The 117408-nt window shown below is 41.7% G+C and overlaps 6 protein-coding genes across 6 annotated transcripts; 2 read left to right on the top strand and 4 right to left on the bottom strand.

The window, feature by feature from the left end:
• Window positions 1–6992: 6992 nt before the first annotated feature.
• LOC148160977 (uncharacterized) lies at window positions 6993–8682 on the top strand. Its single transcript, XM_088003286.1, has one exon. The coding sequence runs from the start codon at window positions 7035–7037 to the stop codon at window positions 8418–8420; it is 1386 nt and encodes a 461-aa protein (XP_087859412.1). The 5' UTR covers window positions 6993–7034; the 3' UTR covers window positions 8421–8682.
• Window positions 8683–9545: 863 nt separating this feature from the next.
• On the bottom strand, window positions 9546–22303 carry LOC106904965 (insulin-like growth factor-binding protein 2-B). Its single transcript, XM_014969527.2, has 4 exons — window positions 21939–22303; window positions 14256–14404; window positions 13679–13819; window positions 9546–12012 (listed from the first exon to the last, which is right to left on the bottom strand). Exons 1-4 carry the CDS (start codon window positions 22273–22275, stop codon window positions 11860–11862), a joined length of 780 nt encoding a protein of 259 aa, XP_014825013.1. The 5' UTR covers window positions 22276–22303; the 3' UTR covers window positions 9546–11859.
• Window positions 22304–25872: 3569 nt separating this feature from the next.
• Window positions 25873–33177, top strand: LOC148160976 (receptor activity-modifying protein 1). The gene is made up of 4 exons (XM_088003281.1): window positions 25873–25997; window positions 26230–26275; window positions 28098–28233; window positions 30919–33177. The coding sequence occupies exons 2-4, from the start codon at window positions 26230–26232 to the stop codon at window positions 31154–31156; spliced, it is 420 nt and encodes a 139-aa protein (XP_087859407.1). The 5' UTR covers window positions 25873–25997; the 3' UTR covers window positions 31157–33177.
• A 4267-nt stretch (window positions 33178–37444) lies between these two features.
• Window positions 37445–71160, bottom strand: LOC106904964 (anion exchange protein 3). Its single transcript, XM_014969522.2, has 23 exons — window positions 70941–71160; window positions 67715–68017; window positions 65269–65413; window positions 64437–64681; window positions 64190–64353; window positions 62725–62942; window positions 52501–52646; window positions 52242–52422; window positions 52038–52173; window positions 49037–49208; window positions 48223–48328; window positions 47966–48150; window positions 47019–47238; window positions 46482–46700; window positions 46257–46405; window positions 45902–46096; window positions 45234–45410; window positions 43793–43882; window positions 43556–43722; window positions 41923–42176; window positions 40976–41145; window positions 40067–40240; window positions 37445–39192 (listed from the first exon to the last, which is right to left on the bottom strand). The coding sequence occupies exons 2-23, from the start codon at window positions 67754–67756 to the stop codon at window positions 39115–39117; spliced, it is 3633 nt and encodes a 1210-aa protein (XP_014825008.1). The 5' UTR covers window positions 67757–68017; window positions 70941–71160; the 3' UTR covers window positions 37445–39114.
• Window positions 59725–60517, bottom strand: LOC148160975 (uncharacterized). Its single transcript, XM_088003704.1, has 2 exons — window positions 60416–60517; window positions 59725–60309 (listed from the first exon to the last, which is right to left on the bottom strand). The coding sequence occupies exons 1-2, from the start codon at window positions 60515–60517 to the stop codon at window positions 59776–59778; spliced, it is 636 nt and encodes a 211-aa protein (XP_087859830.1). The 3' UTR covers window positions 59725–59775.
• A 4150-nt stretch (window positions 71161–75310) lies between the features above and the next one.
• Window positions 75311–116516, bottom strand: LOC106904961 (uncharacterized). The gene is made up of 54 exons (XM_088003270.1): window positions 116274–116516; window positions 96686–96913; window positions 95098–95117; window positions 94986–95018; window positions 94887–94919; window positions 94733–94786; window positions 93278–93370; window positions 93131–93202; window positions 91574–91618; window positions 91443–91496; window positions 91304–91357; window positions 89906–89959; window positions 89773–89826; window positions 89574–89627; window positions 88713–88757; window positions 88553–88606; window positions 88421–88465; window positions 87753–87806; window positions 87566–87664; window positions 87422–87466; window positions 87237–87335; window positions 87099–87152; window positions 86896–87003; window positions 86451–86504; window positions 86270–86368; window positions 86105–86158; window positions 84877–84975; window positions 84739–84792; window positions 84612–84665; window positions 84486–84539; window positions 84319–84372; window positions 84202–84246; window positions 84029–84127; window positions 83609–83716; window positions 83474–83527; window positions 83260–83313; window positions 82431–82484; window positions 82303–82356; window positions 82118–82225; window positions 81924–81977; window positions 81784–81837; window positions 80815–80976; window positions 80623–80730; window positions 80407–80514; window positions 79827–79880; window positions 79648–79755; window positions 79496–79549; window positions 79307–79414; window positions 78066–78119; window positions 77611–77718; window positions 77218–77527; window positions 76958–77139; window positions 76642–76884; window positions 75311–76268 (listed from the first exon to the last, which is right to left on the bottom strand). The coding sequence occupies exons 1-54, from the start codon at window positions 116356–116358 to the stop codon at window positions 76122–76124; spliced, it is 4488 nt and encodes a 1495-aa protein (XP_087859396.1). The 5' UTR covers window positions 116359–116516; the 3' UTR covers window positions 75311–76121.
• Between the last annotated feature and the right edge of the window lie 892 nt (window positions 116517–117408).

Here is a 117408-nt window from a genome sequence, read left to right as displayed (position 1 = left end):
GAAATAACAATGGCCGCCGCTGCCTATTGATGGATTTTAATGTTTTTAAACCAACAGTATCATCACAAGATACTTGATTAGCGCAGAGGTCAGGATGCTAACTAAAGCACTAATCATAAACATTTTGCTAATGCTAGTTATGCTAACATGGTAATCAGTGGTGCAGATATCCTCCATGTGTCAGGGACTCTGCGCCACATCATCATCTGTCATTCAACTGAAACTCCACAAAACAGCCCAGTAAATTAGAAATTTATAATTTTTCTGGAGTAATTGTGTACTGAGTTTTCAAAGTTAGCAAAAATGCTAAAGCGCTAAACTAAAAATATGTTCCATTAGCAGAAGTTTGTCTGCCACTGTTGTTGAGCAACAAGAGCTACAATATCATCACGAGATCTGAATTTTTCATTGATTAGCGCAGTGGTTGGCACAGCTAGCAAAATAGTTAATTGTGCTAAAGCTAAAACTAAAGTTAATTAGCTTTAGCTAAAGCTAAAGTGCTAATCATAAATATTAGTTCTGGTGATGTAAACATGGTATTTATTTACTGGAAGTTAATGACGCATACGTCACATCAGTGGTGGTTTTATTCAAGTCAAAGTTTACAAAACAAGAAAATAAGTGGAAAAATTTATGGGAAACTAAACATTTTCAAAGTTAGCAAACGTGCTAACTTTGAAAATGTTAGCATTTTGGAAGTGTTTTATTTCCAAAGTCAGCTTCTCATAGTTTTTTCTCTCCATCATAGCATGTGACATCAACACATCGTATTATTTCGCAATTAATTCATCTGGAAATACTGCAAACGTATGAATACAGATGTTTAAGTTGAGTAATTTGAATGCTCCCAAATGTCATCTCTTAGGGAGGCAGCGGTGGCTCCCATCATCACAGAGGAGCAGATAAAAGGAGGTCTGCAGGAATGCAGAGCGCAGGCTGGGACAGTCGGACAAGTGTCTGCTAGTTCCCTCCAGCCTGTCATCAAAGACGGACTCCCAAATGGAGGGTTCCTCCGCCGGGATCGGATGTGACCGCCACCATAATCTCTTCTTACATCCCACACACCATAAAACCAAAGCAGCGTAAGTTAACATTTATGACATTTAACTATCAGGCATGGAAAGTGGCTAGCGGATAGCTGAGGAATGTTTTAATGGGATCCTACCTGCAGCAGGAGAACCAGGGAGAAACCGAGTCCAGGTGACTTCCACCCAAAACGGCTGCGTAGGCAAAAACTTTACATCTGGTCCTTCAGTGTTGGAGTTTTTCTGCTTCAATGTGTCAACGTGCTTTGATGGAGACAAAAATCTGAGTCCGATTCAAAAGAAGCCAAATTAACAATTAACATCCAAAAAGCACATTTCAATCTCGTTTCCTTGCCGGCGTATCAGAGCCTTTGTAGTCAGAAAAAAGGAGTAAATTTCCATGAAAGAAATCAGATAAAAAATTTAAAAACTCAGAAAACGCTGAGCTTGGAAATGAGAAATTTGTTAGAAAAAATTTGAAATTTTGAGATTAATCTCAAATTTTTTAGAAAAAAAAACAAAAACACACTGACCTTTAAAAGTAAAATAAAAAAAAATAAAAAATCAACTTTTGGAAATTTGAGTTTTAAAAGTCTAAACTTGTTTTCTAGAAAACTTCCGAGATTAGTCCGAGTCCTGAATTTTTTGGGTGACATTGACTCTTCTCCCTACGGTGGCCCTCTTCATTTCTCCTTGTTTTCCAAGAAACTTTTTAAATTTTGACAAACTCGTTTCATTTTGTGAAAACTTTGTTTGGCATCAGGACGTTTTACTTTCCTACAATTATTCATCATGATCAGCACTTTGGCCAGTGGTTGTTTCAAGTTGCTTTATAAATAAATTTCTACTGCATTACATCGTTTAAAAGTTGTTTATTCATTTAAATGCTTGGATTTATGGGAATAAAAAGCCTTTAGAATCTGACTGCCGATCAGATGTCATGTTGGACCAGAGAAGTCCAAACTTTTGGCCAAAATCGTCACATTTAGAGTTCAAGGGTCACAAGAATATTTTTTATTTTTATAAGACTTTTCTATTCAGGATTTTCGTCACCATTTCTTTGAAAACTTTTGCTTTATTTGTTTATTCGTTTTTTAAATCAATATGATGCCGTTTTGGGAGCACCCAGGTCTGATTTGAGTTTGAAATCAAGACCAAAAACTATGATCATCAACAGATGAACTTTGTGTTGCATTTAAAATATTCCATCTAAAAATTTGATTTGTTCATAAAAAGTCTCCAGGTGCCTCAGCTGCTTTGTGCTGATGGGCCAAATATCCGCGCTCTGCTGCCGCACTGCAAACTGGAGTTACAAGCACATGTCAGCCAAAGTTTTGAAATCAGGGAACATTTCTCTGGTTGCAGTGATCAGATGTTGGGAAGTCTCTGAACGAGGATTTCCTGATCCAGCAAAGACCATTGAAGGTTTTATTTGGACCACTGTGTGCTTATTAACGACTGAGTCCAAGAGAAATCGGGCTGTAAAAGCCTGTAAAACTTTTATTGGAGAAATGTTTTAATTTTAACCCTCAGATGGAAAATGTGCTCGTCCTCTAAGCACCAAACCCCATCATGTTAATGCGCTTTATTTTTAACTGTAATGACTCGTTGCTTCAGGAATGATCACAAAAACTGGTCCAACAGAAATTGGAGAAACTTTTGGTTTATAGTTGAAGTAAAAATTGTTTTCAGCAGAAAGAAAGTCGACTCGGCAGATTCCCACCATTGCTTCTCTCTGCAGAGAGCCGAACTCTGACGAGCTCCAACATAATAATTGTCTTTGATATAAAACTGATGTCTGCACTTCCTGGAGAACCTCGTCATTTCACCGAGATAAAACAACAATTATTTTGTTAACATTCAACAAGTCTGAGAAACAAACCCACAATCTGCACATCCCAGGAAGTTGTTGGAAGCTAACAAAACAAACAGGAGTCTTAAAGCGGGAACGTTATCGTTTCGGCAGAGATGCTCGCCCCATTGTGCCAAAACAAAAGACTCTTCTTTGGATTCGTTTTCAGCCTAAAACCACCATTAAATGTGCAGAAAAGCCCAGAAAACGCCTGCGATCTGAACTCCCTCCAGCACCTGCGGACCGGTTCCTAAAACCCAATAAAAACCAGCGAAGGACGAAGCTGTAGAAGCAGTTTTCACAGCCTGGGCTGGTGACCGACCGCTTGGCACATTAGCACATGTATAAAGTTACCGCCGGTCAGGACTGGGCTCATATGACCCGCTTTTGGCTCCGACTACAAACAAGGCTCCTCGTTTCAACCCAGGACTGAATCATGATGGGCGTCTTCGGGGCCGAACTTTGAATTCTGGGTAAATTTCTCATTCTGGCTGCATGAAAAGCTCCGGATTCGTCATCAGGTTCATGAACCAGCCTGGGTTCCCTTCAGTTTGGGGATAACAAATCTTTCTACAAGTTCTTATAAAAGGCTTTATTTACTTCACTCGTCACTGAACAGTCGTGACTTTTATTCATTTTTGTCCTCAGTTCACCAGTAAAACTGATTCTGATTCATTTTTATCTTTTGGCAGTTTTTTTTTAAATAAATTTCTCCATCTGCATCACAGAAAAAATTCCTGTCAGAGAAAAAGCATCAGTGTTGTGGTCAAGACCACCTAACCCGAGACAGAGTCAAGACCAAGACTTTTAGGGTCCGAGACCGAGTCAAGACCAAGACCAGCGCCCCGCGCTACATGATACGATAAAATGTAAAATATGATCAAAATTACTTCTCAGATTGATCTGAAAGATCCATATTCCCATAAAAACACCTAGATATTAAATATTTAATATCTAAATGATCTGGTATTTTGTATTTTTATCTTTTTATAATCTTTTTATTATCTTTTATGTTTTATGTTCTTTGATAATCTTTCATTTATTATTCTATTATTCATTCTTTGATAAAACTGCTCAGGGTATTGTTCTTTATAATTTGATCTTTATTTGTCTGATAAAACTTATTCTGCTCAATGTATTATGCAAATTGAACATGCTGCATGTTCGTGCAGATCACGTGAACAGGGCGTGCTTGGCTCTGGTTGACTTGGGTTGGGCTCTGATTGGTCTGCTGGTTCGCGCTCTCAGCCCATGATTGGCTCATGGTCGGAGAGCGGCTACCTCTGATTGGATGGCTCGCCTGCAAGGATGGAGATGGCCACTCCCCCTTCGCACGCAGACATCTCTTTGTTTAAGAGATAAAATATGAAAAAGCCCGCGGTTTTTGGTCAGAGTCTGCTGTGGATCGCGTTCGAATGCCCAGCTACGTTGATGCTACCGCTCTATCTCTAGGCCGAAGGCTCTCCGGCCACGTTTCACGAGGTAAGCGCTGGTAACTTGAATGAATCGAGCATCACGTGTTTAGTCATAGAGTGTTTTGTACTGTATTCTGTGGGGAATAAATCGAGCATATTTGTTCTAGCAGTAACAGTGTTTGATGCATGTTATTTCGCTGTATTCTGTGGGGAAATAAATCGAGCACATTTAATTCCAGCAGAAACAGCGTTTGGTTTCGTTATTGCCGCCGATCTCCTTCGACCCTGATTTAAAATTTCATAAAACATTTTGGCGTCACGAACAGGATTTTAAAGGGGACTGCGGCAAATATGTTTAACATGTTTAAGAGAAAGAATAAAAATAAGAGTAAGTATGACGTTGGGAAGAAAGTTGAAATAATCCCTGGCTGGGATCAGCCTCACCAGGATGTAGCGCAGTGTTTGCGCGAGGGGGGAGGGCGACCCGAGCCGTGGGGAGATGCGCTGCGGGAAGCCGAGCCGCCGGAGTTGTTAGCTGTTTTGCAAAGCATTGAGGTGGAGGCCAAAAGCCCTGTTGCCGGATTGCAAAGGCGTATGTGGGCTTGCACAGCCGCTTGGAAAAAGCAGCATGAGATTAATAAAGAAGCACAGGCGCAGCAGTTGAAAGACAGACAGGCCTTAGCCGATGCATTAGCCGCAGAATCGTCACATAAGCAACATGTGCAGCTGTTAAATAACCGGTTACAGCAAATGACTGAGTTAGCTGAGAGAACTGTGGTTCAGGTAGCTGCACTTAAGAAGCAACAGAAACTTAGAAGGAAGCCCCGGCAGCCTTCGCCAAAAAATGTTCGTGCGTTTGTTGCTGGTTTAACTGCAGAATGGGACCCAGAGAAATGGGATGGAAATATTTCGGGAGATGAGACAGATTATATCTGGGAGGAGGGGGAAGATGCTTGTGGGGGAACACCGAACACCCCCCTTCGCCCTCTGCTGGACCTGAAACCTGTTCATCGCAGGAGGCAGGAACAACGACACCTACCGGATGTGCGGCAACAGCGCAGGGACAATGCGGGACAGCTTGTAGTGGACGGTCAGGGAAATCCAGTGTATGACATGGTGGCGGCTCCTCAGCCTGATCCCATTTACCGTACCATTGTAGAAGATTACACACAAGAAGAAGTGTCACATCTAACGCGCAGACTGCGGCAGCAGAACGGGGAGCCGACAGATTTGTGGTTAGCACGGATGCTGGATGAAGGGGCTTCACAAGTGGAAATAGATGCAGTTGATTGGATGTCCTTTGCAGGATTGTCTACAGAGGGAGCAATAAACTAATTATTGCCAAGAGGTAAGACAACTGCCAGATGCAGCATCATTGTTTGTGGTATGGGCGGCCGCCATACAAAACCAATACGCTGCGTTTACTGATTGGCCAGAAATCACTGGAGCTTGGATAACGCTAAGAGAATGTACACAGCGTTTGACTCGGTTGTGTGTGAGAGATGCGTTGGTACTGGGCATGGCTGATCAATATCAAAGCTTAGCAGTTCCAAAAGCCGTGCGGGATCAGCTGATTCGTACTGCACCCCCCCATTACCGAGCAGCAATGCTAACTGTGATGCTAGGCGATCCAGGTGCTTCCATGTCTGACATTAAAAATCGTATAGGGGAGTTAGGAGCCCTGGGGAATTGGGAGGAGCCACGAAGAAGGGATGACCATCAGCAAGGATCCCGTGGCCCACACAGGGATGGGCTAAGACCAGGACAGGGACCGCCCAGATCTGCGTACTGGAGAGCACTGATTCAGGCTGGGGTTATTGACAGTGATTATCAGGGAGAATTGGGTGTGGTGTGTCGCCACCAAGGCGAAAGTCCCCTGGTATTACAAAAAGGAGACAAGATTGCACAATTGCTACTGCAACCGTGTGACATGTCAGAAGTTCAGGAAATCTCTCCACCCACTGAGATAACAGTAAGGAGAACAGGGGGTTTTGGCTCCACAGATAAACCTGGGGCAAAGGTTTGGGTGAGACAGGAAAATGGTCCACCAAAAGCCGCAGAAATCATTGCCCAAGGCAACGATGCAACCGTATCAATATTATATTTAGGAGAAGAGAAGTGGTTGAATGTGCCTGTGTCAAAATGCTATTTAAGAGAAAACTAATCAGTATTTTTCTATTTTGTGTTATAGCAGTGCTAATTGTCATTTCAGCTCCATGCTCCCGTGACGCCCGCGGTGCAGACGACTGAGCCAGTATCATGGACAAAGTCCGCCATCATGGGAGGCGCCGAGGAGGGTGTATCGGCTGTGAAGTCATCGTGTGCCGTGCCTTGGTCGCCATGGTACTGCTGATGACGTCCTGCTTTGCTCTCGAGACGCCGGGGAACAGAATGATCCCAGTCTCTAAGATTCGACTGTGGTGGGAAAGCCGTACCCGTGACTGGAGCCAGGAGAATTTCACTTGTGCAGCACATACCAGATGTCTGATTGCTAATATAACAAGTAATTGCCCCATGTACCGATGTGAACAGTGTTATTCAAGGTCACCCATGCCTATTGTCACCAGAGGATGTACACTACGAATTCATTCGCATGTGCCAATGTGTCAGTATCATTCCGACACTGACAGACGATGTCTAGGAAACAACGGAACCACCATAACTGTTCCTGTAGTAAATCAAATGGTGTGGGTAGGAAATGCAACCACACTCCATAAGAGAACTGTGTATGACCAAGTGTTAATGGTCTTATCCAATGCCACCACAGTTACGCCTACACAAGTTGCCCCCGCTATACACACTTGTCGGAAAATGGCGCAATCGAGCCTTACTACTCATGTGCATTGGAAAGTGATTTTTCCCCCCATACCATCATGCGCACGGAGGAGACATGAGTGGTTTGACACAATTTTAGGTGGAGCTGGAACACTGATGGGAGTATCCAACGCGGTGGATAACGAGGTTACCCGCACGATGCTGTCCAACACCGGACAACATGCAGCTAGAGCTGTTCACCAAATAGGGGTCTGGATGCCATCGACAGTTATGACTCAGGAAGAAGCAGCGAAGATCTTCCAGCAACAACTGACATGGGACCTAAGTATGTGGAATGCCACATCCGAGGTGTTGAGAAACATCTCACAAGCTTTAAAATGGACGGCATGTAACATGAAAACAATACATGCCCACATACAAAGAGAACGATTTCAGCGGATAGTAACCACAAGTAATTTCGGTGAATGGAGACGGTTGTGGAATATTACCAAAAACCAATGGCTACATCTAGAACCTACTAAAACCACATGTAATGATATAATGTGTGAAGGTCATTGGACACAGTATAATGTTACTCAACAAACTGTAGTGTGCCAATATTATGTATTACCGGTAATTACTGCTTCCGGATACTGGTTTTTACACATGGCGGGTGATTGGTTTGAGCCACAGACAAACCTTACTTATGATTTGCATAAATGTAATGATGCTGACCAAGGAGTGGTATGTATGTTACAACAGGGACATGTTAACCCATGTTTGAACAATGACAGGGTATTGTGTGATTGGACTCATGAAGAAGCTAGAGACATGCTATGGCAGATAGGTCCACATACACTGTGCATAGCTACAACGCAAAGTCATCCACAAATACCCCATGTGCCTTTTACCGGATGTTTAAACAATGTGCACACGTGGAACTGGAACAACCGGACATATCGTTTGACCAATTTTACCAGTGCTTCCCGATTCACGGACGTGCAATGGCAAGTCCTGGAAGTACCATGGCAGATATCTTTAGATCGATTCAAATGCGCATTGAATGGATCTACTGTCCTGCGGCAAATAATACAGTCACATATGTCCCACGTCTCCAGTCTCAAAGTGTCCACATTCATCGCATCAGGGGAGGTTAAACATGCAGCTAAGTTAATGGAGCAATCATCAGCACATCACTGGTGGGATATTTTTAATGGAATGTCTGTAACCGCTCAAAAGTACTACATACCCCCAATCTTAGCTTTGATTGTATGTTTAGTAATCCTCACGCTGTTGAATGTCTGTACTTGCGTATATATTAGACGAGTAAAAAGGTCTTTGGTTGATAGAATTTATAACACAGCCTTAAGATGAAAGTTACTTTGCGAATTAGGGATGCAAGACTAAAGTGATCAAAGACCTTTATCTTTTTATTATCTTTTTATTCTATTTTAATATTATCAAATACCAAGGGGTGGATTTTTATTCTATTTTAAAAGTCTTTTTATTATCTTTTTATTCTATTTTAATATTCAAAGACCAAGGGGTGGAATGATCTGGTATTTTGTATTTTTATCTTTTTATAATCTTTATTATCTTTTATGTTTTATGTTCTTTGATAATCTTTCATTTATTATTCTATTATTCATTCTTTGATAAAACTGCTCAGGGTATTGTTCTTTATAATTTGATCTTTATTTGTCTGATAAAACTTATTCTGCTCAATGTATTATGCAAATTGAACATGCTGCATGTTCGTGCAGATCACGTGAACAGGGCGTGCTTGGCTCTGGTTGACTTGGGTTGGGCTCTGATTGGTCTGCTGGTTCGCGCTCTCGGCCCATGATTGGCTCATGGTCGGAGAGCGGCTACCTCTGATTGGATGGCTCGCCTGCAAGGATGGAGATGGCCACTCCCCCTTCGCACGCAGACATCTCTTTGTTTAAGAGATAAAATATGAAAAAGCCCGCGGTTTGAGTCAGAGTCTGCTGTGGATCGCGTTCGAATGCCCAGCTACGTTGATGCTACCGCTCTATCTCTAGGCCGAAGGCTCTCCGGCCACGTTTCACGAGGTAAGCGCTGGTAACTTGAATGAATCGAGCATCACGTGTTTAGTCAGAGTGTTTTGTACTGTATTCTGTGGGGAATAAATCGAGCATATTTGTTCTAGCAGTAACAGTGTTTGATGCATGTTATTTCGCTGTATTCTGTGGGGAAATAAATCGAGCACATTTAATTCTAGCAGAAACAGCGTTTGGTTTCGTTATTGCCGCCGATCTCCTTCGACCCTGATTTAAAATTTCATAAAACACTAAAAGCAGGACAAACTCTTGGTTCTGCAGAGCTTCCATCTCTGTGCTACGATCCGCGGTGGTCTCATGCCATCCCTAAAAGGATAACACCCTGGGTGTTTGCCCATATTGCTCTGTTCTGTCAGGTCAGCATACCTGTCAGATCGTCATACGCTTAGCACAAACTCACAGCTGTATCTGTCAGACATGTCATTACCATATCATTTTATTTAATCAGCAACAGAGTCATGACGTAGATCGTCATACACTTTGATATCAACAGTTGTATGGCATCCTGACTTAGCGGTTAGTGAGTTTTACACGGGCGTGTGTTGTAGCTGACTCCAGCTGCAGCCAGACCCTGCTTTAAATACACTTTGAAACCATGACAACACATGTATATCTATATAGTTATCATTGAAAACTATTTAATGACTTATTTTTATCATAACTTGTTGCATATGGTGTCCTGAAATAAAATGCCGAGTCCTCAGAGACCGAGACCATCTCGAGTACTACAACAATGAAAAGCATAAAAAAAATAATTTTCAATATTTCTGCCAATCCACCAACAGTAGAGTTACGTTTTTATTGGCGTTTAGCGGTTTTACTGAGTTGAATTGTTGTTCGAGGGCGCCAGCTTTCAAGGTTTTATTGATCTACTGTTAATAAATTTTATGATTTCTTAACTCCTTTTATAGATCGTCATTTTTTAAATGAAAAACTTAAAGTGCAAATCAGAATTTCTTTGGGATTCTTCAGTCATCACCACATCAAACAAATATTCAGGAATTTAAAAACATTTCCAGCCCATTAAATGTTGCAGCTGATAAAATCTCCCTTCATTTACCGAGAAAGTTCTGGAAAACCGACCCGTCTGACCTCAGTCTGCTGCTCCATTTCACTTTACAAAGCCAAAGCTGACACTGAACGACATGAGGATTTTATCCAGGTTTTATTACTTTTATAAACATAAAGGGAAACTACAGAACACAATGGGAATCATACATAAAAACAATAAACTAATAATTTAGTTCAGTTTCTTTAACAATGAAAAACGAATCTGCTTTAGGACAAAGTCACAAGATGCAACGTGTGTGTTTTTCTACTTTTACAGAAACATTTCCAGTTTTAACAACTTTTCTTTGATTTCTTGTTTCAGATAATCTATTTGGGGAAAATGTTGGCTGAGTAGCTGTGAGCAGTGACTATCTTACCCGGTGTAAACGGCGGTCAGAGTGACCTGAGTTTGGAGAATCAGAGAGAATTTCTCAGGAGTGAAACCAACAGCAGCTCAGATCAGATCAGTTAGCATCGCATGCTAGCTGATACACACCCACTCTGATCATTTGGCCAAAGTAAATTTAAAAAGTATCTCCAGTTGTGAGAAATTTAAATCTTAATTTGACACCTATCAGACCAGCGTCATCGATATAATTTACTGGCCTGGACGTCGACATTGTGCGGGAAAATGACATAAAAACTATTAGAAAAAGAGGCGTGATGATTTACTATCCATCGTCTACAATCACATTTCACAGCTCAGGGAAACATCGAGAAAAAAAGAATAGAGACGTCAGCTAGCTGTGCTAGCTTAACATGCAGATGTGAATTCAGGGTTTTTTCTTTCACAGTGAAATGAGGCGACTCAATGACAGAAGGTTAAATTATCTAACAAAGCGCTGCTGTTTCAGACCATCACACCACATTCTGAATTGTTTTTTGGCAATAATTTTTAAAGTGTTTAACTTTATTTTATAGAAATTAGACAAGAAATAAAAAGACACACTGCGTCTTTTTCTGTGGCAGATTCCTGCTTTCCTGTGACTCCATGAAGACTAATGGCTGCAGGCTGCAGCGGCTAAGAGGCGCCGTCCTGTACAGTCATGCAGCTCGATGAGCTGCAGCAGCCAACACAGTCTCACTTTCCCTATAAATATCAGGCAGTTAAATTGTTTTAAGAGGTCAGGTTTTACATAACATTTTCTTGTTATTTTTGTATTTTTATCCGGTTTGACTAATTATTTCTGTGTGTAAATATTTTAGTATTTGATTAAATTGTGAAGCAGCTTTTGTTCTGTTGGAAAATGTGGAAACAATCATATTTGTTAGATGAGGAAAATGATGCAACGAGTCTAAACCCAAAGTGACGGAGTTCAGACTCAACGTTTGGCTGCAAATTAAAGTGCCTGAGAACCGTTTGACCCGAGAGGCCAGAGAAACGGCTCCAGGCAAAAATAAAGACAAGAAACATTCAAAATTAACACAGAAGCATAAAGTCAGAACCTAACAGACCGTTTATCTGCAAAAACAAGCTTCATCATAAAGATCAGGTTTGTGTCGCTTCAGGCTGCAGTGTGAAGATTAGACAAAAGAGGCATTTCCTTCTACTGAGTGCAGGATCAAACCCGGTGTGTGTGTGTGTGTGTGTGTGTGTGTGTGTGTGTGTGTGTGTGTGTGTGTGTGTGTGTGTGTGTGTGTGTGTGTGTGTGTGTGTGTGTGTGTGCGTGTGTGTGTGTGTGTTAGCGGGCCGTGGTGGCCGGCGCCCGCAGCGCCTCCTGGAAGTGGTTGCAGTTGGGGTCTCCTCTGACTCTGGGCGTCTCCGGGATCTGGACGCCCGTCAGCGGGTCCACGCACCAGCACTCGCCCCGCTGGCCGTGGGTCGACATGTTGCACTGCAGGAGGCACAGAAACAGCCAGGGGAGGGGCACAGGAGGCACAGCAGGTTAATGAAGCATGGAGGTGTGTGTGTGTGAGGCAGGGTGAGGGATCTTCTTCATTGGATAAGAGCGAGGGCTCTGGTCCGGGTGGGACCACATTCATCCAGTAATAACCCGACCTCACACACACACACGCGCGCGCACACACACACACACACACACACACACACACACACACACACACACACACACACACACACACACACACACACACACACACACACACACACACACACACACACACACCTCTCTTAAATGAGGTCGTGACGGGAGCGGACTCAGTTCACGAGGGGAAACCAAGTTTCTATTTTCTTCCTTTCATGAGGAAGAACAAAGAAGTGACAGTTACAGTAATTAGCGCACGGCGCGGTGCAGTGTGCTGTACTGCGGCGCGGCGCGCTGTGCTGCGGCGCGGCGTGCAGTGATGCATCCTGGGAACTGAGGAACAGTGCTGCTGTTTGTGAGCAGAGATCCTTCAGGAAGGCGTGGTGCCTCGTCAGATCCTCCGCTCTGCTCCTCTGACTCCCTACAATCAAACCTGGATGTGTGACCTTGTTTGTCCTTCAGCCTCTGATTTCTGCGGATGAGCAGAACCGAACCGTCGGAAGCACAACTCGTTCCTGGCTCAACCAAAGTCTTCCCTGCAGCTTCATTAACGCCAAACACTTTTACTGCCTTGTAACCTTCAGCTCAGGAGCCTGTTGTCTCGTTCAGGATGAATCATCCTGTCACGCCTCGGTGTGTGTGTGTGTGTGTGTGTGTGTGTGTGCGCAGGCAGGATGCTGAGGAACAGGAGGCTGAAGGATGGATCAGTGAGTTAAACATCCTGATCAACTCGACACACAGATGCTGAAAATCTTTATCTCTGCTGCCAAAATTAAATCTAAAATTGTAATTTATCTTCATGTTTGTATGTAGAGTGGGGTTATGTGGAGTAGCTATGAGCAGTCAACGATCTATGGAGGACTTTCAACTAATCAGATTAATCATGATTAATGGATTACAGCTAATTTAATAATTGATTAATCATCCACTGGAGTACAGACTCATAAAGACACTCAGAGCAGTAATGCAGAAAAACTTTCCAAAAATTATAAACATTTTAAAAACTATCTGTTCTATCCATAACTCCTCTAGTTGAAGTTTTAGCTTCACCTGGTTCACATTCTGGAAACAAATATCTCCAATTAAATCATATTTTGCATCTAACTAATTAATTCATAAACTAATCACCAGATCAGCATCACTGTTCAGTCCAGCAGAAACGACTCAGGTTTTCACATCTTGTTTTAGCTGCAGAGGTTCAAAGCTGCTGCTGCATTTAGACAAGAAAACTTTTATTTTCTTATTTAAAAGGGATATATTAGCTTATTTGCATCTTTATAGTACTCATTTAGTTTAAAAACTTAGTTTATTGTTGAGTAAAAAAAGTCAGTATTTGTTTCTTTTCCCCCTTATTTTATGTTTTGGCCTGTCAGTCATTTTGATCCATGTGATACAAGGTTTGGTCGTCCTCCTGCGTTGTGCGGATTGATTGTTCCATGAAGGTTGCAGGTTTAAATCCCAGCCTGGCCTCTCTGTGACTGAAGTGAAACTGCAGACTGACCCCAGGTCGGCTCACCTGCTTCAGGTTGTACAGTCCGTGTCTGTCACAGTTTGGGAACTTGAGGCCGTACAGGTTCTCCAGCGGGCCCCGGTTGTCCTCTGAGGTCATCCTGGAGATCTCCTCCAGCACCATGTCCAGCTCCTGCTGACAGGAGCTCTGGTGGAAACACAGCAGAAACACACGCTCACGTTAAAACGGAATGACCTTTGACCTTGACCTGTATCTGCATGGTGTTTTGCTTCAGTGATTATAAAGGAAAACAAATGTACAGTCTGCTCACGGTCACGTACAGCTCTGTGACCTCTGATGCCCACCCTCAGTTTACCCTCCCCCCCTGCTTGGCCCCGCCCCCTGATTGGCTTTAGCTTCCTAATAAATCATTTAGTTTGGAGCTAAACAATTAGCTTGCTATATTTGGTTATAAAATATTTAGCTACAAACTAAACATTTTGCTCATTAACTAAATATTTAGTTAATCCAACTGTTTTCCTCCAAACTAAATATTTCTAAGATGTTGTGGAGCGAACGTTCAGAGTTTTATAAAGCAGGACCCAGATTGGGTCCAGTCGGTGTGAGTTGTCGCGGTTCTGACCGGCGGGTCTCTCTGGACTCGCTCGTCGTGGAGGCTGGTCCTCATCCTGGTTCTCAGCTCATTCTGAATCTGAAGCCGGGTTTTCTCCTGCCGGTTCCAGGGGTCCAGCAGGGGCCTCTTCACCAGAGGACTCTCGGTGCCGTGCACCTCTGCAGAGAGACACAACAGGAAAACAACCTTTAAATGAGCTGCATGCAGCCGGCGGTTCGGCCCGCCTGCTTTTAACCCCCGCCTGGAGCTTCCTCCAGATCTGCAACCCGTTTGGTTTCTAAAACGACTCCGTCCTGCTAACAGGCGCAGGTCTTAATCCTGGAATTACAGGACAATGTCAGTCTGTGTCCTCGGGGCGTCCTGCGCCTCCCGGTGACTAATGCTCCGCCGAACACTCAGGTGCTGCGACGGCTGCAATTACCGTGGCGACAGTGAGGTCACAACCTGTAAAGTTCTGGTTGGGCTTTCTGAGGCAGAAATTATGACCCAGATTCCACAGATTTCCTCTGAGACGGTGCGGAGTCCTGCAGCTCTTCAGACACGTCTTTGTTCCGACGCAGCGCGTTTAAACGGCTAATTAACGCGACTTCATGTTGTCAGAAACACGGAGGTTCAAAGGACTTTACATGATAAAAACAACAGGAAGTCATTAGGAACAAGCAGGAATCATTACGTTAGTCAAACACCATCATCAAGCAAACATGCATCATGTTTATTAATTAACGTTCCAGTTATGAATCAGCAGGTGACAGAAGGCCGACTTTGTAACAGTCTGTATGTGACTGTGAACGTTCAGGTCAAAGGTCAGCCTCCAGCTGTAATAACTGAAGCTGAGAGCTGATTCTAGATGGTTCCTCTTTAAATCCAAACAGAATAACTTCAGTTTTTTAAAGCAGTGACCTTTGAACCCATCTTTGGACACCTGCTCTAAAAGGTAAAACTTGAACTAAATCAGTTCAAGTTTTCTCTGAAGGTTTACAAAGTTTAAAGCTTTTCCTCGTCATTCCTTCCTCCGTTACAGAACATCACTGATTCTCAGCTGGTTTAAGGTCTGAACTTTGACTAGGCCGCTAATCTAAATCATCCCATAACATCTCTGGCTGGATGTTTAGAGTGACTGGTCTTCTGCAGCCTCTAACCTCCCCATCCCACAGCATGATGCTGCCACCTTCATGTTTCGCTGTGGTGACGTGGTTCTGACCCGTCGCAGTGTCGGTTATGCTGCTCTGAGCAGATCGCCCTCATGCTGGCAAACTGAAAATGTCACATTTATCTTCAGAAAAAGTCAGCCTTTTAGTTTGCAGAAACTGATTCCACTCGCTAAAAATCCCGAAAGCCATTTTGTGTCGTCCTCTTCCCGACTTCACACAGCTTCACGAATCAAATAAAATCCCGGGTTTGCAGCTTTTTGCTCACTGAAAGTAGAACAAAAAGTCAGAGCAGAGCTGAAAGCCTGAAACGGAGACAAACTTGGACAGCAACTGCATCGATCAGGATTCAGAGCCTCGATACTTTTGTTAGCAAGAAGGAGCCGAGAGTCGAGGATTTCAGTCCTGGGAGTCCAGACTTGTAAGGAGGCAGAGCCGATGCTGAGTCAGCAGCTCGTTCCTGCCAGAGGCTTCGAGCTGCGGCTGGTGTCGGTGTAATTAGCACCGAAACAGAACGCAGAGGCAGTAAATCAGCTCCGCGTCCTGGAGCCGTTTGTTCACACACACACACACACACACACACACACACACACACACACACACACACACACCAGGTGGGAAACCTGCACAGCCTGACTCAGATTTTTATTTTCTGATGTGAAATCTTACAGAAAAAATGACATTTAAAGATGTCACTTTATTACTCCATTTAAACAAATGTTTGTTTCCTTTATTTATCCAAATGTTGACATTTCCACCCCTGGCCAGCAGGTGGCAATGTTATCGGTTTCAAAAAACAAGGCAAACTTTTTAACCCCTTCATGCACACATTTATATCCAGGTGTGACAAAAAAATCTACATCACTTCTGTTTTTGTAGTCAGATGTTAAATACTTTAGAGTATAAATTTGGACATTTCATCAACTAGTGTAAATTTAAGTATGTACTAGATCCACCCAGGGTTTTGCTGTTGAATGGTTGCCATGGAGATTGAAGGATTTCTCAAACATGAAAGACTCAAAGCAAAACTCCAGAGAAAAACATCATAACATGAAATATATATATAAAAAAACATTTTACATGATACTGGCCCTTTAAAGCTGCGATATGTAACTTTTATAAACAAAATGTTTTTATTACATATTTGTTAAAACCGTCACCGTGTTCTGACAGTATGAGACAGATAATTTATTAAAATAATGGAGCTCTTCTGTCTCTTCCCAGTGGTCCTGCTGCCATTTGCAGAAAAGAACCATCCCCATCAGAAACAACCAATCAGAACCTGGAGGAGGGTCTTAGCACTGTCAATCACCCTCATGTACAACTCCTTGCTCTCTGCAGCTAGTTCCCGCACAGCAGAGTATGCCACAGATGCTAATGCTAGTTAGCATGGTTAGCACAGCCACTGATGACTGAAGATAAATGGTTTTTCAGTAATGGTAAGTTGTTTCTCTGCCATTAGCACTTTGAGCAGCGCGTACACGAGGGTGAAGAACATAGCAGCATCTTGAATAACTGGACTGAGGTTTTCTACATTAGCCACAGTGCAGCCATGTTGGTAGACTATTGGATGGACGTGTTTAGAAGCCCAACCTGAGTCAGCAGCCTTTGCTGAAGCTCAGTCGTGTTCAGAAGGTATTTTGTGATCGTGTCAGACCTGCGTAACCATGGCTACAGCCCTTAGCTACCACCTGGCCTCCAAACAGCGTTTGTTCTGCCTAAGCGCCTTAGAAACTACCTGTCTGAAGCTGTGGAGGGTTGGCTTTGGCTCATGCCTTTGAGCGATGCTTTCACAGCTTTCTCAACACGCACAATGAATAATGAGCGCCTCTCCGACTGTTGCTTCTCATTAATGCGTTTGCCCTGTTATCTTATGGAGGCCCGTCTCAGACAGCCGTCAGGTCTCAGATGGCCGGACAATGCTCCATTGTCTGCATGAATGCCTCTTCCTGACGGCCGGCCACTTCAAAGGTGCCGAATAGTTCGTGCTGTCAGCTTTCAGCGGTTGCCTTTATGCATGTTTTCCTGTCTGGTTGAAACCTTTCAGCTCAGAACCCATGAAATAAAAACGTGAGGGTCGAGACTCAAATCGCTGTCCTAACGTCTGCAGTCTTCTTCTGGTCCAGAAATCAAACACCAGACGTTTTGTGCAGCTCTTCAGGGTTGTTCTACGGGAATGTACCAGGAAGGTTCCTGCAGAGGACATTTGATCAGGATACCTCGACGGTATCTTACAGAAGAAGCTCATCGTTGACGAGCTGAACTCAGCGAGGACTGGACGAAACGTCACTGCTTCTTCATCACTACAGACGTTTCTCCACTCCTATTTCACCAGCTAAACGAAAACTCGATTTCTAGTTTACTTTGACTTCCAGCATGTGGTGATGAGAGACTAAACTGAGGTAACGCCTCACAAATAAATAAAACCTCTACTGCACATTCCAAGTTTAAATAGTTTTGATACAGTTAATGAACGGAGGAAAATGATTTTACAGCATTTAGATGAAAAGAAGGCTTATTTATTGGTGGCCTGAGCTACGGTTAGTTGTGCTAAAGCTCTACACCGACACAGTGTTTAGCAGAAGCTAAAACTAACTAAATTAGACAAACAAAACGTCCCAATGAAATAAAACTAAACTATAATAACAACCCAAAGCTGTTGTAACCCCGTCAGGGATGCATCCTGCTTTAGTACATCAGGGTTACAACTTCTGGCCATAAATTCAGCAACATAAAAGCAGCAGCAGCGCAAAAGGTTTACTTCTCAGGTAAAGTTAGAAACAGTGAATGAAGGAAGCCAGCAGCACGTTGGCTCATCAGCAGGCAGCCACACGCCGATCGGCTGCAGCTTCACATTTTCTCCTTGGAGTAATTAGAGAGCAGAGCGAGTGAAGGAGGAGAGCAAGTTCCAGCAGAATCTCCTGCAGGAGCCGCGGCATTAAAACACAAAGAAACACTAAAACCTGTTTACACTGGATTTATGACCCGCGTTCAATTTACAGCAGGTTTAATTTCACTAAAATGTTTACAGAAAGAATGTAATTGGGGTTTAATGAAATCTTCATATGTCTGGGAAGAGCAGACAATTCAGCATTTTAATACTTCAGGAACTAAAATCCTGCCTTGATTTATGAACCTGAATCATCTTGATCCCAGGAGCCGCGCAACGGCTGCAGCCTGCTAGCTGCTCTAAATGAAGGGCAGCCGTGTTGGACGCGCGGCGGCCGTGTTGGACGCGCGGCGGCCGTGTTGGACGCGCGGCGGCCGTGTTGGACGCGCGGCGGCCGTGTTGGACGCGCGGCGGCCGTGTTGGACGCGCGGCGGCCGTGTTGGACGCGCGGCGGCCGTGTTGGACGCGCGGCGGCCGTGTTGGACGCGCGGCGGCCGTGTTGGACGCGCGGCGGCCGTGTTGGACGCGCGGCGGCCGTGTTGGACGCGCGGCGGCCGTGTTGGACGCGCGGCGGCCGTGTTGGACGCGCGGCGGCCGGGTTGGACGCGCGGCGGCCGGGTTGGACGCGCGGCGGCCGGGTTGGACGCGCGGCGGCCGGGTTGGACGCGCGGCGGCCGGGTTGGACGCGCGGCGGCCGGGTTGGACGCGCGGCGGCCGGGTTGGACGCGCGGCGGCCGTTTAAAGACAGTTATTTTGTATGTATGTTGACCATTTTAAATGTGTATTTTCAATTTTAGATGCATTAATCACTTTAGTTGCGTTTGCCATGTTAAACGTGTGATAGCCTTTATTGCTGCGCGTCGGCCGGTTCACGTGCGCGTCGGCCGGCTCACGTGCGCGTTAGTCATTGTTTTGGTTGGATGTTATCCATTTTAGATGCATGTTGGCGATTTTAGATGTTTAACTTTCCAGTTACTCGGATCTGACAGCTTCTGGCTTCACAGTTTTGAAGATTAGTTACTGTTACAATCTCTGACTTTATAAAAACACACTGTGGCTTTCTGAAACACTTGTGTTTACAACTTGGAACACAAAAATAAAGAAACTGAATTCTGAGATCAAGTCAGCAACTTATTTTTCCATCTCCATGGAGAATTTGTCCAGTAAATCAAGCAGAGACTAAAGTCTGGTATCCGTCATGGTGACACTTCCAGAAATAATTCCTCTTCTTCCTCCGTGTTTTTCAAGTGGTAGCTGGATTTGATGCTTCCGACTTTGGCCGCCAGATTCCCAAGTGTTTTCTCGCTCTCCAGAGAAAACACTGACAGAACGGTGACGCTGCTGGCAGCGGAAAACGTATAAAGTTTCAACTTTTCAATTAAGGGAGAATAACAGAGTCGTGCTGAACGAAGAGTATGCGTTGCTCGACAGACCTTCCCTGCATAAATACTGTACATGTTGAAATGTTGACGGCTAAAACAAATATTGTTGTACGATGATGTATCCGTGTCGCTGACGGATCTGCCACACCTGGCATGTTGCTTCAGCTCCTCCAGACAGACAGCAAATTCATCTCCTTTGTCCAGAAACTTTGATTTCTGTAGTTAAAATGGAGCATGGTAGGGATGGAAATCTGGACAAGCCAAAACGGTCGGCTAATCCTTCACATGTTAGCATGCAAGGTCACAGAGCAACAGCAGAAACATCTTCAAGGTGCAGTTAATCCTGGCAGAGGCTGATGCTGCCTTTAGTGCTGAAGAAAGTCATGAGCTGAGGAAACCACAGGCTGAATCGATGCTCGTTTTCAGCTGGTTTCTGCGGTCTGCACACAGAAGATGGGAAGTCAAACAGGCAATGCAGAAAAATCGATCATGTCATCGGCTGCAGTTACACAAGATGCCATGAGGCAGATTTTTTATTCTCTGCTATTAAATCTTCTTCACTTGTGGTTTGGAGTTAAAAAGACAGAAGAAGACAAAAGTTCACGTTTCCAGTTCGAAGCCACAGCGTGGATCAGCAACAAGAAAAGACGAGATTGAGCAATCGGGCTGAACTCATCGCCATGGAGATGTTTCCTAACGACAAACTCTGGAGTTCACGCTCCATGTCAATGTACCCGGTCTGTCTCCTGAACCCCTTCAAAATAAGAGCCCTGAGGCGGGTTCACTGCCTGTTCACGGTCACAGATGTGGCTCTGGAGCTTTACATAGGTCAACATTAACTTTCACAAATCAATACTGGCACTTTGTCCCCTCTCACTGTAGTTCAGCAGGGGAACACTCCACATTTCTGTCCTTCTGTGGGATTTTACGGTTATTTGTTTAGAGTAAACATGATTTATGTAGGTGGCATCTAAAAAAGGAAAATAAAAATACCATTTCCAATTAGTGATATTTTGCTACCATCCAGATGAAGGAGGTTAAAACCTCTCCTGCAGGCGCGGCGCGGCGGTCTGATTCTAGTTTCATCACTTCCTGCTTCACTGTCCAGTTTCTGACAAAACTAAAACTGGTTCATGTTGGACGGGTTGCAGATTGGTGACCATTACATATTTTCTTGGATTTCCCAGTCAAGAGAAATTAAAGGAGAAGCTCAAACTATGTTAAAACTCCAGCCAAAATATAATATCTTTGGTTTGAAGCTTTTGGGTGGACTGGGAGAAAAAGTGAAGATATTCCAAATCCGTTTAATGAAAACTCGCTGTTGGCTTACAGCCCGGCCTCCTTCACTTCTTCAATGGTGAAAAGGTTAAAAAAAATGTCAGACTGAAAATAATTACTGAAAACTTCATTTGAAACTGGATTTCTTTACCATCTTGTCTTTAACCACTTTGGCTGGACATAATTATTGGCTTCTTCACCTGATTTATTTATTTTTATTACATTTTTTTAGCTCCTCCCCCACTCAGCTCCTTCAGACTAGCCAGCAGCAATTAGCAAACAGCTGGTGGAGCTGCTAGCTCATCATAGGAGCTGCTGCTCAGAGCAACGCTGGTAAAACCGTTAAAGGGTTAATAGAGGAGCCATGCTGGGACGACTTCCTGGAGGCGGAGCATCAGAAAGAACAGGAGCTTCTTAAAGAGACAGAGGCCCAATTTCAAGGCCAAATTAAATCAGGAAGTAGCTTTTCCTTTAAGTCATGTAGCATTTTATAACAACTGCACTGCAAAAACACAAAGTCTCACCCAGCATTTTGGTCTAGTTTCTAGTGCAAATATCCAAGTAAACTTGAAATAAGACAAACCAACTTAAAGTAACATTTCATCAATATATAGAGGCTTTCCTAAACTAAGCAATTCCTTAATTATGATGAAAAAGTTCTATTGGCAGACCATTTCACTTATAACTAGACATTTTCCCATGTTATAAGTGAATGCATCTGCCAATGGACCAAGAACTTTTTCAGTAAAATTATGTAATATTTACTTAAAGCAAGCCTCTATATCTAAAGTTAGTTTGAAATTTCTACTAGAAACTATAAAAGTTTGAATGTAGTTAATTGATTTTGTTGTAAAATGGCACCATGTGCCTGGAAAACACATAAAGCTGCATAAATCAGAAGAACTGGGTAAACTGGGTCAGACTTTTGGCTGAATGTGACCAGAATCCGTCTCATTTATAGCAAAATGCCTCATGAAGAGGATGAACCTCTTACCATTAGTGGGCAGGAGGTCCAAACTCAGGTCCTGCTCCACACTGCGCGTGCATCGGCCGAAGCCCTGGATGAGCTGCTGCAGGGGTAACTCTGCGTCCATGCTGGGGGAGCACAGGAGCCCGGTGGAGCAGCGCGGTGTGTAAACGCCACAGAACTCCCCCTCCAGGCGGGCGCACACGGGGCAGCAGCCGCAGCCCGGCTCCCGCACTATCTCTGTGCACAGCGTGACCTTAGGACAGCCGTCCTGGTTCTCCGCCGTGCAGCGCGGGCATCTGAACACCAGATCCCCACGCAGGAGTCCAGGGAGGGCGAGGACAGCGAGCAGGAGGCCGAACATCACTGCAGCGACTGCTGGGGCGGAAATGAGGCCGGAGTTATCTGATGAACCTGACGATCCGTTAGCAGGTTAGCGGCCCGCTAGGTAAACACGCTGACAGGGTCCTACCTGCTGTCATATTACTGACTGAACCACAGAGTCAGCTACAACACAGCTGGAAGGAAACACGTCTACTCTGCTGTAGTTTTCACTTTTACTCAAGTCATTTCATTATGAAGTGGTTCTTCTCTTCTTGAGTAAAATTTCTGGATTTTCTACTGAATTAAAACATGTTTGCAAAACAAACATGTTTTATTTCACCTACAGTTTTTATTAAAGTTTCATAAGTTTTATACTGAAAGAAACTGATTTTGAAAAAATTTTATTTTGCCTGATTTTGTTATTTATATGAATTATTGTCATTTTGGTCCTTAAAATACCAAAATGTCCTCTTAGCTTTACGTTTTGGTCCGTCTGATGATGTAATTTTTACTCAAGTTTTTGGGAACTCTGTCCACATCTGGGCAGATATCTTAGTGCAATCTTAAAGATTTCAGATGCAAGAAAAGAAAAGTTTGTCCCACGTCTTTCTTTTAAGAACCCCGTAGCTGCGTTTCTATTAAATTGTGTAAATTGACAATATGAAAATAAATTGCTTCATCAGAAACATGCTGATATAAAAAAAATTCAACTCGACTTTAAGCTTCACAGGTGGTTTTTCAACCGTGTTGAAATAGATTTCTTTCCCAAACTGCAATGGAAACTGTATTTCGCATCGAGTTCAGTTACTGCTGGTGGAAACGCCAAAGAAGACGACAGGAAGTGGAGAAACGATGATGGTGTGTTTACGGTTTTTCTGGCTCCGGAGCCCTCACAGCGTCTTTGTTTATAAAAAGTTGCATCGTTCCAACGTGTTGAATCCAAAACTCTTCTGCAAAATCGTGAGACTAATTACCACAGCAGCTGCCCAGCAGGGAGCCACTGCAGCAGCCTGCTTCATGGTAACAGAGGCTGGTTGGTTGTTGCTACGTAAAGCTCCTGACTTTAAGGCCAGCAGATTGAATGACCTCCACATATATTTACCAACAGCAGCCACAGGGGGGCACCACTTCAAACACATGGGAGCTCAGCATGCAGCAGGAAATGCATTTATCCTGTCCAAAACATGAACACAGAAAAAAACTAAACCGAATATTAGATGGAAAACAATGAATTTGGACAACATTCATAAATATCAAGTATTTATGCAGTCAGTGTGTTTGTATCAGCTCTACTGTCTGTAAAGTTTTGCAAATGGAGGCAAAAATTAAAAATGGCAACGGTTCCTACTGTAACGGTAAAAACTGCTGTGGAAAGACTTTTATTTTAAAGAACATTAAACAGAAATGGCTTCCAGCCTAAACTGTCCAAAGCATCAACAGAAAACTGGTTTAGGAGAAACAGAACCAATTATGATGCCAGCATTATATTACTCGAAAATGGTCTCAAAATATTTTCGTTTATCACAATAACTTTCTCATCCAGCAGGTAGCCATCATGACTTGGCAAAATAGCTCTCAGTTTTAACTAATAACTCACCTAGTTTCTCAAAATAACCTCAAACTGCAGGAAGTGCAGCTTTTGTAACGTTTGGAGGGGATTTGACGCGGGAATCGTACCGTCTTTCTTCTCGCTTTCCGTTTCCATGACGATAAAAATGGACAAAGGCACCAACAGGCGTCTTTCCGCACGGGTTTCCAGTCGTCGTCCACTCAGTTTGGAAATGTTTTCTCACAGCCGCTGCGTTGCATTATGTGGGTTATTATGTGTAGCTGCTGCTTAGCAACGCCGCCTGAATGGGCAGCAGTTGAACAATGTGGAAGCATTTGATTTTCCTCCTGATGCCGAGACGTTTGAACCGAAAGATCCGAGATGAAGCCGCTCACTTTTTCCACTCAGCCTGATAATTCAGCGCAGCAGCAGATTAATGAGATTTCAGGGCTGCTGAATATTATCTAACACGTCTGGAATATATGATAAAGTCGGAAGCGGATTAGCCGGAGGGTTTTCCTCCGGAGCAGGAAGCTGGACTGGATCCTTATCCCAGGAATCTGGACGTCACCTTAATAAGCTTTAATGGTTTCTGGCCTGACAGTCGTCATGCTGCGGGCCACAGTTTCCACAGGGTCCCACTCCTAATGGGAGAAGATTTGTTTTCCTGTTCGGCCTCGTCCGTGGCTTCGATCCTCCGCCAGCAGCCATGAAGAGACGTTAAAATAGTTCCACATCGTTTAATAATCACAACAGGCGTTATACATAGCCTCCTAGACCTGATAACTGATGTTTAGCAGCTGGAAATGAGGCTTTTCCGTCCCTGGGGATGAATTTTAACCCTGACTTTTTAGCAGAATTGCTTTAATTCGGCCACATTTGTTGGATTTCAGCCCAGACTTCAACTAGGCCAATCCAAACACTTCATCAGCCTGAGTTGTTGGAGTGTTGTTTGGATTGGGACAACAAACAGGAACACTTCAGAGTCATTTATGGGGGAAATTTGGTCACTGATTGACTTTTGACAAAGATTTGAAACGGAAGCAGTGAAATCAAACCGAAAACCTCGGTCTGGGTTCGGTTGACGTGAACTCTGATGTGGTTTGAATGCATGTGAAGGCCACGCGGTCCAGAAGCAGGAAACGGACTACGGCGCAGGGCATTCTGGGAAAATGCAACCAAAACGAACAAACGAGCTAATAAAACGCTAGCAGGGGAACTGACTCAGTCCATCTGCAGTTTAGTTTCCATTTGGTGAAGAAGCCGGAGGACTGCTTCCTTCAGCGGTTCTTGGTGCAGCGCCGCCACAGGTGAGGAGGGGAACAGGTCGCTCGAAGGGCTTTGATGGTTTGACTCTTTGCAGCAGAAAATGTAACAAATGTTGCATTTTTGGTCCCGAATCCAACCGAACAATCAGATGGTACATTCTGTCTGGTAGTCCAGAATTTTCTTTCTGTCCAAGAACATTGGTCTGGAGGTTTATAAAACCCTTTCAAATGTTTCAGAAAAAACTCATGGGAACGAAACAGGATGGGATTTTAATATCCTCAAAGCTCAAAGTTATTTTACATTTTCTGAGATTTTGCCACAAATGAAAGAAATTGATTCTTAACTTTGATTGGTTTTCGTCTCTTCAGACCTTCGGACCCTGAAGGGGTGGGCGGGGCTACAGCACAAGGCCGTTGCTATAGAAACGCTTCCTCCCTTTTTCTGCAATAATTAAACATTTTTTGTTTCTTATCTGTTGCAGTCATAGTTCCAACTGGAAACAAATAAAAGCAATGCAAGTGTGGCTGGGCCACTTCTGTTCCAACTGCTTCAAGCAAAGTCATGTTGACCCAAACAAGAAATGCTGTTTTAATATCGAGATTCCAGAAACGTCATTGTTTCTGCTGCCTTCACTCAAAAATCCCAGTCCCACTGGACTTTCTCCAGCTGTAACTGGGAAAGGCCTCCCAGTCAGAAGTAAACAGGGACATTAAACATGCGGACGCTGTGACTCTGAGGTCATAGTTCATGTATTTTGGGGCATTTTGGGAAACATGGAGATGGGAAACGGCCAGAACCCGCCTGGGAAAGGAAGCAGGCTGCCCACTGCTGTTGCTCAGTCTAATTACCTCCAGAGGTAAAAACGGACCCATCAGTTGTTCTTCTGACTGGGACTGAACGGGTTTCACTGAGGAAACAACACCAAGCGGATCACAACTGACGAGGTGCGTACTAAATACTTCTATTAAGCACAGATCAGCTGCGCTCAGCTTCTTTCATGGAAACAGAAATATTAAACTTAAAGTGCTCCGACTGTCCGTTCCCAGCAGACTAGCGTGTGGGAAAGTACCATGTGTTTTTATTTATTCTGATTTTAGATGATGTGGTCGTCCTGCGAGTTAGAATAAATGGATTCAGGATATTTCTGACACACAGATGAATGTTATATTTTCTCAGATGATGCCGTCTGCTCTCCTGCTGACACTTTTAGCCACCTGGACAGGTAATGCTCTCGCACTCAGCCATCATAAACAAAAGACACACAATAAAAACTTTTGGGCTGGTTTAAACATTTTAAAGCTGTGAGGTTACACTGAGATGTTCTACCAGAACCAGTGAGTCCGGAAACAACGTTGCTTCACTGACCGACGGGCAAAAAGACTCAAGAAAACGACAGACTGAGCAGATTAACATGAGGTCAGGTTTACAGCTTCTGCTTCCTGAGCTCTTAGCTAGTGGCTAGCACAGCTGACTTTAGTCATGGTGCCAAATCTAAAACAGTAATCAGAAAAATTTGTTATGCTAAAGTGCTACACTATTGTGATATGTAGCAGAAGCTAATGCTAAAGTGCTACACCATTGTGATATGTAGCAGAAGCTAATGCTAAAGTGCTACACCATTGTGATATGTAGCAGAAGCTAATGCTAAAGTGCTACACCATTGTGATATGTAGCAGAAGCTAATGCTAAAGTGCTACACCATTGTGATATGTAGCAGAAGCTAATGCTAAAGTGCTACACCATTGTGATATGTAGCAGAAGCTAATGCTAAAGTGCTACACCATTGTGATATGTAGCAGAAGCTAATGCTAAAGTGCCACACCAATACGATATGTAGCAGAAGCTAATGCTAAAGTGCCACACCAATACGATATGTAGCAGAAGCTAATGCTAAAGTGCAAAATTTAATGTGTATGTCAATAACACAAATGACGTCATCTTCAACAAAATAAAATTTATTGTTGCGTTGCAGCAAATGACAGTTATTATCAGATGGTCAAATCACAGATGTGACCATCTGAAGGTGACATGGAAACATGATGTGTGTTGACATATGGTGGATATAAACATGTTTAACTTAGCTTTAGCATTAGCTTCTGCTAGATATCACTTGGTTTAACGCTTTCGGTTTAGCAGAACTAACTTTTTAGTTAGAGGCTCCTACGGATGGGTTTTTGAGTGGCCTAGTCAAAGCCTGGATGTAAATAATGACCTTAAACAAGCAGTTTGTGCTGGAAAACCTCCAACATTAATTAAAACAATTCTGCAAAGCGGAGTGGCTCAAGATTCCTCCACAATTATTTTTATATTTCATACTATACTGTTTCAGTGTTTCTATATTCACTTGTATTTTTTGTATATATAGATTTTTATATTGGTTCTGCTCCGTCTTCTGCACTGCTGCAACAATGCAAATTTCCCCACTGTGGGATAAATAAAGGAATATCTTACCACAAACACTAGATGGCGCCATTGGTGGAGCATTTAGCTTTAGGGTGTAATTACTTTTACAGGCAGGGTTTGGTTGATCCCTCGTTTTAAAACTGCACAGACTTTTTTCCAATTTAACAGAAATTGATGGTTTTTCTTCTCTGTCTTGTCTGACTGCCGACGGCTGATGAATATTCCAGAGACCAAACAAATATGAAAGGGGTGAAAACTTTTTCTGCAGCAGTGAAACAACAAGCAGCTGCAGGCGGAGGGTTTTCACGGTAAATCGCTGAATAATTTAAGGAACAACAACAAGAATGTCAGAGATGGACCGAGTCCAGCCTCAGAGCCGGCTCCAACAGAAATATTTCAAACTTGTAGCAAAGCGATGTGGATTTAATGCTTTTGGCTCGTTAACCTGTCAGAACGCGGGCCTAAAGAAAACGTGCTGCTGTATTTTATATAAACCCGAACCGAGTCCAAATCAAACAAAGTTTAAATCTGGAGGCTGCGCATTAAAACAACACGGTTATCAATTATGTGCAGAGTAATAATAAAAAACGGATTTAGACCCACCAGCGGCGGCTCTAATCACGCCGTCCTGATTCCTCCAGGAACCGACGCGGACGTCACCCCGCCCTGCGACCAGAACCGGTTCCACTTCAGGGTCCAGACCTGCAGGTCCGATTTCAACCGGAGCCTGGAGACGAGCGGCCATCAGCAGGACTGCCCGTGGCCGGCCGTCAAACCGTAAATATCTGATGATTTACCATCGGCTTTAAAGTACCAGGCTCTTCTCTCAAACTGCCGGCCAAAACGGTTTGGGTCATGAAACCGGCCCAGTACGGTTCTGGAGCTACACTCAAAAAATTAACTGGAACTATTCAAGTTACTTAGCCTGAAATAACAGGGAAACTTTGATTTTCCAAAGTTATATTCTCAGCATGCTATATATTAATCTATAAATATCAGTTTCTAATTAAATATTTAATTTACAGACAAAACTTTTAAGCTCAAAACAAAATATTGAGTTTGAAGCTCAATATTTGATTATCAAGCTAGATTTAGTTCCAAACAAAATATTTAGTTAACAAGTTAAATGTTTAAAGTTTGTAAACTAAATATCTTGCTATCTGCGAGCTAATTAAATATTTAGCTATTTTAGAGCTAAATGTTTAGTTTGGATATAAATATTTAGCTTCAATTCAAACTACATACATAGCTTAATGCTAAGTCTGTAGCTAATTTAAGTCTAAGCTGCATGCTTAGCTGGATGCTAAGTCTGTAGTTTGAAGCATAAACATCATACTTGTTGCCAAGCGTTTAGTTTGAATCTAATAATTTAGCTTGCCAACTCCACATTTTGTTAGCAAGATTTATGTTAGATTTGTGTTAAATATTCAGCTTAAATTTTTTAGTTAGCAAGAGAAAGTTTAAAGCTAACTATTTACCTAAATATTATATAATAATATAGCTAGCAAGCTAAATATTTAGCTCAAACTTAATTTTTAGCTTGCTAACCAAATGCTTGGTCTTTAGACAAACATTTAGCTCCGTAAATAGTTTGAAATGTAGACATTTGTAAATGAATGAGTGACACTTTTATTACAGACTAAATTAACCAAATTATTGCTGTTAATTTCTGACAGAGTAACTTGGTCCAGCTGCGATGCCCGGTTCAGTCCCAGATGTTTTCCACTCTGAAATCATGTAACAATGAGTGGTTGTGAGGTTTGTGATGATTTATTGAGGCTCTGCTTGTCTCCACATCTTCAGGATATGACAATTTAATATCTGACCATGAAATATAAGCTAGCCCTCAAGCAGAGGGCGGTTTCTCCTTCAGAAGAAGCTTGGAGTCACTGAGGCGAGATGTTTTTGGCTCATGGCATCCGACTGGATCACATGATTGAAAGTGCAGCTTTGCTTTCCTTTTTCCTGCTTTAATAACACATAACTCGACCCAGAAATGTTTATTCCGATGCCAGATATTATACGTTATATTAAGCTATGATTTCCTCTCAAGTATCGGCGGCGAAGCCTTTCTTTGGCCTCAGATCGTCAGGCAGATCTCTGATTCTCTCTCCAACAAATCGAGCCATATTTCTTGCCATCGTTCTGGTTTTCAGCTTTTAGCTTCTGGATGCGGATCAGGCCTGAACTTTGGCAAAAACATTCGGACATTCTGGAGATTTAACAGTTTCTCCACCGTTGTGTCTGCAGATCATTGGCCTCCTGCAGCTTCCACCGAAAAATTCCTCCATCGACAACCGGATGTTTTCCTCCTGAATCCTGTTTTATCACTTTGTCATTCAAGGCTTTTACTGACAGAAGAAAACTGAATTTCTTTCCCCTATATGCAAAAAACTAAATCTTTGATAGTTAAACACCAGAGTTTCCCTCCAAACAAAGCAAGAAAGTTGAATACAGGATGGAAAATAAGATTATTGTTCTTGTTAACCAGTTTAAAGTGATTTACTGGCATAGTTTAACTAATCGTTTAGCCAATATCTGCATGCAAAAGAAAATTACAAAAATACATTTACTTAATGAAAACACGCCAATTTTTAGAAAAAATTATATTTTTCGATAAAGTTTTTGAGCCGTATCAATGATCAACATATAAACAGTCGGATATTACTACTGGTGGAAACACCAAAGAAGACAACAGGAAATAGGAGGACGATGGTTTGTTTTTGTTTTTTTCACAGCAAACAGTTAATAAAAAGTTGTCATTCCAACAGATAAGAAATTAATCCATAAATCACATGATGAATTAAAATGGACCCAAAAATTTATTTTCTACCAAAAACTGGATGATAAAAGTTTCAGTCTGAAGTTTTGATCTCAACTAAACATTTTTGAAGGATAATTTTGTTTACAGAGACTTTATAATTCATCGTATTTGTTTTGAACATTTAAAAGGTCTTCCAGTTCCAGTGTTAAATGTTCATTAGAATTTAACGTTTATTGATTTTCAGAATGTGTTCTTGCATTTTTATACCATTATTATTATATTAGTTGAAAATGGTCTCGAAATAATATAATTTATCACAGTAACATTATCGTTCAGGGATATTCTAACATGCTGAATCCATATTTCTTTTGTAAAATGGCCGACTGCGGTTTCCCCAAAACGCTCCCAGGTAGGAGCCGTTTGTTGTTCCAGCGCCTGAATAAGACGCAGACAAATCTCCCACAGACTTGTGATGGAAACGCAGCGACTGTTTAGAAGGAAACGCACTCGTGGTGCGTTTAAAGACGGCCTGGACAATCCAGTTACCACATCTTAGCAACCAGTTAACCAGTTGTAACAGCTGAAAACAGAGTGTGGCGATTCCCCAGACGTACCCGGCCTTAGCTACGCTGCACACATCTGAACCGATGAGGCGCTAACGCTTCCCCTCCGCCTTGCTCTCTCTCCTCCTCCTGCAGCCTCTACAACAGCCTGAAGATGTGTGTGGACAGCTCTCTGCAGCAAAGCTGGTGCAAGGGTCACATGTTCCTGGTGGACGGCGTCTTCCTGGAGGTCCACCAGGCGTTCTTCTCCCAGTGCAGGCAGGTCCAGGACCCCCCACTGCGCACCCTGCTGGCGTTAATCGCCCCCGGGGTAGTTATCACGCTCTTCCTGCCTTTTCTGTGTGTTCGCCTCACCACCACGGAAATGGCTTAGAGCTCAATTACTGCTGAATCAGCATTTTACAGCCTGGATGTTACTGTGCATGTCATGTTTTCTTCTTTGGTAATTAAAGGTATAAAATGCGGTGAAGGATCTCCGGTTAAATGCAACTTAATTGGGAACTGGGAGTAATGGAAAGAACACCAGCATGGAAAGACTGGACAGCGACGCGTCAATCTGAGCTTATTCACCTTTTGTTGTTTGGATCCTGATGGAGCTGCGGCCACATCAACACAAAGCTTCATTAAACATCTAAACCTGTTGTTGTACAAAGGCCAACAGGTGCAACGAGGCCTGAAAACATAACACACTTTGTAAAATTAATTAGGAACTCTGCAAGCAAAAGTGACATCAAAGCACCAGATTTCAGGCTTTTATCATCCAGTTTTGTGTAACAAAAAAATCATGCAAACAGAAATTATTTGAACGATTTAACGCTTATTGGGACAGGCCTACAACAACAAAACTGCAATCTAGGTCTACTGCTGTAAACGATCATCTTAAGAATCAAGAAATTATGAATAATTCTGACGATTAACCGAGTAATCAAGTAAAAACAATTTGTCCCAATTCGCATTACCTTTTTAAGTTGGTAAAAGAAACGTGTAAAATCGTAAATGCTTAGGATGAAGTTCAAACATCACTTTTAGTGAAACATTTTTAAGTGTAAAATCAGATGAGAAACATTTCTCATTAACTTAATATATATTTTAAAGCAAGCTTAAATTAGAGCATTAGTCAACACTGCCTTTATTTAATTTCGTTTCACGTACGAAGCATGAAAAAGCTCATTTACATCTAGATATTTCTAATCTATAAGTACATGCAATGTCGGCCAAAATGTGATTCGTTGTATTTATAACAGATTCTGTATTAACAATCACAGATAAAAGTTATGATTGGAACAAACCTTACCTGTTAGCAGTCACGAAGTAGCTAGTTGACGTTTCCCGCTGAGGGTTGAGGACATACACGTCACTTCCGTTCTGCAGTTCACCCGTTGAACTGAGATATTTTTAAGTTTAAAATAATCCCACATTCTTGACCTTTTTTGCCCGCATCTGTCAAGTTTTGGAAATATGGAAATTTTCCGCCGCCGGATGCAAAATGTCCCACCAGTCCAACCGTCGGAGAGGGCGAGAGAGCTGGGGGAGCAGTTATCGATATAATGTGGAAAATTTATGGTAAAACAGCAATAAGGGAGCAAAGAGGAGTAAAATGTGGTCGTTTCCCGGTTTAAACGGGAAACTTAAGAGGAATGGTTTTGTCTCTTTATGGGCGACGCTTCCTTCCATCTGGGCGGAAATGAGAGCTTTGTGCAACACCAATAATCATCCGCCTGGAACACAACTAGCTAATTAGCAAAATATTGTTTCCAGCTGCAACAGAACTACCGTAGTGCAGAACAATTTTTCAGGAAGAAAATGAGAAAATAAAACAAATCTAATCAAATATTGATGCAACCACTTATTTTAAGTTACATATGATTTAATTTTAATTATTTTGTCAAAACATGGACATTTTCTTGGTCATGATTGATTTGTAAAATGAATAAAAATATTTAAAACAATTCAGCATCATGCCTTTCCTAAGTAACAAATCAATTCATAAATCACAATAAGGTTAATATCTAATTTATCTTGTTTCTCGTTCTATCACAAACTGAATGATAAAAGTCTTCAGTCTGGTGCTTTAATGTAAACTAGCCCTTTTTTGTTGTTTAGAGACCTAAAAAATTGTTTCTGTTGTTTTGTTTGGATATTTAAAATGTCGGCCAGTTCCAGTCTTAAATGTTCATTAGAATTTAAAATTGAGAATGTGTTCCTGCATTATTACACTTTAAAAAAAATATTATCATTTATTGCAATAACCTGAGTCAATTTATCGATTCACATTGATGTCGGCTTTTTTTCCATTTATAGCTTCATTTTTTGAACGTTGGCTGTAAAGGAAAAATAATAAACCATAAAATCTCTTGGTGTCCCTGAGGGACGTTGATTAGGACAGAAACTAAATGCATCAGTGTCACATCATTCATTTTATTTCAGACAAAATATAATGTAGAACAGTTGTGAACCATCTTTACAGTCATGGTGAATGAATGAATGAATGAATGAATGAGTGAATGAATGAGCATTAGTTCATCCCTGCTGCAGTTTGTACCTCTCCTCACACATCCAGGTTGTGTTTACGCTTCAGGTCTTCAGAGTGATGAAGGTCGATTCGACCCGAGTCAGGTCACCGTGGGTGGCCCGCCTCGTTACCGTGGCGACGAAATGTGGAGAAGTCACATCATCACCGGCAGAAAAATTAAATCACTGTTTGTCTTTTCATCTCTGGTGTTTGAACATCAACAGTCTGGATCAGATCCTCCTGCTGAACTTTAACACACAAACGCCTCATCAGGGTTTCCATGGTAACCTGGGTTTAATCCGATTCTTATGTTTGTGAAAATACATGATGATGATGACTGAATGTTGGGGCCAAATAGTCATATGACAAAAATAAAATGGCACTATATAGTGAAAACATTGCATAAATGTATAAAAAAAAATCAAATAAATTATATTTATAAAAATAATAAATCATAATTTAGTAGAGTAAATAATTATAATTCTTATTTATAATACTAATAATTCTAATAAATTATTTTAATAACTTATTGCAAATTAGTTATAAAACAATACATAATAAATCAAAATTTATTTTAATATTCTTATTTAAAATTATATGGTATATGATAATTCACATCTAATTATAATTAAAATTATAATAAACTTACAAAGTAATTGATAATTATATAAAATAACTAGTCACATTTATTATGTCAAATAGTTTATTTTTTAAAATAAAAAGATTTGTTTCAATAATTATCAGATGAGAATAAAGTCAAAATTTTGTCAGAATAAAGTTGTTAAAAGACAAAAATAAATTTATAATAAAGGAAGTTTGAAGTCATGATGATAAAGTCAAAATAATGAGAACAAAGTGGGAACATAACCAGAATGTTAGGAAAATGAAGCAGCAGTTTTATTACATTTCATAAAGAAAAATAATTTTAAAATTTAAAATGAAGTTTGATGAATATCTCGTGAAGTTTTTACAAATAAAATATTTCATCTTTTAACACATTGAAACGACTGAGTTTATTTAGAAGAAAAACATCAGATTTTAATAACTATCAACACCTTTTTCTCACTAAAACTATTGTTTGTCTTTTATTCTCATATTAAAAAAACTCCCTTACTGTGGCCCTAAAACTCCATGGCTGTAACTTGTGGGTTATAATATTTATATTCAATATAATGTATTTTACTAACTACTAAAATAAATAAACATATTAATAATTTTCTAATTTAATAAAAAGTTTTGCATATTAGAGTAGGTTTTTTAGTGTATAAAAATATCTTAAAAACAAAAACACTAAACTGAAAATTTCCTATAAAATGTTCTACTTTTAGAATCAAATTTACACAAACTTTTTAATTTCAAACGGAGATTTAGATGTTTATGTGACTCTAAAATAAATAGTCAGAGCTGCTAGTTTTCATTTATTTGAGAAAAGTTCAGGTTTAGACATTAAACTAATAATTACGATTAGAGGTGTGCCGATCGATCGGTCACCGATCATAATCGGGCCGATTTCCGTGAAAAAGTGCATGATCGGTGATCGGCGATCATTGGCTCTTGTTGCCGATACCGATCATCTCATTCCCAGCCTGCTTGTGCAGCTGGTCTCCTCTTTCCTTCACTGCGCAAACGCGCAGCAACAAATCCTAAGCAATGTGTAACTATAACCACTGAGTGAATGGGGAAGTTTGCGTGTTGCGGCGGGAAATTACCTCGAGGTCGGGGGTGAAGCACGTCAAAATGCATCAACACGACGAATCTAATATGGCATAAAAACAGTGCCATACTTGACGGAGGTTGGCTACATCGAGGCTCACAGCAGTAAAAAAGACATACGGAGGATCAGACAGCAGGTAAAGCAGCGCACAGCTACAAACACTCACCCGGATTAGCATGACGGTCAGAAAGCTAAACAAATAACCCGCAAAATTATTGAAGTCTTCGAGACGCAGGTTCTGCTCTCGCTGTTGAACCGCTGCTACGCTACAGGTAGTAATATTTCACAGACGGAGCTTCGCTTCTGCTCCACCTGGTAGTGACTCTCACACCGAACCTCTGCTTAAAGCTGCAGCATCTGACTTAAAAAATACATTTTACATACGTATTAAAACTTTCGCTGTCCTAACATGAGACAGATAATCTCTAAAAAAAATAATCGATCTCCTCCCTGATCTGCATAATTACTCCGCTCAGTCAGAAACAGCCAATCAGAGCTAGCAGTAATCAGCTAGCCGCCATGCTATCAGGACGTTTTCATTCAGTAACTCTGGATTGTTTATTGTAATGGATCCTGTTTTTGCCTTTGAATGTTAAGTTTTATACTTGAATTTTTTTGGCAATGTTGAGAGGTTTTATTTTGGCTCTTTGTATTATTTAGCCTCTTCAGAGCCTTCATGTGTTTTCAGTCTGTTAAAGATGGTACCATAGCAGTACAATTTGCACAAAGCCTGTTCAGTTTAGTTTTCTTCTTGGAAAAAGTTATTAAAAACAAGTTTTTGTCTAAATTAAGGTGAATTCATGGTTCCTTTTTCCACATAATGTAACCGTTAGGGTTTATGATAAAAATAATAATAATTATGTGATCGGTATCGGTGATCGGCCCTCATGGGTGATCGGTATCGGTAGGAAAAAACCTGATCGGCACATCTCTAATTACGTAAATTTGTTTTAAAGCTACTGAATATTTTTAAATGTGATTTAACTTCCAAAACCTGTGAGAAAAAAACCAAAAGTGACATTCAGCTATAAGATGAGCAGAACGAGAGGAACCCGGTGAGGTCCGATACGAAGCAGCTCGTTTCCAGTGAACCTCCTGCAGAGCGCTGATGCACAGCGGCTCTTTTCCAGTGAACCTCCTGCGGAGCGCTGATGCACAGCGGCTCTTTTCCAGTGAACCTCCTGCAGAGCGCTGATGCACAGCGGCTCGTTTCCAGTGAACCTCCTGCAGAGCGCTGATGCACAGCGGCTCTTTTCCAGTGAACCTCCTGCAGAGCGCTGATGCACAGCGGCTCTTTTCCAGTGAACCTCCTGCGGAGCGCTGATGCACAGCGGCTCTTTTCCAGTGAACCTCCTGCAGAGCGCTGATGCACAGCGGCTCTTTTCCAGTGAACCTCCTGCAGAGCGCTGATGCACAGCGACTTGTTTCCAGTGAACCTCCTGCAGAGCGCTGATTCACAGCGGCTCGTTTCCAGTGAACCTCCTGCAGAGCGCTGATGCACAGCGGCTCTTTTCCAGTGAACCTCCTGCAGAGCGCTGATGCACAGCGGCTCTTTTCCAGTGAACCTCCTGCAGAGCGCTGATGCACAGCGGCTCTTTTCCAGTGAACCTCCTGCGGAGCGCTGATGCACAGCGGCTCTTTTCCAGTGAACCTCCTGCAGAGCGCTGATGCACAGCGGCTCGTTTCCAGTGAACCTCCTGCAGAGCGCTGATGCACAGCGGCTCGTTTCCAGTGAACCTCCTGCAGAGCGCTGATGCACAGCGACTCGTTTCCAGTGAACCTCCTGCAGAGCGCTGATGCACAGCGGCTCGTTTCCAGTGAACCTCCTGCGGAGCGCTGATGCACAGCGGCTCTTTTCCAGTGAACCTCCTGCAGAGCGCTGATGCACAGCGGCTCTTTTCCAGTGAACCTCCTGCGGAGCGCTGATGCACAGCGGCTCTTTTCCAGTGAACCTCCTGCAGAGCGCTGATGCACAGCGGCTCGTTTCCAGTGAACCTCCTGCAGAGCGCTGATGCACAGCGGCTCTTTTCCAGTGAACCTCCTGTGGAGCGCTGATGCACAGCGGCTCTCCAGCTGCAGGTTTGAACACACACTGCAGCAGCTGTGAGCTCCACTGCAAAGACCAGTCAGGGAAATAAACCTCAATGCATTTACAGTCTGCCTCACTTTACAGGAAACGGCGAAATGTTGCCCCTTTAATCCGGTTTCCCCTCTGAGTCGTACATGAGTTTGGTCGTCGCTCGCTTTATGTACACAAACGGTCCAACTGGGTGCTGGGAGTATTTACAGAGCAAAGGTCAGTTTCCCCTGAGACAGAAACCCTGCAGGCTCAAAGTGAAGAAGGGCAGTTTGTTCAGTTTTACACAGAACGTCATTATGAGACAATATGTTTGATTTGAGTGAAATCTGGGATGTTAATGAGTCAGAGCATAAAATAACCAAATATTCAGTCATTTGTATTTTTTCCACAGAGAAAGAAACAAACAGTAATTATCATCACAAAACTGGGATAATAAGTTAGCTGGGATTGTTGTGTTCAGCTGAACCTTATTAGCAACGCTAGTGTTAGCACATTAGCTAACATTAGCTTTGCTAGCTATCCAGAAAGCTGCTGGGTTCCAGATGAGAGGGTCACAGTATGAAGAACTAATGAAATAACTTCCTGCTCCGAGGAACTACTTCCTGTTTCCAACCTGCTGAAAGCAGCAACACCAGCTAATGTTGGTGCAACTCAGAGCTGATTAATTTATGCTAGCAAAGAAAACATTAGCGTATTAGCTAACATACTGACATTGTGTAGAAGATTGTTGCCAAGCAGCTAGCAGTTAGCTGCTCAGGCTAACGTCACGGAGCAGGCTGTGATGCTCAATTACGATTTTCTGCTGCCGTGGTTGTTTTTCATTAAGATCATAACATTACGTCAAGATGGTCCCGTTAGCGATCAATAAATAACACTTGCAACTGCTTCTCAAGTTGTGCAACGATGAGTTTTTTTTGCATGTTTTGTAGACAAAAACAAGGAGTAAATGTTCACCAAAAAATCCACAAGTTTTGAGATTAATCTCAAAATTTTCTACAAAAAAGTAAATTTCTGAGTTTCAATTTGACAATTTTCAACTTTTTAAACTCAGAAATTTTAAAGATTTTTCTAGAAGATTTCTGAGATTTAAAAAAAAAAAAAGTTTGAAAAGTCAAATGTTTTCTTAAAAAAATGCAAAAATGTTTAAATAAATCTCAGAAAGTTTCTTTGTCGACAATTTTTGAAACTCTGAAATTTCCAATTTGTTTTTTTAGAATATTTCTGGATTAATCTGAAAAAGTTTGAAAAGTTAAAAATTTGCTTGAAAAGGTTTTAAATTAATCTCAGAAATTTTCAAGAAAAAACTGGAATATTTCCAACCCGAGATCGATCTCCAAATTTCTGCATTCTTTTGTCAGAAATGTGCTTTTTTCCATCTACAATGGCACCAACACACCGTCGTGTTTCTGAACCAGATTTTTTAAAAACGGATTAAAAGATCAGTATATAAAAGTCACTGTAGAGCAGAAGCATTGTGGCGTAATCCACTAAATTCCCACCAAAACCTTTAAAGAACGGTTACGCAACAACACTGATTGAATTTAAAAATCAGCCATTTTTCTCCCATTTAGTGTCACTTTTTGCTCTCTGTCCTTTTACACAATTCGGATTTTGACTGAATTTTACACAGAATCACCAGAAAATAAACACAGAGTAGAAAATGAAGGTTGGGTGGGTGAGAGTTATATATTTATACGTTCAGGGTCGAACTACTAACAGATTTCCTCTGAGTTTCCACCAGAAAACGACATTTAAAGTCGGCCAGGAAGTTCAGTTAGTTTCTAAAAGCGAAAACGGCAGAGCAGAGGAAGAGGCAGCTCTGGTTTCTCCTTACAAAAGGAAAATAAACCAGGTTTGTTTCCCCATTGCACTTTTGCCCAGACCTGCAGAGTAAAGGGACAGAAGGATCCATCAGAGGGCGACGCGTCTGATTTCTGGATGGAAACGTTTCCAAACCGTCACAGAGTGACGCGGTTCTGTGTGCTCCGACCCGGCGGCGCCGCAGCAGGAACCGGGTTCTGGTCTTCAGACCAGCATGTGGATCTCGTTGTATTCGTCTCGGCCGTCTTCGTCAAAGTTGGGGGAGTCTTCGTCACAGTCCAGCTGCGAAGGAGAAATCGTCTTAAAATGAGCGACAAATTTTACACAGAAACGATAAAACCATAAAACACCTGGAAGAGGCTCAGTTTAAAAACCAGATTAAACCTCAAAACGGTTTTTAAGCGTCTGGACAAACCTGTTCTGAGACTGTCCAAAGAAAAATTTAAAATGAGACATTTTGACCTTTTTTAAACACAAAGAGCTCGTCACTGATTGGCTGGCGGCTGTGATGCGTTGAAGTAACCTTGGTAACCAATCAGTTTTCAGTCCAGAAGACGGATTGTATCAATACTTTAATATTTTTACAAGTTTATTCTTCTGTTTTTACAGCTTAATCCTGGTAATAATAAGACCTTATTTAACTGATAAGCCTGTGAAACTCTGTTATGTTTTATTTGTTTCATGTAAGAAAAATAAAGTTATTTGAAAACATTTTAAACATGTTGAGTATTCAGACTTGAACTTTATGCCACAACTGGTTGAAAACAATTTTGTGTTAAAAAGGTAATAATGAAAAGTAATTACATTTTAATTTATAGGGTAACTTTTATATTAAAGATTAGATTAAAACAAACAAACTGGATGATGAAACCAATTATAATATTAATCTGCTCAACGTTTTGAAGAGGTTTTATTTTAATTTTTTATATTTATAAAGTTACTGGAGCTCCAGAATGAATTTGGTGTCTTTATGGTTAAAAACTTCAAGCAAATTAAATATTTTTAAATTTACTTATAATGTTAAAGTTAATCTCGGACATTTGTTAAAGAATTTTCCAGTGAAATAAAAGCAATCCGGGGTGAAATTAGCTTTAATCTGAGGAACAACATGGCCGCCGTGTCGCTGAAACATGGCGGCGGCGGCGGCCAGACGTACCGCCTGCAGCTCGCGCTCCTCGAAGATCCTGGAGAGGACGAGGCGGCGCAGCGGCACGGTCATGATGAGGATGAAGGGGAAGGCCAGCGACGCCACGGTGGACTTCACCACCCACAGCGCCACGATGCAGGCCAGCTGGATGACGGTGAACATGTTCATGCGCCACGTCCTCACCTGAAGCACAAACAGCCACACAGGCTCTCCGCCGTCAGGAAACACAAATATGCGTTTCTGGCTCCATCTAGTGGCCGCTGGGTGAACTGATCTGAGTCTGAGGCCTCTTAGAAAACATGTTGGTGAAAACAGACTCAAAAAAAGACAAAAAGCAACAAAAATTTTTAAAAATATAAACATTTTGTATTTAGATAAGATAAAAAACTGATTTCTGAGTCAGAAATCAGAAAAAGCTGATTTTTACCTCCAGTGCTCTACTGGCAGTTTTAGCTTCACCTGCCACTACAAGAAAAACTCAGTTAATCTAGTTATTAATCCGATAACAACCTGTATTGATGTTAAGCAGAAACTTCTGAACTTTCCACACATTCAAAGGATTTTTAGTTCCAGATTCAGTTCAATTAAGTTAAAAATCAAAATCACTTTATGAACAACGAAGGGAAATTAAATAAGAGTTCGCTGGAGGAATCCTGACTGTGAAGTCTAAGCAATAAAATGTTTATTTTCTTATTTCAGAAAGAAATTGATGTGTGTTAATTTGCAACTTTTAATTATTTCCCACATCGTATATAAATGGTTAAACTTTGAAAATGTTAAAAATGGAGCCAAAGTTTCTGAGACATTCAGAAATCCTGGAGGATGAAGATCCGATTTGCACCAGAATCACAGAGACGTGATGCGGCCAGGAGCAGATCCGTGGTAACCTGGAGCTGAAGTACAGACGATCCGGGTTACCTTGGTGACGTAGATGTGGTCCGGGTGGTGCTTGGCGGGAGTCACCATGAGCGTGATGCGTTCGTAGAGCTGGATGCCGGTCAGCGAGGTGACGCCCATGTAGAGGAAGATGCCGAAGAGGACGGCGAGCGGGATGTGGCGCAGGACGTCGGTCATCACGATGGACATGCCTGCAGCGACGCAGGAGAGTCACATGATCACACCGCCGGGCCGAACGCCAGAAGGTTCCCTACGCCCAGTCTGATCATTCTGGGTCGCAGAAACCACGAAAGTTAAGCGGAAGGAAAAACTATCTGAAAAACATTCACGTAATTTTACCAACAAAACTTTTTTTAAAAACAATTTTACAAAAAAAGAAGCGTTTATTTTAATTTGGCCCAATCTGTCTTATAGCTGACAAAAACCAAAAACTAGGAAAATCAAGTGGAAGGAAAAACTGCAAAGAAAAAAAGACACATTAAGTGAAAGATGTATCCAATTTTACAAATAAAACAGATTAATCTTTATTTCAATTTTAATATTTTTAGTTTACAGTGAAGGGGAAATGCAAAATTTAGAAAAATAAGTGGAAGGAAAAACTTCGAGGAAAATAACATGTTTTAGGAAAATATTAGCAGCTGGTTTTTATTTATTTTAATTTTGATAATTCTGTCTTGCAGCTGTCAGAAACTGAAAACCTGGAAGGTTAAGTGGAAGAAAAAATTGTGCTAGTAAAAAGTAACATGTTAATTGAAAAATATTGATAAATTTTTCAGAACTGGTGTTGATTTCTTTAAATTTAGATAAATTTGACCTCCAGCCAAAAAAACTCTCTTTCTCTGAAAATCACAGTTTTTGCGCAGTAGCATTAAATTAGTGGCAAAGCTCTGTAAGAAGACATCGATCCACTTATATTATTATTGGAAAATTGAGTGGAAGGAAGAGCTGTGGGCTGGGTTTCTGCTCACCGACCAGCACGGCCACCAGCAGGCCGGTCAGCCGCTGCTCCTTCACCTCCTGGATCACGGGCTTCTCTCCGGGCGCCGTGGCTTTGCTCATCACCGTCAGCGCGTTGACGTGCGTCACGGAGCGCACCGTGGCAGCGGTGAGCCACGGCAGGCCGAAGAGCGGGCAGACGGCGCCGAGCACCACGATGAGCAGCAGGTCCAGGTGGAAGCCGGAGCCTTTCATCAGGCGGCGCTCCTTCTTACTGACGATCAGCCTGAGTCCAGAAAACCACAGAAACATGAGCAGAAAGGGCAACGAAAAACACAAACACATGAAACTCAGGAAGGAGATTAAACTCAGGAATATTCTGGAAAATAAACCTGGAAAATTCTGAGTTTCAAAAATTCACTCAAAAAACAAAGTCAGAAATCATTAAATCAATTTCTGAAATTTTCTAGAAAAACAAACCTGGAAATTTTGAAGTTTGAAAACCAAAGATTTGCTTGAAAGACTTGAAACTTTCTGATTAATCTCTAGAAATGTTCTAGAAACAAAAACTTTCTGAGCTCCACTGGTTGAAAAGTTGTTTGAAAACATATTTTGAGGTTAATGTCAGACATTTTCAACAAAATTACAAAAGTTAGGAAAAAAATAAATTTTGGAATTTTAAAAGTCAACAATTTGCTAGAAAAACTTTGAAATTTCAGAAAATTTCCAAAAGTAAAAAATGTTCAACATTTGAAACCAAAATTTCCAAGTTTTTTTTTCAAGAAAATTTTAAAACTTATAAATCTCAGAAATTTCCAAGTTTTTTTTTGTTGTTGCAAAATTTCAGGTCAATCTAAAAAAAATTCACTTTTCAATCTGAGATTTTTATTATTTTTTTAAATAATTTGTTAATCACAAATTTATCTATTTTTTTCTACCAAATGAATATTTTGACATTTCAATCTAAAAGATTTTCATATTTTCTGTGCAAATTTTAAACTTTCGGAGTTCAGAAATTTATTTTATTTTCTGAAGAATTTCTCAGATTATCTTCAACATTTCATGTTTTTGCAAACAAATTTTCAAGTTTCCAATCAGAAACTTTCTGGACTTTAAATCAGGGGTCCCCAAACTATGGCCTGCGGGCCGGATCCGACCCGCCTCCACATTTGGTCCGGCCCCCTGAACAATAGAGCATTCAGATTTTTTTTCATTTATTGTATTTTCCGGTTTATATGTGGATTTTTCTTCAACCACCAGGGGGCTCTTTAGCAGGAAGTGTGTCCTGTAAACTGTGAGTGTTTTGTTTTGCATGGCGCATTGCTGCCATCTGTTGGACTTTTAGGGAACTGCTTGACTTTTATGTTATTTAATCAGTTCGGTTGTTTGCTAGCGGTAGAGCAGATGAACACACGTCTGTTATGAACGCCGCATTCCAGGTTGAATTCTTCGAAGCGATGCCGGTAAGTAGCAGCTTATACTTCAAAACGAGCCTTTATGTTAGCATATGAGAAAATTTCCGGCCCCCCACCAGAGAAGGGAAAAGTTATGTGGCCCTCACAGGAAAAAGTTTGGGGACCCCTGCCTTAAATACATGAGATTAATATCAACATTCTGAGTTTTCTATCTCCGTAAACATCCTGGTGTGTCGCCGGGGAGACGCACGAGGTGATTTGAGTTTCCATAAAGATGAGGATGAAGACGAGGAGAGCGGGAACGATGGACGCTCCCATCATCCATGTTGGGAACGGCTGCTTGTCTCCGAACGGACTGATGAGCCAGCCTCTCTTTTCGGGAGACGTGACGGAAAACCCAGACGGCACGTTGAGTTTCTGGAAGACAAACGGAAAGAGATGAGACCTCCGTAATGTCGACGAGACGGACGCCACGGCCTGAGCTCACCTGAGTGTAGGTGTCAGGAATGGAGATGTCCACCAGTACAGACAGCAGGATGGAGATGGGAATCCCAAAGTCACCGATAATTCTTCTAGCCTGAGAAAGAAACGTGAGAAAACGTCAAAAAACAGCAAATTAACCAGGATTATGGCAGCTAAAACCGTTAAGAAGATCCTAATCTCAACTGAGTGAGGCGGAGGATCCCTCGTTTCCACTGATGGCATTTGGTTATTTTATTTTAATACATGCTACTATACGCCATTTTATTCTACTATACGCCATTTTATTCTACTATACATTTTACAGTCCAACCAGTAGTGGGCACCGCCAACTAAAGAGTTAGCTGTGCTATCCCTAGAGCGCTAATCATAAAATTAGTTTCACACATACTAAATGCTACACCAACATGGTATGTAGAGGAAGCTAATGCTAAATGCTACACCAACATGGTATGTAGAGGAAGCTAATACTAAAGCGCTACACCAACATGGTATGTAGAGGAAGCTAATGCTAAAGCGCTACACCAACATGGTATGTAGAGGAAGCTAATGCTAAAGCGCTACACCAACATGGTACGTAGAGGACGTTAATGCTAAATGCTACACCAACATGGTATGTAGAGGAAGCTAATGCTAAAGCGCTACACCAACATGGTACGTAGAGGACGCTAATGCTAAATGCTACACCAACATGGTATGTAGAGGAGGCTAATGCTAAATGCTACACCAACATGGTATGTAGAGGAAGCTAATGCTAAAGCGCTACACCAACATGGTACGTAGAGGACGTTAATGCTAAATGCTACACCAACATGGTATGTAGAGGAAGCTAATGCTAAAGCGCTACACCAACATGGTACGTAGAGGACGCTAATGCTAAATGCTACACCAACATGGTATGTAGAGGAGGCTAATGCTAAATGCTACACCAACATAGTATGTAGAGGAGGCTAATGCTAAAGCGCTACACCAACATGGTATGTAGAGGAAGCTAATACTAAAGCGCTACACCAACATGGTATGTAGAGGAAGCTAATACTAAAGCGCTACACCAACATGGTATGTAGAGGAAGCTAATGCTAAAGCGCTACACCAACATGGTATGTAGAGGAAGCTAATACTAAAGCACTACACCAACATGGTACGTAGAGGAGGCTAATGCTAAATGCTACACCAACATGGTATGTAGAGGAGGCTAATGCTAAATGCTACACCAACATGGTATGTAGAGGAGGCTAATGGGTTGGACATTATTTCATATTTCTCAGTGGTTTGATAAAAGTGTTTACTGAGTTTATATTTGATCAGCATGCGTCGTTGGAATCTCAAGAATCTTCACTTTCCCATTATTTATAAAATGTGCATGTACATTAAAAGGATGCCGCAAAAAACGCATAATATGATGCTAACCTGTTAGCATAAACCCGGTAAGAGATGAAAACTGTTACCTTGCCGCCCAGAAAGCGACTGTTTCTGAACTTCCTGAGGAAAAAAGCAACGAAGAAGGTTCCTATCATGAGCACCAGGGACAGGAGGGCCGTATTGGGCTGGTTGAGGACCGGACCGTCCACATCCACGGTGGAGTCCGACGGGTAAACCGTCATCAGCGGATGCTCCTTAAACACCTGGAAGCAAGAAGATGCTACGACTGTTAGCCGCACTGAGGGGTTAGCTTAATAAGGGGAAGATATTTATCGTTTAACTGTTCAGCTTCGCTGAAAAGAAAGTTTGGTGTCAGGACATAATATGTGAAAAAAATCGATCTTCTCCCTGAGCTGCCATCGCCGTCTGAAGAAATGCAACCAAAACAACCAATCAGAGCCAGGAGGAGGGGCTTAGCACCGTCAAGCATCCTCATGTACTCACTGCTAGATGTGCTAATTGTGGAGAAACAACTTAGTTACTGGAAAATCATTTATCTGCCGTCATTGGACGCTATGGTAAGCAGCATAGCGACCAATGACCCTATGCTAGCCTCATTGGTTGCTAGCATTCAAGGTTATTTGAAATAATCTTGAATGCTAGCCTAGCTTGCAAGGTTATTTCTAGTTAGCACTGAGAGAAGGCAGATTATCTGTCTCATTCCAAGAAAGTGTTAAAAGTACAAATCTGTGACCTTGATGAGCTTGGAGAAGGTTTCGTAGATGAAGATGAGAGAAATGAGGAAGGCAAAGATCTCCTGGGTGAACGGTGAGATGTAGCGGACCAGGAAACTTCCCTCTGCCGCCACGATCACCAGGACGATGAAGATGAGCCAGAAGCCGATCCAGACGCGGCCGGTCAGGTACTCAAAGTCATGCGCCTGACAGAACTGAGACAGACAAGGAGTTAGCGAACTAACCAAAGCTAACTGATGCTAACCAAGAATAAACTACCCTAACTGATGCTAACCGATGATAACTGATGCTAACCGATGCTAACTGATGCTAACGGGCGCTAACAAGTCCTAACGCTGTTCGCTGGCTGGTCACCTTGTAGAAAGCCTCTTCGAACACCAGCAGCGGTCCGGAGAAACCGATGATGAGGAGCGGCTGACCGGCCAGCAGGGAGAAGATAACTCCCAGTGTTGCCGTGGAAACGATGAGCTCGGTCACGCCCATCAGGCCTTCGGTTTTCTCCCCTGGAACGAGAATCAGAGCAGAGGAGCGTCAGTGGCGGCGCGTCAGCGGCGTGGTTGCTATGGCGACGCGGATTACCCAGCAGGCCTCCGAACGTGATGGTGGGCGACAGCGCGGCGAAGTAGATGAAGATGACAGCGGCGACGCACTGCGTGTCCAGGGCGTCCCGCAAGTCGCTGACGTACTGCGGGTAGCGGCGCCGCATGTCGTGGATCAGGCCCCCGAACGGGACGCCTGAGCGCTTCAGAGGGTCCACTTCCTGTTCCGCCTCCTCCTCTTCCTCTGGACTCGCGTCGGCTGCAGGGAGAGAGATACAGGTCAGCGGGGTTCAAGCTGTGGTGCGGGGGCCTTTTAGGCACTTGATAAGGAAATAAAACAATTGATACATAAATGAGGAAATAAAGTTGAAAAGGGGGAAAAATAGGAACAGAATCAAAACTAAAATAGAAACATTTTAAATAAAGAAAATAATGAAAAGAGTAAATAAATGATAAATCTGAAAATAAAAAATAAATGAGCAAACGGGGAACAAAAATAAGGATGTAAAAAATGAAAAAGTAAACAACAAAGTGAGGAATTAAAGCGTGGTGCTTGCTGAGGGTTCTGGCCCGGTACCTTTGCTGTCCTGCTCCGCTCCGTAGGCGGACTGGAGCTTCTTGCCTTCTCGCTCCCTCCTCTTGCGCAGCAGCTGCTTCTGGAAGTCGGCCACCGTCTTCAGCAGGTCTTTGCCCTCCACGTCCGACGGCGGGATGACGATGCTGCAGTCCAGGAACTCGTTGATGCCGTTCAGGAGGTCCTGCCTGTCGTCTGCGAAGTACGCCACCTCATGGAAGTTCTGCAACCAAACAGAACCGGACCGGACAGTAATGAGACAATATTAACAGCAACATGTCCTGGATGACCATCGGTTTTTGGTAAGCACTGCTAATCCACCTCCTTTGCTTTTGCAGCTTCTCTATGTGGCCGTTTGGTTAGAAAGATGCTGGAGTAGGGGATCTGAATGTTGGCCGATGGATGGTTTGACTTTCCCCCTCCTCTCTCCGCTGCTCTGCATCCAAGAAGCTACAATGCTATGAACAGCATGTGTGCCGTCACTAGCATGTTGACTAACATTGATTTACTCCATTTAGTATCATAAGTTTAGCCTTAATGTCAAAACTAGCTAAAATGCTAATGTTAGTTCACTGCTACCATTAGTATGTGCGCTATAACTAGCATGTTGACCAACACTGACTTACTCAATTCAGAATGCAAACCTTATGAGTATACCCTAATATTAGCAAAATGCTAAGGTTAGCTATAAATAGCATGAGGCTATCAGGTATCAAGTACTCAAAGACAAGCATTGGTTTGCTAGCTAAATCTAGCCAAAATGATATTAGCTAAAATGCTATGAATAGTATGCATGTTGTCACTAACATGTTGAGTAACATTTTTACTCCATTCAGTATAAAATCACCATTTACATCAAAATTAGCTAGAATACTAATGCTAGCTTCAATGCTAACAGTTGGGCAGAGAGTTACGTCTTAAACCGAGTCCGCAGGCGTTGAAACATGAACCTTTTCAGACATTAGCGTGGCAAAGGAGCGTCCGATCTCGTGGTAGTCCACATTGGACTGGGTGGGGCCGAGCAGGACGAAGAGAAACCGGACTGGGACGGGAACCTCCAGCACAGACTCCAGGAGGACGGCCTCGCTCAGCCGGACAAAGGCCATGGCGGGCTGCTCCAGGAACTCCACCGATCCTGAGAAACGAGGAGCGGCTTTATCTCCGTCACCGGCAGGACTTTCATAAATAACGATGTGGAAACGCTTACCGACTAGAACAATGACGGCTTCGGCGTCTTTGGGAATCTTGGCGAGCAGCTTGAGGGACCTGGCAGCAGCTGGATGATGCTCCGGAGGCACAGGGTGGAGGGATTTCTAGGAAGGAAGAACAGCGGAGAGGTCTCCCTCTTTACTGTCGCGTCCAACACGTGAGAACCGAACAGAAACCTCTGTTTACTGGTGCATCTCAAGTCCTAATACAAACCAGAAACTCCTCCTCTGAGCTGCAAGCTAATAAGACTCTGCCTCACAGATCAGCAGGAAGCGCTGTGCTGCTCCTTCAGACTAGCCAACAGCAGTTAGCAAACACCTGGTGGAGCATGTATGCTGTCACTAGCATGTTGAGTAACATTTATTCACTCTGTTCAGTCTGTTAAATTGAGATTTTACATCAAAATTAGCTTAAATGCTAATGTTAGCATAACTGCTTCCATTAGCATGTATGTTATCACTAGCATGTTGATAAACATCGATTTACTCTACTCAGTATAAAATACCGTAGCGTGCAAGATAAGATTAGATCATATTCCAAAGTTAGCTAATATACTAACTTTGGAATATGCAGCGCTGGTAAAAATGTTGTTAAAGGGTTAATATGGGAGCCATGTTGTAATGACTTTCTGAAGGTAGAGTTTCTGAAAGAGCAGAAGCTTCTTAAGGAGACACAGCCCTAATTTCAAGACATTAAATTTGATTTACATTCCATTTTTATAGCAACTGAAGTTAGCATAGTTACTGGATGTTACGCTGTAAAATGGCTCAATGTGAATAGAGAACACATTGTACCGGCCCTTTAATTCTTACAAAGAGGCTGACGAAGACGTCCTGCTTCGGGTCATACACCGGCCCCTTGTCGTCGTTCTCCTCGGCCACCAGGGGCAGGCTGGTCTCCTGGACGTGGTTGTGGTTGAAGCTGCCGTGGAGACTGCCTGACGACTGGTGGCGGTGGAAGCGGTGCTTCAGGTCGCTCGGGTGGCTGCAGAGGAATCAGAGAAACCAGGACGAAAAGTCAGAGAAAAGCAAATATAACTCCACTGTTCAGTGACTTTCTCAGTTTCTTCCTAGGAGCATCAATTCCTTCAGACGACGTTCTCCTCATCCTCTCATTAAGACAGAGCCAAGACGTCTGGACCCTTGTTCTACGGTGGCCCAAAGGGGCCAACAAAGCCACAATGGAAGTCATGCTAATAAATGAAAAACATGTTAATAAATGTAATTAATGCTAAAATGGGGTTTATGCTAAAACTGAAGTTATGCCCATACTGAATATATGCAAAAAATGGAAGAGATGCTAAAAACAAAAGCTTAAGTTTTAGCCTCAGTTTTAGCATAATTCTAAAATTAAATTCATGTTAACATTTAACTTGTACTAAAACTGAAATTACAACAGAATAAAATATATGCTAACACTGAAGCCATGCTAAACAAACTGATGCTAAATCAGAACTTATTGTTAAATGGAAGCTATGCTGAAACAGACGTAACTTCTGCTGTGCCGTTTTTAGCTTTGGCAGGTTGCTAACCCTTCCAGGCTACTGAATTATTCTGGCACATTTAATCCCAGAATGCATCTCCAGTCAGCTAAATTCCAGTTGCTTCAGTTGTATTATTATGACGACATCATTCATCATCTTTCTGATCCAAAAAATGTCAACATCTCAGACTAAGTATTTTCATTTGGAGCCATTTATTTCAGACGGCATCCAGATCCATGTGAAACGACGACGTCTAAGAATATCTGACTTATTTACAGTAAAAGGGGACAAACTTGGCTAACGCGTTTCTCGGTTTTTACGGCGGTGTGGATCTGCAAAGAGATCTGAATTTTGGCCTTTTACTGTGTGAGATAAATGTAATTGTTTTTGTCAACTTAAATAAATGAGAACATGAATAATACTGTTTTTGTTTAGACGGACAGCTCGGGCAGCCTGACCCGAACAGAGCCTCGGCTGCGTAACTTCATCGTTGTTGCTCTTCGTGCGTGTCGTGGCGATCACATCCCAGCTTCCTGGACAGGAATTTTTCCCACTAGCTCGGGTTTTTCAGCAGATTCATTACATCACCGCCGGGTTACGTCACCGCCATCATGAGGTCCACATGGCCCTGTAAGAGCGCCCGTGAAATTGGACGTGACATCGCCCCGAGACAAAAGAGCGCAAAGTGGAGCGCTAAGCCACGCTGATGTCAGGCGGCTCCCTCTGGGGCCGTTAAAGCGCTCAGAGAAATGAGCTGGGTTTCAGCAGCACCTAAACGCGCCTCTGACCGTGTCGTAAATCTGATCCCTCCGGCCGGCGATGACTCTAATAGCGGCGTTTGTTTTTCCCAAACGAGCAGCCGCCTGAGACGCCCCGGGGATTCACGTGGAAGGCGAAATGAGCGCATGAAGACCAGCTGGTGGTTTGCTTCGCTCCATCTGTCGAGTGCTGAAAGCAGCCAGCTCATTCTGCTGCAGCAAACACAGGCCTCAGCTGGCAGGTTAAAGGTGAAAGGTCATGAACCAGTCTGACTGTTTGGACAAGTTTAAGGAGAAAGCCTCTAATCTTTAGAAACAAGATGGCGGCAGGACTGAGGTTAGCAGAGCTGCTTCTGGATGACGACGTCCTCATTTCTCACTCTGGAAGGAATCCTGAAGTCACTTCCTGTTCTTCACCTCCAGCAGTGGGAACCGCTAGCTAAGAAGCTAGCTGTGCTAACCCTAAAGCACTAATCAGAAACATTAGTTCTGCTAATGTTTAGGAGCCAACACAGAACTTAGCAGGAGCTAATGCTAAAGCGCTACAGCAGCACAGTTTTTATTAATAATAATGTTTTATTTATAATGCACTCAAAGTGCAACAAAATGACAATGAAAGCAATAACTAATGTAAAAGTGAAAGCTAATGCTAAATCGCAATATAAACATGGTATCTACCACAAGCTAATGCTAAGCTGCTATATCAATGCAGTAGTTAGCGGAAGCTAAAGCTAAGTCTACTGTCCATGTTTTATTTTAGATGTTGAACTTTATTCAGCTGAAGGTTTACAGAACATTAAAGTAAATTAAAACGTATCTGGGAACATTGATTTAGGGGAAGCAGTTAGCTTCCCCTAAATCAATGTTAGGGGAAGCTAACTGCTTTGAATGTTTTCAAAATGAGCAACATGTGGATTAGCGCCAACAGTTGGTTTCCTCCAGTGTCACAGAGTAACTGTGCTCTGTTATGCAAGAACGGATCGATTCATTGATCAGCTCAGTTCAGGACTCACCGATCAATAAGTTGGATCAGTGGAGAAAGCTTCGGACGAATTAATTGGATCTGAATCAGCGCCATCATCTCATGATGTGTTAGTCGCTTCTGCTTTTGGAGGAGAGTTTGACTTTTTACTGGAGGAAGAACCAGGTATATATTTAGGATCAGACGTCCAGCTGGTGAAAGGAAAAGCCTTTCGCTTTAAAATAAATGACTTGGTTCTCAGCAGTGAAGTGATGAAAGGATGCGGAAGTGTCTCCAGGTCTGAATCTGTTAGCTCTTGGTTTAGCGCTTTAGCGTGTTTTGCTAACTTTGAAAAAAAATTTAGCTTCCACCGTTTCCTGTTTCCTGAAGCACAAACTGTACAAGAAGGTGAGCAGTGACACAATTTACCCTGTTGAGGGCGACATACCACGTTCTAACACGAGTCTCTGACACATGGCTTAAGTTAGCAATTTAGCATTAGCTCCGGCTAAACGCCACGTTGACATAGTGCTTTAGCAGAACTAAATGATAAATGTTTAAATATTTGAAAGCGGATCTCTGCAACGCGTAGAACCGGCCGGCCGGCTGACCTGTGTTTGAGAAGCAGCGCTCGCAGAACGCCGGGCCGGTCCTCCGCTCTGATCTGATCCGAGATGATCATGGTTTCAACCACCAGGTGGGCGATGCCCGGCAGAGTGTTCTGCTCCAGGTCCAGAAGGACAGCGCCTGGAAAACAGACAGGAACCAGTGTTGGAACCGGTGAGCGCCACCCGGAGCAGGAAGCAGCGGTTTACCGTGTGTGATGGTGCGGCGAAGCTCCAGCAGGCTGCGGAATGACAGCGACGCCACATGAGGTTTTCCCCAGCGGTCCGTTTCCTCCTCCACGTCCTCCTCGAACTTGATCCAACGCGCTCGCTCCTTCCAGCGCATCTCCTGGTCTTTGTCCACGATGAGCTCGTTGAGCTCCACAAACAGCTGCGGAGCAGAAACATCCACTTTTAAACGCCGTAGAGACGCGAAAACGCGTCAGAGCTGCCCCGAAAGGCCGCGGACCTCGTGGGTCTTCTTATCCGCCGCTCGCTTCTTCTTCTTCAGACTGGACAGCGGCGTGGAGCTCATGCTGGACCGCGACATCTGGCAACGCGAGGATTTCTTCACCAGGTGGCGCCGAACGCCGGGGTTGTCCTCAAACCTGTGGCCTGAAAACCCAAACGAAGTCAGAGAGGCGAAAAGACGCAGCGTGCTCAACGTGAAACAACAATCCACCTACAGAGCAACGAGCCACAGATTTACAAAAAACTGATTAGTGACAAACTCAGGGACATTTTTTCCTTTTACAAATAATCAACCAGCGACAAACCTAGAAGTGAGCAAGTTTGTTTTTAAAACAGAGACTAGCAGAGAGTCGAACACTTCTGAGAAAAACTGAAACCATGTTCTGTAAAATATAGACAAATTTAACTTCTTTAAATATCCTCCAATGCAGTTGCAGGAATTATTTGAGTAGAAAATGCAGACATGTTGGTTTACCCAAGTTAAGATGTTGGGAATAAAACGTGTTTGGCTGGGCCTCATAATAGCAACGACAATATTCCAGTTTACAGAAAAATCGTTAAAAAATAAAGCAAGTTAAAGTTCAAAGTGACTTACATGATAAATCAACAAGAAACAAATATTATTGACTAGGATCAATAATAGTCCAGTTATTAATCAGAAGCAGCGCTGAAGGTCCAACAGCAGCAGACCTTTAAACCGATTTATAACAAATATTTTAAAGTGTAAAAAAGCCACCAGAGAGAAACGCTGGACGAGTTTCTCTCATTGGAGACTTTAGTCCTGAAACGTTCTGCTGCTAGGCGGCCCACAGTGGGAGGCAGGGGTCAGAGGTCAGCCTGTCTCCAGCTTCCAGCTGGAAGAACTGAAGCTGTGCACTGACTAGATCTACGACTCCAGATCTATGACTCCAGATCGTTCCTCTTTGATTACTTCAGGTTTAGTTTTTCATTAGTTATGTCACTTCCACACGTCTCGTTTTAATCGTCTTGGTGTTTGAAAACGTTCTGAGTCGCCTGGTGGCGCTGTGACGTAGAGCTGCTCATCATAGATAAAGATTAACCTCATCAACGTTCCCACCAGCCTGAACAGGAAGTGATCTGCAGAATGGATTCATAAAGGAAGTACAAACGTCTCCTGTGAATATCGAAGTTCTGCTGACTGACAGAAAGAGTCCAGACAGCGACAAACACAGAGCTGCTACGTTAGCTAGCAGACAAAAGCTACGTTAGCGAAGCTAATTCTGGTAGTTTGGCAGCAAGTCCTACAGTAAACATCATTGGTACTTAGTACTGACAGTACTGATACTTAGTACTGGTACTTGGTACTGGTACTTGGTACTGGTACTTAGTACTGACAGTACTGGTACTTAGTACTGGTACTTGGTACTGGTACTTAGTACTGACAGTACTGGTACTTAGTACTGGTACTTGGTACTGGTACTTAGTACTGACAGTACTGGTACTTAGTACTGACAGTACTGGTACTTAGTACTGGTACTTGGTACTGGTACTTGGTACTGACAGTACTGATACTTAGTACTGGTACTTAGTACTGGTACTTAGTACTGGTACTTGGTACTGATAGTACTGGTACTTAGTACTGATAGTACTGGTACTTAGTACTGGTACTTGGTACTGGTACTTAGTACTGACAGTACTGGTACTTAGTACTGACAGTACTGATACTTAGTACTGGTAATTAGTACTGGTACTTAGTACTGGTACCTGGTACTGATAGTACTGGTACTTAGTACTGGTACTTGGTACTGACAGTACTGATACCTAGTACTGGTACTTGGTACTGGTACTTGGTACTGACAGTACTGGTACTTGGTACTGATACTTGGTACTGGTACTTGGTACTGACAGTACTGGTACTTGGTACTGATACTTGGTACTGACAGTACTGGTACTTGGTACTGATACTTGGTACTGGTACTTGGTACTGGTACTTAGTACTGACAGTACTGGTACTTGGTACTGATACTTGGTACTGGTACTTGGTACTGACAGTACTGGTACTTAGTACTGGTACTTGGTACTGACAGTACTGGTACTTGGTACTGATACTTGGTACTGGTACTTGGTACTGACAGTACTGGTACTTGGTACTGACAGTACTGGTACTTGGTACTGACAGTACTGGTACTTAGTACTGGTACTTGGTACTGACAGTACTGGTACTTGGTACTGATACTTGGTACTGGTACTTGGTACTGACAGTACTGGTACTTGGTACTGATACTTGGTACTGACAGTACTGGTACTTGGTACTGATACTTGGTACTGGTACTTGGTACTGACAGTACTGATACTTAGTACTGGTACTTGGTACTGGTACTTGGTACTGGTACTTAGTACTGACAGTACTGGTACTTGGTACTGATACTTGGTACTGGTACTTGGTACTGACAGTACTGGTACTTAGTACTGGTACTTGGTACTGGTACTTGGTACTGACAGTACTGGTACTTAGTACTGGTACTTGGTACTGACAGTACTGATACTTAGTACTGGTACTTGGTACTGACAGTACTGGTACTTAGTACTGGTACTTGGTACTGGTACTTGGTACTGACAGTACTGATACTTAGTACTGGTACTTGGTACTGACAGTACTGATACTTAGTACTGGTACTTGGTACTGGTACTTGGTACTGACAGTACTGGTACTTAATACTGGTACTTAGTACTGACAGTACTGGTACTTAGTACTGGTACTTGGTACTGGTACTTGGTACTGACAGTACTGATACTTAGTACTGGTACTTGGTACTGACAGTACTGATACTTAGTACTGGTACTTGGTACTGACAGTACTGATACTTAGTACTGGTACTTGGTACTGGTACTGACAGTACTGGTACTTAATACTGGTACTTAGTACTGACAGTACTGGTACTTAGTACTGGTACTTGGTACTGGTACTTGGTACTGACAGTACTGATACTTAGTACTGGTACTTGGTACTGACAGTACTGGTACTTAGTACTGGTACTTGGTACTGGTACTTGGTACTGACAGTACTGATACTTAGTACTGGTACTTGGTACTGACAGTACTGGTACTTAGTACTGGTACTTGGTACTGACAGTACTGGTACTGACAGTACTGGTACTTGGTACTGGTACTTGGTACTGACAGTACTGGTACTTAGTACTGGTACTTAGTACTGACAGTACTGGTACTTAATACTGGTACTTGGTACTGACAGTACTGGTACTTAGTACTGGTACTTGGTACTGACAGTACTGATGCTTGGTACTGGTACTTGGTACTGGTACTTGGTACTGACAGTACTGATACTTAGTACTGGTACTTAGTACTGACAGTACTGGTACTTGGTACTGGTACTTAGTACTGACAGTACTGGTACTTGGTACTGGTACTTGGTACTGACAGTACTGGTACTTAATACTGGTACTTAGTACTGACACTTGGTACTGGTACTTGGTACTGGTACTTGGTACTGGTACTTGGTACTGGTACTTGGTACTGATACTTAGTACTGATACTTGGTACTGACAGTACTGGTACTTGGTACTGGTACTTGGTACTGGTACTTGGTACTGACAGTACTGGTACTTGGTACTGGTACTTGGTACTGACAGTACTGGTACTGGTACTTAGTACTGACAGTACTGGTACTGGTACTTAGTACTGGTACTTAGTACTGACAGTACTGGTACTGGTACTTGGTACTGGTACTTAGTACTGACAGTACTGGTACTTAATACTGGTACTTGGTACTGGTACTTGGTACTGACAGTACTGATACTTGGTACTGGTACTTGGTACTGGTACTTGGTACTGACAGTACTGGTACTTGGTACTGGTACTTGGTACTGACAGTACTGGTACTTAATACTGGTACTTAGTACTGACACTTGGTACTGGTACTTGGTACTGGTACTTAGTACTGACACTTGGTACTGGTACTTGGTACTGGTACTTAGTACTGATACTTGGTACTGGTACTTGGTACTGGTACTTAGTACTGATACTTGGTACTGGTACTTGGTACTGGTACTTAGTACTGATACTTAGTACTGGTACTTGGTACTGACAGTACTGGTACTGGTACTTAGTACTTACAGTACTGGTACTTAATACTGGTACTTGGTACTTGGTACTGGTACTTAGTACTGACAGTACTGATACTTGGTACTGGTACTTGGTACTGGTACTTAGTACTGACAGTACTGGTACTGGTACTTAGTACTGGTACTTAGTACTGACAGTACTGGTACTGGTACTTAGTACTGGTACTTAGTACTTACAGTACTGGTACTTAATACTGGTACTTGGTACTTGGTACTGACAGTACTGGTACTGGTACTTAGTACTTACAGTACTGGTACTTAATACTGGTACTTGGTACTTGGTACTGGTACTTAGTACTGACAGTACTGATACTTGGTACTGGTACTTGGTACTGGTACTTAGTACTGACAGTACTGGTACTGGTACTTAGTACTGGTACTTGGTACTGACAGTACTGGTACTGACACTTAGTACTGGTACTTGGTACTGGTACTTAGTACTGACAGTACTGGTACTGGTACTTAGTACTGGTACTTGGTACTGACAGTACTGGTACTGGTACTTAGTACTGGTACTTGGTACTGACAGTACTGGTACTTAGTACTGGTACTTGGTACTGGTACTTAGTACTGACAGTACTGGTACTGACACTTAGTACTGGTACTTGGTACTGGTACTTAGTACTGACAGTACTGGTACTGGTACTTAGTACTGGTACTTGGTACTGGTACTTAGTACTGACAGTACTGGTACTGGTACTTAGTACTGGTACTTGGTACTGACAGTACTGGTACTTAGTACTGGTACTTGGTACTTGGTACTGGTACTTAGTACTGACAGTACTGGTACTTAATACTGGTACTTGGTACTGGTACTTAGTACTGGTACTTAGTACTGACAGTACTGGTACTTAATACTGGTACTTGGTACTGACACTTGGTACTGGTACTTGGTACTGGTACTTGGTACTGGTACTTGGTACTGGTACTTGGTACTGGTACTTGGTACTGGTACTTGGTACTGGTACTTGGTACTGGTACTTGGTACTGACAGTACTGGTACTGGTACTTAGTACTGGTACTTGGTACTGACAGTACTGGTACTGGTACTTAGTACTGGTACTTGGTACTGACAGTACTGGTACTGGTACTTGGTACTGGTACTTGGTACTGACAGTACTGGTACTGGTACTTAGTACTGGTACTTGGTACTTGGTACTGGTACTTAGTACTGACAGTACTGGTACTTAATACTGGTACTTGGTACTGGTACTTGGTACTGACAGTACTGACACTTAGTACTGGTACTTAGTACTGGTACTTAGTACTGACAGTACTGGTACTTGGTACTGGTACTTAGTACTGGTACTTAGTACTGACAGTACTGGTACTTAGTACTGACACTTAGTACTGGTACTTGGTACTGGTACTTAGTACTGATACTTGGTACTGACAGTACTAGTACTTAATACTGGTACTTGGTACTGGTACTTAGTATTGGTACTTGGTACTGACAGTACTGGTACTTAGTACTGGTACTTAGTACTGACACTTGGTACTGGTACTTGGTACTGGTACTTAGTACTGACAGTACTGGTACTTGGTACTGGTACTTAGTACTGACAGTACTGGTACTGGTACTTAGTACTGGTACTTAGTACTGACACTTAGTACTGGTACTTGGTACTGGTACTTAGTACTGATACTTGGTACTGACAGTACTGGTACTTAGTACTGGTACTTAGTACTGACACTTAGTACTGGTACTTGGTACTGACAGTACTGGTACTTAATACTGGTACTGGTACTACACAGAGGTGAGCAGAGAACTAAAACTTGTTATTCAGTTATTAGCTGTAATGTTCTTGTTTGTAAGTTGGACAGGAAGGAGAGGAGAGCTGGTTCAGAGCTTGTAGCTTGCTTATTGTTGTCATAGCAACTGCCTACCAAGATGGCTGCCAGCTACGACGTTCATGGAAGTGTGACATCACATGAGATCTGTGTTAGTTGCTATAATCTCAGCTAGCATGTTGATTTTAACAGGAAGTGGGCTGTGGGGAACGCCACCTGAACAGACGAGCTTTTTACTGAAACCCGAAGCTCAGAGATCCTCCCTGTTCTACCGCTGCGCATGAACTCATCATGTTCACTGATTATCTGGTTTCCCTCCGTGTTTAAAGATGGCTCCGTTTTACTTCCTGTTTCTGTTTAACAGTGCGGACCCGATGTGATGTTCTGTGGGTCCAAACGGGAGCTTGGAGCAGAACCGCTGCGTTAGTCAATGAGATGTTTCCGCTCGGCTGCCGCTGACCCGATGGGAGCCGCTGATCGATGCCAGGCAGGAAGTCCCGACTCGATTCTGCAGCGCGCCTCGTGAGATCCAAACCCATCATGGAAAGTCACTTCCTGCTCATCGATCGGTCGTGTAAAAATATCCCAGAATGCACCAGAGCTCCAGGACAGTGATGTAATAGTTCCCAGTAACACGAGAGCTAAAACTACAGGCAGCAGTTTACACTCGCTGAATCAGTAAGGGTCAGAGGTCATTCAGGAGGAGGAAAATGGCCTCATTCATGGCAGAGAGTGAAAGCCAGAACCGCTGCTGACCCGGATCGACAAAACGACCCGAATGAAATGGAAAAAACCCCAAAACTTTACAGATTCACATCTAGTTTTATTTTATTCATCTCTTTATTTTATCTCTTTTTTTGACAAGCTTTGCATTTCAGTTCGACTAGTTTTGCTTCTCATTCTGTTTTCAAATTATCAAGTTTTTTTTTTATCTTGCTTAGAAGAAAAAGTTTCTAATTTGGGATCTTGTTCAGATGTTGCATCTAATTAGGTGACCTGTAAAGATGATTTCATTTAGGGGCAACAGACTGGATGAACGACACACCACACTTTTCAGGTGTTTCCGTCATCCTTTCCTTCAGCTCCTCAGTCATCTGTCAGTTATTAACTTGGTTCCTGCTTGATGGAAACCACAGACTTAACGAGTTTTCCTGCCAACCTCGGTGGTGGCAGTATGGTGATGTGGGGCTCTCTAGCAGAAGATATGGAAGGAGAATATCTCACCATTTGCTGGGACCAGAAACTGTAAATGATCCTAAACTCACCAGCCAGCCAATTTCTGAATAACTCAAAAAACTAAGTTAAGGTTTTGGACTGTCCTAGTCAAAGTCAGGGAGATTCTGCTGCAAAACCCTCCAGTGAGGCTGAACTGAAGCTATTTAAGAGGGAATCTCATCCACAGTGAAGATGCCCCACCGGTTGCTGCTGGTTCTGGATGTTTTCCCTCCTAATGAAGGGAAGCTCGGCGGTTTGGACTCACGGCTCGGTTCCTGCGGCGCCCCCAGGTGGCTGTGGATCGACTCCAGCAGGTCGTAGTCGTCAAAGTCCAGAACAAACTCCTCAAAGTCCTCGAAGCCGTCCGCCAGGGAGAAGGAGCCCTGGCGCTCGTAGTGCTGCGCGGCGGCGGCGCCGAGGCCGCGCAGCACGCTGCAGCGCCGCTCATGCTGCGCGTCAGAAGGGCCGACGCCGCGGCTCGCCCGTCCCTCAACGTCTGTCATCTCCAGCGCGCGATCCGCCTGCCGGCCGCCCCTCCGCTGCTGGTCGCTCTGATCATCCAGCGATCCGGACCGCGAACCGAGCCGACACGCTGCGAGGGCACAGAAACCAGAACCTGCGGCCCGCTGGCAGCGCGGAGGCCAATCTGAGGCTGCAGGATGGAAACGGAGGTATTGATGGCGCGGTGGCGCCGCCCTCTTATCGACGGGTTCAGAACGGGGGGAGCGGATCAGGGCAGGACGCGGAACGACCTCTATTCTGCTGCTCCTCTTTCCAAAACAGCTTCTGTCACGCCGCCCTCACTGGAAACCACAAGCTTTCATTCATAAAGTCTTCAAGCTGAAAGTTTCCCTCCTTCAGTTTGACGCCGTCGACTTCAGCTGCTTTGGACAACAGATGAAACATTGACCGACTTATTGATAAGCATCAATAAGTTGATAAGCATCAATAAGTTGATAAGCATCAATAAGTTGATAAGCATCAATAAGTTGATAAGCATCAATAAGTTGATGCTTGTATTCATTCTCCAAATGAATATGGAGAAAAAAAATGTTTTTCTCTGTTGTCGTTTTATTTCTTCTGCTTTGATGACAAAGCATTTGAGCTGCCTCATTGACAACATGTACAAATAGACTTGATTGATTGATTGATTGGTGTCTTTATTTGAGAAAAGTTTATTTCAGATGTAGAACCGGCAGTAAAAATGTCTCCTGGGCGAAGCTGCTAAGCTAGCAGGCTCACTGAGTAACGTTGGATCTGAACCGAACGCGTTGAAGTTAAAGAGATGCACAAAAGAGGTGATGAAGAAGAGGAGAAGCAAACTGATGAAGAGGAGCGAGTCGGTGGGTTTCCAACTCAGCTGTTAGCAGTTAGCATCAGGATAAAAACATTTTCTCTAGTTTGTAAGAAACATTTGTTACAAAAGACGTAAAGATGCTTCATGCTCTTTAAACATCCATTTATTACCTCCCAATTTGTTTTGACTTTGCCTAGCTAATAGCATTAGCACCTGCTACTGGTTTAGCTACAGCTAACGTCATTAACTAACTTTATGAAGCAAAGCACTATCGTGTTGCTGGAATATGCTGTGCAAATAATCTCATTGATAATTAGCGGTGTTAGCTCATGCTACTGGCATTAACTCTAGCTAATGCTGTAGTTGTAGCTAACAGCATTAGCTCCTGCTGATGGTGTTAGCCGGTTATGAGAAAATTAAAACATTTTAGTCAAATGTGTTTAGCTAGTCGAGGATCCGTTCAATAAACATTAACTGTTAGCATAGCTACTACTGTTAGCCTGTGTGTTGCCAGGTTGATTTCATTCCAGGCCTTTAGTGTTCAAAAAAAGGAACAGAGGAAGCTAAAGTCCTAAAGTAACTAAATATGAAATATCAGTCCGTCCTCCTGTTCCGTGTTTTTGCAAAGCAGCTGCTAGCATGCAGCCTGCATGCGACGCGCTGCAGCTTTCAGGGCAGATGGCTCTGAGCCGTCGATGGCCGCTCCGCTCTGGTTGATGCAGGAACCGCCAGAGGCAGGGTCGCCGCTGAAGGGGAATCGACTCCACCGCCAGTTAATTAACGCCTCCTGACTCTGAAACCTGCTTTTCTCTCCACACACAGGAACTCGTTAGCGCTTCCACTGCAGATAGCTCCTCTGGAGAAAAGCACTCCGGAAATTATGTCAGAGAAATTATAAGGATTTATGAGAAAATCTCCCATTAAAAGATTCAGATGAAACTGACACTTTGTCTTTAGTTTTCATGTTAACAGGTGCAGCTGAGCTTCATCAGCTTCACCTCAAATGCAACTAAAAGTCAGATTTTTCTCTTTGTTTAGTTTTACTTAAGTTTGAAAAATGTGCAAAATTCTGTCCTATTTTTTACCAAATATTCACCACGTTTGGGCTTCAGTGTATTTAATTTTATAAGTTATACTGAACATAATTGTGGCATTAATACTCGTATTATTCATTATTTATTTAATATTTTGAAATTTGTATTTATTTATTTTGTACTCATTTACTACCTCATTTTATTTCATTTTAGAATGAAATGTTTGTTTTTGTTGTTTTATTTCAGATTCTTATTTACTTTCTTGTAGTTTATTCAATTTAATTTTAGCACTTTGTTTTTATATTTCATTTTAGTCCTTTAATTTGATTTTATTCATTTATAAAATAATGTTATTTCCTTGAGTACTTTATTTTTAGTTTTAAGAACCTGCTTTGTATTTATTTACTTCATTTTAATACTTTAATTATTTCCTTATTTTTATGTAATATTTATGACTTTAGATTTTATTTCATTTATTGATTACTTGTATTTTTATTTATGTTTCTCTGCTTTAATAAATTCACCTCGCATTAAATAAGGTGAAGTTTTAATTCTTTAGAATAAAATCCTGCCGTTCATCTCAGCAGTGTTTGTTCCACTCAGCCAGCAGGTGGCGCCAGATCTTCACTATAAAATATAAACTGATTTTGTGGCACTTTAGAAAAACTTTTATAATAAAATAAAACAGATTCGATCATATTGGCAGAATGATTCAACAGAATTTGATTTGAACTTAACTTCATATAACTTGATGAACCAACAGAATAAAAATCAGATCGTACTTTTCATGTCGTCCAGGTCGGCGCTGACCAACATCTGGGCCTCGGCCTCGTCGGTGGGCACCTGCTGGTAGACGGCGGCCTCCATGGCGGTCATGCTGCCGATGCAGAGCCTCTCCCGCAGGTCGTAGTTGCTGCGCTGGGTGGCCATTAGCCGATGGTGGACGGCTTTACGCCGCAGCCAGCCGCGGCTCGGCGCCGGACTGACGGCTTCCGACGCACTGATAAGATCAACAAAAGGAAAAATCAGCAAATGTTTCCATTAGCTACTAAATCCAGCTTTGTTTAATTTTAAATGACTAAACCAGAGTTTTCTGTTGACACTGTGTGAATTGTAAAGACACAGGTTGGCCAGCAGGGGGCTCTGATGGAAACCTGAGTCGGTTCTGCCCGACCCAATCACCATGGAGCCCTGGGCCTCCCGCAGCAAAACGCCATGCATGATTCAGAATCAACAAATTATTCATATTCTGCATGTCAGGCGCCCAGCCGGCTCAATTAATATGCAACGTTCAGGGACGGAAGGAGCCTGAAGAGCCACGTCCAAAGCTCCTTACTGGTTCCTACTGGAAACAGTTACTGGTTCTAATGGTTTTATGTAAAAACGAGAAGGAGAAAATATCCTTCTGTCACGTTTCCTCTGACTTTATGATCCGGTTCAGAAGATAACCGGGTGTCAAACTAAAATCCACCTTTCAATGCAAAAAAAAAATCATTTTTAATTATTGTTTTATTCATTAAGTTGGTTATTTTGTTTCAAATAATTTCATATTTATTATTTTATCTTTAGTATTTATTTTATGAATATATTTTCTTTATTATTTTATTTTAATATTCAGGACTTTTTCATTTTTAATAATTACATTTAACTTTTTATTCATTTATTTCATTTTTATTCTTTTATTTTTTAATTTTCTATTTAGTATTCATGAATATTTAATTTCATTCTTATTATTTTATGTGTATTTTTTATTCAATTTAAATTTTATTCCTTTATTTTTTAATCTCATATTTATTTTCAGTTATTTTAATTTTATCATTTTATCAGTGTATTCTTATATTTTATCAATTATTTTATTTCTGTACTTCAGATGTTTTTATTTTGTATTCTGTATTGTCATTAATTGCTTTCCTGCACATACAGAAATAAAATCACTTGACCTGGGGTTGTAGGTAACAGGGCTCAGCTGGGGTTGCTAGGTAACGGGGCTCAGCTGGGGTTGCTAGGTAACGGCGCAGTTCCATGGAAGTGACTTAACATTCGGGCATTTTTGAAACGGCTTGTTTTCTAGAGACGAAGAACATGAACTTATCACCAGAAAACAGCTGGTGGGCTTTTTAAGTGTTTGGTTTGTTTTAGGAGCAGTAGAAACATAAATGGAAATACAAAAACATCAGATATGGGGGAAAAGAGACGGTGAACTTTTCAAACTGCAGCTTCTGTTCAGGTTTAAAGGGAACCGTGAACCTTTGGGAAGCTGCTTGTCCTCCATCTTTCTCCTCGGTTCTGTCGTTATTCGCCGCCTCCTTTATCAGCATGAGCGCCGTTTTCCTGGAGCGCTCTTCGTTTTCCACGTGGACGGCAGCAAGTTGTAGCGGTTCCTCCAAGTCCTCTTGGCTCCCAAAGCTAAACTGAGAGGAAGACGAAGCTCAGTGAGAAGAGAGGAAAGGTCCGTTAATTCAGCGGGAACGTTTGTTTCTCAGACTTATTTTACCTGCGGCTGGATGTCGGGGAACTCGGTGGGCGTGGCGGTCGCCAGGCGTCCGTCGGCGTCAGACTCCGCCTCTTCCTCGTCTACTTCCTGGATGGTGGGCGTGATGTCGGAGGGCGGCAATGAGGTTTTTTTTTTCTTGCGTTTCTTCCTGTGCCTGCGGTCGGCGCCGTGCGGCCGCTTGCGCTGCGACGTGGGCAGGTGGGTGGATAACGGGTGGTGTGTGTGGAGAAACGTGTGTCTGTGATCTGCCAACGAAACAAAACACTAAACTGGATCTGAAGAAGGAAAACGTTACAACAGCTCTGATTCAGTTAGCTTCTACTAGCATTTATTAGTTAAACTCTGTTTAGTTTCTACTAGCTTTGACTGGGTAATGAATACTTAACAGAAGATTAAATGATATTCAATTATTCCTATAGACAAATGGCTTGTTCGTCAGCTAATGGCTAATGTTGCCTTAACACTAACTAAAGAGGAACAGACTAGCCATTAGTCTGTTTGCATAAGCTAATTGCTAATGCTACTGACGTGTCTGCTAGTAGCATAAGCATAATGGCGGACTCTGCCATTTTGTGAACTAGGAAGATTACGTAGAGCCGTCATGTGATGTAAACTGCTTTAGTGGGAAAAATAAAATCTGTTTCAGTTCAAAAGGCTAATAAATAGATTCATAAACAGCGAATATCTCTAATGGTTTAGTTTCATAAATAAGTCATATAGTTCCAGTTAGTTATAGATTTTCCCCATTAATTACCGTTTAGCCATAAAGCAGCACATAAAATGAATCAACATTAAGCTAAATGTGTTTATGAAGCTGTGCCGCCAGGCTTACACTCAAAGTCCTTCTCGGTGTAAAGTCGGCCCATCCGCTCGGCGCTGCAGGACGCCGAATCTCCGATGACGTCTCTGAAGCGCTCCACAGACAGAGCCTTCTCCCAGCTCTCCTCCTCCTCCTCAGCGGCATCCTGATCCTCCACCTGGAGGAAAACGGCACAAAAAACATTTAAAGTCTCCAACTCCATTTACACCCAAAGATAAGGGAATAAGTCAGTTTTTGGTTTACTGACGATGGATGCTAACGCTAGGCTAACCTCCTAACACAAGTCGCAAAAATAGGAGAATTAAATTCTTAAAGTACAAAAATAAAGTCGCAAAAATGTGAGAATAAAGTTGAGCATCTTGTGAAGTTTTAGTTTTAGTTTAATAAAATATAAATTCCTCTGCATGAAAACAATCTGTTTGTCTCTCTCTGCATTTACAGCCCAGGTAAACTCAATTCACCTGAAACGTAACATTCGAAGGCCTCTATATATTAATCTGATTGAATTTTATTTGTTACTGACTATTTTAGAAATATTCTACCTTTAATCTGAGAATATAATCCCAGAGTCTCCCAGACAACAGAAAGAAGACCGCGTCTTTAAAACTGCAACTGCAGGGAAAACAAATCAATACATCGAAGTGCTAAGCAGCAACAGAAAATAATGCTCTTCTTTCCCTGGGGGCCTGGGGGCGTGTCCTCTCCATGCGGAGCTTCTGATTGGTCAGAACCCTCAAACAAGTTGCTGACTCAGCGTCTGATTGGTGCTGACCCAGGAAGTAGTCTGATCCCTGAGCGGACTCAGGTTTCTGAGGCGTCCATTAGCCGCTAATCACCAGAGGGACGTGGGGATGGGATGCATTTAATGCGCCACCTGCTGCAGGGCGGCGCAGGCGGGGGGCAGCAGGAGGGCAGCGGGTTTCTACCGGGGCAGAAATCCAACCCATCACTGGACAACCCTGAATTTACCCTGAATTTACCAGATGTAATGGAAATGGACTTTTTCCACCAGAAAAAACTATTTCACATGTCTGAATGAGCCAAACATGACGGAAACCTTAAGTTAAATAAAATTAATAATATTTTTCTGTTTATGTTTTTGTTGTTTAAAGTGAAGCACTGGCAGCTTTTATAACTGGTAAAATATTTTACCAGTTTGCAGGTTTCTCTCTGGGCGCTCCGGCTTCCTGCCTCAGTCTAAAATCAGGACTGGTTGTTAATTGGTCTCTAAATTCTCCATCTGTGTGAATAAAAAAATACATTTTATGAGCAAAATATCAGGGTTTCACAGTGGCTCAGTGGTGACACTGCTGCTGGGTTTGAGTCCCAGCCTGGGCTTCTTCCCACAGTCCAAAAAGATTTTAGATTTTACATGGATGATGGAAGAAAACAGAAGCTTGTTTATAATATTATTATTATTATTATGATTCACTGGTTGGTGATATAAGCCTCTTCTTTGCTGCATTAAGACACTTTCTGCCCGTCTCTCTGTAGGACCGTCTGAGCGGCTCTGGATCACACACATTTTTGGAAAGTGTGTGTTAAATTCAAAAGGCTGTAAAGGTCTTACCCCCCAGATGTCCTGCCATGTATGTGCGTGTGTGTGTGTGAGACGTTTCTGTACTTTCACATTCAATCTCAGGATTGCTCAAAACAATTCAGTAGTATCAGCATTTTCATCAGTTTTCAGCATTTTCATCAGTTTTTGGGGAATGTTTTTTTTTACGTAATGCATTAATAAATTCTAATATTATTTAAAGTTTTTTTGTTGGTGGTTAACATCACCCAGCAGCTTCTGAAGTCTTACGTTAAATAAAATACAATAAATAAACAAGCTAATAGCTAATAGCTTCCAATGAGCAGTTAGCAGCAGCTAGCAGTGATAAAATTAAACGTGGCTAAGATGCACAACGTTAATTATGTTAAGTTAAAGACAGAAAGCAAAGCAAATTTACTCATGAAACACTGTATGTGATTAAATTTGTCTAAAATATATGTTAAAATATAATACTTGTAAATAAACAGAGAGCCGATCCGAATGCAGACCACGGCCACAGAAAGCGGGGGCCGGGGGGATTACTGGTTGCTATGGTAACCACCAACTGCCAAAGGAAGGCAACATGAAGTTAGAAAGTTTCTGAAGAAATTTAAACGAAGCCCGTCGATTGGATCCCAGCGTTAAGTAAATATGAAAATAAAGTCGTATTACTATCAGAATAAAGTCATCATAGTGTGAGATTAAAGTAATCAGAATATGAGATTAAAGTCGTAATATTACCAGAATAAAGCAATATTAAAACGAGAATAAAGTGATAGAGCGAGAAGTTTTTAATTTAAATGAAGTGTTTTGTCCAGAATGTCAACATTACGTCAGTTTTAGAAATGAAACAAAAGCTTTATGTCTGTAATGTCTTGCCTGGAACAGATAAAACTCACATTAACTTGAAGGAATTCCTACCTGTTGTAGGTTAGCCAGAACATCATGGCCTCCAGTAGCCATGAGTCCAAACCAGCAGCCAACAGGAAGAGTCTCGACTTGCAGGCTAGCTAACACGGCCGAAGGCTAATTTAGAGGAGCTAACGGGCAGGAACCTGTTGATGGAAGAGTTTAACGGGGTTAGGACTGACGGGGAGGTACGGTTATCGCCATGGGGAGAGGAGGGAACGGATCGGGCGGGAAACCGAGGGAACCTGGAGAAGGACGGGATCAGCCCTTCTCTTTCACCGCAGGGGGTCCAGTAATCCTTTGGGGTGGCATAACCTGAAGGGGAAAGACAAAACGAGACACATCAACCTCTGAGTTATCACTTTCACCTGTTAGAAAGATAAACACCATCAGTATTTATCACTGGATAGGACAGCAGCTGTTAGCTGCTATAGCTAGTGACGCCTGTTAGCCACAATAGCTAGTGACAGCTGTTAGCTGTTATAGCTAGGGACAGCTGTTAGCTGCTATAGCTGGTGATGCCTGCTAAGTGAGTGAGCTAAGACAAAGTTAGTCTTAGCTCATTTATTTCTTCTCCAATTTCTATAAAATATGGCTGAATTTAAAGCTGAGGAAACTGTTTTTGATATAAAATATGAGTCTATCTAGAGCGGCAGGTAGTGAGTATTTTAGTAATCAAACAATTGGATAAAAGTTGTCCCATTCTACAGATTTTCATTTAACCACTTAAGCCTATTTTATAATATCTCAAATACACTAAGATGTAAATAAACAAATTCATTTTTCAAGAAAATAAACATTTTATTGCATAAAATGCAACAACATAGCATTTCTCTATTGTACATGTCATCATTTGAAGATTAACCGATTCATTTTTGTATTAACTGATTTAATAACTTGAATCTATAGTCTCCTTATAGGAGATTTTTTTTATTTTTGCACAATTTGAACCACATGAAGCTACTGACAGACAAATGCTGGATCAGCTTCTGCTCAGACAGCTCCATACTATTTACTACAATGATAATATCAAATGTCTGTGTAATGAGATAGCTTTGAATGGATCAGCTTTAAACGACTGAAGGAGACGGTGATACATGAAGCTGGAGTAATACTCTGTTAGCACACAGTGTGGTCAAAAGGTGAATGATAAATACCAAAACAGAGGCTAGACAGGAAAATAAAACCTGTGGGCAACGACCTCAGATGGAAAGATGAACCGTTGGTATCGAAATAAAGCCAACAGAGTTAGAGCTAAAAAGGAAGTTAATCAGCTTCACCTTTAGCACTGAAAAGCTGCTAACATAGCTTTGTCTTTAGCACTGAAAGGTGGCTAATACAGCTTCACTGTTAGCACTGAAAGGCAGCCAGCAGAGTTTTGCCGTTAGCGCTGTAAGGCGGCTAACATAGCTTTGCTATCAAGGCACAAAACGACAGCTACTAGAGCTTCAACTTTAGCATTGAAAGGCAGCTAACAGAGCTTGACCATTAGCAATGACAGGTGGCTAACAGCTTCAGCTCTGAAAGGCATGGCTGACGTGCTCCACTGTTAGCAATAAAAACCAAAGCTAGCTTCATTGCTTTCATTACACGATGTCCTTCCATCTCCTCTCTCCCAGCTTCTCCTTCAGTTCCTTTGGGTACTGACTGGGAATAAAACCAGCAAACAAAGCAGTTGCATAATTTATAAATAAAACATTCACCGTGGGAAAACATATCGGTTACTTTAGGCAACAAATGTACTGTTTTAATAAACCTTGAAGAAAAGCTCTTGGTTGTACAGATGGGTTGTTGTAAATGATAAAATCCTATGATTTGGGATTTTTTTTTAGCACAGTTGGACTTGGCATTGTTGCAGAGACATCTTGCAGAGTTTCACAGCCCACACTCACAAACTGACAGGTTTTTCATGCACAGCAAACAGAGAGTGGAAGATTGTGACTTTACTGGAGTTAATCCGACAAATTAAATGCTCCATTCTCCCAAAATGGCTACAACAAAATTAAAATCTATATACATTAAGTCCAGAGTCTGAACCTGAAACTATCAGCAGACTCAGAATTCATTTGTACAAAATCAACCTGACAGACTTTAACTGATTTCAGACAGAAGACGGCTTTGGTTCCTCTTTGAAACAAAATACTCACCAGGAAGTTAGCAGCAGTATTTAGCCAATGTGAAAACAAACTTAATATTTAGCAAACTAAACAAGTTTGAAGCTAAGCATTTAGTTTGAAGCTAAATACTTAGCTAGCTATGTAAATATTTTGTATAGAGACAAAATATTTAGCATCAAATTAGATGTTTAGTTTTGTAAGTAAATTTAGTTTAGCTTCAAATGAAATTTTTTACTTGCTAACTAAATAGTTAATTTGAAATTAAATAGTTAGCTTGCTAACAAAGCATTTAGCTAGCAAGCTAAATATTTTACAAATATTATTTTGTTTGTTTGAAACTAAATATTTAGCTTACAAAATGTTTATCCTCAAAGTAAATAGCTTGCTAACTGAAAATTTTGTGCTTAGCTTAATAACTAGACATTTAAGTAAACAATTGGTTTGTTAACTAAATATTTTATTTGGAACTAAATATTTAAGCTTGATTAATTAGTATTTAGTTAACAGGCTACATGTTTAGCTGGCTAATACTTAGTTAAGATCTGTTCTACAAATAAACAAAATAATTAGCTTCAAACTAAATATTTAGCTTGCTAATTAAATATTGAGCTAGATAATAAAAATTTTCGTTTAAAACTGACCTTTATATAAATTGATGGTAAAAATAACTTTTTCTCTTATGACAGGCTGAAAAACCCAAATTATCGCTGCTAATTTTTACTGTGTAGCTTTACAAGCAGCACATCCTTCCTATAGTTTTCACAGTAAAATATTGTATTTATATTAAATCTAATCGCAGGTTTGAAGCGCCCGCCTGTCGTGCTGGAGCGGATCTCGGTGTTTGCTGAGTCATGATTCACTGAGTGCCTCTCCAACAGGCTCCCTGTCCTGCAGATCCTCCGCTGCTGCGATGCATTTCCCGCTGCATCACCCAGATGCAGCACATCAACACTAACCAGGGAAACGGCAGCCTCCGACTCTCCTGACGGTACCTGAACACACCACGCTGCTGTAAAGCTGCACAATCAGCGCTGTAATGTGCAGCTGCTATTTACACGCAACATGCGTGTCTTTGCTGCAGCCACCCACTCGGGATAATTTCCACAGCAGCGGAAACCTACCTGCGCCGTGGCAGCGCAGCGGTCCGGCTGCAGAGGCGGAAAGAGCCGATGTATCCCGCGGCTATGCGCGGAACCAGCCCGACTGCTCCGCGGTTCCGTAACCCAGTAAAGATACGCCAGTCTGCCCACTGCAAGGATGCGACACCACGTGACCGTGGACGGGCTGCGAGGAAAAAATAAAACCCAACACTGCTTCTGTGTTTCACATCTGAATTAAGTCAGTTTCGCTGATTAAGTACATTTAGATCTGTTTTTTTATTATAATAATTATGTAGGTAGAAAAACTGAATAAATTTCTGCCAAAAATCTGAGATTAATTTAGAAAATCGTCAAGAAAAAAAATAACATTTTCTGCGATTGAAAAGTCAAAAGATTTGCTGGGTGAAAAATCGTAAATTTTGAGATGACATTCAGAAATTGTCTAGAAAAAAAAATACATTTCTGAGTTTGAAAATTTTTTTGAACAGTTTTGAAACACTTTTTTATTTTTGAAACAGAAATTCCAAATCTTTTCTAGAACATTTCTGAAATTAATCTTAAATTGTCTAAATTTTTTCTAGCAATTTTTTTACTTTTGAAACTGAAATTTCTCCTCAAAGATTTACGGACTTACCAGAAATGTACAAAACTCACAAACACAAAGGTTCCTTTCAGAAAATGTGTAGGTATGAAAAACAAAAAAGAAAGAAAGTGATTAAGTGAACTCATGAAATGATTTAGTTTGTCCAACACCCGTCAGTGGGCGGGGCAGAGGGCGGGGCAGAGGGCGGGGCTTAGGGACGGAGCAGTTACAGTATAAATTTAGTCCTCTATCGATGAACTCTGCTAACCTCTTTCTTTGGTGGCCGCTCTTGTGATGGATCACTAACTTTCCTCTGAGTTTGTAGGAGAAATTTTGATCTCAGCAGATTATCGTCAACATGGTCGATAAAAACAGAAACATGACTGAATGTTTTGGAAAACAACGAAAAGTTTCAGTAGATTTCTAATATCGCCATCTGCTGTATCGGAGTGTCATCACCTGATCTGCAGCGTCTTATCTGGGATCGATTGTCTTCACTGGATGTCATGAAATCACTAAATACACATTTTATTTGTTTTCTGCATCAGCTACAATAAAACTGACATACATAAGTGAATTGTTATTAAATTATGTAAATATTTATTTGTTTCATGGTTTGTTTAATTAATGATTTATTTATGCATGTATTTATTTAATTTTGTATCTCACTTTTTATGTGCTGCTGAAAGAGAAGACAAACTGCAGACAATGAATCATTAAAAAAACAAATAGTCTCAATAAAAAATCAGTTAGCTTCATTTGTTTCCTGTTAAATTGAACTTTTCTTATTTCATGTTAACAAAAACGGCGAGAATCTGTCAAATAAAAACTTTCTGAAGTTGAATTCATTCATCCCTCCACTAGAGGGCAGCACAACTTCATATTTAACAACATTGAACTCTAAATAAAATATGTTTTTCATTTTTAATGGCTCTTAAATCACTAATAATGAAGAACAGGTTAATTATGTGACAAACTTTAAAATAAGTTAAGGACTCTGCTTTACACAGGATGGATTATCAGCATTCAAACTCTTTCTTTCGTCTTTATTTACTGCCTTTATTCTTTACTAAACTTGTCTTTAACTTGGAAAAAAGTTACCATACATAAACTAGAATGACTGAGACACATTGTTTCCAGTTTTGGTTTAACTGGAAGGGTTAGGGTTAAACTCATAAAAGTAATCCCTTCAGTAGAGATCCAGCATTGTTTCTCTTTTTTCTGCCCCTCTTTATGAAAACACTCCTGTTGGATGATGCTACGCTTTATTTTTAGTTTGATGGGCTTTGCCAAAAAACACATGAGTAAGTTTTATCAGTAAAAAATACAACTAAATCTAATAAAAGCCTTCAAAACCAAAGACAAAAGTGAAGCTGTTTCCTCATGATTGTTCACAGAAACTCTGTTTGCTGATTGGATGATGTTTAAAGTGTAACTAAACCCTAAATCAACTTTTTTTTAAATAAAACGTCTAAATTGTTCCATAGAGGTGCTATCTTTAAGTTTACATTTGTACATTTTCCTGTAAATTTATTTAATTCTGCAACATTTTTCCCAAACCGTCCAAGTGCTGCCCTCGTTGGGGTGAATGGTGGTACTGCACGCGATTTTCCTATTGGTTCTAGTCCAGCTTGGTTGGTGTTTACGTCGCTCAGCATTAAAGCATCTCACTCAGGCGCGCCCCCTGGTGGCGAGTCAGGAGGTGGACTAGCTAGCATTGACTGATAGCGTTTCTCAGCTTTGCAAATTTCAGATTTATTTACATTGTTGACTTTTTGTTGCCATTAAAGTCTCCAGAAACAAATAAAAAAGCGTTAGATTTATTACTAGTAGCTTATTGTTCTTTTTAAGTTGCTAGACGTGTTGCTCGTTTCTTCTTTGACAAAAATGAACTAGATTTGTCGCTAGTTGCCTGGTGAAGAACTTGATTTGTTGCTAATCACTTATTTTAAACAAAGTCGTTAAATTTGTTTCTACTTGCTTTTTTGACAAAATAATCAGACGTGTAACTTTTTTGAAGAACACTTCAAAATTTGTCACTACTTGTTTTTATTTAGTTGTTAGTATGAATATAAAGCAACATATTTTCTAAGTTGACATCAAACTTTTCCTTTGTCCGGATCATTAACCCCTTGATGTCCTCCACTCATTCCCAAGCTTAGCCACGCCCCTCCGTGTATTTTGGCTCCGCCCACTTTCTAGTTTTTCAACATTTGTTTGGGGGCGGGGCTAAGTTTTCACAGGGGTTGGTTCTTCTTTAAGAGCAGCTGGTAGCAGAGGATTTTGTTTGTGGTTATCGCAGTAAAGGGGCTGGATATAGACACGGCTCAGCAGACTGTAGGTTGAACTCCGACCTCTGGGGCGTTTGCTGCAGGTTTTCCCTCATTTCCTGTCCGAAAGGCACAGAGAGCATCCATTATCCTCCCTCCACCGCACAGTTTAACACCACTGTTGATCTGTCACATAAAATCCAAAAATGTTACTCTTCAATGTGACAAAATGTGTAAAAATATAAAGTGTTGTGAATAATTTTGCAAGTCGTTGTAAATTTAAACTATGAGATTTGAAAACTGCCACCTCTTCTTATCAGCAGAAAAAAACAACTAATCAGTTAATCACACAATCAAATATCGATTTTTTTTTTTTTACGAAAGTTTGGATATTTAATGTTTTTTTCCAGTGTTGAAATGTTCTTTAGAAATTAAATTTGTCTTTTTATCTTTGCGAAGATCTGTTTGCATTAATGCCATATACTCTTACTATCAGTTGAAAATTGTCTCAAAACAATATTTTTGTTTACTGCAATAGTTTCTGGAACAGTTTATCCAGAAAAAGTTGTTATTGTGACAGGTTTATTTATAAACATCCAAACTTTTCCACTTCCTGAATGAAAAACTTCCTCTTCTTTTTCACGGTGGCCGAAAGGTGCAAATACGCATCAAACACATGAATGATGCAAACTCCAAATGCATAAACATAATCTCCAACTTTTTAGACCAAATCCGATGCACAATTTTTAATTTCTTCCTTGGAAAAAATTACAAATGACAGAAAATGTTTTAAAAATGTTTTTTATTTCAGCCGTTCCTTCTGTGAGTTGACCTGAATTCAAAGTTGAAAATGAAAAAAGAAAATGATTGTCAAACAAGGTGGTAGTTCTTAGGTTTGCAAACATTACTCTCAATTATGGAAGCCCAAAAGTGCATTGGTAAAAAAAAATCCAAAAATTAAATCTTCAGAAACAGAAAATTTGATTAATCTGTCAAACGGAATTATCACCTGGCTTTACATAAACACAAAAAAACAAATGCAACATTAAAAATGCTGCTGTCACAGAAAACAGAAGCGGGAGAGAAACTGCTGCAAATCGCAGAAACAGGAAGCATAAAACACTGCAAACTCACTTTACTAAACGAAAGTCCTCCTGACCACTAGGGGGAGTCTGGAGTCGATAATAATAGCCATGTAAAAATGCTGCTCAACGATTAGCACACATTCTCTTTCTTTGTTCCTCAAACTTTCTTCTGTTCATCCTGTCTTTCTTGAAGGTCTGTTCCCAGATGATTTGGCGGTCGACGCCCCCTGGTGGTTTGGAGGACATCACAGTTTACAGCTTCTATTTCCTGCTTTCTTTTGCGTTTGTTTTATTATGTTTGTGTGTTTTGGAGTTTGAATCATTCACATGTTTGCATAATAAATGCTCTTGACTGAAATGGTGACAGAAGATCCTATAAAAAAAAAAACGGTTCACGTTAGCGCCGCCTCCAGCCTGACAGGACCTTCATTAATTTGACAAAAACTTGGGCGATTAAGAAGCATTCAGTTTAATTTGTTGCAAAGCAAAAAGTACAAAGCAGACAGCCAGTTATTCTAAAAAACTGAATATAAGAAGGATTTCTAGAGCATCATTATAAGTCCAGAATACGGCAAACCGGGAGCTGGCGTGCGTTGGATGGTGATATTTGCGCTACCTGCTGCTGTACCGTTTGTTTGGGTCAAAAGTCACCACACAGCACCTCACTCGTCCCTCCATCATCTTTATTTACAGCCCAAGCAGCTCTGCACCGGGAGAAGAGATCACTTGGAAAACAGCACCTGGGAGGACAGATTTACACGTGGTTTTCTGGTTTCTGAGCGTCGGTGGCGAGGTAGCTAACTCGGAGCGATCAGATTCCCCGCCTGGCCGTGTGGCGGCGGCGATCCGGGGAACTCATCATCCGGGGCTGCCTTCCCCTCTGTAGCACCACAATGTGTTCAATTCAAACATAAAGACAGAGTTCTCATTAAAAACAATAGCAACAATAATAATAAAAGCAATGAGAGTGGGACATGCAGCAACATTTCCAGGCTTATGAACAGCAGCTCTCAGTTACTTTGTGTCCAATTTGTGGAGTGAAATTTGCTGCATGAAGCTTTGAGCAAACAAACACGAGACGACAAAGGAAGGATTTAGGTTTTTCTTTTTTTACCAATTATTTTTCTTACAAACATTCATACAAAATTAGAAATCTTGGATGTCTTGGTGTGGGTGAAAGGCACAATAAATATCCTGCCACAGGGCCAGAAGAGTCCTCAGTACTCTGACCGTGTCAGCTGTCAGTCCAACAGTCTCAGGAAGTTTACAAGAAGCACACGGGCCCGATGTCGATGCCGAACTCCTGACTGGGGCCACCAATGTCCACAGGGGCCAAATCCACTATGGGAAGTCTCGCTGTTTTCTGTGTCCTGTACTCAAACACTGTCTTGCCCCAGCTGCTGGACGCTTGCTGTAAAACAGAGAAACCAAATCAGTTCCTGACGGCCTGAAGCGCTCAGGGTGTTTACACTGGTACTGCAACAGAAACGGAAAGGAACTTATTACTTCTTCTTCAAATAATTCCTAACTTTAGCATTAGCTGCTGCTAAAGACCATGTTGGTTTTACTGTATTAGCATTAGCTTCTGTTATATATCGATAGTGATATGATTAGTTAATGCTTCAGGGTTACAGCAGCTAACGTTCAGCTAGCATCAACCACTGCTGGATTCATTGAATCGGTCTCCTGAAGCCGGTCCTCTCTAACATATCCAGGGTAGTTTTGGAGCAGGTGGTTGTTTCTCTGTCTCGTATCTGTTGGTGTTTCGTGGCGGTGAGCCGTACCGAGCAGGAGTCCTCCAGCACCGTGTATCTGAAGCGGTTGTTGCCCTCAGCCTTCAGCTCCAGGTCGTTGGAGCCTTTGAGGATCACGGCTTTCTTCAGGTTGCCCGCCTTGGCGTCGCTGTAGCCCACGGAGTTCTTGCAGTGGTAGGTGACGGTCTGAGACGCCTCCTTGGACAGCAGGCGGATGAAGGTCATCTGCACCGTGACGGAGTTCGCCGGCTGATCCCTGTTGCCGTAGGTAAACTGGAAACACAGAGAAAACGTCAGCGCCGTGCCATGAAGGCCCTCGGGTTATGCTGAAGAAGTTCTGGCTCACGTGCGTCCCGCCGTTGATGTCGGCTCCGAACCACACGGGTTTGTTCCTGGACGCGGTCCACCACACTTTGCGAGGTATAGTGGCCGGGTTGGCGGAGATGCAGGTTTCTCCGGTGTCCATGTTGCAGTGAACCTTGATGGCATCTTCTGAACTGCCCTGGTTTGGATCCACCCAGTACTCACCTGCAGACAAAGTCACCAAAAACTACTTCATGCTTCCAGTTCCCTTCCTGAGGCGCTGCCGGCCGTAAAGCGACGTACCGCTCGTCTTCATGGGGTAGCACCTCTTCAGGTCGTCGCAGGTCCGGGCCGGGTGCTTCCTGCTGCCGTCCGGACTCTTCATGCTGTCGATCTGACTGCTGAGGGCCTTCAGGGTCGCCTGGACGCCCGGGTCCACCGGGAGGATGGTGGAGGAGTTGCTGTTGGGCAGGGCTTCGTCTTCGCTGAACTCTGGAGGAGGAGGGGGCCCGGAGTCGTAATCCTGGGGGCCGCCAAACAGATCGTCCATCGCCGCCACGGGTGGCCCTGGAGGCCCGGGAGGACCGGAGGGTCCGGGTTCTCCTGGAGGGCCCTGTTGATTCCACACACAGCTTGATTTATTCCAGATTAGTGAAGCTTTCAGTGACTCTCAGATGAAGCTTTTCAAATCTTTACCTGAGGCCCAATTTCTCCGCTGAGTCCTCGTGTGCCTGGAGGCCCCATGGGGCCCGGCTGACCCATGTACCCCTCCTTTCCAGGAGGCCCGATGGGCCCGGGAGGACCCTGAGTCAGGGTCAATGAGAACTCAACATTAGAAGAAACCAATGGTCTGAGCTGAACTGATGCTAATGCTAATGTTGTTATGCTAATGTTTAACATTTACAGCTAATTATTCAGATTTTTGGCCTCATTAAAAACAACAGAAATTTATCTGCTGTTACAGTAAAACTATAGTGATCAAACACTCTGACCCACAACACAGCACCGAACTGGCCGGAGCTAACATATGCTAACGCTAACATTTGTATGTGACAGTTACTGGAGGCATCAGCAGCTACAGTTTTTGTCCTGCATTAAAATGAAAAGTTGGCGTGGTTTCATCATAAAACCGATGTAAGCGCAGCGCTTACCCTCGGGCCGCCCGGCCCAACGATCCCAGGAGCTCCTTGCTCTCCAGTTGTGCCCTAAAAATATTAAAAACAAACATGAGGAATGATTTTCAGGCAGGAAATCTCACATAATTGCTCTTTTTTCCCTATTAATCAGATAAATGGAAGCTCATTCTGAGGGTCCTGGCATATTTTCCACTAAAACCTTAGAAAACTGGCCTTGTGATTCGTTCAACATGCTTCTCTCTGAAGGTACAAATACTTCAAAATGTCAACGTTTACACTTTATTAGCCTGAACTTAATATCTTATATCACCCATTTCTAAGTGGAGTTAGAAAGTTGTATTTTCCACTCCTTCGAGAACAAACGCCAATCAGGCATAACATTATGACCTTATTGAGACGTCGACTCCAGCAGATGCAACCTGTGGTATTTGGCAGTGGAAGGTTGTTTGTCCAGAACATCCCAAAAGTCCGTTTTAATAGATAAACTTTCTGTTTATCTAGAAAGTCCGGATCGTTTGGGGAGCCTAACCAAAGTCTGAAACAAACTTGGATCGGTTGACGTGAACTCTGGTTCGGTTCCAATGCATATGTGAACGCCAAGCGGACCGGAGACCAAACCAGGAAGTGGACTACAGTGCAGGGCATTCTGGGTAAATACAACGTATTAGCCTAGCGCTAGTAGGAGAAACGGATCGTAGTTTTTAGCCAAAGACTAAAGAGAAATCCTGACGCCTCCATCTTGGTTCCATCTGGTGAAGAAGGAAGTTGCTCTCAGTATCTCCAGAGGTTTTTGTGTCGTTTCCTTCAGTGGTTCTTGGTGCAGCGCCCCCACAGGCCGGGAGGGGAACAGGTTGGTTTGACTCAGAACCACAGCAGCTGGAGATGGAGCAGATGTTCTGGTTCCAGTAGAACCGGGTCGACTGGATTGTCACGTGTGAAAACATCTGAAGATCTGAGGAATCTGGAGACGAAAATAAACAATTCCTGCTGGTTCTGGTCTGCAGCCATGCTTAGGTAGGCATCAAAGTAAAATCCATGCCGATGGAGGAATCCAAGGTTTCCTATTAGAACACGACCCAAACAGTCACACGCCCCGGTTTCAGTGGACAGGGGTCAGATTGGACCCACCACCAGGGGTCACCTGGACAGTCACTGGTCATAATGTTATGCCTGATCAGGGATGTTGAGGTGGACAGCATCTGTCATTACTGAGGAGCCTCTTCATGTCTTAAAGGTGGAGGAGGAGCAGGCCGTACCGGAGGTCCAGGAAGACCCTGCAGACCCGTGTATCCTCGGTGTCCTTTCTGCCCTCTCTCTCCGTGATCGCCCAGGTCCCCCTTATCTCCTCTCGGTCCTTGTGGTCCCTGAATTGGAGAAACAAAGTCTGTAGCTGCAGTTCATCTCAAAATGTATCATTTGTTTTGTTTCACGGCTTCAGGACGGACCACCAGTCCTCGTTTCCCGGCTGCTCCGGGTGGTCCTTGGGGTCCTCTTGAGCCCTAAAGTCAATAGGAAGACCTCTGGTTAACCTTTGACCTGGACCAAACCCTCAACGAGCTCCAGCAGATGATGTTAGAGCTGAATGGTAAAGACTTACAGGCTCGCCTCTCTTTCCTGGAGAACCCGGCGCACCGACGGGTCCTGGGGTTCCAGGAAGTCCTTGTGGACCAATCAAACCCTCCGGACCAGAATCTCCCCGGTCTCCCTGAAACGTTTCGGACTGTCAGTGTTTTGCATCACAAGAATCAGAACCAGAATGTTTGGTTTTCCTCCTACCCTCTGACCCAAACCGCCGTCTTTCCCTGGAGGTCCGTCGGATCCGGCCGGGCCCTGAGCAGAACCAGCACATGAGTTACAGAGACCAGAAGGTTTAGCAAAGGATCCTGCAGAGTTCTTCATAGACTTAGACACTACAGATCATGAATTACTCTAGAAATACGGTGGAAGTGGAATTGATCATTCATGGATAGAACTTATCAATAATCAAAGACATCGACAATAAAGCTGGGAGACAAAAGCAAACATAAAACATACATTTAAAATAAATATTAATGTTTCTATCCTTTATCTGTGACTTGTCTTTTTTTTGCTAAAGTTGTTAGCATGTAGCCTGGTAAAGACAGGAAGTGGTTATGGGTCCAGTAAATAAACAGAACTGACTATGTGAATAAAAAACTATAATAAACAAACAAACAAACTTAGTCTGGTGGGGAGCAATTAAAGCCTGGCAGCCCGCCAGGCTGAGAGAAACCGTGCTTATGTTTCTGATGGAAAAGTTAAAAATTACCTAAATGAAAAGTTCATAATAAAAATCACATCTTTGTTGAGCAACTTGTGGAAAACAGCTTTTACTTACATCCGGACCGGGATCGCCGCGCGGTCCATTAGCGCCAGGAACGCCGACCGGACCTGGAGGGCCTTTATCTCCTGGTGATCCTGGGGAGCCCTGCTTCCCTGGAGGTCCCTGGAACCAGGAACACAGAACCGGATCAACGACAGAACCGGATTAAGGTCTGGTGGATCCAGATTCCAGATTACTCTGCAGATGAAGCAGAAGGTCGGGGAAACTCACCGCTGGTCCTGGAAGGCCCGGCATGCCCCGCTCTCCTCTCTGCCCGGGAAGACCCACGATGCCTCTCTGTCCTGTGGTTCCAGCCGGACCCGGAGGGCCATCAGGACCCTGAAGCACACAGGAAACTTTAACTACACACCTGCAGACCGGACGGCTTTGTGGGCCGGCTGAGCGGAGGCGTCGTCAGCTCACCGTGGGGCCGTCCTCTCCGGGGTCGCCCTTGTCCCCGGGGCTCCCTGGGGGCCCCGCCGGGCCGCGCTCGCCCTGCCTCCCAGGCGACCCGTGGTCCCCGCGGAGCCCTGGGGGGCCCTCTTTCCCCGGGGCTCCCTGGGGCCCCGCTTCACCGACCGGGCCCTGAAAATCCACAGACACAATCAGAGAAACTAAACCAGCGTCGGGTTTTAGGAGCGGCTGTACCTTTAAATCTTAACGTGAAATAAATCCTGAACAAACAGAATATTAATGTTTAATCTGCCTGAGGCGCTGCGGCCCGACACAAAACAACCAGTAATAATTATTTTACATTTTTTGGTTATTAGATTGAATCAGAATCAATTTCATAAGATAAGATTTGGTTCTGACTTTAAGCACTTATAACTTGGTTGATAACTATAAATACATTAATGAAGAAGTTTACTTTGGAAAAATGGTTCTTTAAATTGTAAACGGCAAACATAAATAAATTAACATTTGTGCAAATAAAATGCAGATCTGTTGATTTTCAGTGAAATTCTGAATTAAGAAAAACTGGAGAAAACTACAGAAATTCAACACATCCTGCTCTTTCAACTGTTGGTTAAATGCAATTTAATGATTAAACACGTTGGGTAAATGTGATGCTAACTCGCACCTGAAGGTGGCAGTATTACTTCTTCTCTCTAGAAAATTATCGGAAAATTCCTATTATCTTTAAAGCAGCAGCAAAAGTGAAATGAAACGAGTTTAGATGAAGAAACGTCAGTGAGATCAGCTGAACTTCAGATTAATTCTATTTATTTTATCTTAACAGTTGAGAGGATTTATTTCAAACTAAGGGTGGAAAAAGTTTGAATTCATTCAGTTTAAATCAGCTAAAGAAGTTAAACTGAGGAACTTTCCAACCCTGGTTACTGAATGTAAAACCATTTGATCAAAGTCCAGTTTTTGCAGCGCGGTACCTACAGGTGGGCCCGGCGGTCCGACTTTTCCTGCAGATCCAGGGAAACCAGTGGGGCCCTAAAGCAGGAAAACACAAAACATTTGACTCATGAGGCGTTTAGGGCTCACTGGGGTAAATCAGTTCCAATGAATCGTCATCGTACCGGTGCACCCTGCGTTCCTCGACCTCCTTTCAGCCCAGAAACACCAATTGGACCCTGAAACAATAAACCACAACCTTAAACTCAGCAACATAAGCAGGAAAGACGATGTTCTGTTAAGTATTTTTAATTCTAAAACGACGGATAAAACAGTAACTCGGTCATGGTGACGATGTAAGACCGAGTCTGAGACCCACCGGAGGTCCGTGGGCTCCGGCCAGACCCTGCGGTCCTGGAGAACCAGCATCTCCTTTCTGACCGGGCTCTCCAGGTTCTCCCTTCACTCCAGGTTGACCATCAGGACCCTGGGAAACACGGATTTTTAGGCTGGAGCTTTGGACAGCGAGGCGTTACATGAGCGACGAACATTAAGGTTAGTTACCTGCGGTCCGGTGAACCCAACAGCGCCGATCGGACCGGGGTCGCCCCTCGATCCCTGCAAAAAACCAAAGTTTTGATTGGAATTATCTGAAATAACATGTATTCATAGATAAAAAATGGTCAGCGTACTGGAGTTCCTCTGGATCCTGGAGGTCCGGCTGGCCCTTTGGGTCCGGGTTCCCCCTGGAAAGTCGTCACATATTCACTGACAGTAAAGACCTTTAATGTACTCTGTACCTTTAAATACGACCGATCATGAACAGGCTAGGACAAATCTACGGGCTACAAAACATGACCTCTTTTTGACAAAATGTGCTGGAACTCTGCTGGGGTTGCTAGGTAACAGGGTGGAACTCTGCTGGGGTTGCTAGGTAACGGGGTGGAACTCTGCTGGGTTTGCTAGGTAATGGGTTGGGGTTGCTAGGTGAAGGGCAGTGCCTGTTTAACGCCCTATTGACAGATTGGGTGGCTTTTCAACATGTTGGGCCGGAAAAAATACAATTTTGTGTCGGTTGTTAAACTTTAAGCTGCTTTTAACAAGATTCATCAGATTTTTAAAAAGGTTTCAGAGGAAAATTATTTCAAATAGTTCCCACTGTGTGGCAGAAAAGTGCCACACTTTAAATAAAATGTTATTGCACTTATTAGTTAATTTACTATCAGCCAGATCTGGCAACCCAGTTTAACATCAACCTGCCAATGGGACTGGAGATGGAGATTAGCCATCTGGCTGTAATCTCCTGTATTTACATGTAAATGTTCATTAATATAGTATTAGTATAAACATTTTTAAAACTTAGTTGTGAAATTACAACTTGGAAGGTTTTGAAGTGTTTCTACATCCAGACACCAAAAAACATTGACTTAATGCCAAAACCTGGCTGTTTTTAGAACAAATGTGTAAACAAAACAAAACAAAACAAAACATTTAAAATCAGATATGAAACAGGAGGTGAACCTTTTCTCCACTGGGTCCGGCGGGTCCTACTGGGCCGAGGGGGCCGGGCGCTCCCTGTGGAGGGAACAAAGACAGTCAGCTCATCCAGAGCAGTGCGCCGTCGGCTCAGACGAGCCGGGACAAGCCGTGAGCCGCACCGATCCATCATCAGTTTATTTTAAACGCCTTTGTTCAGGGCTGAGGCAGAGGAAAACTCGGTGGAGGAAGAACTCACTCTTGCTCCGTCGTTTCCGGGCGTACCTTCTGATCCCTTCTCACCGATGGCTCCCTGAACAGAAACCACAAAAACAAACCGTTTGCTTCCTTCTTCATCCTCCTCCAGGGAAGAACCTGGCTCTGAGGAACTCACCCGATCACCCTTGGGCCCAGGAGGTCCAGAGATTCCTCGCTCTCCTGGCATCCCTTGAAGACCAGGAGGACCGACGTCTCCCAGCGTGCCGGGCGGACCCGGACTGCCCTGCAGCCACATTTTGGATTGATGATGTATATTCTCAGTGAACTGAAGCTAAACGACGTTTTTAACTGAAAACTTGATTTTTACAGTAATCTGATTACATCCAGTAATTAGATTAAAGTTGTGATTTTATTTTAGTTTTAAAAACATATGTTGTTGTTTCCTGCTGTTCCCTCCATGCCGATGATAAAGTGTTATTGTTACATCTTTGAAAATAAGGGAAACAGAAGAACGAGAGATTTTCTAAACTTATTCAGATCGCAATTTCCTCAAAAACACCAGATTTAAGGAGCCATCTTGGATCAGTGGTGCTACCTTTGGTCCGTCTGGACCTGGCGCTCCAGGAATCCCTTTGGGTCCCTGCAGGCCGGATGCACCCAGTTCCCCTCTCTCTCCAGGGATTCCTCGCTCGCCCTGGAAGATACACCATCATTTAATCTAAACATCAATTTAGATTTTATAATTTTAGATCATTTAGATTCACTGACCCTCGGTCCAATTTGACCAAGTGGACCAATTTCTCCAGGAATGCCCTGAAAGCAACACAGAGGTGAGTTACTGACTAGAAACCTTGTGGATAAAAATGTTATTTTTGTTGGACTTACTTGGTCACCTGGTTTACCAGACTCTCCGGGGGGCCCTTGGTTTCCTGGCAAACCCTACAGACAAATAAATAAGAGATGAAACAATAAAAAAGAAGATCGTTCTCGTCCAGTTTATATCTCTAGGATGCTGTGAAGGTTTTGTTTTAGAGAAAATAAACTCAACGCACCGGGAATCCGTTCACGCCAGGCGGCCCCTGCTCTCCTCTGTCTCCTGCGGGGCCCTTTGGTCAACAAAAGTCATTTTTTAGGTCTAGAAATGATGCATGAAGTTCATAACACATAACGATACGTACAGGCGGGCCGGGCGGGCCTGCAGGGCCAACTTCTCCATCTTTTCCTGGAGGTCCCTGATGGCAAAGTGACAAATAAGTTCATCACAGAAGGTAAACGGCCTAGTTAAAGCTGGAGGAAATGACTTACTCTTTGACCAAGAACTCCTGGAGATCCTTGTTCGCCTGTTTTTCCAGGATCACCCTTTATGTGAAAAACATATTTAAAGTCAGAAACAAAATGAGATTTTAGCTGAAATGTGTAAAAATGAAGGAGAAGCAATCTTACGTTGAAACCTTTGGGGCCCGGGGCCCCCATGGTTCCCACTGGGCCTCTGTTACCAATCGATCCTGCGGGGCCTGGACGTCCGTCTTCACCGGACGGACCCTAAAAACAACGCACCGCGTATTTTAATCAGAGAATCAAAACTTCAAAGTAAATTTAAAGACAGTGAAATAAAAATAGCTCCAGAGCGTAAAGTTTTACATGAACTGTTTCCTAACCATGCTAACGGCTAGCATCGTCATTGTTGATACCAGACTCAACAATGTTGATGCGTTTGTGGTCCTTCAGTATGAACGTAATGAAGGAACAATACATTTAATCTCCTGGTAAAATTATATCTGTTAAAACTACAAAGTTGACTCCTTTTGTGTAACTGCACTAACGCAGCTCATGCTAACAACTAAAGCTAAAGGTGCTAATGATTAGCTAACTTTAGATATGATGTGTAGTTTTCCCAAAAGTATGGATAAATTTAATCCACTGGTAAATTTCTATCTGTTAAAACTTATTTTATAAAGTTATCCTGCTTTATAATCCCGCTAGGTAACTGAACTTAATGTAACTTATTCTAACTCCAAAAGCTAAAGATGCTAATGATTAGCAAGGCTATCGTGTGCCTTTCTCCAGTCTAACTTGACTGCTTTGTTTTATAACTATGATAAAACACTTGACTTAGAATCTCTCTGTGTGATTTTACTGAACTGACTTGATATTTCTGTATGTAAACTAGATTGTTTATTCTAAAGTAAATTAAAAGAGCTTTTATTGTGAATTGGGGAATCATAATTGTTTATAAATTCAATCTTACAGATGATTCATATCTAATTACCTCCAAACACGTTTCTTATTGATAGAAATGTTGATTTGCTGATTTTGCTGCAGTTTAAGCTAGCTGCTAAAGCTAATGATGCTAATGGAGGTTACTGTTGCCATGTTCTGCATAACAGCCTCATTCAATTCAAACATAATGCAGGGATTAATGTGCATGTTAGCAGGAAACACAGAAATATAGAAACTAAGTAATATTACAAGATAAATACAAAAGGTAAAAATGGTATTCTAAAAAAATGGTGTATGGAAAAACGTAAAGGAGAAACATTAAAATAAAGCTTACTGAGATAAAATGATAAATTTGCAGACATGTTAATCACTGAGCCAATCCTACATTTAAACATCTATCTGTGATTTTGGCTTTGAGTCGGCCCTGCTAACCAGTGAGTAAGTGACGTACCAGTGGCCCTGGCTTGCCTTCTGCCCCCTGGACTCCTGGGGTGCCAGTAAGACCCTGTGGAAGATTTACCAAATAAAAAGTAGTGATTCCTCAGACAGAACCAGTAAGATTTAACCAACAGGTGAGATCCAGCAGTTTGAAGGTAAAAGACAGCTCTTGTGTTACCCTTGCACCTGGTAGACCAGGCTCCCCTGGACGGCCCGGGTCCCCTAGAGAACCTTTAGGGCCCGGCGGGCCAGAAATGCCACGATCTCCTTGAGCACCCTTTCCAAAAGGAGGGGATTACTCTTTAGTTATATGAATCAGATAAAATAAGACAGAAATATTCACAGCAAATGTACAATACCTTAGGTCCTGGCAGGCCATCAGCACCAGGGAAACCTCTGTTTCCAGGAGAACCCTGAAAAACCGACAAGGGTTCAGATCAGTCCAGAGTTCACTCAGGCACCTGATAATCCCAAAGGAAGACTTTTCTGGGCAGCTGGTCCTGAACAGACCAGCAGCTCTGGTCAACAGGTGGACTTGTCTTGACCAATGAGAGTTAACCAACATCGTCTATGCTAGCTCATCCTGGCAGCTTTAGCTTTAGCAACCAATGGGGGAAGGAGAAGGTCTCAGTCAACATCCCTGTTCAAAATCAGACCAAAGGTCATGGATGGACCGATTTGGTAAGAAGGATTTGAACTTGTGAATGTGAACATGAGTAAAAAATTAGGACTTTTGAAAACCCTGTTGTGAAATTATGGGATTATTTAGAACAAGGTACTGTTGTGAACAAAATGGCGACTCACTCTCTCACCGACGGGCCCTGGAGGGCCAACCGAGCCGGGATCTCCACGCGATCCTCGCTTTCCTTCCTCACCCTGGGGTCCTATCACTCCCTGGGAACCTGGTGGACCCTAACAAAGACAGAAACACAAACCAGAACGGATCCGAACGTTAGAAAACTGCTCATCAGGCTCAGGTAATTCGCTTCTTTTCAATGGACTCTCACCGGTTCTCCCTTTGGTCCTGCTTCACCTTTGAAACCGGGAACTCCAACGTCTCCCTTTGGATGGAGGTCAGTCTCATTAACATGAGTGGAGATTTAACAGAGGTCCAGAAACAGGTGAAAACTTTAGAGTCAGCTCACCCCCTGTCCTTTAATGCCAGGCTGACCGGTGCTTCCCTGTGGTCCTGGTGGGCCGGACGGTCCAGGGTGGCCTCCTGGACCTTGTGGACCCAAGTTACCCTGTGAAGAGAGACCCGTTGGTTGGTTGGTTGATTGGTTTGTAGTAAAGAATGAAGCTCAGTTGGAGCTGAAAAACGTTTACACACCACTGGTCCTTTGGTTCCTGGGCCTCCATCTGTACCCATGGGTCCCTGTGAACACAAAGCTCCTAACGTTATGTCTGCTAACAGCATTACATCCATTTAATGCCCTCTCTGTGTGCTGCAGTATAAGACATGCCAGATGCTGACCCTCAGTCCAACTGGTCCAGCTCTGCCTTGGTGACCGGTCTCTCCTCTCTGACCCTGAGGGCCTTCTGGACCTCTGACCCCTGTGGGACCAGGCTGACCCTGTGAAAGACGACCACCATGTACAATAAGCATCATGAAGTCTGTATGTGGCATGTTGTCATGAAACTCAGTGAGTTTCTGTACTTGCCTTCATTCCCGGGCCTCCTGGATACCCAGCAGGACCGCTGAGACCCAACGGGCCCTGAAGTCCGACAGACAAGAGAATATTACAGAGTTATACTGATGAAATTATTAATTAGGATGGCAGACAGACAAAAGCCTGACCTAAAACTGGCTTTATGGACTGTCTTAACATGGTGAAGAAAATGTTTTTCCAAGGAGATTCTGAGAAACGTTGCTGTTATTCACAAAAGGCTCAGGAATTTCTTATCATACAAACGAAAATTCAAACCAATGAACCTCAAAGGTGCCACAACACGTTTTCTGTCTGATAAGTCTTTCAGACACATGAGGGCAATCCATTTGATAACAGGTTAGCAGTGGTTAGCACACTCCTGCTAATCCACCAATGCACTAAAGTGTCCAGCATTTTTGCTAACTTTGAAAACATTTAGCGCACTTAGCTTCCCTACATTTATTTTTCCAGATAAATCCTAAAGCAATTTAGCTAAAGTTGAAAATGTTTAGTACTTTGCTTTGACAACAACTGCTTTTGCTTAAACCAGTAAACTGTCGCCATCTGCTGGCCAGGAGGGATAAAAAAGATGAATGATTGTAATGTTGGAATCACGCCTCAGAAATGCCAGCTGCTTTTATCTGGCATGGTTTTGTTTGGTAAATAGTCTAACCACTCACCAGTGGACCAGGTTTCCCGATGTTGCCAGGCATGCCACGCTTCCCCTAAGAGACATTGAGTTTCATGTTTATGAGTGTTATTTTTACAATTCAGTGTCTAATAAAAGTAAAAGTTAGCATGAAGAGACGTACTGCCACTCCACCAGGTCCGGGCCGGCCTCTTTCTCCGGGCATTCCAGCAGGACCCTGTTAGTTAAACACAAATAAATTACCCATCCATAAAAGTGATTTCATTAAATTTACACTTTCATGCTTTATGCTTCTAAGAAAAACAAAATGTATTTTAACTCACCATGGGTCCCGGTCCTCCCATCGGGCCAGGCGGGCCTGTAGCCCCCTAAAAAAACCAGATAAACCTCCTTTTATTGCTCAGTAAAGATGCAGCATCAACACACCGTCTCTGTCAGTCTTAATGACGGTTCAGTGGGTACGAGGCGTGCCTCAGGGACTACTCCTCGACTCCTTTCTATTTCTGTTCCTGCCTGGTTTGAATACCAGGCAGGAATAAAATTATTTGATCAATTCTACGCAGATGACACTCAGATGAGTCCATAAATCTGAAAATAAATCCTATTGTACTGTCTTTCCAAATTATTTCAGTGTAGTTGGACGGATTCCTGGCAGTTTGTTGTATAATGAAAAATTTGATTCCATTTATGTTGCTGCTCCAGTTAAAACATTTTCAGACTTTAGATGTTAGCACCATTATATCAAACAGAACTTAGTTTTTATAAACCTAATTTGATGTGACAATTTCATAATCAACCTCTTGGCCAGGGGTTCCCAAAGCGGAGGTCGAGGCCCCTGGGGAGGTTGCGGGACGTCAACCGCAGGTCGAGAAGTGATTCTCAGCATCACAATGATGTGACCCATGAGGTGTGAAAGGCCATAAATAAATGTACCCTCAAATATCTCATTAAATAATGAACAGTAACACTTTTAATCATTTAATTAAATAAATTAATTTAAAAATGCAGTTTATTATTTAGGGGGCGCTATAACCACGACACATCAGATCTGCTGCTGAAAGCAAACCTCAAGTTTCCACAGAGCGAAATGGATAGTTACCATGGAAACAATGGCCAATGCAAATTGTTCTCATTATTGTCATTAAATCTTCAAACCTTCAGAAAACGATAAGATTATTTTTTACCTTGGATCCCACAGCTCCAGTTTCACCCTTTTGACCAAGAGGCCCAATGTGACCCTAAAGGCCAGAAACAGAGAATTCAGTAAACAAATTCAATGTTAATCAGATTTTTAACAATCGTCTAGAAGAAACGAAAATCAACCGAATCCATTTCTAGAACGCCTTGATTAATAAAATCATTTTAAAGTTTGTTGTTACTCACTCGATGGCCCTTCAGGCCGGGCGGACCGGGCGTTCCAGGAAACCCTCTTGGTCCCTAAATATGAACGAAATGTGAGATTATTTATGGGAAATGAAGATTTTAGTCAAATAAACTCTGTTGTCTCCAAAGTTACCGAGGATCCAGGGAATCCAACTTCTCCAGAATTTCCTGCTCTGCCAGCTTCTCCCTGATGAGAAAAGACATTTACAATCTAAGGAGATGCAGGAATGTTTAATGAGTTTAGAAAGTGTTATTCTATAATTAGTTCTCATTTATACCAGGCTTAAATAAACTGTAACATTTTCCATTATTTTACAGTAAATCCATTTTGTTCTTTTTGTGTTTTTAAATATTTTAAATACTTGTACTTCCAGAGCCAAACATTTTCTGTGAGGTAAATAAACCTGAAATCAGACAATCAGCTTGTAAGCTGTGTTTTTTATGCAAATGAAGCACATCAGGCTTGACCTTTCACCTCCAAGAAATGTTTTCCTCAGAGGAAGTTCAGGACCTTTTTGATGAACCTGTTTTTCCACGCAGACAGTTGACATTTCTGTCCCTGTTTAGGGTTCATTCACACCATTCCTGTTTAATCCAACTCCAGTCTGTCTGCCTAGTCAAAGTTCGGTTTGGTTGGGGAATGCTGATCAAACTCTGGTCGGCCTACAAACCTCCGTCTCGGTTCGGCTGAAGTGAACTTTGGTGCAGTTTGAATGTGAACACCAAGCGAACCAGAGACCGCTCAAGCGCAGGGCATCCTGGGTAAATACAGCCAGAACAAACCGACTAGCTTAGCGCTAGCAGGAGAAACAGCTCATAGATTTTAGCCAAAGACAAAAAACTAATCATCCAACTACTAAAATCTGACGACACTCCATTTTGTTTACATTTAGTTGCTCTCAGTGTCTTCAGAGGCTTTCATGTCGTTTCCTTCAGTGGTTCTTGGTGCAGCGCCCCCACAGGCCAGGAGGGGAACAGGTTGCTCAAAGGGTTTGGTTGGTTTTAATATCTCATCATAAAAACCATCCTTGGTAGGTTGGAGTGGTGCTGGCAGAGCAGAACTATGCCTCGTTTCCACTGAGTTGTGCGGTTTGGTTCACTATTCTGTCTGTTTACATTTTAAATATTCTTGGTCAAACTTCAGTTGTTCATCAATAGGATGATGGTGGAGCTACGACACCTTCAGGTACCCGTGTCTGTTGACTGTGTCCAACCAACACCGTCCACTGATGAGAGGACAGAGTGAGACGTGTCGGTTTAACTTTACCTGCCCTGTGAGAGTCCAACTCCTGAAAACGGCGGACCGTAAATTATTGAACCACGTCGATCCGCTCAGAGGAAACGAGGCAGAGTGTCCATCTCTGCTCTCTAGATTTCACTGAGTTTATTTTGAGTTTATGGCTGCAGAGTTACAAAGACAAAATGTTTCTGCTCCTTTCTCAAAGACATATTCAACATTAAGTGGCACTTGTTTTGTGTTATTGTAAATGTTTCAACAGGGTTAAAGTTCTCGAACGCTGCAGACACTCACATCTTCGCCTGGTTTTCCTGGCGGGCCCTCCGGTCCCCTCTGCCCTGGCGAACCCTGATAAGCAAAAACATGACATTAAAATATCACAATGAATGATTGATCTGTAGTACACAGGAAAGTTAGAAAAAGGTCTTTGTACCATGTGACCAGGATCACCAACTTCTCCGGGAGGTCCTTGTGGTCCAGGGTGACCCTGTCAAGGCAGGATTAACAGGTTTCAGGAGAAACAGAGCGAACATGCAGAGATCATTAGGTAGGAGACGGACTTACAGGTGAGCCGTTTGGTCCGGTTGGGCCTCTGGCTCCAGCTTCTCCCTGAAACAAACATCCAAAGGATAAATTTCAGGAGCTGCTTCATATTTATGGTGCTGCAGCTGAACGTTCCCAAATGATCTCCCTAAAAAACCAGCAAGAAACATGCAACACTTGGTACTTTGGTTTATTTCTTCAACTTTTAATAATAACATCTATCCATTGGTCAATAGTTTGGTTTAACACAGAGACAAATCCACCAACAGATTGTTGTCAGTTAACCTAATATGGATGTTTTTTCCTGTGAGAGGAAGCTGGAGTACCTGGAGAAAACTTTCATATTCACGTTGAAACTATGCAAACGTCACAGAGTTAGAGCCGAGCCAGCACCGCCTCCGGCACCTTCCAACCTCCAGATCATTCTCAGAAAAAAAAGGTGTTTACGAGGCTGAAGGAGTTTCAGAAGAACGGGACAGAGTGATCCAGAATACAGTTCCGCCAGTAAACTCTGGGTCAGATCCAAGGCATCTCTGCAGTGGAACATGGTTGGAAAACCTCCAAAGGGACTCAATTCATCGTGAAGAGTTGCTCCGATCTCCCCCCAACATGAGAGACCTCCTCACCGTTCCTTTACCTTGTAAAGTTCAACAGAGATGAACTGGGCGAGTCTCAGCTTCACCGGGGTTATGGTCTCTACGTTTGCGTTCACACCAGTCCGGTTTAGTCCACTTTAATCCAACTCCAGTCCGTTTGTCTGGGAAGTCCAGTTCAGTTTGTGGGGTGTGAACGCTAACTGACCTCTGACCTCTGACCTCTGGTCCTCTAAACCTCGGTCTGGTTTGGTTGAAGTGAACGCCAAGCGGACCAGAGATCGCTCCAAAAGCAGGAAGTGGACTACAGCGCAGGACATCCTGGGTAAACACAACCAACGCTAACGTGCTAGCCTAGCGCTAGCAGCAGAAATGGCTCCTGGTCTTTAGCCAAAGACTAAAGAGAAATCCTCCAACCGCTAAAATCTGACGCCTCCATCTTGTTTCCATCTGGTGAAACAGGAAGTTGCTCTCAGTGTCTTCAGAGGTTTTTGTGTCGTTTCCTTCAGTGGTTCTTGGTGCAGCGCCCCCACAGGCCAGGAGGGGAACAGGTTGCTCAAAGGAAAGTAAACTCTATCAACTGAAAATGTAACTATTGTTGAAACTTTGGTCTCCAGTCAAACCTGTCTGACAGGGGAAACAAGTTCAATTCATGTTTTAAAGGTTTTCATGTTCTTGGTGTTTTGTCTCCATCTAGTGGTCATTGTTATGCCTAATTTTGTAAATTTGCATGTTAAATATGTAAATCCAAAAAGTAATGACTTGTTTTCTGTAAAAGATGCAGCTCAGCAGGTTACTTGGTTTTCACAACTGGACCTTTTATGTTGAAGGAAGTCAGAAATATTCACCATCTAGAGAAGTTTCCAGATCTTTAACCCTAACAGCAAACCAAACAACTTCCCCTCTGAGGGCCCAGAAGGCCGACATCAGAAACCAGATGCTGATGTTCTCCATGTGGAACCATAACCCCCGGGCCGGTTCTTACCCTGGCTCCACTCAGCATGTGATGCGGTCCTGTTTTTGAATCCATTCCTTGAGCCATGTGTGCTCCCAGCCCCTGCAGACGACACGTTTCAGGTTAGATCAGGCTGCTTCCAGCTGCGAGCTGTTCAGACGCCGCGGCTCCTCTCACCCCCGGGTGTGATGGGGGACCCGGAGGTCCCGGCTCTCCAGGCTGACCCGGAATACCCGGCTCTCCATCAAACCCTGCCGGTCCTCGCAGTCCCTTTAAAGTAAAACAGACGGACTCAGACCGACTCCAACTGATTCTCCTCTGGTGCTGAATGTTTTTATCAAACTGAAACATGGAAATAAAAGTCAGAGCTGCCAGACTTGGTCTGATCCCACTGATCTAATTTTGTTTGTTTGGTTTGGATAAACTAAAAACCTGAAGCACAAATGGAGCTGAACCTCACATTGTTTGTGGAGTTTCGACAATTCATTTGTTCTGCTGTGGAAAGGGTTGCAGCTTGTGGGATTATTCTGAAACTAGCATTAAAATCACCCCAGAGTTTAATCTCAGAGCCAATAACAGCTGACCAGATGACTTCAAGATGATTTCACAAACACTTAAAAATCAGGAGGTCAGAGGTCGTTAAAAGTTTAAAACCAACTAAAACGACCAGGAAGTCAGGATGGGGATATAAAACAGGCAGCATCAATCCGCTAGCAGTGGAGCTACCATGCTTTAGCATTTTTACTAACTAAAACATCAAACACACTTCGCTATGAGGAGCCGTTTAAGTTACACTGTCAAAAGTTAACAGCTATAATTTTGTTTTTTTATTCCTAAGAGACAAAAATTGGGGCTTAATATTTCAGCCATAGGTTATTAATTTATAAATGTCACAGCTTCATACTAAACCAAGCTAAATATTTAGTTACCAAGCTAAATATTTAGTTACCAAGCTAAATATTTAGTTACCAAGCTAAATATTTAGTTACCAAGCTAAATATTTAGTTAACTAACAACATATTAAGATCCAAATTAAATATTTGACTTGGGAAATAGTTCAATGTCTGTTTAAACCTTTGCATAACACTTTAGATGTTTGCGGTCAAAAAAATTTTATTGAGGCAAATTAAACATTTAGCTTGCTAACTAAATATTTAGAGTACAAGCTAAATGTTTACGTAGCAAGCTAAATATAGCTTTAACCTAAATATTGAGTTTCAGACTAAATACTGACTTAGCTAGCAAGGTAAATATAATTTGAAGCTAAATATTTAGTTAGCAAGCTAAATACTTAGTTTCAAACTAAATGGTTAGTTTGAAGCTAACTGACCCAGGTCTGTTTTTAGGAATAAAATACAATTAAAAAAGAAAAATATGCTGGGTTGCAGGTAACATTTTCCATTTAAAGTTAAAAAAAGGGCCACACAAAATTTTGCCAAGGCCTGCAAATGGCCCACGAACCTCACTTTGAACACCACCGCTTTGTATGAATGTCTGTGTATAATTTAACCTGCTTCAAAGAACTATTACAGGTAAGAACAATAATTAAGCTGTTAAAAGCTTAAATCAATGTGACTCTCATGTCGATGACGGAAACTTCAGATTGATTTTGTTTTCCTGAACCAGACGTACGGGTCTTCCTTTGTTCCCGTGAGGTCCTCTGTGTCCTGGTGGCCCCGGCGGCCCCTGTCAGACAAAACGAGCATTTCAAACCAGCAGATGAAAACAGGGTGAGCTTAGCAGGAAGTGACATGTTTGGGCGTAACGGAGAGGCGGAGTGACGCACCATGGGTCCAGGTCGGCCTCGGACCCCCGTCACCTGCAGAGAAAAACCCGTTAGATCTGTGAAACCAGAACCGCTTCAGAGATGTGCAGCTCTACTCACGTAAGGAACCTCTCCCGGTTCTCCTTTCTGACCCTGAGGACGCAGAGAGAAAACGTCAGAGAAACGCTGGCAGCGCCAGGCGGGCGACACGAAGCAGGAAACGCTGCCTTACCTTGTAAATTCTGCCTCCGCCTGCAGGACAGAGAAAACATTTCAGATCAGCAAAGATGGTTCAGGTTTTTATTTTCTAAATTGATCATTTACCGCAATCTTACCAAGAAAATAATTTGTCATGTTGTTATGATAAAACCCAAACTGTCCATATTGTTGGGATTGTTTGTTTTTCTATTTTCTCCACTGAAAGCATCGATAAAAGATGAAGATAAGATTAAATGTTATTTGTGCAGTTCAGTGACACAAATAACTCAATTTAACTGGTGTCCTAAAGAAGTGTTTTACAAATGAGAAGGCCTGTTGCAATAATCAATAAGTCAACTAATCACGTGAAATATTAAAATGAGCTCAATAATTTCCATTTATATAATTTATCTTTTTTTTTCTCTTTCCAAACACAAGATGATAAAAGTCTACAGTCTGAAAAAGCCATTTTTTAAAGGACAATTTAAAATCATTTCACTTATAATCTGTCAAAATAAAAAAAAAAAAAATAAAAAGATGTTGAACGAGCATGCCACACTTTTCAGCAGGGCTGGGCAACTTGGATTCAAAGTTTAATTACTATTATTATATTTTGTGGTAAAATTGTGAAATATTTATTACTACTGTTTCAAATAGTAAAAAATGTGGTAAACTATAATATTACTATCATTTATCACACAGATAATGTTTTAGATAATTTTCTAGTAATATAATGGCAATAATGCAATAATAATAATAATAATAATAATAATAATAATAATAATGCAAGAACACATTCTCAAAGATCAATAAATTTTAAATTCTAACAAACATTTAACACTGGAAAACATTTTAAATATTCAAAATAAATAAAACAACAGAAACTACAAATAAAATGAGTTATGAACAAATTTTCAAAAGTTGAGACCAAAACACCAAACTGAAGAGAAAAATGATAAATCACACAACTGGACATTATTTATCAGGTGATGGATTGATTTATTGTGGCCAGCCTGTTTGATCTAAACAGGGTGTCCAAAGTGTGGCCCGGGGGCCGTTTGTGGCCCCTGGATTAGTTTGTGTGGCACAAAGTTTTGTAATTTTTTTAGGATGATATTTTCCGTTGGAAGTTTACATCTTCATAAAATGTTCAACAGAAATATTCTTTCTTTAGTTGGCTTCTATTATTATTATTATTATTATTATTATTATTATTATTTATTCTAACCTAATAATAAGTTGCGTAAAAAACATCCAGTGGATTTTTACTAAAAACCAACTTGGCCACAGATGTTCATTATATTTGGACAAATGAAGCAAAATTTGTAGAACATTTTCTTTTCTTTTCTGGGGAAAAACTAAAAACATTTTATAAATTTAAAAAATTGAAAATAACAGATCTAAAAAGTTAAGGCAAATATTACATGTTTTATTGATTGTTTTGCAGGTAAAAGGAAAATAATTCACAAGAACATGTATTTTTTTAATTGGGGGGAAAAAAAAGAAAAAATGGCCCCTGAATATTTTCAACTCGGAGCTAAAAGTGATCAGACGTCAGTTTTGCTCGTTTTGAGGTTTTAGCGAAGCGCCGTAGGAGCGACTTCCTGTCGGAGGCAGCTCACCGACGCTCCCCGTCCCGCCGCCGCCGCCGCCGGTGCCGGGCGAGTCGCCCTGGCAGACGGGGCAGCACTCGCCCTCCGGGATGTACAGCTTCTCACAGTTGGTCACGTCGTCGCACTGGATGTCGTCGCACAGAACGCTCCCCTTGTCGCAAACGCAGATCCGGCACGGCGTCGGCTTCCAGATGTCGTTGTTGGTGTAGATCTGGCCGTCCTGTTCGCAGCTGCCGTCTGAAACACACAGGAAGAGGAAGATCAGCTTCTGACGGAAGGTTCTGGAAAACAGGCGGGAAAGGTCCGGCTGTCACTAACAGAGGAAGATGTCAACCTTCATTCTGAGAATAAAGTCACAGTATGAAGGGAATCACGTTGTGCGACAATAGAAGAATAAAGTCATAATTTTATAATAATAAATTAACATTAATAGAATAAAATTATACAATAAAGTCCAAATACTACAAGGAAAAAGTGGAACGACAAAGAAAATATGAGAATTAAGTTGTGATTTTATGATAAATTAATTTTTACCACAAAGTCGAAATGATCGGAGAAAAGTTATAATTTTATCAGAAAAGATTAATAAGAAAATAAAATCGTATGAAAATAAAGTCAAAATAATATGAGAATAAATTCATAGTTATTCTAAAATAAAGTCATAAGACTAGAATAAGGAAATTATGACAATTCCTAAAAAAATAATTTTATAAATTCAAAATTAATAATTAAATGAAATGAAGAACATTTAGTATCTTGTGAATTTATATTTTGGTATTGGTTTTATAGATAAGTAAATACTTTATCTTTTAACATCATCAGCATAAAACAATAATTATTAGCAAAACTTTTAGATGATTAGAAGAAAGAATCAGATGAAACCAGTTGGTATCAGCTTAATAAATATCAAAACTGTTTTCTCATAATTTTACAACTTTATTCTTTGATATTCCATCTTTAATTCACTGATATTCTGATTATTGATAATAATATGATTTTGTTCTAAGAGACACTGAACGCCGTTTTTCTGATTCTGTTTCCCAACTCTAGAAAAACCGGAACCGACCGGAACCGACTGGAACCAACTGGAACCAACCGGAACCGACCGGGCGGTTGCCTTCAGGAGGCGGGGCTTCAGAGTGACAAACCGAGCCAAACGCTCCAGCAGAAACACCGTTTAACGTTTAAACGTCTCACAGAAGGTTTTTATTTTACACGACTGAGCTGCTGTTTCAACCCGGCTGCAGTTTTACACAATCACAGTTTAAAATGTGAAGATTTTCTCAGATTAGCCCCAAAGTTCAGCTGAGAGAGATGATGTCACACAGGTAAATGTTCAGAGTTTTACACCCACAGATTAAGCCACCAGGTTGGAGATCTCACAGGTGAAGAAGTCTTTTAGTTTTATAGTTTTCTCCAGTCTCTGATTGTTTGAGGCTTTAATTCTTCCTGAAGTTTCAGATTCTTCAGTTACTCAGCAGTAATCTGAAATGTTCTGGTTCTGCATGTTCTGCTGCTGCACAAACAGCAGTAATGTGAAACGCAGGTTGCCTCCATGTGCTGCACGTACCGAGAAAAGAAGGGGCCTGGAAAACGTCTCCGTCTTCCAGACATGAGGTCATCCCTCCAGAGGAAACAACCGACAGGCGAGAAAAACTTCCAAAAAACTTCAGGTGTTTCACATGAACTCTGGAAATAATGGTTCAGAACCAGGAACATAACCTGCAGATATGAGGCAGAGGACAGAAACGGTCCTGGTGCAGAAAGGACGACCTCTGACCTCTACCTGTTTCTGCTGCCAACAGCAGGTGGCAGCTGTGAGCTTCAGGCTGCAGGTGAGCCAGGTTAGCAGCACAGACAGAAAACGGCCATGTTTCACTGCTGTGTTGTAATTCTCAGCTCAGAATCATACAGAACGTCCTGGTTCTGGCTCATGACACGCCACGATCCTTTACTTTTCAGCCAGTCATGACCTTTGACCTTTAGCCTGGTAAGTGAACCCTGGAGGGTCTGAGATGTTTTCCTCTTGGGAATCATTTTCCTCTCTGGAGGTGAAGCTTTTCAGATAGTTTGGACCTCATAAAGCAATATGAAACAACAAAGCTTAGTTTTAATGAACTTCCTAATTTATTTTCATTTTGATTAATAAATGTGGAATTTGTGTGTTTTAGGTCAGATTTACATCATTTTACAAACTATTAGATTATTTCTAATATCTGCTGAAGCCAGGAGCCGGTGCAGGGTGTACTTTCTTTTTACTGTAATGGTTTTAATAAACCACATCAGACCAGACAACACTAGAGATCTCCAACAAACCTCCACAGTTAAGCATCAACCAACATAAATAATTAATTCATATTGGGAGAAAAAGAACAAACAGGCTAATTAGAGCAGAAAATTAAACAGCAAAGAGAAATAATTCATCTCTGTGTTTATAGTTTATTATTTACCTGAACATCGATGAAGGAGTTTATAAATATTAGTTATCTTCACAACAAATTTGGAACTCAATAACTGATAAATGTAAATAAAACAAACCCAAAGGAACCTGAATGAGTAGAAAGTTGTTTTCTTCTTGTAAATTTTGTAAAAAAAAATGATAAAAAATGTTTTTTCACTATAATTTATAAATGTATCTCCATTTTCTTTCTTGTTTAGGTATGAACTAGCACTGCAGCACAGCTAGCTGTTGCAGGAAGTTAAAAAAGTTTTAAAGCTTCAATAAAACATCTACATGTTAGATTTTTTATTTACCTTTTAAACGGGTAACTACAACGGGTCAACGTAGTCAACGGGTTACTACAAAGAAGTGAAATAAAGTTCATTAATCTGAAACATTTATGAGTGATTTAATCATACTAGCTCCGGTACGAACAATGAAAATAAAAATAACAGCTCAAAAGTATCTATTATTGAAGCTCAAGTTACAGGAAACAAAGACTTTAAGGCTCCGTTAACACAGCAGGAAAACGTGATCATTTGACTTTTTATGGCCCAATTTTCACAAAAATAGGATCTGATTGGTGCCACGAGGTAAATCTCTACTTAAACAATGGCTGAAAATGACCTGATGAGATCAGAGTCACATCCCAACATTTATGAATAAACTTTAAAATGAGTCCAAAGTTGGCGGTGGCCATTTTTAATCGCATCACTGTGGGAACATGAACCGCTCACACACAGGTCTGTTTAACCAGCAATATGAACGGCCACAAAATGGAGACTTTGTTTTAATTAATTAGACAAATTAAAATGTTCTATAATGGGAAATATCAAATAAACAAAGTACTTGTCATGTAACAACCATGCTGTTGGGTTTCTCTGTAGTTTTACAGCAAACAGGACCAGATTTATCAACTAAGCTCTACATAGAAACAGACGTTAGAGAATCTGCTTTTATTTATCTTATTAAACCTCAGTTTAACACTTTTAGAGAGAAGGACCCAAATCCTAATCTTATTCCTGAGAAAAGGCGGAATATTTTTTATTTTTCTTTTATTTGACCTCAGAATAACGTGCAAACTTTCTTTTAATAACATGAAAAACTTTTTTCTTTTTCATCTACAATGATTTAAACTTCAATTTCCTACAAAAACCGAACTTCTTTACACGTCTAATGACAATTACTGAATGCTTAGTTCACTGTTGGGAAATGAAAAACCATTTTCTGACCCACAAGTCGGTTTGAGTCGATGGGTTTGGACGCCACTGGCTTAGATAATATTAATGAGGAGAAGGATGCATTTATCTCCTTCCTCCCTCACATGGAAACTGTTAATGATGCTATAACAAGATGGAAGCACCAAAATTTATCATAATTAGACGAAATTAGAGGTTTGGAAAATGCACAAAAGCAGCAAATCATCAGAATTGGACTGTATTGAAATGTATTGCTTTCTCCTCCCTTCCGGAAAGCAACGAGGTTCTCAGTAAAGTGACATTTACAGCCTGTTTATGTGTTTTAACGTATAACAATGACTGATGGTGTTAAAGCCTCCTGACGTCCATCAGCTTCGCTGCTCAACGTGAGAAACACGTCTTCCTTTAGCAGTCCTGCGTTTCTGCGCTGACACATAGAAAACGTCACACCGTCTCGGCGAGTTTTCTGTTTTTTTTCCTGTTGTGGTTTGGGGGGATTTGAAACGCCTCACGTCCACAGAGTTTGAAGTTTACTGGAAATGTGGGTTTTATTAAAAAAAAGTAACCACGAAGCCTCACGAAGTGGGGAAACGAAGAGCAACGTTCACTTTTCACCTCCTCGTTTTCCACCAGTCAGCTTCTCTGAAACATTCAGAGCTTTTCCATGACTCACGTGTCTGTTCGTCAGACATCACAATCATTACACCGAAAAAAATAAAAACTGGATCCGTTGTCTTCAGCAGGAAAGAAAAACCTTCGACTTCTGTGATGTAGCTGGCAGATGTGGGGAGCCGAGAGAAAAAGCGGCGGATAGTTTATGGATTTTTCCTTGGCTAATATGGAAATATTCATAACGTGTTTGGGGGGAAGCTTTGGCAGGACGAGGTTAGAAAACGACCAAATGGAAACAGTGAGTCACTTCATTTTAAACACAAGAACAGGCTTTTGAAACAAACCAAACTGTCTTCTTATTTGAAAAATATGGGACGCCTGATTCGTCTCCGTTGTTCGTCTCTTCGCTAACATACGGCGCGCTGGTCCAGATGAGCTACAGCTGCTTCCTGCCCTAAACTCCTCTGAGCCGCACAAAATCATAAATCTGCCTCTGGAGAAACAAAAACGTGCAGCCGGTTTGTTTTTGTCGCAAAGAAACATTTTCAGGGAGAATCGGGACCAAAGACAGAGTTTAAACCAGGGCGGTCCAAACGTTTAGTCACGTTATCGAGTCAAAAGTCAAGAAGAAGAAGCTAAAGCTAAAACAGTAAATACAGTAGCCTGATTTTTTTTTATCATTGTCCAAACATTTAAAAGGATTTTACTTTATTAAACAAAAGACATTTAGTTTTCTAATTCTTTTAGGCACAGTTGAACAAATTTATGTTCAGTTCTAAAAACAGGATTTATTTAACTTTCTTTGCAATGTTTAGCCAAGTTGAATAAATTAGATAAAAGGTCATTTGGCTGCAGCCGTAAAAATGTCTGGATAAATGCGGTACTGCTTATAAAAGTTTGGTTATAAAAGGATCAATACTTCGTGTCGTCTTTAACATTTTCCATTCTAAGAAAAGTTTGTCGTAATAAACTCATTAAACAAGAATACGTTATGATTGTAACAAGATTAGCTGCTCATTAAACCAGAAAACATTTTGTTAGTTTCTTGTTTTATAACTTCTTTAAATGTTCGTTTCTCAATAAGGAGATTAATTTGGTAATTTTTTAAATTAGAAACTTTATACTTAGTTTAAAAATAAAAAGTGAAAAAACTAATTTGTATTATTCTTCAACTGCAAACTTGGGATCCACAAAAAGTCACTCCAAGGGCCACAAACGGCCCCCGGGCCACAGTTTGGACACCCCTGTTTTAAATGGCAGCGACAGAAATCTGATATAACGAGAAACTTTATCATTAATTAGATAAAAAAAACTAGATAAACAAGAAAATGTTTTCAACATAAAATTTTCCTATTCATAATGAGACACAATATTAATTAAAATGAGGATATTTCATGGTTTTAACGAGATAAAATACTTTTGAAACAAGAAAACGCAAAACATGTTACAAACTTTATCATTTTAACTAGTTTAAAAGGAGAAAATAAAATAAGTTTCTCGTTTGTTTTGTTTTTTACGTTTAGATGAGTTTTGTTGTTTTATATTTTTGGTAAAATATAAAAGTTTCTTGTTAGTTTCTCGTCTGAACAGCAGAGTTTCTCCTCGTTTCTCATTTTAAATCTTGTTGCAGATTCATTTCCCAGCTCTGTCGGTTAAACCCGTCTGTAGTTTGGTGATGTAAACGGATCTCTGCGGAGCCAGGAAAACGAAGAAGCAGCTCTCAGTCCTCCAGTTGGTCGTCTGTTTTAAAGAGCCAGCCACAGTTATGAGCCGCTCTCATCCCGTGTTCGACCCACAGAGGATTGTGGTCTCTCTCTGAGCTCCTCCTCCTCCTCCTCTTCATCAGTATCCAGCCATCAAGCGTTTTTAAACCGAGCTGCTTGCCGTGATCTAATCTCTGATGCAGTTTTCTATCCTAAAATCGAGACAATCAGCCCTGAAGGAGCTTAATGAACAGCAGAGTCTGAACTCTCCGTGGTCCGCCCCGGGGCTTTCACTGAGGTCAGGGTCAAAGGTCAGAGCAGAGGGTAAATCTCTCTCATTGTTTATCGCGTTCAGCTGGAGAGAATCACGCTGATTTAACTGCATCTTTAAGTCCAAACAACAGAGACGACAGACCTGCATGAATCCTCGAGCCTCCCTCCAGAAACACACATAACTTTCTGTTTTAAATACCTTAAAATCCACTGACAGGCGCAGAGGAAACCATTTTAACACAACCAACAAAGTTTAAACATCCACAGCAACACAGCTTTTCTAAGCTCCTGTCGTAGCTAGCGGTGCTGCAAAGCTAACGCTAGCTGATATGTAAACAAACTCACAGTCAGTCAAACACATTACACTGTCCAACATTCAGCAAAATACAGTGTGATCAAGGTTTATATTGATAATTATTAGCTTCTATGCTAATAGACAGCTAACATTCTGTTAGCATTCCATTTGCTGCTAGGGTAACAGTTTATTAGCTGATATACTAACATTGTTTATAATACAACTAATACAACTAGCTATTATTGTTAGCTTATCATCTAAGTGTTTAATAGCTGTTCTGCTAATGGATAGGTGACATTTTATTAGCATTTAATTAGCTAAAGAGCAACCAGAGGCTAATGCTTCTGCTTGTGAAAGTTTCCAGATGTTTCCATCCAAATCAGACTTTGAAAACATTTTCTTCATGTATGAAAACTTATACCACAAATTAAAGAAAATACAAAATATCAAGAAGTCTCTATACCTGAAACGTAGCTGCACTGTAAAATCACAAAATCTTACCAAGTATTTTTGGTCCACTTTCTAGTTAATACACTTGTAATGAGACAAAACTGAATTAAGAGCAACTCTTTAGCAGCAGGAGCTCGTTTTAAGTCGATGTTATTTTACAAGTCCAGTTCTAGTTTAATTAGCAGATTAATTAACTTTCAACACAGGAAAATGTCTTATAATAAGTAAAATAATCTGCCAGTGGAACTGGCATTTTTTCATCAACATTGATAAACTATTTACTTAAACAAGCTCCTATATGTTGCTAAAAAGTTACTTATAAGTCAGTTTTGTCTTATTTCAAGTGTATCAACATATTTGTATTAGCAACTAAAGAAAAATCCACTTGGTAATATTTAGTGTTTTTGCAGTGTGGAGCAGAAAATCCAGGCAGTCAGACTTAACACAGCTTGGCTTTGGGAGCATTTTTTACAGTGCTGTGGGATGATGTGTGTGAGGGGCGACAATAACTCAGCATTACGTGACATGAAGAGAATGTCGATGAGGCAGCGCTAACGGCTACTTTAAGATGCTTTCTGCCAGAGCGCCGCCTCGGCCAACAACACGACAAATTCAGGTTTTTAAGAGAAATAAATCTGTTTATCTGACGGTGAAACCAGGCAAATTGATCCCAGCTGGTATTCCTAAAGGGTGACGTCAGACATTCCAGATTTTACAGAGCCGTCGGTCAAACTTCGTCAGCAGGTCAGAGCGCCCCGGTGTTTTACGTCTGCTAAACAAACGGCCAGAGAGGAAACTGGCTTCCAGTGTAGGAAAATCCGTTTTCCTGATAAAACACACAGAAATGCAACAGAACCGAGTGGCTGGGCTTCGAAACCAAACGTAACATCTGGAACTCAGATTACAGCGACAAAAAACGAGGAGAAACTCACGACTGGAACCAGATTTTAGATTTATTCATCTGGTAGTAAATGCACTTCAACTTTTTCCAACTACAAACATATAAAAACATTTCACTGTAATTTAATGTGAAAAACAAAATGATCCACGATTCAGAACATTTCTACAAATAAAAACAGCTGCGATGGCAGCAAAACGCAGGATTGGCTGAATACTTTGCATAATGAACTTTTCAGGTTTAGTTTGTAGAAAAATGTTTTGAATCTTGTAGAATTTTTTCTACTTCACAATTTGTTTTTCACATTGAATTCCAATGAAATATATTTATGTTTGTGGTTAAAATTTGACAAAATACAAAAAATATGAGGGGTGTGAATACTTTTGCAAGCCGCTGTAAATTTTTGAACATGAAATGATTTCTCTCAGTAAGGATTAAAAGCATTGCAACGCATATTTTCAGATTAAAATCTGGATTATAACTTCTAAAATGAAACTTAATTGATAAAAGTTTGATTTACTCGTGATCAATATCTGATTTATGTTGCCATGACAACACATTGGTGCAGGCCGTTGGGTTTGTTGAGCCTTACGGCTCTCTGCCCAGGGCGTCCTGCTGTCCATGGGCGGCTCATAAAGATAAAAAACTGTTTATTTTGTCTTCAACGGGATATGAAACTCGTTATATTTCCTACTTAAACTTTTTGTGCATACAGACGTCATAGATCTATAAAATGCTTTTACATTTCTGCCAGTTCTGTGAATCAGTGACATGAAATTCCAACGTTTACAAGATTAAAACTACATCAGTTTGCTCCAATATGATGATTAAAGCAGAAAGTCAAACTGAATGTTAAACATCCTTAAATCCTTTTACAGATTTTTTTTTTTTAAATGATCTTTTCGACCTCGTTTATCTGGTTATGTGTTCAGTTTTCAGACACACCAAACACGATGTCACCTCCCCAAATAAACCCAGCTGTCTCTACAAGACCGTCAGCGTGTAAACACAACCAGCTGCAGCAACAAGTTGCTAACACTCTTAATAATAATAATTAAACTGAATGATTAAACAAGTCTTTTTGTTGTCCCCCGTCTGACCTGGACTTCATTACTCTACAGTGAGAATGCAATTTCATCTTAATGACCTGTGAGCTTCTGCAGCTTTAATTAGTTCATGAAACAAACCTGAATGTAACGAACAGAACCGGGTCTAATGGATTCCAGTTCTGCTTTACAGTATTTAAATTAGCCCCTCCCTCCCCTCTTTATGCTCTATAACTGTCTGCAGCCAAATGTGACTTTGGGACTTCTCGCCTTGAAGAACCTCAAACTGTTTTTAAGGCTCTTAACAGTTTTATGGTGATGACAAACAGCTGCATCTGTCTTTTAAGCCACACCAGTTTGGTAACTCATTTAATCTGGCGCCAGATTACAGGCTGACTGGCTGATAATTTACGTTCTTTTTAATTGCAGTAAATCACAAACAATAATCAATAAAATTTAAAGTCGAACAGAATGGATCAGGATCTGAAGTTTCCTTCATCTCTTTCTGATGCTCATTCAGTCAGTAACACCATGGTGGCCCTCAGGGCTCTGCTCTAAGAACCTCTCATCTCACTGCTATATTTCTGTAAAGCCTCATAAAGTCTCTACACTGAACGGGATTATACGGCTGAAACTCTTGTTTGCCTCCATAACAGCAGATTCTGTCAGATCTGAAATATTTCAAGTAAAATGCAGCTTGGGAAGCTGAAATAACTTGTCATGATTTGCACAGCAGCCAGTCCAGAAGCTACATTTATTTTCCTTGGCGCTGATTGTTAAGGAAGGCTGAAGGTATTAGCTTTAGCAGCAGCGCTAACATGGTTGACATGCAAAGGAAGATTTAGTGTCTCACATCATAACTGATAAAATATTCTGATGCTTTGGAAACTGGTAGAGTTCAGTCCAGATGTGGAAATGTGACACAAACTGGATCTTTGGGGGATAAACAGAGCAGAACTGGGCCGTTCAGGCTGCTGTGAAAAAGACGCATTTTGGCCAAAAAGAAACTATATTTTGGTTAAACTGTCTGCTGTGTGAACGCAGCCCAAATTACTGGGCTTTAACTGGTCCAGCACCATCAAACACCTGCAGACCTTTATGTCTACATGTCTCTGGTAGGTTGATGAGGTCACGTAACCATGGCGATCACACGGAAACGATGGGATCAAAAGTAAAGTCTGTTTTGGTGAGCACTGTAGACGGTAGCTTTAGCGGTAGAGCTAATTTCATTACATTTGGTGTTTGAACAACAGCAAATTTACCATAATTATTCTTACTGACAAAATGTTTCTGATTTTTTTACGTAGTGAATCACTTTGAACTGCCGTGTTGCTGAAATGCGACATAAATAAACCTGACTGAAATCGTCTTCAAATGGATTTTAATTGGTCACTTTGTGAACGTAAAAGGTGTTTATAAATAAAGTTTTAACTTTCCCACGTTTCCAACCAGGTGTGTGTCAGTCGCTCCTCAGCTCTGCGTTGCTTCATGAGATCCCAGATGTTTGTCGTCGTCCAGCGCCACCGGCAGATTTATTGCTCTGACCTCAGCGCTGCAGAACAACTAAAATGGCCGCCGGAGGCCCTTCTTTCCCAAATCCCACTTCTTCTTCCGCATTAATCTGGGTTTTCTCATATCCCCTCTTCCTTCTTCCTTATCCCTGTCAAAACAAGGTGATTTTCCCTGCACACGCCTTTTCTATTTTCTGCTTCAAGAAATAAAGCAGATGCTCTGAAGTCCAAGCAGAACCAGAACTTCACAGCTGAACTCAATTAGATTTCATTGGCAAACGTCTCGGGACATTTTTGCATCACGGTTTTAACGAAGCTGTGCTCCGAGTGACATGATGGTGTAAACAGAAATGCAGCTTTAGGTTTGGGCAGCGGTCCTGGAAGCCAAACACAACGCCGGAGCAGAGTCTGTATTTATGGAGAAAGCAGAACCTGAGGTGTTCGGGCCAAACAGTCGGCAGGATGTGCTTGTTCTACTGAGCTCCAGGATCATCCGTCAAACTCCAACACATTCAGTCCAGACTCAGAAACGACGCAACGACTCGCAGATTAGATGGAAGCGAACGTCTTTCAGGAAAGGAAGAAGCAGAGATTACTGAGACTTCGCCGCTCGGTCTGAGGATTTACGACTAAGTCCATTTTAGTAAAAGACGGAGACACTCAGTACCGATGAGGTCAGATTAGGGCCTCACGGTTTTCAAACACAGAGTGGAATATTAATATAAAAAATAAACTTTTTATGCATGAATATGTAAGTGGGATTGAGAAAAGTGGCCCCTTCTGCTGTATTTTGGCAGATAAACCGTCTGTTGGTGTTTCAGCCCCTGAGACTCGGTTTGATCAGAGACCAAAGTTTCATCATCTCCTCCGACTCCAGCTGCTGCAAACCAGCCTGTTCCCCTCCTGGCCTGTGGGGGCGCTGCACCAAGAACCAACACCAAAACCTCTGAAGAAGATACTGAGCGCAACTTCCTTCTTCCCAGATGCTCTGTATGGTACGCCTTTAGTGTCGAAACTCATAAAAGACCCAGTGATGTTCACTGACTGTGGCCTTACAGTTCCTGCTAGCTGTAGCCTAAGATTGACAACATGGATGTTTCTCCAAATTAAATGTTTTATTAAATGACATTGTGTCGTTTTTAATCTCAGCTCTAAATTGTCAGACTTTCAATAAAACCCAACTTCTTGGCTATGTCTCTCTCTAGCCTGTAAACTCATGAACTTTGTTAACTTGATGATTTTCTGGAGATGAAAGGTGAACATGTGGCTCTAATCAGGAAGACATTTTCCATGCGGAGTTATTCAGTCGCATGTATTTCTACGTATGGGAATGAAGGAAATCTAAATAAGTTCTCGCTGTTACTCATTTTATCTGCAGATCACCTAGGAAACGACCTTTGACCTCTGCTGAAGCTGCTGATGCCCAACAGTCGGTCTCTTCCTGGCTGATGTGCTGCAGAAACTCCTCCCATTGACCTTCTACGGTTCAATATTTTATTCAGATCATCAACAGCTGTGTAGGATGCAAATACGGAAGGCCCTACCAAAATTGACAAGTTATTAAATGAGTAAATAAAACATAAAATTAAAGTAAACATATGTACTAATTATTTACTTATATTCATATTTATTTTGTTTTATTCATTTTCTTCAATTATTTATATTTCCTCATTTATGTATTTACTGTTTTATTTTATTTAACTTTTCGTTACTTGTTGCTTTAATTCCACTTTTATTTATTGTTTTATTTCCTCCTTTAGTTGTTTACTATTTTTATTTTCTACTTTATTTCCCTAATTATTACATATTTTTCATTGATTTATTTACTGTTTTATTTATATATTCTTCGTTGTATTGTTATTTCCTCATGTACTTATTTCTTGCCATTATTTTTGACAAGATTGGTCCTCCATATTCAAACAGTTTAAAAGGCAAAGTGAAGAACTTTGGTTGGTCACATCTGACCTAGTTTTGAAACATGTTGTGGAGACATTTTCACTTAACAGGAATATTTATTCAGTGGGAGAGAAAAGCAGGAATCAGACGTTCCCAGTAAAACCATCATCAACAACCAGATCCCAAAACTACTTCAGAGGAAATTCCAGTTAAGCAGAACTTCCTGAGCTGGATCCCAGAACGTCTTCATCCCTGATAAACTGCTGGCTTTTCTTCTGAATTTACAGACTTCACCGAGTCGCAGCTGAAACGGCCGATGTTTGAAATTTGCTCCATTTTCTCCTCTAAACATCAGGAAGATCTTCCAAACAACGCCGTCTCTTCGGCCTGTAGTTAGCCGTCCGTGTTTTCCCGGTTAAAGTGAGTCTGTCATGAGCTGCGGCGCGTTTCCAGCTGTGTTTTGTTCTGTGCGCCACAGAAATGACACGGTTGCTTTACAGCCTTTAGGTTTTGTATGTAAACCGGCGCGGCTTCACGTTTGTCCACAACGATCAGAGATGTTTGCGTTCGAAGGGATTCGTGTGATCACTGGAAAGCAGGACTCAGACGCGTCTGCTGGAAAGTTAAACCCATTAGGAGGAACCTCTGAGGTTAAATGTCGGCCATGAGTCACTTCGTAGAGCGTGAAGCGGACAGGCGCGTCGTTGTGCTCAGAGAATGAATCTTTCTGTTGGCTGAATAATTCGCTGTCCCAGCAGTCGGCCACGTTTTTGTCCCAATTCCCTGTTTTAGAGAAACTCTGATTTAAGACGACAACGAAACGCCATCAGATGGAAAGTTTAAAAGTTATCGTTCTTATTGTCATTCGTTTCTGAATCAGACAAAAAATAAAAACATCTCATTTTTCATAACTTGTATTTTAGTCTCAGCTCAAACATCGGAAAGGGAAAATTGGCCAAGTTTGAATTTAAGATATAATTTAATTGGCCTGTAAATGTTTCTGATTAAAAGTGAGTTAAACATGAGTTACTGCTCCTCGTCTTACAGAAAGCCGTTAGTATCGAATATAACCTGTAAAACCTGAATGTCGTTTTTTACGTTGTGAATCTCAACAAGCGGAGATGTAAATAATAATAGTATGAAAATCATACAAAGTAATACGTTGGTAACAGAAGGCGAGTTTTTTCACGGCCGCGTTGTGAATCTCAGCTACGGTTACAAAACTGACAGGAACAATTTTACCAAGAATAATCCATGTAAGTTCTAATTGAGTTAAAAAATAATAATAATAAATAATCCATAAACAACAGGATGTCATTTTTTATGCAGCTACATTGTGAATCTGGTCATGTAAGTAAAATTAGCATCAAATAATATATTTTTTAAATCCGTAAATAACTGGATGTCGTTTTTATCACGTTGAATCTTAATGTTCTCATTTTAACTGAATATAAAACCTGTTTTACGTCACTGGCATCCCGTTACAATAAACTTTCCTGTTTGTCTGAAATATAAAACTCATTTTGGCAAAACGACCGACGAGAAACGCTCTAGTTTATCTCCATAATCTGAGTTACTCCTGAATTATGTCAGAAGTTCGTCGTTCTGCCTGTTAACTGTGGATTAGATATTTTTATACGTCAGTCTGAGTTCATGTTGTATTATAAGGTGGTGTCAACTTTTACTTAACGTTCTCAGTTAGAAATGTAAACATTTTCTATGTGTAAAAAGTGAATTTTACACCAAGAATAAAGAGTTTTTCTTGCTGCATGAGGACCACCCGCCGACGCTCGTCCATCAAGGTATTCAGACGTCCAACAGCCTGCGGGGAGCCTGAACACATCGCCGGCCGCAGTGTTGACCCTCGTCACCGCGCCGCTCTGTTCGTTTGCCCTCTGGGGTTTTAATACACGACTGAGCCGCAACGTAGAGTTTATCCCCGACCAAAACCTGCAATTATGGCCAAGCGTCGCCAGACTGCGGCTCCGAAGACAAGCAGCACTTCAGGATCTTCACGTCTCATCCAGAACAAGCTGTTGACTGCAAGGCGACAGAGAATCTCTGGACGCCTTTTTGGAATTTAATAAGGTTTTAACACACTAAAGTTCAGATTCAGTTTCTACAGAAGCTTTTTAGTGGACGCTGGAAAAATCTCCGGGGGGAAAAACGATTCTAATCTGCTGTGAAAACCACAAGCAGCTGCATCAACAGCAGCGGCTGAAGGCTGAACTGGAGCCATGTTTGTTTCTCTGGACGTCACTGTTGCTTTTAATTGTTGACAGAGATAATATTTGGCTTTAAAAGCAACACTTACAGGAGCAACATGCTGTCCTGGTCCAGTACTGAGTCACATGGCAGGATCAGGACGGAAACATTTAGAAAGAAACGGTGATAAAATCCAATCAGAAACATTTAACTTATCCAATCTGACGGTTTCATGTTAAAACTATTTAAATGTCTTAAATGTTTACATTGTTTCCCCTAAAACTAATCATCCTGCATGAAGCACAATTCATTTTTACTATGAGAAATCTGAAACGTGCGGCGTGCATTTATGTAGGCCAAACAGTTTGGCCTACATAAATAACAGGTTTCCCCTTTATTTAGGGGTATCAGAGTAGCAGAGATGATTTTCCACAGAAACACTTCCTGCATGACATCAACAGCTGTTAGCTAGCTCTGCTAATCCACCTCATTTGCTTTTGCCACTCGTTTTTAAAAAGAATAACACTAATTAGTTTATTTAGCATTTAGCACCCATAAAATATATTTTTGCAGTATAAAAACTTAGTAATGCTGGTTTGTTGTGGAGATTGATTGGCTTGACTTCAACTGGGGGTATTTTTATTTATTTATTTTGAGCAGCTGTTAGTTAGGATGATTCAGCCTGTTGGGCTCAGCTGCTGGTTCTGGTTCTGTCATTTCCCAGCAGGGATCACAGAGCAGACAGGTGACAATCAGTTCAGGAGGTTCTTCAAAATAAAAGTCCTGCAACTTCTGACAGAATGGAATAGAAAATACTTTATTGATAATCTGATGTGTAAAAGGTTTTTCCTTAAAAACCGACAGAAGATGCTCAACGTTCCTCATCGTGGCGAAGTGGAGAAACTGCAGTTTCACGTTAAATTACTTTATTCTTATACTTTTATGAGTTTATTCCTGTATTATAACTTTATTCTCATATTGTTACTTTATTCTTGTATTATTGGTGCTCTAATTTCATTTTGACGTCTATTCTCCTATCAGTGCAACTTTATTGTCATATTTATTTTCACAACTATTGTATCATAAATTCATTCTCATATTATTATGACTTTATTCTCGTATTATTGCTGCTTTATTTTATTTTGGGGCTTTATTCTCATATTTTCATGACAATGTTATAACAGCTTTATTGTTGATTATCACCTTACTTGTGTTACTGTGACTTTATTCTTGTTTTACCGTCACATTATTCTGTTATTATTTCCGTGTTTTGCTTCTCTTTCAACAATCCCTGTTTTTTTTTGTTGTTGTTATTTTTTGTATTTTCATGAAACTGCCAGAGAACAACCATGTGGGACTGATCCGTCCCCCTGCGCCTGCAGCACTTTGGTTCATGAGCATTTCCCACGCAGCGATCCCTGCAGGCGGTGCGATCCACCGCTGCCCTCGGCAACGCCGGCCAGACGCTTCGCCATCGGACAGCTGATGATCCTGGACCCATCTGCCGACCCCTCAGGAGAAAATGGAGGCGTGTAATAAAGTCAGAGCTGAAAAATGCAGCATGTGTTGCTAATGGAAACCGGCTGCGGACCTGGACCGGTTCACATGTTGGGCCGTTTTCTGGCTTCGGTAGAAAACGGCCCATTTGTTGCGATGTCAGTGATGTGGCAACAACAACTGGAAGCAATTTGGAGAACCAACATGAGGCTGACGTCATGTCAGCTAGTTTGCAATGAATACCTTTGACTTGTTTTTAATATATTTTACAGCTTCAGCCAATCCTGTCTGTGGTTGAAGGAAAGAAGAACGACTGGCTTTTATTACCAAAGTCAGAAAGAGGCTTTACTGCCATTTTCTCCCGAAGCCTCCGCTGTCTCAGAATATTATTAGTTTTTCTTCGTCGTCTTCTTGGTGTAAAATTGTCCGTTTTGTACGAACAGAACCGATTCCCGCTGAAGAATTTTACAAGACGGCAGAAGCTCAACTTTCCGTTTTCACAACTTGGTTTTGTTCAGATTGTTTTGACTCAAGCTGTAAAAAAGATGATTCCAGTAGCCTGATGCACAGCAGGGCCGGCCCAAGATTACATGGGGCCCTGAGCAGGGTTTGATTTGGGGCCCCAGCTTCCGGCTCATTCAATTTCTCTTAAAGCCTCCACACTACAACAAACAAACAAAATAGCTACATTTGCTGTTATTTCTGTTTTTACTGGATGAATAAAAATAAAAAATCTAAAAATGTCCATGTTAAACCTCCTGCTATGTTTTAGATTTGAGAAAATCAGCTTTGTGTTTGCATTGGTACATGGCTGAACTGACCATCCATCCATCCATCCATCCATCCATCCAACCAACCATCCATCCATCCATCCATCCATCCATCCATCCATCCATCCATCGTCTCACACGCTGGTGCCTGTCCAGCTCCACCCGGTAGGGAGAGAGAGAGCACATCCACATACTTGCTTTGACTCGATTCCCAGTCGACTTTGGTTTGTGTTTTATTTAGTTTGTTGTAACATCTTATATCTGTCCTCCATCTTTAATTCCAAACAGGAAGTTGTGGTTTTGAAGGATTCCGACTGACTGACGTAGGTTTTAGCCTTGCACTATACTGCCCCCTATCCGTTTGGCATTGTCACAACGGTCATAGGCAGAAAACGTTTCTGAAACAATACCATGTTGTTTTTAAACACTTAAAATTTTACAACTTTTTATTGACTTTATCATCAAATCTAAACTAAATTTGAAGCTTAAAATTAGATTATTATGACATTAATCCAGAATGAACAAATTTGAAGTTTTGAGGTCCGTATTCTCGTGTTGCGCCCCCTGCACTTATGCCTTGGGCCGGCTCTGTTGCAGCTGGAGTTTATTTCTGAGAAAAGAGACTAAAACCTTCCAGTTTTAACCACTTTCTTTATGATGAAAGAATGGAAAATAAAACCAGTTGCTGTGCCTTTAAATCCTTTCACAGACGTTCCCAAAGTGCCGGTGAACCACATTTTCCCCCCCAGCCTTCAGCCACCCTCAACTTTCCACAGTTTTCACATAGTCCAAATGCAATCCCCCTCCCCACATATGGAAAGACGCTCAGCAGGCTGCTGCGCTGCTTTATGGGCTCAAACAGACAAACAGGAGGAGAACGAACCAAAGTCCAACACGATTCAAACAAATTGAAGCTTCTTTAGTTTCAGAACGAGCTGCCATGTTGATCCTTAAAACGCAGCATCTGAAAACGCAGCCTGAGCTTTTACTCCAACGTCTTAAAGGCATTTGGGCCTAGAAATGATGTTTCTACATGAAATAAATGCTACAAGTATTTTCTCACCAAGCTGTTTTGTTTATTGCATGTTATTCAGATTTGTTGCCATTTAGAAGCAATTAACAGTCGATCCGATCTACCGCAGTTATAATTATACTATATGACTGTAGTACGATGGAGAATCAGGGTCAGACTGAGATCATATTGTTTTTTGAAATTATTGGAATAAAATCATAATAATACAAGAATAAACTTGCAACACTATGAGAATAAAGTCATAATAAAAAACTCAATTTGAGAGTAAAGTTGTAATTTTATCAGAATAAAGTCCTAAAGAACTGTAACACGGCAGTAAAGTTGTAAAGGTTTGGGAACCAAAGTGTAAAAACATCAGGGTAAAATCACAAAAATAAAGTTGTAATTTTATCAGAATAAAGTTGCAAAAATATACCATAAGTAAACCAATTGGGCATAAGTCTGACCACTAGATGGCGACTAAATGGTTCCAAGATGGCCTCCAGCAAACGTAGATTGATCATAAACTTTAATCTTTGGTTAAACGATAATCTGTCGCGTTAAGAACAAAATGTCCCCAAAGGTCACGGTCAGAACGAAACATCCCCGATTGTCTTTAGGTCCAAAACTTTACGAAAAAGAGGAGCGAAGCTATTCAACGTTATAAAGAATAATCATTTTAAAATTGATTACTAAGAACAACAAACGGCAAAGTACTAGGAAACATAAATCTAGTTTTTGTGTTTTAACCAGCAGACGTCGTGAGTGAAGGTGTAAAGTGTGAAAAATCGTATTTTAAAGTGTTTATGTTCTTCTTTACAGCACCACAAGGTGGCGCTCCACCTGTTCCAGTTACAAATCAGCGACAGTTATGACTCTTCGTGGTCATAACTCTGACCACTAGATGGCGACTAAATCAATCCGATGCGACTTGTAAATGTAGATTAAGCATCGACTGACGCGATAAGAACGAAATGTCTCCAATGGTCACCGACTGGAGCGCGGTCAGAACAAAACGTCCCTCCATCATATGCAGGTCCAAAACTTTCAAAAATGGAGAACCAGCGAAACAACTCGACGACATAAACAACAACAAAACTGTTTTTTTTAATTGATTATTAAGAACAATCATAAAACTGGACACTGGAGAGTTTTTGTGTTTTAACCGACATTGTAAGGCATCATAAGGCATCATAAGGCATGGTAAGGCATCATAAGGCATCATAAGGCATCGTAAGGCATGGTAAATGAAGGTATAAAGTGTGGAAAGTCGTATTTTATAATGCCTATGTTGAGTTTACAGCACCACAAGGTGGCGCTCTAGCAGTTCCAGAGTCACGAAGCAGCAACAAGTCGTGACTCTTCGTGACTTTTAGAAGAGACTTGCAAACTAAATCTGGTCAAATGAAAGAAAACCAAAATTTATTCATTTATAACAACGACCAGAACCGTCAGCAGATGATGTCAGAAGACGGGACGGATCCAAACTATTCCTCAAACAAAGTAAAACAGGAAAACTCGGGAGAATCCGGCAGCGCCTCCTCGGCTAACATCGCCCCGAGTCGGAGGCGTGCCGGCTCTCCTCACTGGACCACAACCAGGTCCAGAGATGCTGCTCAAGCCTCCCAACGAAACGCTAAAAATCAGAAATAATCCACTTTGACGGACGACAAACACTCCTGAGATGTGTCTGAACAAGCCGAGTAAAGGAATCCGACAGGAAAATCTGCTCAACCTCAGCTTCGCCTCAACATCTTTACAGCATTTAGGTGTTAAAGTCAAACACTTACCGCTGTCCGCATCCTGACATGTCACAATCAGAACCTGCGAGACCGCCAGAAAAACCAAAATCCTTAAACGCACACAGATCATCATGTCTACAAGGCAGACATGAGCCGTCCCCGCGTGCAAATCAAAAACAAAAAAGGGGGGAAGAGGGAAAAGTGTTCAGGTTGTCACAGCAGCACCATGAATACGGAGATCGTCTCCTTGTGAGCAGACCCAGCCCAGACTGCCTGAGTGCCTTTTTCCTGTAGTTACAGCTTTAAATGAGAAGAATGCTGGCAAGCCTAATTTTCCTCCCCCTTTTGTCGGCCCTCTCCCATCCCCTCACACAGAACTACACCCATGTTCGCAGCAGCAGGGTTACGACAGCCTTGGCTTTTCATCACGTCTCTATTTCATTGTCTAATTCAGTTTGTCTTAATTGGTGTTTGCTAGTTTTTATTAGCTGTGGCAATAACTGAAGTTTTTCCTAGAATCATAAAAGGTCAAAGTATTGGGATTAAGAACACATCAATGAATACTTAACACAAGATACCATTTACACAACGTTGAATAACCAACTGATTAGATTTGTTCTTTTTCCAAACTTTTGCTGCAGCCATTTTGTGGGCTAGCATACTAGCATAAATAGATTCATAAAGACGAAAATACAGTAAACTATATGTTTATTATTTCAGTATGTTTTGTTTTATAAACTTACAATTTTTATGTATTTCAGTTAACAAAAATGATTTCTCAATTTCAGTTTCCGTTATTAGTTTTAGTTAACGTTAATAACCTTGATCTAACGTTAATAAATCTGCCGTTGTGTCCGAGGAGTGAAGCAGGCTGCAGGACTTCAGGGGCAGCATGGTTACCTAGCAACAACTGGTTGCTAGGTAACCAACCAGTTGTTGCTAGGTAACCAAAGACTGAGCAAATTAACAAAATGTTTTCTGAATTTCAGTTTTCCTTAGTTTTAGGTAATCATGATAATCTTGGCTGTATTGCATTATGATGTTTACATCGATTGGTTATTGAATACTCAACCGAAATGCTGATTTCAAAATATGCATACAAATTCTGCTGAACAACTTGACTTTTTGTGGACTAGCTTAAATGCTGCCAGGAGGAGCCGTAATTCGTTCTATAACACAAAAA

This window comes from Poecilia mexicana, unplaced genomic scaffold (assembly GCF_051168715.1).
Source record: "Poecilia mexicana isolate PSO_F unplaced genomic scaffold, ASM5116871v1 scaffold_2, whole genome shotgun sequence".
Taxonomy (NCBI): domain Eukaryota; kingdom Metazoa; phylum Chordata; class Actinopteri; order Cyprinodontiformes; family Poeciliidae; genus Poecilia; species Poecilia mexicana.
The sequence above is the reverse complement of the archived record's forward strand: the minus strand, read 5'-3'. Positions and strand labels throughout refer to the sequence as shown.

Excerpts from the sequence above, each read along its gene's own strand:
- LOC148160977 (XM_088003286.1), top strand. The coding sequence starts at position 7,035 with ATGGTCTTATCCAATGCCACCACAGTTACGCCTACACAAGTTGCCCCC.
- LOC106904965 (XM_014969527.2), bottom strand. The coding sequence starts at position 22,275 with ATGTTCGGCCTCCTGCTCGCTGTCCTCGCCCTCCCTGGACTCCTGCGT. Across the intron at positions 14,405-21,938 it reads GGACCTCCTGCCCACTAATG|AGGTGCACGGCACCGAGAGT; the intron begins GTAAGAGGTTCA and ends GTCTCTCTGCAG. Across the intron at positions 12,013-13,678 it reads GACTGTACAACCTGAAGCAG|TGCAACATGTCGACCCACGG; the intron begins GTGAGCCGACCT and ends TGCCTCCTGCAG.
- LOC148160976 (XM_088003281.1), top strand. The coding sequence starts at position 26,230 with ATGATGCCGTCTGCTCTCCTGCTGACACTTTTAGCCACCTGGACAG. Across the intron at positions 26,276-28,097 it reads ACTTTTAGCCACCTGGACAG|GAACCGACGCGGACGTCACC; the intron begins GTAATGCTCTCG and ends TGATTCCTCCAG. Across the intron at positions 28,234-30,918 it reads CCGTGGCCGGCCGTCAAACC|CCTCTACAACAGCCTGAAGA; the intron begins GTAAATATCTGA and ends CTCCTCCTGCAG.
- LOC148160975 (XM_088003704.1), bottom strand. The coding sequence starts at position 60,517 with ATGTTTCATCTGTTGTCCAAAGCAGCTGAAGTCGACGGCGTCAAACTG. Across the intron at positions 60,310-60,415 it reads ATGAAAGCTTGTGGTTTCCA|AGGGCGGCGCCACCGCGCCA; the intron begins GTGAGGGCGGCG and ends CCCGTCGATAAG.
- LOC106904964 (XM_014969522.2), bottom strand. The coding sequence starts at position 67,756 with ATGGCTACTGGAGGCCATGATGTTCTGGCTAACCTACAACAG. Across the intron at positions 52,647-62,724 it reads CGACCTGGACGACATGAAAA|GCCACAGGTTTGAGGACAAC; the intron begins GTACGATCTGAT and ends TTGGGTTTTCAG. Across the intron at positions 46,701-47,018 it reads AGCGGAGCAGGACAGCAAAG|CCGACGCGAGTCCAGAGGAA; the intron begins GTACCGGGCCAG and ends CTCTCCCTGCAG.
- LOC106904961 (XM_088003270.1), bottom strand. The coding sequence starts at position 116,358 with ATGATGATCTGTGTGCGTTTAAGGATTTTGGTTTTTCTGGCGGTCTCG. Across the intron at positions 79,756-79,826 it reads ACGGCGGTTTGGGTCAGAGG|GGAGACCGGGGAGATTCTGG; the intron begins GTAGGAGGAAAA and ends GAAACGTTTCAG. Across the intron at positions 77,140-77,217 it reads CTACCCCATGAAGACGAGCG|GTGAGTACTGGGTGGATCCA; the intron begins GTACGTCGCTTT and ends CTTTGTCTGCAG.